This window comes from Triturus cristatus, chromosome 6 (assembly GCF_964204655.1).
Source record: "Triturus cristatus chromosome 6, aTriCri1.1, whole genome shotgun sequence".
In the NCBI taxonomy this organism is placed as follows: domain Eukaryota; kingdom Metazoa; phylum Chordata; class Amphibia; order Caudata; family Salamandridae; genus Triturus; species Triturus cristatus.
In genome coordinates this window covers 1,682,675,483-1,682,819,661 of record NC_140589.1, presented here as the reverse complement: position 1 = coordinate 1,682,819,661, position 144,179 = coordinate 1,682,675,483, and the positions used below count along the sequence as shown (strand labels likewise).

General features: G+C 46.4%; 1 protein-coding gene across 1 annotated transcript; it reads right to left on the bottom strand.

The window, feature by feature from the left end:
- Positions 1-84,053: 84,053 nt before the first annotated feature.
- Positions 84,054-142,010, bottom strand: NENF (neudesin neurotrophic factor). The gene is made up of 4 exons (XM_085612864.1): positions 141,448-142,010; positions 118,198-118,258; positions 89,596-89,699; positions 84,054-88,567 (listed from the first exon to the last, which is right to left on the bottom strand). Exons 1-4 carry the CDS (start codon positions 141,598-141,600, stop codon positions 88,391-88,393), a joined length of 495 nt encoding a protein of 164 aa, XP_085468990.1. The 5' UTR covers positions 141,601-142,010; the 3' UTR covers positions 84,054-88,390.
- Between the last annotated feature and the right edge of the window lie 2,169 nt (positions 142,011-144,179).

Genomic DNA, 144,179 nt, shown 5'->3' with positions numbered 1-144,179 from the left:
TATGACCTGGCAATAGGCTCCTTCTGTGTTGTCCCACACGCCTTACATCTTCGTTGCCCTGATGAAGGTGTAGTTCACACCGAAACGTGCGTTGGCCTCTGCTCCCTCGTGCTCTCTGAGAGAATTTATTTATCCCTACCAATTGGGAATGCACGAGCCTACCTGAATTGTTACCCTTTTTCTGTTGAAGTCCTATATCGCTGAGGCGATTTTTAAACTTTATTGGCAAATTTAAATGTATATTGTGTGTATTTGTATCATATTTGGTCTATATATGAACGTGTCGTCTGAATGAGTGTATGCTTGTTTGTCTTTACGTGTGGGACCTCTATGTATAGACAAAATATTTTGTATGCTATATGGCTTATCCTTTATACAAAAATTATCATTTGTGAATATTGTTATTGAAATAAAATATGTTCTTTTTTTTTTATCTCCTTTGGTTTTCCTATTATTCTGAGTCTATTTCTGCCCTTGGCTTTTTCTTATTAATGTGACCCAATCCTGGGCCTAATGATATTAGACGTAGTGTAGACAGTGGGTTCTGTTCTTTCTTTGAAGGCCTCCTGTTCCCTATTTCCCCTGTCTACCCATCCAAGCATTAGGGACCCCCCTTCGTTTGAACACTGAAGGAGTTAAGGCACTAATAAAGTAGTAGTAAAATCAAGAGATTAAAATGGCAAAGGAGTATTTAGAATGAAAATTAAGGTAACTTACAAGGTAAATTTAGTGACGTGGTATGGAGAAACGGGAAGGTGACCACAGGAAAGGGATACAATGGAACGCTAAGGAGATGAAAAATTATAGTAAACCAGAGAATGTAGACGATGCATTTGCAGTTAATTGCTCAAGACAGAAAAGCAGTTAGAAAATCATAGAGAAAATCATTGAGACAGAGTCAGAGGATAAGGAGCAAGCATTTTGAAACTCATTTGAATATCCAGAGGAGTTCTTAGTCGATGGGGAGAGCAGTGTTTGAATTCGGATCAGATAGTTGTGGTCCAATCCTCATGTCTGTTCAATCCTGTGTTGAGGCTATCTGTCTTCAGGATCCATTTTAACTCTTCTTTGTTCAGTATTTTCACGATATCACCACCCCTTAGTGGTAGCTTAACAGCAGAAAAAACAGTCCAACGTATTTCATCCTCAGAATGTTTCTTTTCCAGGAAGTGTTCAACCAATGGTGCTGTGAGGATTTTACATCTAATTCTACTCCGATGTTGAGAAATTCGTAGGCGGATCTTTTGTGTCGTCTGGCCAATGTAAATTTTATTGCACGGACAGAAGATCGCATACACGACATTGATAGAATTACAATTGGTGAACATTTTCAATTCATTTCTGATGTTGCCAAAGACAAAGACTTTACATTCAATGGTCATTGCACATACTACACAATTGCCAGATTTAGCATGGCCTTTTAATGGTGGAAGTGTCCAGATGTCAATTAAAGTATTGGTGGTTTTCTTACTGGTAGTGGTGGGTAAAGCTGCACGTACCAAGTGGTCCTTAATATTTTTATTTTTCTTGAATGCGAACAAGGGACGTTCTAGGCAGAGAATGCCAGCATTCAGAATTGGCCAATTATTAAGGATGCTTTTACGTATGGCATTACACACTGTGGAAAATGTAGTGACGCAAACCAATCGGTTGGAATCTGGCTTGGGTTCAAGAAGAGTTTCACGGGGACAGTACCATGCCCGTTTCATAGAGTTACGTACTAATCTTCTGGGGTAGCCCCTTTTGGATAGTTTTGTGCAAAGTATTTTAGCTTCATGAAAGTAGTCCTCCTTTAAAAAGCAGTTTCTGCGGATCCTCAGAAATTGCGAAAAAGGGAGGGAATCTCTCAAGGCACGAGGGTGACTACTGTTGTAACTCAACAAAGTGTTCCGTTCAGTAGGCTTACGAGAAAGGCTGGTGACAAGATACCCATCCATGTGCTTAATCGTAAGATCAAGGAAGGGAATAGAGTCTCTTTCATGAGTCAGGGTAAATTTAAGTCCCCCACAATTGTTATTGAGCCAATGGAGAAACCGGGCGAGTAGATTTTCATTGGCCTGCCATATCATAAATATATCATCAATGTATCTCTTCCACTTATAGATACATGATGAAAAAGGGTTATCAGTGGTGAGAATACAGTTCATTTCTAATGCATCCATGTATAGAATGGCCAAATTTGGGGCAAAAATTGCGCCCATGGATGTACCTTTGACTTGTTGGTAAAAAAGGTCTTCAAACATGAAAAAAATCCTGGTTAGGCATACTTCTAGTAGTTGCAATATGAAGTTGGTAGGGACTGTATGGGGCCGAGGTCTTTGATCAAGAATGGTTTCAATCACAAGCAGGGAATCCCTTTGTGGTATATTTGTATAAAGGGATTCTACATCCAAGGTACACAGAATGTTAAGTGTAGGGTCATAGGGGTGGTTCTCAATCAGGTTAATCATAGACATGCTATCACGGATATAGCAGTCAGTGAAAGGAACAAAGTCCTTGATGAAATGATTAACATAATGGCCTAGCGGCTCAAGAATAGAGCCACAACCAGAGACAATAGGGCGTCCAGGGGGTTTCTCAAGGTTTTTGTGAATCTTAGGGAGCGTGTAGATTACTGGCATCCTGGGGCTTTTGATATTGAGAAATTGATATTCAAGTTTACTCAAGAAACCATGTTAGGCCTTCATCAGAGATCTGTCTGATGAGGGTCTGAAGTTCCTTAGTGGGATTGGTACTCAGTTTACAGTAATGAGCGACTAATTGCTCAGAAGAATTAGAAAAGCAAAAAAAGAAATTCATCCGTTTGGAACTTATGATACGTATGCTAACCGAGTATCTCAAATCTAACACAATTCCACAAGGCCTAATAGTTAGAAACATTCCGGGCGTCTTCACAGACAACCCAAAATACATAAACAATTTCAGCTATATTGGTACCACATGTTCTAGACATTGGCTAGTACTTGGCATAGATATTGCCTCTAAGGAACTCCAGGAACTCACTAAGATTATCAACGATATAGAGAAAAATATCAAAGATAATAATACAGTCCCAGACGCAAAAAAATTGTTGGAAAAGGTCGATAAAACAGCCGAGGAGTTCCGTCGGATAGAACAAAATAAAAAATCCAACAAGGTCAAAAGGGATATCAAATCCTTTGCTCCAGAACGAGCGTACCCTTATCTGAATAAAGATTTCTATACAAATCGTGCCTATAACAATCCCCAAAATTCGAGACCTTGGGGTCGGTTTAATAGACGCCAGAATCTAGTAGGGTTCTCTGACACCTCCGCGGAGTCCTCAGATAGCTCAGACGCAGGAGAGGGTACAAGTAACCCACACAAACCCCTAATCCCCTTTTTTTAGGACAGGACCAACAAGATCCACCAAGGAGAGGAAGGGGCAGACAACGCCCTCGTTGGTACAACCCTCCTGGAGAGCGCCAAACACGCCAGAAATTCTACCGATGGTAGACTCTGAATGCACATCAACATGACTGACCAAAGTTTGACCATTTCTCTTTTTAATCTCTCTACACATGTACTCTCCAGTCATGAGATTTCATTACTAAGCAAAGGGCTTTCGTTTGTCCCGACGACATACCCGAATTTCCTTGATCTCCAGACGGAACTCTTAAGGTTTTTTCGTAAAATAAGGCTCCAAAGCTACTTTTTACAAAACCCAATGACACCCAAACTATCAAATGCTCCACTTAGACCACCATCTACGTTCTCACCACACCCCAATATGATCCCAAGTGAGATTATTACATTTGAGAAACTTGTTCTTAAAGAACTAACAAACATTTCTGCTGCACACCACTACATCCCTTATAACATTACCAGAGAAGAAAAAGCAGCTATATCTTCTCTTCGTGAAAATCCCAATCTAATAATCAAACCTGCTGACAAGGGTGGCGGGATTGTGTTACAAGAGATAAAGGATAGTAGAGATGAAGTTAATCGTCAATTGGTAAACACAGATCATTACTGTAAATTGAGTACCAATCCCACTAAGGAACTTCAGACCCTCATCAGACAGATCACTGATGAAGGCCTACAACATGGTTTCTTGAGTAAACTTGAATATCAATTTCTCAATATCAAAAGCCCCAGGATGCCAGTAATCTACACGCTCCCTAAGATTCACGAAAACCTTGAGAAACCCCCTGGACGCCCTATTGTCTCTGGTTGTGGCTCCATTCTTGAGCCCCTAGGCCATTATGTTAATCATTTCAACAAGGACTTTGTTCCTTTCACTGACTGCTATATCCGTGATAGCATGTCTATGATTAACCTGATTGAGAACCACCCCTATGACCCTACACTTAACATTCTGTGTACCTTGGATGTCGAATCCCTTTATACAAATATACCACAAAGGGATTCCCTGCTTGTGATTGAAACCATTCTTGATCAAAGACCTCAGCCCCATACAGTCCCTACCAACTTCATATTGCAACTACTAGAAGTATGCCTAACCAGGAATTTTTTCATGTTTGAAGACCTTTTTTACCAACAAGTCAAAGGTACATCCATGGGCGCAATTTTTGCCCCAAATTTGGCCATTCTATACATGGATGCATTAGAAATGAACTGTATTCTCACCACTGATAACCCTTTTTCATCATGTATCAATAAGTGGAAGAGATACATTGATGATATATTTATGATATGGCAGGCCAATGAAAATCTACTCGCCCCGTTCGTCCATTGGCTCAATATCAATTTTGGGGGACTTAAATTTACCCTGACTCATGAAAGAGACTCTATTCCCTTCCTTGATTTTACGATTAAGCACATAGATGGGTATCTTGTCACCAGCCTTTTTCGTAAGCCTACTGAACGGAACACTTTGTGGAGTTACAACAGTAGTCACCCTCGTGCCTTGAGAGATTCCCTCCCTTTTTCGCAATTTCTGAGGATCCGCAGAAACTGCTTTTTAAAGGAGGACTACTTTCATGAAGCTAAAATACTTTGCACAAAACTATCCAAAAGGGGCTACCCCAGAAGATTAGTACGTAACTCTATGAAACGGGCATGGTACTGTCCCCGTGAAACTCTTCTTGAACCCAAACCCAAGCCAGATTCCAACCGATTGGTTTGCGTCACTACATTTTCCACAGTGTCTAATGTCATACGTAAAAGCATCCTTAATAATTGGCCAATTCTGAATGCTGGCATTCTCTGCTTAGAACGTCCCTTGTTCGCATTCAATAAAAATAAAAATATTAAGGACCACTTGGTACGTGCAGCTTTACCCACCACTACCAGTAAGAAAACCACCAATACTTTAATTGACATCTGGACACTTCCACCATTAAAAGGCCATGCTAAATGTGGCAATTGTGTAGTATGTGCAATGACCATTGAATGTAAAGTCTTTGTCTTTGGCAACATCAGAAATGAATTGAAAATGTTCACTAATTGTAATTCTATCAATGTCGTGTATGCGATCTTCTGTCCGTGCAATAAAATTTACATTGGCCAGACGACACAAAAGATCCGCCTACGAATTTCTCAACATCGGAGTAGAATTAGATGTAAAATCCTCACAGCACCATCGGTTGAACACTTCCTGGAAAAGAAACATTCTGAGGATGAAATACGTTGGACTGTTATTTCTGCTGTTAAGCTACCACTAAGGGGTGGTGATATCGTGAAAATACTGAACAAAGAAGAGTTAAAATGGATCCTGAAGACAGATAGCCTCAACACAGGAATGAACAGGCATGAGGATTGGACCACAACTATCTGATCCTAATTCAAACACTGCTCTCCCCATCGACTAAGAACTCCTCTAGATATTCAAATGAGTTTCAAAATGCTTGCTCCTTATCCTCTGACTCTGTCTCAATGATTTTCTCTATGATTTTCTAACTGCTTTTCTGTCTTGAGCAATTAACTGCAAATGCATCGTCTACATTCTCTGGTTTACTATAATTTTTCATCTCCTTAGCGTTCCATTGTATCCCTTTCCTGTGGTCACCTTCCCGTTTCTCCATACCACGTCACTAAATTTACCTTGTAAGTTGCCTTAATTTTCATTCTAAATACTCCTTTGCCATTTTCATCTCTTGATTTTACTACTACTTTATTAGGGCCTTAACAACCCTATTCCTCTGTCTCAATAACTACTTTGCTTATTCCTCGATATTCTGACCTTTCCAAGATGGCAACCACTATTCAATGCTGTCCTTCCTCTCTTTTCACGTCCCCGCATGGGCCGATCAATCAGATTTCCCCTCTGTCCTTAACACACTCCTGGTTTCCTTACCCGGCAGCTGCCGTATTATCGGATGCTGCTCCCCGCATTGACGGACTCTCGCGATTACTCCTAAACATTGGTGAGTTTCCACCTTCTTCACTCTAATCCGTTGGTTTAACGCCTTGTCGCTGGTTCCTAATCACCGTATATCTTTCACAGCGTACCATCGCTTACTACTAATCAGCCCCCATGACGATCCTGTCACGCGATTGAAATTAGGCATTACCCGCCTTCCATATCCGTTACGGAATATCCTCCACTCCGTGTAACGGTGAGTCTCCCTCCACTCGTTTCCCCCTCTCTTCCCTATCCGCACTCCTTCAGATACACCTTAACTTCTCCTCTTTTACACACAGAGTACACCCCGGATCCACCGCCTTGCGGTAAGTTCTTCGCACCGGCCGCACTCGCTATCACTAGCTCGCCACTTTTTACCACTTGTTTCCATCCTCCGTGGACTACCACCCGTCCCAACACCTTCCCCACATCTTGGCTGTCACAAGCTTACTCCTGAGCTTATTGTCTGTTGCACCTTTTTCCTTGATTGTTAGGCATGTGCACTAACGGGAACTGCTCCCTGCCCTAGTTGCTATGTTTTGCAACAATACTGTCTTCCCAATGCCAGCCCTTGATGAATGCATGTGAACTTTTGTCACGACGAAATTTTATATCTATGATGTTACCGGACTCCTGCCATGGTTTTATGATGACATTCGTCATTAATTCGCCTTCCTAGCATCACACGTAATTCATGTAATTAGACTGTCAGGAGCGTATCCTCAGCTCCTTAATAATTGCACTTCTTATTGGCTGTCATGATCACTCCTAGATATTGATCCTTACCACAAACTACCACGTACTATACTCTGCAATACTATTGACAACCTGAAGACTGTCTGTTGCTTAAGAATTAATGCTTTCTCATGCTATTCCTTTCTTTCGTTGCTTTAGCATTCCTTCTTCCTTGTTATATGATGACGTACAGAAATGTTATTGATCAGACTTTTTAAATCTTGTCCTTTTTAATCATGTTTTTTTGATGGACTATTTTCTAATTGTTATCCTTTCTCTCCTTCCTCCCCTCCCCCTTCTTTTTTAAGGCTATTCAGGTTATATTGTACAGGCATAATTATTGTTGTCCTGATGATGATCCTAATATTCCTTTTATAGGATCGAAACGCCGTCGACACCTGTAAACACCCTATATGTTCTTAGTAATACTAAGTGTGATACATAAGGGTGCTCTGTGAATTGTTTGTTGGTCCATTTTCTATTCTTGTCATTTGCAACAAACAGCTTTCTTGCCTGAACCTTGTTTCTTTGTTCCATGTCTTGCTATATGTAAGGGACACAGGCTTGTGTCCCACTTTGTGAATTCCTTTGATATTTTTGCTCCATTATCATACCAGTAAAATCCATGACCACTGTCCGGCTGGACAAGTCTTTAAAAATAAGTACTGATTGGGTCCTTATTCATTGCTGTTTCCATTTAATCCTTCCTAGGGACTATTGTTGTTTATAAATACGTAATTCCCAGGGTCCCTGGCCGACTTTTTTTTGGGTGCTCTTGTTGTTATTTAAAATCAGTAAAAAGAGAAGACGTAGGTGAAACTGAATTATGATTAAGAGCAAGAAAACATTTTAAAGATTCCGTAAAGACAGAACAAAATTTTGGGTGGTGTGGTGATAAAATCACCAAAGAGGGGATTGCCGGAGCAGGTTATGCAAAATTTTGTATACCCACCCCATTTTTGCATGTCATTTTATTAATTAGATTAATTAATTAATTATAATCGTACTAATGGTTTGGAGTGATGTGAAAATAACTAACCAACCTTATTAATGACCAAAATACACGTGGGATTTGCATCTGCATGGCCTAATTAATGACGTGAACTAAATTTCGTACGCATACTAAGGATAGATAATTAGAATGTTGCATGATATATGTTGCTTTGGTGATGTAATTGTGATTCGTGCTTTATTTAGTAAGTATAAATCGCATTGAGTGTTGCTTTTGGCTAGATAAATACACATACATATGGGTATTAGCGAGGGAATAACATTTTATTAGTCATTTCTATGTATTAATTACCTTTTTGTGTTTCTTTGCTTGAGTTGACCATTTGGAGTGGCCACAAAATGGCTGACATCCCTATCTGACGAATTGACTCCATTACGAAAGGCTCTGGGTGAAGTGCGCATGCGTCGCCGCTAGCAACAGTGGCCTCTACGCGACCCTAACCCGACTGTGCCCCTCAAGGACGTTCTGGGCAGCAAGCCAGCTTCTCTGAAAGAAACAATAAAAAGATACTTTGGACCGAAAAAATTATGAACTACATCTAAAGAGACATTTACCGTGTAAGAACCCTGCTGAACAAATTTGACTGACCAATCAGAGACATTCTAAAATAATATTCGATACTTTTGGAATGTGATTTTACTATAAATTATGATAGAATAGAGAGGTGTTAAGCGCGCTTTCGATTTCCTGATGTTATGCTGACGGAGAGGACGGTGACACTGCAGGACAGCTGTTTCCCTGAATCTATGACAAACTGATCAGATGCCCATTTTCCTGAGGAACTGAATAATTGCTTTCCATGGGCATTGAGAGACAAAAGATCTAAATTTGACTTAGAGGACGACATTTAGCCAGAATAGGTCAATATGATGACCAACTGCTAAATTAATTAATGAAGTTGCTTGCACTATTTAGATAAATTCGATTTCTTAATTATAGAATTGTGTCGATTTGTTTATTTCAATAGAATGTATTGATGTAAAGTAATTATAGAATTAGAAAATACACAAACCTGCAACTAGCAGATCCATGGCCTATCCATGGAAGGGAAACTAAAGGTGATGTTCAGGTCTTAATGAGGGAGAGAAGGTTAGGTGGATCTATCGCTCATTGGAGACAAACAGGTATTTCCTTCCATTTACAGCGAATGGAATAATCACCTCCTTAGAAACACAGACCAATAGGGAATGAATGTTGGTGTTATGGGCCCCACCAGCGAAAGTAGTAAATGAGTGTGTCTATATGATTTGCGGTCTGTGATGGAGGGAGGCATTTTGCATTCCACGCTGCATCACACACACACACACACACACACACACACACACACACGTACACATACACAAACACAAACACACACAGACCCTCTCTCTCTCTCTCTCTCTCTCTCTCTCTCTCTCTCTCTCTCTCTCTCTCTCTCTCTCTCTCTCTCTCTCTCTCTCTCTCTTGTGTGTAAAGGGTGAGTGATAAATGACTGGGGCCTTTATCCTGCGGGCTTGTACGGGTGCTTTGGCAAGCATGAAAAAAACACACCATGACCTCCCCTGCCAATGGTGACTAGTAAAATACAGCCATAAATGACATGCTGTGCTTCCTCCCCACCTGTCAGAACATAGCTCCCGTTCCACTGAACCTTCAGCACCAATAACCTCCAAGTACGGTCTTTCGCACACTGCGCATGCGTGTGAACTTGTAGCTTAAAACCTTCTAAGGTGGTCGGTGGTAGGTGGGCACTTAGACCCCGAAGAGGATATTACCTACCCTCAAGGACAAAGTGGGGTTCCAGTTTAGACGTTTTATAAAGTAGTACAAGCGGGTGTTTAAAAGTGAACTCACCCTACAACACCTACTGTTCCTTTAAAAAAAACTTTGCCATGCACTAAAAAATGTGCAGCGTTCACTAATTGGCGATGGACTGAATGAATCCATCAGCCGTTGTCTCAAAAGTAGCTCACACAGCTTTGTTGTTCTGCTGCAGAAGTCACAGTTAAGAACACATCAAGAAAAGTCATATTCCCACCTTAAATTCAGCGATGAAATTCACTTTTTCGTGACAGTAACACTGTTAAAGCGCATTGTATACAGGAGTCCTGCTTGGGTGATTCCCTTATGTTGAAAAGGGCTAAAGGGCATACTGCGTGTGCCAGCCTTTAAGTAGCTCACGAAGTGTGGAGGAGGGAGATTACTTAATTACAGTGATAGGGCACACAGTAGGTCTCAGCTTTTAACTGGCACACTGTACATGAGTGACTGTCTTCTTGCACTGTTCACCAACGAGGAGGCCCTCTGGTGTTGGAGAACCATATTTAAGACATTAGCCACCTTGTCTTCTGCTTCGCTCTACATCACATTATGCCTGATAGACATGCTTGAACATTTCAGGAAATATATATTTTCTTTCCATTTTGTGTTTGGGGATGCCCTAAGTCTATAGTATTAAAATTAATATTTTCCAACTATCAATATAGTTCCATCTTTATATTTTGGTAGTTAAGCAGGGAGGACCTTTGGCACTATGCAGTTCTTGTGATAAGTATTGCTGGTGTCCTTGGAACAAAAACAAGCATTGGCATAGCCAATAGGTCTCACCTTTGGGACCTTATAAGTGTTTAGCCATGCAACACTTGATGTTGTTGCACCAAGGATATTGTGCTGGATAACTAAACACTTACAAGGTACCAAAGGCAAGACCTATTGGCTATGCCAATGCTTGTTTAAAATTAAAGTTCATAATCTATGCGTATCTGGACCATTGAGCAGAAATGCAAAACTGTAAGTCTTCTGATTGGCTGAGGGCAATGGTGTAGCTAGGCCTTATGAGCCCATGGAGGCCCCTGTGTTTGCCGCCCACGGCAGCCGAATGAAAGAGCGGGGGTGGTGGTGCTGGCGATTCCTGTGGCCGTCACCCCGCAACGGCCACAAATAAGAGAGCTGGGGGGGGTGAAACCGCCACCCCCAAAACTCATGCTGCCCGGAGCGGACCGGACCCCCCTCGGCCCCTTCCCCCTTGCTATACCACTGGCTGACTGGGCCTTTTTAGAACGAGCACTCTGATTGGCTTGTCATAACATTAATAGAAATGTTGTGGCACCCATTACCAGACTTGTGGGCTTGGTACCCTGTCCTGGAAATTTGGACCAGAAAGAATAGTAGGGGCAGGGACGGGATACCCTGCACCACTGGCATTTGTGAAAGGGACCACCGTAGGGGCTACAAGCAAATTTGAAAACGTTTTTTATCCGCTATACCGTCGAAGAACTGCGGAATTTTAATAACAAACAAAAAAAACCTGTGCCCAATCCAATGAAAGAAAATAAGCTCCAAGGTGGGGCAGGACATGGGGACCGGCACACAAATATTTTTGGGGAGGTGGGGGTGTGGGTTCCCCTCACTGATCTATAAAATGGCTCTGGGGACCCCATCACCTGGGACCGATTTACTCTTGGTGTCCTGGGTACCTCATTCCCCGATGATGCAGCCAGTGAGGGCATGATATTTATTTTTGTTTGGGGGGGTACGGGCCCCAGTGAGCCATAATCTGGCACAAGGCACCCAATGCCCTGGGGCCTCTTTATATTTGCCTTCCAGGGGACTCCATCCCTTGTGCCGATGGTGTCAGATCCAGCTGCTCATGTCTGGGGCAGGGTGGTGCGTCAGATGCACAGCTCCCTGCCAACCTCTGCACAGGCAGGGTGGGCAGGGAAGTGAACCACTGTATTACTCCTGCCTCTGAAAGCCCAGAGAAAAAGCATTGGCATAGCCAATAGGTCTCGCCTTTAGGACCTTATAAGTGTTTAGCCATGCAACACTTGATGTTGTTGCACCAAGGATATTGTGCTGGATAACTAAACACTTATAAGGTCCCAAATGCTTGTTTATATATACCATATGTAATGAAGCATATATGTGCATATGAAATGACCCAGCTGCATCATTGCTCCTTTTATTGCTTTCGTTGCCGATGTTGCATAGCATCAGCAAAAAGCAGCAGCAAATAAAATGTGTCAAAAAAGCGAGACTTTGCCAATGCTTGTTCACATAGGGTTGTCCTAATGTTTTTTTCTTAATCTGCTTTATCTTTAACTTTCTTTAAGAATCCGCGAGTGATTTTCTGTAAGACTACTGTAGTGCAAGAACCTGCAATTACTTGCTCGTGTTAGGTCTGCCTCTAGCCAAGAACTTTTGCTTTACATAAAAATATCTAAACTATACCTATTTGTTTACAGGGGATTTAAATCGGTCCTATTCACCCATTGGTCTGTTGCAGTGTCATTCACATTTGCCTTCCGCCCACCACAGTATACAGCATGGGGCACAGGGTCACCCAACTTCCGCTACTGGCACTGAGTGAGGACCTCTCATCTTGCACAATGTGCACGTCTGCACAATAAGTAGTTCCTTCAGTGAGAACATAGTTCACCTTTCTCAATGTGCATGTCCCCACAATAAGTAATAAGTCCGCCAGGGATTTCCAGCGCAATGTGTGGTTTCTCATATAAATATAAAGATGTTTGTTCTTGGGGAATGCCTGTTTTTTCGTACGATGGGTCTTCATGCAAAACCATTCACAAACATAATAAGCATTGGTAAAACCAAGAGGGTAGCAGTTAACGCCAGCCCTACTAGCTGTGCCAATGTTTGGTTTAAGTACATATGCTGCAAAAAAACAAGCTGGAACACTAATGTCTGTTCTTGATATTCGACAGTGCAGATGACATGTTTTGGCGACGTCATTCGAATGTTAAACGTCTAATTTGTCTGCAGTTATCTAGTTATTGTTCAGCAGAATCTGTTAGAAAAAAACACCATCTAAAAACGTGGGAACGGTAACCTCTCACTTTAGCTTTGTAGACATCTACGCAAGCTTTGTAAAAAAAAAAAAATACAAAACAGCGAGGGAAGACTGCCGCAGGCAAAACAAACCCTCTTTTCACATCTGCGGAGGGAGAAAATTACCAACTGAGGCTAAGAAAACTCATTATATATTCTGCAGAAATATATTAAATATTTACGCGGTCTCTACTTCGCTCGCTCGCTTGGTGTCTCGTTAAACAACGCAGTAAGGAAGGAGAAAAAAAAGTGGCGTAAGCTGTGATATCTTCCCATACGTGCACCGAGGCCGGGTCACGTAATTGGAATCATGTGCTCTTCCCACACGGTGACCTCTGTGCTGAAAGCAGAGATTGTGCTGAATTAAGCACAAGGATCGGCCCTCTGGAGATCTCTAGTAACGCGACCGGTGCCTGCTGCATGGAATCAACTAAGGCCTGGGCTTCGAGGGCAGGGAAAGCCCTGCTACAGAAGGTTGGGCCTTAATGGAAATAAGGGCCAGTTTTAAAACAAATTAGAGTCAAAATACTGCCGACGCGCACATAGACAGGCGTGGGAGGATGGTAGGGACAACAGCGTGTGCAGGGACACCGTGGCGTAGCAATATCAATACAAACATCCAAAGGTGAGTGACGCCGGAGTCCGCATAGGGCCTGCTCTTGCGCAGTGACATTTTTCAGAGAAGGGATGGGGTAGGGAGAGGGTGGGAGGGGGAAAAGGGAGGGGGTAGTGAGAGCAGAGAGCAAGGGGGTGGAGGAGCATTAAAATAAAAGTGATTCGCGCGCTGTAAGGCTTAATGAGCCATGACAAAAAGCCAGTTGGTGGCTGCACTCGTAACCGCAAGCATGAGGCCACCAAAAGCAAGTGGTAGGATTTTTAAAAGCCCACTTACTAAATGTCTCGGCAGCGCAGCGCATGCGCTGGCTCAGGTGAGATCTAAAAAGGTGCTCCTGCCAGGCGGGAGAAGAAACAGTATGCTGACTCTCACGTGGTCCGAGATTACAGGAGCTGTTGCAATGAGCCGATGGGGTAGCAGGGCCCACAGCAAATCCCCCTGTGGCCCACATCGGTAAAAAAAAAGCTGTGGAATGTGCAGGGTGGGATCGGGGCACCTCAAAAAACAAAGGCACGCTGAGGACATGAATACTAAATTAGTTGCCAGAGCGAGTCATTCAGTATTCACTGTTCCCAGTCAGGAACGCCCCATAATGCCCTTTGGTGGGCGAGGTAGTAATTTTCAGTGAAGCTCTGTGGTGTCCCAGTTGGGCAGGGGCACCACAAATATTGCAAGAGAGGGTTGTGGGGGGAGCTGTAATAGTGCAGCAGCTCCCCAGAAATAATCTTATACAACTATCTCTATTTTTCCTGGCGTTCATATAACAGGACACCAGGAGCTGGACCTTTTTGCTCTATGTCCCAGAAACGGAAAGACCTCTTGTGGTTGGTCTTTTGGCTGTATTTTGAGGTCCTAGTTCCCACATGTTTAAAGTTACTTGTAAACAAATGCTTTGTTAAATGTGTATTGATAAAAGATAAACATGGCAATGTTTGTGATTACTGATAAATGGTTTGAAATATGATGATGGAGACTATTGGATGACATTTTTTAAATCCTAACATGTCAATAACGTTTTATTTAAAAAGTAGTCCTTTTACGAAGCCAACAGGTTTGCCTTTCAGTTTAATGTGTGGACCCCTTGACAAAAACTATAGGTTTGCTTTCATATGTTGTTGTGGTGACCCCATTGACAAACAAAGCCGTTAGGCTGGTCTGGTATACTGATATAGTTACTCCTTGACAAAGCCAATAGGCATGACTTTTATACCTTGAAGGGCTAACCCCTTCACAAATTGGAGGGTTGGTTACTCACCGAGGTTGGGCACAGGGCCTGGCCTTAGGCCAACCCTGTGCCATGCATGGCAGAGGGTAAGATACCTGCGGGGTTTGGACGCAGGGCCTGGTTATAGGCCTGGCCCTATGGCAACCCCCACACTTTGCATGGCTAAAGGCCTTGCATGTTGGGGGTTTGGCTGCCCATAGGTTGTTGGACACAGTGCCACCGCTACATATAGGGGCATATTCACAAGAACGTGTGATAACTACCACAAGAGTAGTGTAACGCAACTTTCAATATCGCAGCCTATCGCGGGAAAATAACCCAGTGTCAACGTGGAATTCACAACAAGGCGGTAGCATGCGATAGTTACCAGATAACGCGCCAAATGTCCACGTGAAAATAAACGCTACGCCGCATAAATGCGATACGCGAACACAAAAAAAATGCGATGAGGCCAACCGCGGTACAAAAAGTAGCGAAAACCAGCCACAGGCCTGCAAATCCCACGCGTCTGGCGGAACAATGCACCATAAAAACCACAGAAAAATACACCAAAAACAATCCACTGTGCGTAGCAACATGGATGCACCCTGACACAGCACAGGGGTCAACTCAAATCTCACAACCCCCACAGACTACCAGCAAGGAACAACGGGGTCAGGGAAGGCCAAGGAGAAGAGGGAGAGGAAGAAGGGGTGCAGACCGCAGGAAAACAAGACCAGCGTCACGTAGGTGACAGAACACTACCAGCAACTGACCCACTAGCAGACCACCTGGATTGCAGTCGGAGTGCCGAGGAGGCCAATCCAGGAGGCCAATAGGCGCCGGCATGACGTGACTACCTAAACAGGAAGGCAGCAACGGCGACAGGAGGTGGCAGTCCAGCGCCACTGGAAGAGCTGAAGGAAACCCAGGCCACTGTCATCAATGTGGAGACGGTGCAAGGAGTGGGGCATACGGACACAGCTCGAGAGGACCTGACACAACATCAACAGGGAGTGCAACAAACAGGGACTGGGGGCACGGGGGGAGTAGGCAAAATGGCATACATGAACATCGAGGTGTAGCACATTGCACACCCACAATCACCCAGGTCCATGGCCCCGATCCCCTTGGCACACTGCTGCACACACACATAGGACAAACAGCACACCCACATTGACGACAACGAGGAACAACGCGCATAGCCAACACTGCAGAACAGAGGACACAACTGGCTCTGCACATGCACAGAAACATGCCTACTACATCTGACGGAGCCGGAAACTGTGAAATAGAAATGTACGTGTACGACCTCACGTCCGTCATGTAGACCAAATGTACACTGTCCCGCAGAAGAATCCAGCACCCCCCAAACAGTCACAATGTACATTGCCATACAGTCTGCATGCAAACCTGCACAATGCGCCAACATATATGTCAACACAAAGTCAATACGCACCTCCCCTTCACATCGCAGAGGGGTACACAACACCTTCAGCAGAGAACAGAATACAACACATCAGTGATCCCGGAGAGGACCACCACACCGTCGACACCGACGCCCTACAACAGTACATGGATATCCCACGCAACCCCCCACCAGGACCCGGACAGCCAAGCTACTCAGAGAAGAACACCGAGCCTGCAACAGACCACACAGCAGGAAGCACCCGCAAGCACAGCTGGCTCACGACACTTCACCCACCCACACATCGCACCCCAATGCCATGTTCCTGCACGCCAAAAGGAGGTGGCCCAACAGGTGTGGGTGGGGGCCGAACCCATGGAATGCGAACCAGGACACATATGTAGGTGTCTATCACCCTTCAGGGGCCATCAACACTCCACTAAGGAGACCCACACTGCCATAGAGACACATGCAGATGCACATTCACAGTACAGAACCACGGGCAGGGGCGCTCAAATAGCAGTCACACACCCATGTTGGCTCTGCGTACGACGGCCCTGGCCACTCCGCTTACGAGTTGAGTGGGTGACTATAAAGCTACATGTCCAAGCTCCAACCCGCCGCCTGCGGTGAGACGTCTGCATCCGATGTACACACCACAATGTAATGGCGTAGGGCCCAGGGCCCTGATGCATACAACATGACCACAGGGACATATGCAGATATTATGTTGAACTGGCTACGGGCACATGCGCCCGGCCCCTTTATTGGCAGGGCCACATGTACAGTGACGCCTGTGCTGGATGTGTGTGGGTTGACAGCAAGCATAACACTGTAGCACCTAGGTTATAAGTTTTTCATATTAATCAGTTTATTCTGAAGTTATGTGTGCGCTGCCCCACTTTTCCTTGGGTTGAGTGTAAGCCATTCCGCACGGAATGTCTGGTGCTGGCAACCACTTGAACATTAGACACCAGTGCAACGGAAACAGAAAACACATGCATAAAAGTGTCAACTGCTGACCAACATCGAGGAAGCCGGAAAAAGTCCAGAGGACAGCAAACATGCAAACAGAAGTGTCCATGAGTTGCAGTGCACTGGGGATATGTGGTACTTTAGAATTTGGGACCGCGTAGGAGGCAGGGCCCTACCCCTGTCTATCCCGGTATTAGCGAACAGCGAATGGTCAATGCGGTATGTACAAGTTATGTTATGTTATGTTATTCGGAATTTGTTAAGCGCACGGTCACCCAGGGGTTTCATGGCGCTAAGTGAGACAGATGGTAAACTGAAGAGATAGATGGTAACAATACTCTAACCGTGCGCTTGTTTGAATAACCAGGTCTTCAGAGCTCCCCTAAACTCTGCCAGCTTAGTACAATTCCGAGTAGACAGGGGGAAGGAATTTCAGGTTTTTGGGGCAAGGTAGGTGAAACGGGATCCACCAAGTCGTTTCTTTTTGAACGTAGGCAGCGTGAGGAAGGACAGGTGGGCAGAGCGAAGGTCACGGGTCGGTTCGTATTTATTTATGAGTTGATTGACGAACCTGGGACTTTTTCCGTGGAATGCTTTGAAGATTATGCAGCCTACCTTAAAGGTGATCCGTTGGGCTATAGGGAGCCAATGAAGGGAGGCTAACAGAGGTTTGGCCGACTTCCTGCGGTTGCTCTTAAATATTAATCTGGCCGCTTGATTTTGAACAATCTGCATGCGATTAGCAAGGGCGAGGGGTAGGCCCAAGTAGATGGAGTTGGAAAAGTCTAGTCGCGAAAGGACCAAGGCGAGTACCACCTGAATGAGAGCAGAGTGAGTCAGCAGATGGGCAATTTTCTTGATCTTTCTTAACTGAAAGAAACAGGAAGAGATCACTGTTCCGACCTGGGTTTTTAGTGAGAGGTCGGAGCAGAGAGTGACCCTGAGGCTCATCACTGACTGAGAGGGAGATGGAGGGGTGCCCATCGAGGCCGGCCAGAAGTGGGGGCCCCAGCTTAATGCGCTGTTACCGGGGAGTACAAGCTCAGTTTTTCCTGGATTGAGCTTGAGATGGTTCTGATCCATCCAGCTCTGGATGTGCAGCATGGTAGTTTGGAATTCCTCAGTGGAGTCCGTGGAGTTGAGGGGGAATACCATCCGCATAGTTGTAGATGGTGACTTTCCTGTTTTTCAGGGAGTGCAGTAGCGGTTTTAGATATAAGTTAAAAAGGAGGGGAGATAATGAGGAGCCCTGTGGGACACCGCAAGTGGTGGAGAGTTTGGGTGCCATAAAGTTCTCCAGCTTTACTGCCTGGGATCTGTCCGTCAGAAAGGACTTAATCCAGTCAAGAGCCGCGCCGCTAAGGCCGGCTTCTTCGACACGGTGTAATAAGATGGTGTGATCCACCGTGTCGAACACGGCCGACAAGTCGAGGAGTACGAGGGCTTGGTGGATTCCATTATCGGCGTTGGTCCTTAGGGTATTCTGGACAGCGAGGATCACCGCCTCGGTGGAGTGTGCCTGGCGGAACCCGGCTTGGTTAGACTCCAGGTAGTCGGATGTTTCTATGAAGTTGGATATGCAGCTGGTTACATGGGCTTCAAGCAGCTTGGCGCCGTAAGGGAGAAACACAAGTGCTTTGTGTAACGTTTTAGCTATGAATGCACTGTGTATACGTTATTATACATTGACTTTGTGGGTTCCATCTTAGAGCGGTGGCCATCTTATGGTTGCCCTCACATAGGCTACATATCATGAAGCAAATACGGGCCTTTTAGAGCACATGTGCCTTCCTTTGACTTCTCTGTGACCTGGGCAGCTTGGCTCTGCTGCCCCAGGTCAGTCCGGTCTCACGAGCTCCCCGTCCTGCGGCCACCTGTGATTAGCATCAGGGTTTGACACACCATAAAGTCTTTTCATCCCACACAAGCCTCCAGCTAATCTCTTTCACACCTGACTCTTCCTGCTTTATGGCTTGTTTTCCAAACAGGAGATGCTCGTGTTTATTGGGGCCTGTTGATATCTGATGTGGGATCTGAGCCTTGCTGGGTAAATAATTGTGGGCTGGCTTAACTGGAATGTGGGATGGTCATCATGACTCTGCCTTTTTCGTTTGTAATGTATACATTAATATGGCCATATCATAAAACAAAGAATGTATGCCTGAAGCAGGATATTTTGTATTTAAGGAGAAGCCCGTTTCTGTAACTTTTAGCAGTCTCCTGAGAACATACACGCTGTTGTACTTCTAGGATGCCTGTAATTGGTCTGCAGCCAATAAACTGATCTTTGACTTCACCCAGAAGACTCTGTGTTTCTGTAGGTCTGAAACAGGAAGAACCCGAAGTCATAGGGTGTGTTCCCCTGCACCGCTGGGCTTAAAATTCCCAGTACTTCAGTTGGCGCCCAACATGGAGCGATTTCAGCGGTACCGGTCCAAGCCAGAGGTTCGTGAGGAGCTTCGTGTAGAAATTCTGGAGGAAGGCCGCCACTTCATCGCCCCCTGCATGTCGACGTGGTCCGAAAGTCTTTTCTGCGAGGTTCTCAGCGTCCCGACGGCTACGAAGGACTGCTGCCCTGATTAATCGCCCTGTTTTGGACCCTTGACGATTTTGGTAGAGCGAAACAATCGAGAGAGTCTTCTGGTGACGCCATCGATCATCGATATTCAGTTAAATATAAGTGGAGCGTCTCCCAGTTTGTTTGGTATCCTTTGGGATTTTTGGTATCCTTCGGGATTATTTTGATTTGGAGTTTGCAAACGCCAAAGCCAGAGGACTCGTGTATTCACGAGACTATCGTAATCGATAATCCTTTGAAGTTTGGAACTAGACTAGTGAGCGAAGATGCCTGGTGCTAGTGTATTTGGAAGATTGTTTTGTTTGGGTTGTGGAAGGGATTTCCAGTTGGAGGATTCATGTCCGGTTCCTCCAATTGGAACTCCAACTTATGAGCTTTATGTAAAACATGGCGTGGGCCCCATTGCATATAATGAAGTATGGATCCGATACACCAGAAAGGACGGTGTTTTAAAATGGCCCCAAAATGGTAGTTTCGATACAGATATCTTAGATAATTTGGAAGTAAAATTGTTTAAAAAAAAAGCCCGGCCGGCGATGTTTGATTCTTTCCGCCTATGGCGAAAGGAAGCCAAACAGAAGGAAATTAAGCTAGCGAAAAGGAATAAGAGAGAAAGAGGTATGTCAATGATGCAAGCAGCTGTGCAATTTAAAGATAATGAGGAGGAACAAATGAATGAGCAATTGCACAGACAGCACAAACTAGGGATTGATAAATGTTACCCTGTTTTGTCACCCCTTGTGCAAGATGAGACAAAAGAGAAAGAGAAAGATTCCCTAATGTCCCATTTGCTAAGTTCGCCACCCCCGTATGCGCAGAATGCCACAGCGCCTCCACAGCTTGTAAATGTGCAGCCCCCAGTGAATATGCCGCAAGCCTTCCCACAGCCGCCAGCTCCCCCTCAGCTGGCTCCTGTCCCTGCAGTGCAGCCCTCTCAAGGGCCACCAGTTTTGTTACCTGTTACCCCCACGCTTCCTGCGACTTTGCCTGGCACATCAGCTGCCTCCCCTGGCGCTCCTTCTTACACTACCCAGGTACCTGTATCTGAATCCGTTTTTCTTCCCTCTGTCTATCCCCCCGTTTTCACCTCAACTTCTCCTTCAGCACGACAACGACTAGCTAATGTAGTTACTAGTTTAATGTCGCCTCACTTTGGATCATCTAGTGCGACTCCTGGTTTACAGCGTAAGCAATTGCGTAGTCAGCTGTCTGGTCCTGACGACAAAGAGGTGTTAGATCATCTGGCGCGTAGGTGGATTGGTTTCCCTTCACTGTATGATGTGGAATCAGTTGTTAACGTTTTTCACCAATGGGATGCCCCAACACAGAGGTATGTCTTTGACAAAATGTGTGAATTCCTCTGTGAGGAATTGGAGGATAATGGTGCAAACCCAAACCCACAGGAATTGTGTCGAGTGCGATATGATTTTGGAACAGGTACAATTGTGGGTCCCAATGTAGATAAAGCAGTTGCGACTTTACTGTCCTTCAGAAATGGCGATTGTCAGCAATCATTGTTCGAACAGGAACTCCCTGTAGGGAAGAAGGTAAAAGCGCGCCAATATCCAATGTGTGAGGTTCCTCCAGTGTGGAGACCTGCTGATCTAAATGCTAATCCAGCTGTCCCAGCACATTTTCAGCGTGTTTGGGTGCATGTCCCTTGGAAACGATCTGAAGTGTTAGCGCTTAAGCAGACATTGCCTGACCCCCGTAAAAACCCTACCGGATATTATAAGGAGTTATCACAAACTGCAGAATCATGTGTAATGAATCTGGCTGACATAGATATGCTGTTTGGGAATGTGGTTCCACAGCCTTTATGGGGATCCATTCGTAATGTAGATCACGCTGCAGAATTGGGTAACACATGGGCTAATATCATTGCTGCAGATGCTGGCCAAGTTGGTGGTGCGAAACCTGACCCTTTAGTAGCAGACCTCCCTGGTAGAATTATTACCTACATGAAAACCATAATGCCCGCGATGCGCGTAAATTGGGATAAACTATCCGCATGCAAGCAGAAGAAAGATGAGACAGTGTCCGATTTCTTTACAAGGTTTGAAGAAACGTTTATCGACCACAGTGGTCAAGACATGAGCACTGAAGGTGGCCAACGGTTATTTGTTGATAAATTTGTGCAGAATCTACTTCCCGAGTTGTGTAAGAAATTAAAAGGCTCAGAAAGTTCCTGGGCTGTTTCCTCTTCAGCGCAAATACTGGCTACTGCACAGTATTATGAAAATAGAGACAAAGATGAGAAGGATAGAACAGATAAGAAAATGAAAGAACTGAAAACAAAGGTCCTTTTACAGCAGGCTTATCCGCCACGTGGAGGACAGAATAATTATAGGCAAACCCAAGGTATCTATCAGCAACCCCAACAGTTTCAGAATAATCAGCAAATGAATGGGTATTATCAACCACGAATCCCTGTAGGTCCCAATCAATGTTCATATTGCAAAGAGGAAGGTCATTTTAAATATAGTTGCCCTAAATTAATGCAGCGTAACAGTAATGCGTATGGCGCAAGAGGTAGAGGTGGTCAGCAAGCTCCTAGAGGCAGAGGGCGTGGAAATGTTCCCCAGAACGCGCGTCCTCTTCCGCCTCAAAATACCATAAATAGCTTTGATCAGCAAGCCAATGCAACTGGTAATACAGCTCAGTACTATAATAATGATTATTATGCAGAAGACAACGTAGAAGATAACGATTACTAGGACCGCCGTAGACAGAGAGAGGGAGTTGTTTCAGTACCAGTGGATCAGAGCGGACCTTATGTTAAAGTAACTACAGCAAATGTAACGGAGCCCTTTCTGCTGGATACTGGTGCTGCAAAGAGTTCAATCATGCATTCAAAACTCCCTGGCGCGCCTTTGTCTGGCGAAATGAATGTTTCAGTAGGTTTTTCTGGCGCCCCAGTTAGGAACCCGATTTCTAGTCCTATGTCACTTTCTGTTGGACCTTGTGAGCTAAAAGCGCCCCTCATCCTAACGACAGGTTGTGGTGAAAATTTGCTAGGATTAAATTTGCTAAAAAGATTGTATGCAACGCTATATTGCTCTCCCTCAGGAGTACAACTTACATTAGGCAAGAAAGTGATTTCCCCGATGTATTTGTCTAAGAATGCAATGCCACCTGAATTGTCATCCCTTCCGGATGGCCTTTGGGCTACTGGTCCCAATGATGTTGGTCTTCTGGAAATACCGCCATACGTGGTCATTTTAAAAGCCAATGTCAGATTGCCACGCATTCCCCAGTACAAGATCTCCAATGAGGGTCAGAAAGCGTTGTTAGCAATTGTCAGTGATTTGATTAAAAAGGGTGTAATTGAAGAGACAAGTGGCAACGTTTGCAATAGTCCTGTTTTACCTGTCTTAAAACGAACGGACCCTTCACAGCCACCTGTTTACAGATTTGTGATTGATCTTAGAGAGGTTAATAAGATTGTTGTGCCACAGTTTCCAGTTGTCCCTGATATAACTGCCTTGTTAACTATGATTCCAGCCTCCGCTGCATGGTTCTCGGTGATTGATCTGAAGAATGCTTTCTTTAGCATCCCAATTGCAGAAGAGAGCAGAGACATTTTTGGCTTTAGTTTAGGAGGTCGCAGCTTCCGCTTTAAACGCGCTCCCCAGGGCTACTGTGAAAGTCCATCACTATACAGTCAGGCTTTAAAAGCGCAGCTTGATGCACTGGTTTTACCCAGTGGCGCTATCCTTATTCAGTATGTTGACGATTTACTAATCGCCGCGGATACTGAAAAGATTTGCAAAGAAGCTACATTGTCATTGTTGCGTCATTTGTCTGCCTTTCATCACAAAGTGTCTCTCTCAAAGCTGCAATATTGTCGACAAGAAGTGACCTACTTAGGTCATCTTTTATCGAAGAAGGGAAGGAAACTGACCCCAGAGAGAATTCAAGCCATTGCACAATTGAGTGTGCCTAGAACACAGAGAGAAGTACATGCTTTCTTGGGCATTACTTCATACTGTAGGCACTGGATACCAAATTTTTCCTTGCTGGCAAAACCTTTGTTAGCATTAACATGTAAAGACACACCGAATCCTATCCCATGGTCTGAAGAGTGTCAGAAAAGTTTTTGGGAATTGCGTAATGCATTGTGTTCAGCTCCTGTGTTGGGTACCCCTGACTACAGCAAGCCTTTTACATTGTATGTTCATGAAAAAGATGGTTGCGCATTATCAGTGTTAACACAGCCTTTTGGCGATAGACCGCGTCCATGCGCATATTTTTCGTCAACCTTGGACCTGGTAGCGAGGGCATTGCCAAGTTGTCTGAGAGCTACAGCCGCCGCAGCTATGTCTATTCGACAGTCTGCTGGCCTAGTAATGGATAATACATTGATTGTTATGGTTCCACATGCTGTGGACACATTGTTAAACAGGACCAAGACACAACACTTAACTAGTGCGCGATTATCCGGATATGAGCTGACACTGTTAGCAAATCATATACACATAAAGAGATGCAACACGTTGAATCCAGCTACACTATTACCAATTCCAGCAGACCTAGATGAGATTGAGCAACATGATTGTCTGTTCAGAACCGAAGAAGAGACGAAAGGGAGAGTAGATCTTAAAGATACTCCCCTGACTGAGTGTGATGGTACTTTATGGGTGGATGGTTCGTGTTTCAAGCTTCCAAATGGTGATACGACTGCTGCATATGCTATCACGACTTTGCACACGATTGTTGAAACTGCACGTGTGCCACAAAATTCGGCTCAAGCAGCAGAATTGATTGCCCTTACGAGAGCATGCGTGTTGTCTGAAGGAATGAAAGTGAACATATATACGGATAGCCAGTACGCCTTTGGCGTGGCGCACAGTTTTGGGCGATTGTGGAAAGAACGTGGGTTCCTGACTTCGCATGGAGCTAAGATTCAGAATGGCAAGTTGGTGAATGATCTCCTTGAGTCACTGACCCTACCGTTACAAGTTGCGATTATGAAATGCAGTGCGCACAAGAAAATCACTGATGATGTTGGTCGTGGTAATGCGTTTGCTGATGAAACCGCGAAAGAAACAGCAAAAGATGAGAAGACTCGAATGTATGTTGCAGGCCCTGCAAGATGGGTTGGTGATGTTGGAATGTGTGAAAACACAATAGAGAGTGTGAAGTCCCTTCAAGCTGAAGCCACAGAGAAAGAGTTGAGCAAGTGGAGAGAAAGTACGGGTAAGTTGGATGAGAATGGTTGTTGGATTGATTTGTCAGAACATAGGCGATGGTTGTTACCTGATGCGTATGTGCTTCCAGTGGTTACTATGGCACATGGAATGGCACATATCAGTATGAAAGGAATCTGTAAGTTGTTGGCTCCAGTATGGCAGAATGCTGGAATTCCCAAGTGTGCAGAGAATGTGGTCAAGAATTGTATGGTATGCTTGAAGTACAACCCTGGTAGGGGAACCCCAACTCCAGCTGGTCATTTTGCGCCTCCATCATATCCATTTGAAGTTTTGCAGCTAGATTTTATCCACATGGAAAGGTGCAACAACCTGAAATATGTACTGGTGGTTGTCTGCGCTTTTTCAAAATGGATAGAGGCATATCCCCTGAAAGACAACACTGCTTTATCCACAGCCAAAGCCCTTGTGAAGGAATTTTTTCCTAGGTTTGGAATGCCGAGAATGGTGTGGAGTGATAATGGGAGTGAGTTTGTGGGACAAGTGATGAAGAATGTGTTTGAGGGGTTAGGGATCAAGCAAAAGTTCCACGCTGCAAATCACCCCCAATCAGCTGGATTAGTAGAGCGCTACAATGGCGCTCTAAAACTCAAGCTGGCCAAAATCCAGGCGAGCTCCGGTCTTAAATGGCCTGACGCTCTGCCTCTAGCACTCCTGTCCACCAGAATGACCGTACACTCACGAGTGGGACTTAGTCCATACGAGGTTATTTTTGGCCGCCCGGCCAATGTATGGGGTGTGCCAAGACCGGCGAAATTCAGCGAAATCGAACATCCAGTACTGCTTGATTATTTGTACGAATTGACGGCTAAATTGCGTGTTTTACACCAACAGGTGCACGATACTCTTCCCCAGGCCTCTGAAGCTCCAGGACACCCTATCGACCCTGGCACATGGGTGCTCATCAAGAATTTCCAGCGCAAAAGCAACGATGAGCCTTGTTGGATTGGCCCTCATCTCGTACTTCTGTCTACAAGATCAGCTGTTCGAGTAAAGGGGAAAAAGAATTGGATCCACGGCACCCACATCAAAAGGATCCCTTTGCCACTGCCGTATGACCAGTGGGTCCAGGAGGGTATCGCTAACTCTGAAACAGACACTGTACCTCGTTTTGTGCCGTTCAGTGATGCACGCGTGAGAGGCACAACTTCAACACAAGAAAGTGACGATATTTTGCAAGAAGCTGTGCCACCGTCAATTCGATTGGACACCACAGAGCCTGAACTCTTGTTTCAAGATCAGACAGTACCTGGCCGTCTCCACTATAACTTAAGACCAAGGCCTATGGACAAATAAATATTCTTTTCCTTACCTTTTTGGTTTTTGATGCCATAGCTCTCCCATCTGAAGGACTTTCTTGATTTTTGTTTTTCGAACCACCATCCGGGTTCAGCCTCAGGGTCGCGGTGCCAAGACTTTGGGGTACAGGCCGAAGATGTTAGGTCAACGGTTCTGGTTGGTCTAGGGCATTCCCTGGACTGACAGGCGTACTCCTTAGCAGAAGATACTCACCCGCCGCGAGCGGCACGATTAGAGGATGGAGTTTTTCAAGATGGAGAGACTCGCTGAGGAAATGAACTTTAAAGCAAGAATGTGTAAAATAATGAAGAGCAAACGTTTTGTATTTTTATGTCTGTTTGTATTATAAGTATGGTAGTGTTTACTGTAGGATTTGTATTCTTCTCCTCTCAAGAGCCCATTGCAACCACTGAGCAGCCTATACCTCCTCCTACTGTCTCCTCACACTCTTTTCACCCTCTGCCTGAACATGAACAAGCTAGACGGTCTGAGTTTGTAAACAACTCGTTTATTCAGCTCCTGCACCAGCACCAACTAGTCATGAATACAACCAATTGCTGGGTGTGTGGTTTAATGCCACATACCATTAATAAGGGTATTCCTTATCTAGTGCTGCCGTTTAGTTACAATGGATCGTCATGGGCATTCCAGACCATGTTTCTCTTTGCACTAGATGCCTACTCCCCGCGACAACCGCGTTCCATCAGACCTAGCACAAATAATAAAGCTTTAATGAAAGGAGTTGCCGATATGAGCAGAGATATCAATGCATACTCATCTATTCCCAAAGATGAATTGAGAGCTTATGTAGGATGGAACGCGACGGGGTATAGTATTAGTCTGGGTGAAAGGCAGCGAAAAATCTCATCCCCAATTTGGGTCGTACCCCACATAGGTCGGTTCTGTTTACAAGGTAATGGTTAGAATCCAAGAGCTCAACTGGGGAGAAGTGACTGTACTGAAACGTACACTGTTCCATCGCAGTTTTCCCCTGCGTTTTTGGCTGCCAAGGGTACATATTTTGTCTGCAATGACCGAGCATATACATGGTTGCCCCCTGATTTCTCGGGCACATGTTATATTGCAAATCTGCTACCGCCAACATTCACTGCTGCCTCCGACTATCACAAGACCAGAGTTGTGAGAGGCGTGATTAGTAAGGAGGATACTGCCGGTCAGGAAGCGGCAGACTTCTTTTTGGGTTTCCTGCCGTTTTGGGGACCTATGGTCAATAGTAGGAACCTGAGACAACTGACTTGTGTGGTTGAATCCACTGTTAATGTTACGGCTGGTGCCCTTGGTAATTTGACAGCTGAGCTCCAAGCGGATCGCCTCATGACTTTGCAGAACCGCATGGTTCTAGATGTCATACTTGCGGTGGGGTATGTAAGGTCATCCAATCCAGTTGTTGCATTTTCATACCAGATAACGCTCCAACAGTTTATCAAGCCATCTCCAAACTGCATAAAATATCTGAATCCATACACGTGGATAAAGGAGATTGGTCACTGGTGGGGTGGTTCTGGGAACTGATATCTGCCTGGGGTTGGAAGATTCTGATGGTCATTGGAATGATCTTAGCCATCCTTTTCCTGTTCTGTCTGTGCATACAGTGTGCTCCTGCGATATGTGGCCTCTGTGCTACATTATGTGTAGGGAAACCTGTATCGAGGGACGAGCTAAGTAATAGGATGATGCTACAGCAACATCTCCATAACTTCGTAAATATTGACCTAGATTCGGATTAATGTGAGCATAGTTATTGCCTATGTAAGGGCAAAAGGAGGGTTTGTGGTACTTTAGAATTTGGGACCGCGTAGGAGGCAGGGCCCTACCCCTGTCTATCCCGGTATTAGCGAACAGCGAATGGTCAATGCGGTATGTACAAGTGCTTTGTGTAACGTTTTAGCTATGAATGCACTGTGTATACGTTATTATACATTGACTTCGTGGGTTCCATCTTAGAGCGGTGGCCATCTTATGGTTGCCCTCACATAGGCTACATATCATGAAGCAAATACGGGCCTTTTACAGCACATGTGCCTTCCTTTGACTTCTCTGTGACCTGGGCAGCTTGGCTCTGCTGCCCCAGGTCAGTCCGGTCTCACGAGCTCCCCGTCCTGCGGCCACTTGTGATTAGCATCAGGGTTTGACACACCATAAAGTCTTTTCATCCCACACAAGCCTCCAGCTAATCTCTTTCACACCTGACTCTTCCTGCTTTATGGCTTGTTTTCCAAACAGGAGGTGCTCGTGTTTATTGGGGCCTGTTGATATCTGATGTGGGATCTGAGCCTTGCTGGGTAAATAATTGTGGGCTGGCTTAACTGGAATGTGGGATGGTCATCATGACTCTGCCTTTTTCGTTTGTAATGTATACATTTATATGGCCACATCATAAAACAACGAATGTATGCCTGAAGCAGGATATTTTGTATTTAAGGAGAAGCCCGTTTCTGTAACTTTTAGCAGTCTCCTGAGAACATACACGCTGTTGTACTTCTAGGATGCCTGTAATTGGTCTGCAGCCAATAAACTGATCTTTGACTTCACCCAGAAGACTCTGTGTTTCTGTAGGTCTGAAACAGGAAGAACCCGAAGTCATAGGGTGTGTTCCCCTGCACCGCTGGGCTTAAAATTCCCAGTACTTCAGATAGGACACTAGAAATGAGCGGGCCCATGTGAAGAAAAAGTCTCGGCTTGTGTCCCTTCGATAGATACCTGATGACGATGCAGTGGGGTGTGTCATACCTGCATCATCTTCCCCATCAACGTCTCAGGGCCCACACACTGTTTGAGGTGGCACAGCTGCGCAACCTCTCCGCAGCTCAAAACTCAATCAGTAATGGACAATGGGTTGTGGTGCACTGAGTCACTGGCACCTGGAGTGCTGAGCAGGGTATCAGGCCGATGATGGCATCCACGACAGGTCTGAGCAACTCCGTAAGTCAGGACCACCGTGTCGACTGTGGCAGATGGCTGTTGGAGGTAGTCCTTGCGGTGGTGGTGTGTGCCTCCTACGAAGATGTCACGTCCAGGCCGGTCAGGACTCGATATGGTGTGTGAGCCATGGTGGGACGCTGTTGGGCCCGGAGACTGCATACAGCGCAGGGCCACAGAGAAATGGCGTTGATGACCCCAAGGCCAACGCTTCAGGGGCCATCCAATATCGCTGAAGAAGGGGTCCCGGGCCTGAAAAGTACAGAGTTAGTGGCCCCGGATGCGCAGCGGCCGGCACAGGCACCCAGCCACGGGACGGTGACTTGCGGTGCAGTCAGATGGGCCATGCAACCTGAGCGGGTCACCATCAATGTTCGAGGTGTATGTTGCGGAGGGTTTCAGGGGACAGTGGAAGGTGTCCTCCAGAGAATGACGCTGAAAGGTTTGATTTTATCCGGAAGCAGCAAATGGAGGAGTGGAATGTGACAGCCTCGTTGCCACCACCAATTCGGTATCAGCTACATGAGGATGAAAACTGCCCAGTAGTCCATAGACTCAGACGCCACCAAAGTTCGACCAGAGAGGGTCCATGATTGTCAGGGAACAGACTTAGTGGCATCGGGGCTGAGAGGGGATGCTGTCTGCGATTTTATTTATTTATTTTATTTAAAGAGTTTTATATAGCGCTGGCTATACCCGTAGGTATCACAGCGCTTTACATAAGGTCAGCAAAGTTACAACAATAATAACAATTAAACGTTACATCAAATATATGAGACACATTAACGGGAGATAAGGAGAGACCAGTAGAGGAAAGGGGGAGTGAGAAGGGAGAGGACGAGGGGGAAGAAGGAATAAGAGACAGAGGTAAAGTCAGCCCAAAGACCAAATGGGTAGGTGATGGCCAGGGAGGTAGTCCAAGGCCAGTCTCCCCCATTGCTCTCAAGGAAGCTCCAACGGGTATCAGTCAGACAGGTGGATAGAAAGGAGACAAGGAAAAAGCAGAACGGCAGAAATACGATGAGGGGGAGGGTGGACGAGACAAGGAGAAGGGGAGAAACTTTGCCCAAGGTCCGGCTGGTCAGGTGACGGTCAGGGGGTGAACCAAGTCCGATCTCCTCATTAGCTGAACAGAGCAGCTCCACCGGGCGTCGGACATAATGCTCGGACTCCGCTGTCAGGATAGAGGTCATGTGTACTCAGGGATTGTCACAGTAGTGCGGGGGAGCCATGGTCCGAAAGATGATGCCGGTACGCTGATATGAACTCAGCCATTGCAAAATGAAGAGTCTGTGACCTACTGGACCGCAGTGTAGGCCGGAGGCAGCGGTCAGCAGTGGCCCACAGCCACGTGTTGCAAGCCGGTGTTGAACAGGGTTAGTGGCGCCACGTGTTGCAAGTAGCCCATATGGAACTATGCCTCACTGATCGGGTGGGGCCTGTGCTGTTGCAGCTGGCCCAGATTTGGGGTCACTGCCATTCATGCCTGAGTACCCAGTTTCACATATGGGACCTACTGGTCCAAAGAGTAGGCCTGGGGCGGCAGTAGAGTACGTCAACGAAAAAGGAGTAAAAGCGGGCCTGTGTCGTGGAGGCCGTGATGGTCTGAGGAGGCTGCCAAGGTCGCGGGACTCGGGCCTGGAGCTTGCGCCGGCACGTGGTGGGCCCTCCTTGACACACACCGGTGTCGGCAGGTAATCAGTGAGGCCTGGCTGCGCAGGGGCCGGCCTGATGGGTTCGTGGTCCAGTGTGCCGGGGTCCGGCTGGCCCACAGCGTCGCAGGCAACTCCGCTCAAGAGGACGCCGTCGGCCTCATGGCAGGGTGAGAGGCGCCGCCCTGGCAGAGATGTTGAACTTTCCGGAAGAAGACCACACCCAGGGCTATGTGCTTTTTATTCACACCCCTACGCTGGCGTGACGTACGCCAGGCCATCCCACTCCAGTCACGCTTGCGGGGGGCATAACAGACAAGATTTCCGCGAGGTCCCCCACTGGCTGTGGTGACATGGTTGCGTCCACTGTCCACTGCACTGCATACACCAGAGGTGTATGTCGCCATGGATATGGGTGTGTTCTGCATACTGCGGTCTGTCCAGCACATCTCCGCCACTCTTGGCATTGTGTACTTTCCCAATCATGGTACTACTGCATCCTTCACACATGCCTGGTTGCCACCTCTCCCCACATTCGGCTGTTGTGTGGCTGAGGTGCCATGCCGTTGATGGCTCATGATTACGGCTTAGCCAGGTAACCATTGTGAGTTGTTCTGTCGTGTCTGGTGGGTGGGCATGTTGTTGTGCATGTTGGTTGTGATTTTGTGACGTGTGCATTGCCAAAGTTGTGATTTGCATGGTTGTGGAGTTGAGGTGAGTGGGGTGTTCATTTTGAACTTGCAAAGGGGCTGTGCTTTTCCCTTGTTGCCATCCTGGGGACGCAGGTTGATGATGGACGGTCGGAGGATGAAGGAATCATGCACACTGGCTGTGTGTTTGAAGGCGACATTGTTGGAGGTTCCACAGTGTTCTGTTGTTGCCTGCACATTGGGGAGGGGCGTGTGCTTTCTGTTGTGGTGATTGTGTGCTGTGTCACCAGGGAGCACAGGTAGGACAGGGGTGCTGTGGTTTGTCCCCAACACGTGCATGCATCCTGCTGGGGCGTATGGTCCTTGCTTGGTCTCCAGGGTACCAGGGTGATGGTGGGTGATGTCCATGACAGGTGTGGGGGACTTAGATGTGGCTGGCTGTGAGACTCCTCCGACTCTGGTGGGTGTTGGTTGGGGGGTGCCAGGGGCCAACAGGTGCAGCCAAGCCAGCAGCTTGGTGTGGGCTGGGATGTTGGTTGTCCGATGTGTTGGTGCCGTAGGCCTGTTAGGCGATGATGGTTCGGATGCGTAGGATGGTTGTCCCTTTCAGCCTGTGGTAGACGGTGACATTGTCAGATGTTGGGTCAGTGCGGCTGGTACGCTTTCCTGGGGGTCCGCTGACTTTGTCTGCGATGCGTCTGTGGTGGTCCGGGGGGGCTCCGGGTGTGGGTTGGGGTCCTGGGGTGGTGTCGGTGGGTGTTGTGGCCCTCTTAGGTGTTCAGGCCGCATGATGAGTGGCTCCATGGCATCTATTGCCTTTCCGATGTGGCCCTGGGCTGGTCTCCCTTTTGTGGTGCTGGCTGCCGTCCGACTTTACACCAGGTCAGAGCAGGTGTAGATTTCCTTGTGCTAATGCACCTTATCGCCTGTTTTGTGTTTTTATGGCCGATGTGGCTGGTCATTGAGAATGTTGTGGTGTGATGTTGTCGCTGCTTTTGGCATGGGAACGTCCACTCTGCATCTCATTAGCGATAGTTGCGCAGGTCCTCTGTGGCGATGATTTTTGCGGCTGTTATCGCTGGTTAACTGGTGCTGTGGGCTGTTTACACCAGCTTGTGAATGGGGAGATAAATTTATCACGACTTTGGCTGCGATAAAGTGCTGTTAATTAGGCGATAGCTCCTTGTGAATATGCCCCATAGTGTTGTCATCTATGATGTCATTTAAAAGCTGTCATCACTGATGTTATCAATGATGTCATACAACATGTCATGACTAATATAATATGTGATGTCATAAGCAGTGTATGGTGAGGGCGCAAGATATAGTTACTGCAGCGCATGAGTTATAGTTAACTATAAATGGTAACTTTCAATGTTTAGTTTAGTTTAAAATGTTACAACGCTTAAACTTTCATTTGCGTCATTTTAACCTTTTTTCCGGTGAATTGCTAGGATTTTTTACACCATAGTGATTAGCTCTTTGTTAAGAGATCTCCACATCAACATTCAAGGCAAGCCTATTGGCTTATTCAAGGGGTCAAGGGATCACTAATGATAGGATTCAATCTTCAAAGTCATTTATTTATACAAGTATTGTAATTGAATTTGTAAACCTTTAAGTAAAGCATTTTTATTAAAAGCATAAGTGTGCATGAGTTTTTCTTTTATATTCCTCAGGCCACTAATGCAGCCATAATACTAACCATAATGGGTTCTTGCAATCCTGAGCTGAAGAGCAAATGTGCTAGCTCTGGGATTATTTGTAAATTGTTTAAAAATGTGCTGGGGTCACCCTTTATAGACCCCTGGAAAAAAGTATGAGGGGCTGCTGCACTCTCTGCAGTCCCCCAGAACACTTATAAAATATCCTGGTGGTGCCCCTGCCCAGACTCGGGCATGACCAAACCAAAAAAGTAGGTAAATTATCACATGAAGGGCATTATGCTGTGCTCTTCGCAGGGGCAATGAATAATAAATGAGTGGTTCAAGCCGTTCATTTATTATTGCTTTTAGCAGCCCAAGGCCACATTTTTTAGTTAGTTTTTTGTTGGGGCTGCGTGGGGAGCCTCAAGGCCCCAGTGGCCCTGCCGGGTCCCCACATGCAGCCCCTGTCATCTGGGGCAGCATGGGATCCAGCAGACTGCTTCTGCTCCCTTTGGACGGGGGGAGCCTTTTTCTTTTTTTTTGCTGCCGGTGGAGAAAAACAATATTTTCCTGCTCGCCCTACCTGTGTTGCTGGTAGGCAGGGAGCTGTGCAGCTAGCATGACCCCCAGACATGCAGCGGGGAATGGGAATGCAACGTTCGCTTTGTGTCTGGGGGGTGGGTGCATGGTGTGGGATAGCTCCACTTTGGTATTTTAATAATTTCTCATTTACAATAAACTTTAAGAGCAGCAAACTTGTCAATAACTTTAATGTTAAAGTCCAGGATTTTTTGAACTAGCTTGCTCTCTACAGAGAGCATTGCCAAAGCATTGAGTCTTCCCTCAAGCATGGTGTTCCCCAGGAATGTCTTAATCCTCTTTAAGGCTGAAAAACATAGTTCAGACTCGGATGTTGTCCTAGAAGTGGTAAGGACAATTTTGAGTAAAGTCACTGTCTCTGTAAGTGACTTTTCCATATGAAGTTTATGTATTAAAGCCAGCAAAGTCAAGGCACTTGTGGCCTTCTGGTACACAGGCATTACGTACAGTACAGTCAACTCAGTTCTCAGCTGCTCTTTTTTGAGCATAGGATAAGCTTCCACAGCCTCATTCAGAGCACGCTCCGGGAAGGATTCATCATATTTTGCAAACTCTTCAGTTTACAATAATGTGGCACTCACCAAATGTTTAGTGAAAGAAAAATGTTCTTGTGCCTGCACAATTACAATGTCACATATCTCCTTTGCAATTCGGACTGGAGTGGTGATGTTTTTCCTGCGGTATGAAAAAGTAGAATGCTCTGGCAGTTTGCTGTCTAAATTGTCAACCCCATCTCTCACTTTGCTTATGCTTTGTACAAACATAGTGGTACATACTTGCACTTTGACAGTATCTATCTCTCGTGCTTGTAACTGATGGTATAACAGGTCAACAGCAACCATTATATCATGAAATAAAAACAGTAAGAACTGAAACTCTCTGTCTTGTAGTGTTCTAGCAAAGCCACGGGCTTTAGTCTGACTTTTGTAATCAAACTCATTATTGGCTTCTATGGCGGCAAAACATTTCTCAAGGTCCTCCCTATGTTCATAGATTAGGTTGACTATACGGATGTTAAAGTTCCAACGAGTTGAGGATCCCCTTGGAACGCTTTTGTCCACAATCTCATGAAGTGCTTCCGTTCTTTTGGGGGAACGTGAGAAGAATGCTGCCATGCCTCCTACATCCTGAAAGAAAATTCGTGTCTCTCTGATCTTTGATACTACCTGTTGCATAATAAGATTAAGTTGGTGGGCGTAACAGTGCACATAATAAGCATTAGGGTACACATCTCGAATTCTTTTATGTACTCCATTAACGCTTCCACTCATTACAGACGCACCATCATAGCTTTGTGCGATAGGTTTTTGTTTTTGAGGCAGCTCTGGAAAAATTAAGTTCAGTTGACACAGTATAGCCGCAGTAATGGTTTCTGCACTAGAGTCTCTTAAATGTGTGAAATCATAGAACCTCTCCACAACTTCTCTGTCATTGTCAAGGTACCGAAACACTAATACGGACTGTGTTTTAGTGGTGTCATCAGCCTGAATAGCCACAAAGTCCATGTTTTGCAACTCTTGCACACTATGGCTTCTCATAATTTCGAGCATACACTCAAGGAGTTCATTTTGTATCATTTTAAAGGTGCCCTTAGAGACTGTAGCACTTGGTAAATGTGTTATCATTTCCTTGTCTATGCTTGCTATTAAATCCACTAGGCCTCTGAAGATCCCAGGTTTTGAAGAACTTTCTGATTCATCATGGCCTCGCAATGCCAGTTCGAAAGCACCACAGAAACAAATGCAATCAATTATTTTGGATAGAATCTGTCTGTTCCTATCAACGGCTTCATTGTGTTTCTGTATTGTTTTGCGGTATGCATCATTTATCTGCTGCTCAATCGGTGCGTCTTCCCCCAACATTCCCAGTCTCATCAGGTTTTCCATATGCTTTCTTGTGTATGCATGCATCTTTATTTTTTCCGACAAATGCTTCAAGTCTGTTATTCCTTGATTTGTCCAAGAAAACTCACCACCAAACAGCAAGCAGGGGAAGCAGAACAGAGAATGTCTTAAAGTGCACCCTGTAAGCCAATCAGCTTTTGTGTACCAGGCGTTTGAGAATGTACGTTTGGACATATTTCCTCTGTCCTGGGAAGTTTTCTGTAGGTTTATGTCAGGCTGATGAGGTCCTAATTTGCTTTAAATGTAATTTCGCTTCAAGTGGCCGTGCCTGGAATGACCTTGTAATCAGCTCTTGTACTGTATTCATGATGCCGATGCTGGCCTTACCAATATATATTAAAGAAACCTGTCAATAATCAAAGTACAACGTATAAGGTGCAGTGAAATAATATAACATTTCAGTATAAATACATATATCTTGTGCAGTATCGCAATAAATCTTCAACAGCTCCCCTTTGCACAACATGACTGCTAAAAATACAGCCTTACTGCCTGCTGCCTCTCTGTGCCATAGAGGTTGCTGGAGGCACTGAAACAGACACTGCTTGAAAGTCTTGAGAGTGACCACATACATAGCCCTAACTCCCATGTAAAAAAATATAGCATCAGTTTCCTTACCTTTAACACTGGTGTTTGCTGGATCGTAGCCGGGGTGAAAGAGCAGCAAAGGAGGTTGGGGCCTCTTGTTCTTCGCCGAAAAATTGCCCCAAAATTTGGTAATGTTTCAGGTTGTAAGGTTTTACCAGGTGCTGAAAATAAAAAGATAACAATTTATTTTTGAAACACTAGGGTAATCAAACAAAGACTGGGGGAAAAAACATAATGCTTCAATTTTTTCCTTGCAGTTTGCATGCAGCTCTTAGATGACAGTTAATAGCTCACTGTTGTATGTTAGGATTTTAACTTACAAACTGCAGGTAACAAAAGGATCTCTCTGACGAAAGCAGTGACTCACTGACCTATTTACATCATGTGCATTTTGTGATCTGCATCAGGTACATATTCTTTGCAGCAGGCACATTAACCTTCTGCGCTACCTTTCCATGAGTCAAAACTTCCACTAGACAAAACTCTGATCTCTCTCTAGGAAGAACATAAAACATCAGCGTTATCATAACATTTTTATTGTCTCTCGTTAGGAGGCCACTGCTAATGTAATGCTGTTGCCTCAGACTGACATATCAGAGCACTGTGAGGCTAATTTGTCCATTTGGGGTGTTAGGCTTGCTTGTTGGGTGGTGTCAGCCAGGTGTGTCAAAATTATGTGTGAGGCAGTGTTAGGCTCGTCTGCATGAATTTGTGTGTTAGGCCAGTATACCTGAATTTGTGTGTTCTGCAGTGTTGCCGGGGATGTCGAGCAGTGTGAGAATGGTATGCTGGTCACTGTGAGTTGAAACTGAACTGTCAGGCAATTGTGCCGAGGTTTGTTGCAGCATGTCAGGTCAGAGTATCGGGCCTGGCTAAACGAATGTGCTAGACTGACGCATGAGAGCTACCTTATGCTCGCCTGTGTGATAGACAGTGTCAGATGTGCCGTGCGTGGCATCGAGTGTGGACATGGTGTATGACAGTTTCAGGATGGTACTTAAACCAGAATTAGTCTCATGTTGCAGTAAAATCAGCCACATGCCTGACTTCAGCAGCCCTTTCATTGGGCAGTATCATGCCAATGTGTGGTGTAATGTCAGTCTGACGTTATTAGTTGATGATTTTGGGCTGGTTAGTGAGGGTCGGGATGGTGTGGTGGGGCTCTGTCAGGCGGGTGTGGCATGCTGTAGTAGTGTGAGTCTGCTGTATCTAAGTTTCAAGCTGTAGTGCATGGTCGGTTTGCCTGCAGAATTGGGCTAGCATGGCAGGCAGTGTTATTCATATTTGCCAATCATGTTCTACTACTGGGCCAGTTACATGGCCACTGTTAGTATGGCATCTTGGGCAGTGTCAGGCTGGTATTCGTGACTCGTTAGGGGGCACAGGGGAGGTGGGGTGGACAGGCCAGGCTTTTGTGTCCAGAAAAGATATTGGGCTCTGCAGCCTCTGGACGATGTGGCATGGTCGGTCACTGTAACCAGCCCATCCTGCGTTCTCTTCTTCATGTACCCTGGCACTGTCGGTGTGTTCTCTCAATGCCACTCTTCTCCGGTCTCTTTCCCAGTATCCACCAATGTCTCTCGTTAGTTGAACCCTCGCTGCTTCCATCTATGGTGTCTCCCACTTTCCCAGTGTCACTTCTCATGTGTCATTGGGTGGAGGTTTTTTCACCCTCCCCCCCAATCCGGCTGTCTCTCCTGTTCTACTGGAATTCTCCCAACCCCTGCTATTGGCTGGATGTCACTGCCACCATCGTCTGCTGTCTCTCGACAATTAACCATCTGCTGTCTCACTGGCTTGGTGCTGCTCACACAGCCTCAACACGTCCCCCCTTACATGCTGGTCGCTCAGTCACCGCCCTCACTTATGCTGCCTGTGTCGTATTTCCAGTAACTTGCCCCCTACCTCTGTGAACTGTCACTTTTCTCTTTACCTAGCTCTCTCCCAGAATTCACCACCTTCACCTGTAAGTGGCTGCGATCTGCTCTATCAGCATCACTCTCTTCCAGTGACACTCTCACTTTCCCATCATCTAAGTATCCCTTCCTACCTTATCTCTTTCGCTATCTCAGCATCTCCCCTCCTCTGTCACCGGGTGCTGCTGACACTGCCCTGTCTCTTGCTGCCCCTTCCATTGTCTGGCTAACCCCCATGCTCTCCTCTCTCCCTATCTTGCTTCCTCTTTCTATCTTGCTATCTCTTCCTATCTTGTTGCTGTGACATCCTATCATGCTGTTTGTTCCTATCTTGCTATCCCTCCTCATCTCAGGATCCCTTCCTCCCTCGTCTCTTTCTCTGTCTCCGCACCTCCATTCCCCCGTCATAGCAAATGACAAGTAGTTACAACAGAGCACATCTCACACAAGAATCGAATTAACTATCTATCTATAGTGCCTAATATGTACCGGTGATTGCAGGTGGTGGGCGCTTAGCGCTGCCACTCTTTTAAGGTCCGGGCGTATTTCTCATCATCGGCCTTCACCCCCAGAGCAAGAGAGAAAAGTCAGTTAACCGGGGAATAGAAAGAGAAGGAAACAGTGACATAAGGGAACGAGGCTGCGGAAAGGAACGTGTGAGAGTAACGGGGAGCGGAGGGCGTAGATTGGAGTAAAACAAAGGGAGGCACACACAGGGAGATTTGTGCTCACCTAGCTGACCTAATGCCCATTGCTTATAACATTACAAAACGAAAGCAAAATGGTTTAAAAAGACCACGTTTGTGAATACAGAGCCGCAGTATGCATTTTGTTTTCCAATGCACCCAACAAGCAGGTATTTCAGTACCTCCAGGAATAGTGTGCTTTCCTACCCAGGGAAAACACTGTTGTTCAAAGAGCGAGGAGGCAACAAAAGTAGGGCTTCACTGGCAAACACTATAATGTGGCGCTAGTGGGGTGACGTGAGGGAGTCGGCCTGCTGCGCTGCGAGCCGGGACGTCGTCACCACGACAGCCAGCGGTAGCGTCCCGAATTGGCCAATCACTGCATGGCTTCACATGAAGTCACACAGTGATTGGCCATACATAAGTGCGGCTGCAGCAGTGCCACCACCCACGCACGACACCCAATAATGGATTGCCTGCCCTTCTGCGTGGTGGACCAGCCAATCTTGGTGCTGCATGCAGCATCAGGATTGGCTATGGGGGCACAATTACTCTTCGCCCATATCAGACCCGGGGGCTGCGGCCCTGGCTGCTGTATGCAGCACCCTTGGGTCCCTCCTCGTAAGGGGAAGGTAGTATGGCGCATGTTCGGGCTGGTCATAGCCCAAAAATGCACATGCGCACTACTGCTGCAGCTGAGTCTGGACTGTTTCTCAAGCAGCTGCAGCCCAGCCCCACCCCCTGGCTTCAGCGCACTCCGTATTCAGTCAGGCGTATCCCGGTACTACTAATATGAAGCTTCACAGTCAAGAATTTTTTCATCAATGAAAAGGTTATTGATTTCAGGGTTTCTTCATGGGCCAACACATGTTTCACAACAAAATGTCGCTTCATCTGGGCAAGGTACAGCATTTCAAGGAACAAATTGCATAGTAATATTAAACAAGCATTGGCATAGCCAATAGGTCTCGCCTTTGGGCCTTATAAGTGTTTAGGCAGATCTATTGGCTTTTCCAATGTTTTTAAGCTGTGTTGTAGAGAAGTTAAGCATTAAAATGGTTAATAAGTTGTCACTTAATTCCAAGGTTTCTTTGGGGACAGGAGAAATAACGTTACTGCATCGCAGGGATACATGACTGTAGAAACAACACAAATTAGGAAATGTATACATAATTGCCAGCAATAAACAGATTCTGCAGCATCCAAATTCCCGACCCTCTCCCCCACACACCCAGCTGCAGCAGAGTAAACTTTTTGACAGGCACAACATTGGCGGCGGCAGTACGAGTTTCCTCACACAAAACAGTGACAGCAAAAAAGCAGCAATGCAAGTAGAAAAGGCGGGGCCGGCATCGGACGCACCGATAATATGGCGGTCCTGCCGGCCCCTGATGACCCAACGGAGGCGGGCCTGTCGCGCACAGTAGTGACGCAACAGGCTCGCCACCTCCCCCATTGGCAGGCCACGTCGTGGCCCGGAAGTGAAAGAAATCACTTCCGGGTCATGCAAGTCACCCGCCCCCGCCCCCTGAGGGGAGAGTACTTGCCCCAAATAAAAGGCTGGGGAGCAGAGGAATCGACCACCCTAGGAGGACCGGTAAAAGAGTGTCCGAGTGGATATCCGATCGTGGTCGAGGATTGTTTCGGTGTCAGAGGCGAGGTTTACTGTCGCAGGTGGAGGAGGATCGCTGGGAACGGATCTGGTTTACCCCAGGATTGTCGACTGGCCCCAGGATCATGGTCGCAGAGTTCGGAGCGCGCCGTTGGTGTGAGTACGGCCGCGAGCTCAGGTAGTAGGAGGTAGTGACATCGGGTAAGTGCGGAGCCTTCGGTGTCTCCAGCCTGAGTCGAAAAGTGCCGCATTTGCATCCTTTAACCTCCGGTGTGTCCAGCGCTAGTGGGGGGTGCTGCGCGCGACTGCCGGGCAGCCGATATTTAAAGCCTAAATCATCGGTTTTAGTTTATGTTTTCCCGCGATCGGTTGCAGCGCAAGATAATTGCCGCTTTACAGGATTAAGCATTCTGTCTCTCCAGCGCTTGGGGGGTGTGTTGTGCGCGATTGGCGGGAAGCCGGTTAAAGCCTTGGGGCAGCTGATTGATTTATGTATGCCCGCGAACGAGATAACTACCGTATGGCATGATGTTGAAAGCTTTTTGCTTGCATCTCTAAAGGTCAGCGCTCTCACGTTTCAAGCATATGTCATTGTTTGCTCAGTCTAACGTGTAGGTTTTTCCTGCAATAAGGTTTAGAATGTGTAAAAAATACTGATTTAAAATATATGCTTGATTAGAGAAAACGGAGACTAATTGTTGCCAATTGCCAATTTTTTTCCTGTTTTTGGTGTGATATTTTCAACCCAACCTTTTGGAACAGGTTGGGATAAAGCCAGCATAAAGACCCGTAGTCTCTCACGTTTTAGGTGTAAATCGTGCATCCTTCATATGTCACTGTTTTCTCAGTCTAAAGAATAGGTTTTCCTTCAATAAGGTTTAGAAGGTGTTACAATATTGATTTAAATTAAAGGCTTGATGCTGCACATGTTTAGATAAAATTGAGACTAGTTCTGGCCAATTGTCAAGTTTTCCTCTGTGGTGTGATATTTTGAACCCAATCTTTTGAACAGGTTGGAAAAAAGCTAGCATTGTATACGCGGTGTTAGTTTAAGAGTCAGAAGCATTTGGCAGGAACGTTAGTGGCAATGGCAGAAAAAATGAAGCGGGGCGACAAGCGCTCTCGCATGGAGTATATGATGGAGACAATGATGCGAAAGATGGTTAGCATGGACAAGAAATGGAAGAAAGTAGATAGATTGGGGCAAAATCTAGCCCAGAGGAAAATAGGACCCACTTCTGAAGCGGGTTAGGCCAAAGAAGGGGGGGGGCTAAGTCTAAAGCGACGGCGCCGGTGTCCCAGCCTAAGGAGGGGGAGGTCCCGGGACCATCAGGAGTGGTCCCCCAGGGGGGAGTTCCTTTGAATGCCCCAGCCTCAACGTCAACGATGCCAGTAGGGGTGGTACCATTGCCTGACCAATTGCCGGTCGTCCCTGCAGGCGCAGTTCCGGTAGTCACCATGCCACAGGGCGCAGGGGTGCCAGATAGTGGGGTCCCTAAAGATAGTACAGTAGGCATAAATCCGGTTCCAGCAGATTTGGTGGCGCATTTAGCGGCGGCTCTGCCTTGGTTGGGGAAAGCAAGGATATTGTCACCAGCCGTAGGGGGGAAGGACATGCAGGGCAACCCTGAGGCAGAGGCAAGGAAGTTGATTGAACAGTTTGTGGGGCCAACAGGAACAGGACAATCACCTCTTTCTCTTCCTAGCCCCAATAATGGGGTTTCTCCAGGGGGCGTCAACAAAGAAGTACCAGTGGTGAGCCAGGTGAAAGAGAAGCTGACAGAGCCCCGGGCGTGCCCGCAGCAGGTAAGCAGGAAACACTGCCGATGCTGGGGGTGGGGGAATCTCGTACCGGGAGGGAGAATGTGGCTAGGCATGTGTCACGCGAATTGAAAGAACTCATTTGGTCAGGGGGCTATGTTAGCATGTTTTCACTGCTAGTGGATGAGAGGGAGAGAGAAGAAGCTAAGAAACAGAAAGACTGGATGCTCCCCAGAGAATGGGCAAGCGAGTTGTTACGATTCAGAGTGGAGGAGAACTTAACCAATTGGATCAGGGGTTCCTCAGTATTTATGTCAGTAATGGCAGAGCGTTTCCCAAATATTCAGGCAGAGATGGCGTGTTACCAGAACCGCATTACCATGGCTCATGATAAATACGGGGGATGGGGTTGGCAACAGTATGACATTAACTTCAGGAGGGCAAAGGCATCAGACCCTGCGCTATCTTGGAACATGGTGGACACGATCTCTTGGTTGGATCAGTTTGGCGCACCTCAGACCAATTTTCAGTTTAGCACAACGCAGGCGAACAGAGGACAAGCAAGTCAAGCATTTCAGCCTTATCAGTCTTATCAGCCCTTTCGGTCTGCGCAGAACACAGGCCCTGCACATAGCTCAGGTGGTGGAGGGGGGCGAAAGGGGACATGTTGGGATTTTTAACAGAAGAAAATGTACTAGGGCGCCAGGCACATGTAAGTTTAAACATGCCTGCTCTATCTGCGCAAACCCTTCCTACCCAGAATCAAAGTGTCTCAAACAATCAAGAGATAAAGGCAAGAGAAAGCAGGATTGAGGACCTAGGGTACCGAGTCACACATTCCCCCATTGACGTCATAGCCATGATCCCGTGGCTAAACAAATACCCCTGTCATGATACTGCTAGGACACTGCAAGAAGGTTTCACATATGGGTGTACGATTCCTGCCCCGGGTTATGTGGGGATGCCTGACTGCAAAAATCAGTTGTCAGTGAGGACTAACCCTGGAGTGGCAGCAAATAAAATTGCTAAAGAGCTGCGCCTTGGCAGAATAATGGGCCCATTTGATTGCATCCCGGTACATAATTTTGTTTGTTCACCACTTGGTGTTGTCCCCAAAAAAAGAGGAGGGTGAATTCCGGTTGATCCATAACCTATCCACACCTAGAGGCAACTCACTAAACGATGCCATCAGTGAGGAAAAATGTAGTGTGAAATACGCGTCTTTTGATCAGGCTATTGAAATGCTCAGGGAGCTGGGCCCTGGCGCCTTGATGGCAAAGTCTGACATTGAATCAGCATTCCGCCTTTTACCGGTTCGCCCGGAGGATTTTCACCTGCTAGGCTTCAAATTCCAAGACAAATTCTACATGGATATGTGTATGCCCATGGGTTGCTCGGTCTCCTGCGCCTATTTTGAAACGTTTTTGGAATGGGTTCTTAGACGTGTGACCGGGCACCAGTCTGTTATGCACTATCTAGATGACTTTCTTATCCTGGGTTTGGCGGGCTCCCAGAGGTGTGCGTGGGCACTGCAGGAATTCTGCACACTCATGCAGGCTTTTGGGGTTCCCCTGGCGCCGGGAAAGACAGTTGGACCAACGACAAAGATAGAATTCTTAGGTATTGAGCTAGATTCTGTTCAAGGGTGTTTCCGCTTGCCGGAAGATAAGATTAAGAAATTCAAGATAACCTTACAGCAATGCTTAGCTAAGGAGAAAGTGACCTTGCATCAGTTGCAGCAAACGGTAGGACAGTTGAACTTTGCCCTTAGAGTGATCCCAATGGCACGCCCATTATCTCGCTCTATCGCCCAAGCCATGACCGGACTTCAAGAAAAACATCATCATACCTGGCTGTCGGCTGAGGTCAAGCAGGACATGCGGATTTGGATGGCATTCCTGCAGGACTTCAACGGCAGGGTGGTCTGGCCCGGTCCACCCACTACCTCTGCAGAGTTAGGTTTATGGACTGACGCTGCGGGTAGTGTGGGATTTGGCGCCATACTTGGCAATAAGTGGGTGGCGCACAGGTGGCCAGACGCATGGGTGCAGAATGGTCTAACAGCTAACATTGGCTTCTTAGAATTGTTCCCTATCTGGGTCGCCTTAACGGTATGGCCGGACAGGCTGCGTAACCAATCGGTGGTATTTTGGTCTGACAACATGACTGTGGTGGAGTGCATCAATCAGCAGGCCGCGAGATATAAGATGATCCTCCGCCTGTTAAAAGAGATTGTCCTTTTGTGTATGAAGGAGAATATATTGTTTAAGGCTAAACATGTCCCAGGTGTTTTGAATAATGCGGCTGATGCACTCTCTCGCTTCAATATGCAGGTCTTCAGAACACACCTCCCTTCTGCAGAAGCAAACCCAACACCCTTCCCAGAAGTACTTTGGCTGATTGGTGCCCCCAACTACCGAACCTCGTGGCAGCTAGCCTAGCTCAGAGGACCAAGAAAGCCTATGAGGGGGCGTTTTGGGCATATTGCACTTTTTGGGGGAAGGATTGGGCGGAAGATTGGCACACCCCGAGGGCATTGCTAAGATACTTAGGCGTATTACATGATGAGTGACGCTCAGTGGCGGCTGCCAGGCGACACGTAGCAGCGAAATCTTTCTTTGCCCAAGCTAGGGACAAAGGGGATCCCACTGATAGCTTTATAGTCAGGAAGGATTTAAAAGGTTGGCAGCGCATTCAGGGGACTACACCCGATTCAAGGGGTCTGATAGGAATGGAACTACTAGCCGCCCTACTGGGAACATTGGATGCCGTCTGTAAGACAAAGGAGGAAGCTTTATTATTCAGGGCGGCCTTTTCACTAGCATTCTATGGCGCATTTCGCGTTGGGGAATTGGTCGCCCAGAGTAAGAGGGATGCACAGGGGGGTTTACAGTTGTACCATGTGAAAATTCAGGGCGATGCCCTATTAATATGCATTAAAAAGTCCAAAACTGACCAAGAGGCCCACGGTGAGGGGTTAGTTTTGCATAGAGCACATGGCAATCCATGCTGCCCGGTAGCACAATTGGAAGCATTTTTAAGTCAGAGGTCTCCAATAAAGTGTGGAACTCTATTAATCCATGCAGACGGTACACCTCTCACCCGGTTTCAGTTTAAGAGGGTCATGGACATGGCAATTCAGCGGATAGGTTTGGATCCTGCGCGCTTTGGAACTCATTCCTTTAGGATAGGGGCTGCGACCGAGGCAACAGCGAGGGGGTTACACAGCAGCAATGTCAAGAGAATTGGGAGGTGGTCCTCCAATTGTTATAAACGTTATGTACGGCTGCACATGTTGTAGGTGGGCCGTGTGCACTGTACTGATGCATGTCTTTCTGCTTAATCTCTACAGTTTCTTGAGCCTGTCACGCAGGGGGGAAACTAGCGTCGGAACATCCACGGACACAAGAAAGACGTGCACCTCTGCCAGCATCAGGAACACAGGTGGTTTGGATTATTGGCCATTCCTATGTGACACATTTGAAGGCATTTTTCTGTTCAGGGAACTACAGACACAGGGCGGAGCAGGCTGGTCTAGAAGTTGCATTCCATGGGGGGGGGGGGGGGGCTTTGTTTGAGTCAATGCAGGGGTTTTATAGGGGATTTGCTGAAGAAAGGGGTCACCGTCCGGATATCATTATCCTACACCTGGGAGGGAATGGTCTGGTGAATCTGGGTAGAAGGGGGCTAGTGGAATCCATAATCGCAGAAGTGGGTTGGTTAGCAAAAGCATGCCAAGGATGCACCATCGCATAAGTACAAACACACACACACACACACACACACACACACAGATGGTACCTAGATGTCAATGGAGGGGGGGGGGGTCTGTAAAGGCACTGAACCACTCAGTAAGACGTATCAACAACAAGATAGAGAGGTTGCAGACTATCGCCCACGGGTGTATCGGGGGGACCCGTGCTTCTTTAAAGACGGTGTCTATTTATCAACTGTGGGGAATGCAATCCTCTCGGAGAATCTGCTGGCGTGGTTGTTGGGCTTGAGGAGCAGGGCATGATTTCCTAGTTAGCCTAAGGTTAGGGGGGGGGCAGATAGTCGGGCAACTATGCTGGCCTGTGGCGGTAAGGTCATGATTGGTGAGCAGTAAATTTAAGGTCCTTAGGGGGCGGCGCCATTCTTGAATGGGGTCGCCCAAGGGTGAGGGACAAGTTGTCCCTCCTAGAACTCTCCAGGGGCAGTTACAGCCGTTGTGGCTGTAAGGGTGCGGGGGAGGGGGTGTTACGCTTTTCCTAGGCTGGTTGGCCACCCAGCACGTGCACAATGGCGCCAGTAAAGGCCGCAGAACTGCAAGGGCCCCCGATGGAGATAGTATACAGGGCGTACGGGGGTAACTGGGGGGGGCTACACTCACGGTGAATGGGCCCTTGCGCATGCGCACTCAGGCAGGAGGGCGGGGTTTAATTGATAAGGATCTGACACCAGTTATTGACCTTGCCGTAGGCTCAAACATGGATACGCAAAAAATGATTGCCATTATGATTGTGAATGATGTTATGCTTAGATTCGGATAGGAATAACTTGTATTAGAGTTATGTTAAGGATAGCCATCTGATATCTGTACATGTCAAATGTAATCAAATGTCAATTATATGATTATCTGCGTAATCTTTTGTAAAAATTTATATTCATTGTTTGATTAATTTTGTTAATAAATACGGCCGGGGGTTATCCACGACCCCCTTTTCCAACTAAACTCTTGTTCTTGATATTCTGTGGGTCTGAACAAGGGAGGAGGGGGTATAGGTAGTACCAGGCCATATAGGTCTCACTTACACGCCAAAATGCGTACCTGTAACCAGTCCACGCCCCTGGCTCACCACATTCCTTATATGATTGTTATTTATGCCAAACTGTAAGGCTGAGCACACAATTTCTCAAAATATTTGGTTCTCCATGACCCACCCAGGAAACTACCAGCCAAGAAAACCGACAATATCTTCCACCTTCAGAATCCGTAGCTCAGTCCACGTGGCGATATTTCACCGCGGTCACCATCAGACCATGACATAGATCACAATGCAAACTCAGACTGCCTCCTCTAGCCCCCCATTTGTCCACTCCAGTGTCTCCTCTGAGAATATGATGCACGTTCATTTGAGTAGGGGGCTCCGAAGACGGACAAGGTAATTATCTGTTCGAGTCTAAAGTCTCTGAAAGGCCGGTTAGCATGGGATACTAACCGCTGGCTTTGGCTTATTCCACATGGCATAACCCCTTCACTTGCGAGGAGGTCCGCCAGACACCCACCAGAAGCCACACCACGGTCGAGGAGCCCAGCACACAGAGGAAGCATACATGGATTTACCTAACAGATACAGGCAACAGTCTTAACCTTAAAAATCCTGAACATTGTAGCCCTCTGGCACACAAATAAAGCTCATCACTCAAACAATAGAAACAGGATGCCGCGTTCAGATACAAGTCTGCAGCAGCAGCAGCACTCCATTACAGGAGGGCAGGAAGTGGCGAGGAAAGAACAGGAGATGCCGTCTCTCACCTCGATGCCAGGGGACTACTGTTAACTGGCCGAAGCAGTACCATGCTCCCTCGTGGCACTAAACACGCAAAAGAAGAACAGAGGATCATTTGCAGTATATAGATCTACCAGTCCCAAAAATGTTTAAAAACAGGAACAAATCTTCTTACATTAACTAAGTGACATCACTCTTACAAACATGCCTCTTTTTCAGTCTAAATGCTTTTACAACATTGGAAGAAAAAAACTTTAAATCAGGGCCGGTATTGTGGTAAGCAGTAGGATGCTCCCCTCTACCAAATAAGGTTACATGCGCACAGGACTAAAATAAAGGTTATGCCAACATCTTCCTATCATCGATGGGAACTAAAGTCAGAACGGTCATCCATGATAGAAACCACAGAAAACCAGTGGACACCATGAAAAAACAAGCGCGGCTGCGAAAGTGAAAGCGACCGTTCTGTGTTAATTAGTAACATGATCCAGGAATGCAGCAGGCACCCCGCGCGCCACGGCTCGCTCCCGAGACCCAAACGCCATGGGAGTGAACGTTTAAAGAAAAGGCGGGACATGCACCCGTCTTTGGCCATTTGCGTGCTTTCATTATTGAAAGTCACACGCAAAGGCCAATGGAATGTGTGGGAGTTGCCCGACCCGCACGGAGAAGTCTCTGGGAAGTTTGGAGTGCTTACAAGAAGCCTTACAAGAAGCCTCCCCATAGAGCAGCGCATGCGCACTGAGCTAGTCTCGACCTAAAAACAATTGTTTATATCAAGCTTCCAGATCCATCCTGACGGTAGATGAGTTCCTAAAGAAGTGTCCCACTTGCCCGCTGCTAAGCCTCCCTGCATGGTAAGCATTTCTGGGGGTCCGGGCCTTGTAGTTCTCCGCCCCTTGCCACTCTTGTTGCTTTCCCCTCCCCCTCTCATAGCTTGTGGCAGTCAGCAATCAACATATATCATGGGCAGTGCCCAGTAAACCCTAAAGACATACAGCAATCCCTTGAGCAGACCAGGGTTCGGTGGAGTGAAAAAAGGGGCAGCATCTGGCTCCTCTGGTTCTTCCACTTTTTGTTCTCTCCCGGATTATCTTCGTTCTTTCAGCATTACCAAGCATTGAGAACAGATTAAGGAACTAGGGGCCGCTCCAGCGCCGTAGCGCCACAGCTGTATGCAACATTGTATGAGCAATTCTTTCTGTGACATCTCGTAAGCAAACAAATCTTTTTCATTCTTATGCCCGCTGTTAGCAGACAATGTCAGTAAAAGGGCATTTTGTTTACTAATTCTTCAAGCACAGCTTTTCTGTGGTTTGTTGAATTATTTCTAACAGCACCCATTTTTATTAGACCTGGGAAGAAGGGTGACTTTTACAAAAGAACACATTTTATGGGCAATAAGGGAGTAACATTAAACAGTTTAAGAAATACAAAAATACTTATTCCCATGAGGAATCAGTTAAAGAAATACTTTTTGTCTTGATGAAATAAAACTTTTAAAAATAGAAATGTTTGCATGTGTGACCTTTCTAGTACAATTATGTGTTCCTTGCTCACTGTCCCTAAAACATATCTTGAACAAGCATTTGCAATGCAATAGGTCTCGCATTTATGCGAGTTTAAGCTATTGGCATTGTAAATGACATTGCCTTTTATTTATGTTTTAATAACGAAAACAAAAATAAAAGGCATTTTTATTTGCAATGTCAATAGCTCAAACTCGCATAAATGCGAGAACTATTGCATTGCAAATGCTTGTTCCTCCAGGTATCTTTCCAAAATCTTCCATCTGCATGACTCAAACGTCATTGCATTTGTCTTCACTACTGTCTTTTCACTCTGTCCTTCTGCATGTACTTCCTTGTCACTTTCAACATGCCCCCTTTCCCTCTTCCCACACCTTCAAACATAGAATTCATTTTCTTTGGTGCCGTCACTTATTCAACAGCTGTCTTTATCCACTTCACAAACTTTAACATTAAATGGTAATTAAACCTGGCACACCCGTTACCTTAACTTTGTGTTCCATGCCATGGATCACCCCCACAACCTCAACTCACTCATCCGGAGGCGACTCAGTTCGCATGAGTCAATAGAAGCATGTTAAATATATTGCACTAAGAAACAGCTAGAAAAAAGTCAAATACTCCTAGGGAATGGAAGACGAAGTAAACCTGAAATGTAAAAAGGGACTACATCGCAGACATTGTGCTAGAGTTTGTTGAAGATTCGATCAGTGTGTTTTTGCCTGTAAAGTTAGGCAGGTGAATATCTGTCCAGGTAGTGAGCAGTTTCATAGTCAGTTTTATATTACAGACGCCTCTGAGACTTCGCGGGACTCGCCCGAATAAAGACCTGGTGTCGCACGATTTTTTTACATTCTCGACTGGTAGTCTATATCAGCACTCACAAGGGATGACTCTGCAGGATGGAAAGCTAAATCTAAATAATTTTTAACAGGGGCCCATTGCACCTGCGCGGTGAGTGCAGAAAACCCCTCCGACTGTCACCACTTCCCGCTCACCTGCCAGTGTACACCGAGCGCGCCAAGAGGCCACCGGTGGTCGGGAGAGCCTTGAGCACTGTAGTGCACCACAGCTAGAGAAGGTGATGCCAGCTTTGCCGCTTTCAGCTCGGCCCCCAGTTCACACCAAGCATGCCAAGAGGCACTCGGTGGGTCGGGAGAGACTCAAGCCCTGGAACAGGTGAAAGAGATACCGGCATCCGCCGCCCGACGGCCCGTTATCTCAAAAGTCAGGTAGGGGTCGTGAGCAAGGGGCAACAAGGCAACAAAGCTGGAAAGCGGCCAGTGCGGGTAGATAGGGCTAGGTTCCACCGTATCGGGTGAGCCCCGAGGCCTGCCTTGGTGGAGTGCATCCCGAATGTGCTCCCCCTGCTTTCCCAATCCTGCAGAGCCTCCGCTGATAGGAGAGAGGAGGACCAACCAGTGCCCTACAGCAACTGACCATGTGGAATTCAGTGTGCTTGTGCCCCTTCCTGGCTTGTTACCCGTCTAACATCGGTCAGCAAAGCCAGTTCGCTTGTACTCGGTCTGCCGGCCCTTCCCCGATCGCCGGCGAAAGAAATAAAATAAAGGCGCAGATCACCAAACTCTTTTTTTTTCAATATTTGATACTTTTAGTAAGCAGCGCAGCATGCCGTGCTGCTTATTAAAAGCATGAAATATTCAAAAATAAAGGTTGCCTAGCTGATCAAAAAGCAAAAGTGAAACCAATAAATATAACACTTAATTAACAAAACCCTGTCTTGTCGACTCTGCCGTAAGCTAAAGACACGCCGTGGGCGTGCACATCTTCTGTCCAAGCAGGCACGGCTGTACACGGCCCGGCATGTGCGCACAGAATCACTCACCTGCCGTCTCACCCAACTGCTTCAGCTGTATCTGGGCGAGCTTTTCCGCAAGCCGGTCACTGCCCAGATAAAAGCATTTAACTTGGAGTTATCACCGTGTGTACGGATAGACATTACGCTGAGAGACGTCCCATACATAACTTCTACAGAAAACTGCGCGGGCGCATTGAGAAATTGGAACTGCATGAGGCTTAAAAATGCAAAGCCGTGTGCCGACGGAAGAGGCACAGGAGATGTGCACGGGTAGGGAGGATAGGTGATGTGCAGGCGTATGGAGCACAGGAGATATGCGACCCGTACACGTGCAGATCTCTTGTCCTCCATAAGCGTGCACATCTTCTGCCCCCCTTCCAACCCAAGTCGACAACAATAGATCTCGCCGATAGCGAGCAACGCAATCGCTGCGTCGCTAGGCGAGACCTAAAAATATTGGACCATTGTGAAAAATCGAAAGATAATAGAAAATTGAAAAAAGACACAAATGGCAAAGTAATACAATAATTTGACACAAAATAAAAGAATAACACTACCAAGGCAAAGAAAGGCAATAGTTGTTGCACCAAGCTAAGTAAGCGACCCAAAATCTTAAGAATATAGAAACACTGGTGCAGGGGGAAAGAAAGACATCCTTATCAAAAAGTGTATAAAAGAGAATAATATCCGATGACGTTTCTTTTATAAAGTGGAGTGCCACATGCTTATCTCAATGTCCAACGTTTGTATGAAACCAGGTTCATAGATCAGACCAAAGGAGCCTAAGCGGAGTCGAAGAGGAACATTTTGATTTTCTTCCTGACAACTGCTTCGGATGTGCAGCTTTTTAGGGTCAAGGGTAGGGCATTCCAGAGTTTGGCAGTCAGATAGGCAAAGGAGCGGTCTCCTCTTCTGGATTTAGCAATTCAAGGGGATTGAAACAGTTTAAGATTGTTAGAGTGAAGGGTTTAGAGCTGGAGAGAGATTTCGAAATGGTGCCTAAGATACGTAGGACCTCTGGAATTAACATTTTTGAAAGCAAGGGTAAGGGCCTTGAACTTTATCCGTTTGACAATTGGGAGCCAGTGAAGCTGGCTCAGGTGGTCCGAAATAGGACACCAGGGAGGAAGTTTCAGGATCAGACGGGCCGTTCTGAATTATCTGTAGCCAGTGTAAAAGATAAGAAGGAAGGCCAAAATACAGGCTATTGGAATAGTCCAGTTTAGACGTGATCATGGCATGTACTACGGTCTTCTGTTGATCCGCGGGAATAAAATGCATCATTTGTCTTAAGGATCTGAGAGTCAGGAAACAGCTAGACAATGATTTTATTTGGTGTTCAGAGGTAAGTTCTGCATCAAATTTGACCCCCAGGTTTCTGGCCACCAGGGTAGGACAGGGCAGCATGCTCATCTCAGGTGACCACCAGAGGCTACAACCAGGTATATTCTTAGGGCCAAAGAAAAGGACTTCAGTATTGTCTGAGTTCATTTTCAGGAAGTTAGCATTCATCCACTGTAGCACAGAGTTGAGACATAATTTGGGAGAGGTTAATGTTGAAGAATCCATTTCTTGAAAGGGCAGAAACAGCTGTGTATCATCTGCATATGAGACAACCCTAATCCCAAAGGACGCCACAATATCAGCCAGGGGTGACATTTGTATATTAAAAAGGGTAGGGCTAAGTGCCGAGCCCCTAGGAACGCCACAGTTTAGCGGTTTAGCTGCAGAGGTAAAATGAGGGAGGAAGACCGATTGTGTGTGATTACAGATAAAGGACTTGAACCAAGATAAGGCATGCCCAATAATGCCAAAGCCCTCCAGTCTTTCCAACAGAACCTGCTGGGAGACCGTATCAAAAGCTGCTGATAGATCTAGCAGCACTAGCATAACTGGGGAATTTTGGTCCAAATTACATTTAATATTCTCAGATACCTTGAGAAGAATGGTCTCAGTACTGTAACCGCTTCAAAAGCCAGATTGCGATTCATGTAGTAGGAGGTTTTCCTCTAGGAAGGAAGTGAGCTGTCTGTTACCATTCTTTCACCAGCTTTGCCATGAAGGTAGCAATGAGATAGGCCGGAAATTGCTATGGATCTTAGGGTCCGCCGACGTTTTTAAAGTAAAGGAAGTAGCATGGCCTCCTCCAGCCAGAGGGGACCAGTGCCTGAGCTAGAAATTCATTGAGCAGGCAATTCACCCAGGGATTAATCATGGCTATAACCTACTTCAGAATGGACGGATGACATGGATCTAGAGGGGATCCAGATCTACATTTGGCAAGATCCATTGCTGATGATTCAAAGAAGATGGGAGAGAAACAGGACAGAAGTGGCGCTGGTGGGAGAGCAATAGGAACTGAGGTAGTTAAAGAGAGATGGGGGAAACCTTGTAGATACCTTGGATTTTACTATGGGAAAAATCAGAGAGTTCTGCACAAAGTTCCATTGATGGAGCCAGTGAGTTTCTTCCCACTGCCAGGGAAAGAAAGGGCATTAATCACTTTAAACAACTCTTTGGGGGAGTTGTCAGCTTCAGTAATTGATAGGGCAATAAACTTTTTCCGGGGCCTACAAATGGCTTCTGACTTCTGATAAGTAGCTTTGGTTTCAGCATTGCATTTAGTTCTCCACCTTATCTCCAGCCTCTTACAGCTGGATTTAAGAAGCTTTAGGGAGTCGGAAAACCATGGAGCTGATGGTTTAAGTCTTTTGATATAATGCATTTGTTTTGGAGCAATGATGTCTATAACCTTTTCTACCCAGGCATTAAAGCGCACCGCATCTTGCTCTGGTATACCGGTCTGTTCAGCCGAAACAGATTGTAGGGCATTAGTCAAAAGAAGATCATTGACTTTATGCCATGATCTAGCCATAATCTTGGAGATACAGATGAGGTGGCACTTATAATCTCGAAAGGAATGAGAATGTTATCTGACCAGGTGACGTTCACAACCAGAAGAACATTGATCAAAAGCAGATTAGCAAAAATAAGATCCAGGTATGTGAGTGGTTCCTTAACCAGTTGGACTAAATTAAAGCCTTCTAGAGTACCCACAAATTGTTTTGCTGATTTGTTGCTCATATCATCTACGTGAAGGTTAAAATCTCCAAGTACCAGAAAGTTGGAGTGTAGTGGATAGAGTTGGCCTAATGTTTCATAAAGAGATTGTGGGGACCTAGTTGTGCTAGCGGAAGGAAAATAAATTAGTACCCTAGATACCAAGAAGAAGCCTGACAGGGAGAGAGTTAACATACCCTCCAATGTATTAATAATGTTCAGTTTGGTGTTCGAACTCTGCAATGATGAACGATATACCATTTTTATTCTCACAATTGAGATGCTTAATTGCATAGTCTTGAGGGATGGCTAATGCTATATCTGGAGCAGAGCTGTCCTTTAGTCATGTTTCTGTGAAAAACAAAAATCCTTTTGGTTGTCAGACAGCAAAAAAAAATATCCAAGGCATGTCTTGGTAAGGAGTGACATTTCAGCATACCTGCATTAAACGTTACCCTTCCTGTTACTGCTGGGCCTACTACAAGCGTGTCAACAGAGTGTGTCCATCCCGTGTGCTGAGGACGGGCGGGCAGAGCTAGTCCCTGGTGTAGGCATTGTACAGGGCGTAAGGCCCAAAGCTCTCTGTTTGCATATTGAATGAGAAGAGGTGCAGCTTCGGTGGCGCTGCTCACGGGCAGCATGCCTGGCACTGGCCACAATCTGGGCTCGGGCGGGCGCAGACAGGGTTCCCTTAGATGCATCCAGTGCATCAAGCATTTAAAATACCCCCAGCGCCTATGAAAGACTAGAGCCTCCCCAAAAAGGCTGCTCTTCATGGAACAAAGTGGAAGTGAGGGTGATGAGTATCCCGCAGATATGCTAAGTCAAGATCCCGAACACCCGTAACACCTTCCCACAATTATAGAACAAAACTCCCCCACAGTTAGGACCCACGAGCGTTATTGAAAACAAACCCTCGGGACCAATTAGAATTATTAAAAAGAAAAGAGTGAGGTCTACCCCACCCGACCAGTATAAACGGATGTAGGTGATCAAGTGTAAGATATTTTCAAATTCGACCAGTGGTGGCACGAGTGACGGCATCCCCCCTCTTACATGCGGCCGTCACGGGGCGTCAAACGCAGGAATCGGCAGCACCATCTCCCCCCTGCTCTTACCTGCGGCCATCGTGGAGCAGCAAATCCGTGGAATCGAGAGCACCCGCTATTACCTGCAGCTGTCGCAGGGCGGCAAATGCAGGGACTGCAATGGGTGGCTAAAGATCTAGCTACGCCACTGAATTCAACATGGCAGATTCGTTGAACAAATAGTACATAAAACCAGGTGGTCAGCTCACACCCCTCAGAGATGAGGGTAAAGCATCAAGAACCACGAATCATTTTTTATTCAATCCAAGAAAGGATGAACCATACTGCAAAACTCTGATTATAACAGAGTTCAAGTGGTAATGCTTCCAAAATTGTGCAGCAAGAGTGATAGAAAACTTTAACAAGCATTGGCATAGATAATAGATCTCGCTTTTGGGACCTTGTAAGTGTTTAGCCATGCAACAGTTGCATAACTAAATACTTATAAGGTCCCAAAAGCGAGACCTATTGGCTATGCCAATGCTTGTTTCTGTTTATTACTGCTTTGTAGTAATGGCAGCGCACGGGTGCCACCATTACTACATAGAAGTAATAAACAGGAAAAAAAAACTGAAAGTGATTGCGATCAACATCAAAGCGGCCGTGCGGCCAAGAAAGTGAGGCTCCCGCACACATACACTGTAGCTCTAGGCTACAGTGGTAGCACTTTTTTGAGCCCTCACAAAAAGTCTCGCCAGACCAGCGCATGCACTGGGTCAGGCGAGACCTAAAAAGGGCTCAACATTTCTGCATACCAATATGAAAATCCTTTTTCTCAACCAGTTTTTTGCACAATGACGAACAAAGAGGAACTGAGTGTAGATCCTCCTGGGTCTATAAAAAAGGGGGCTAGCAACCTTTAAATACAATTTATGGTACACGTAATATGCATTGTACACAAGTGATGAAAAATATCAAATTTAATAAGGTAACTGCAAAGTTATCCTATAGGAGAGGTAGGCCTTGCAGTAGTGAAAAACTAATTTAAGAGTTTTTTACTACCAGCACATGTAAAGCTTAAAAGTACATGTCCTACTTTTTAAATGCACTGCACTCTGCCCTCTGGGCTGTCTGGGGCCTACCATAGAGGTGACATATGTATTAAAAAGAGAGGTTTTGGCTTGGCAAACGGTTTATTTTGACAGGTCGATATAGTAGATTTGCAGGCTGCAATGACAGTCCTGAGACATGTTTAAAGCGGTACTTAAGTGGGTGACACACTTAGTGCTGCAAGCCCACTAGTAGCATTTAATTTACAGGCTCTGGGCAATTGTAGTGCCACATTCCTAGGGACTTACAAGTAAATATAATATGCCAATTGGGTGTAAGCCAATTCTACCATGTTTTAAGAAGAAAGCACAAGCACTTTAACACTGGTAAGCAGTGGTAAAGTGTGCAGAGTCCTAAAAAGCCAACACAAATAGGTTCAGAAAACATGAGGATGAAGGCACAGAGTTTGGGGATGACTGCCGAAAGGGCCAAGTCCAACAGTATGTAACAGCAAAATGGACAATAGTGGGTGGTCAACAGTAACCCCAACAATTGGGCTTTACAACTCCAAACCATAAGTTAAGTGCAACTTATATTATGGGGAAGGGCAACTGTATGAATGGAAATGGCTGACTGTAATTAAATGCACCAGGCGTGTTGCTCCACTGCCATCTACGCATAGTCCCCAAAAGAAGACATAACATGTCTAAGGCCCTTGCAGGGGGACCCTATGCCCTATTATTGGGTGGATCCTGGAGATTATTCAATATGGTTGGCTTATATGGACAACTACAAAGCGTCCCTATCCTTTTGATCCAGGGGTTCTTACATAGACCCTTTGCATGATATTCTGTCTCCAGTGCAAACCATGAACTGCATGAAATCTTCTAGCACAACTGCCTGTATTCTTCCCATGTCTGCAGGTCAATTAAACTCTATCTACTGACCTTACGAATCACGCGATGTCACTGTGTGTCCCATGATATCAAATCACTTCATGTGATCTCCTAGTGAAGAGCTCATATCACACGGTGGAACAGAAGGTGAAAATGTGTACACAGAGTGAGTTTTCAGCTCATGTTGGACACTCTGCACAAACATTGTCCATTGCAGGTATTGAACCTCACCACCCCACTTCCAACTTCCCCTCACGTCCAGGACATCCCCTACAACTTCTGAAGCTTTTCTTTCTTGGTAGTAGTGGCTCTGGCTGTGCTTGGCACAAAGTCCCACCTCCTCCTCTCACAGAGTGAAAAGGTTTCGGCAGGTCTGTATCTAGTGCACACCATGGTCTCCCATTCATAAGTAAATCTGGAGAAAACGGTAGTCAGACATAGTCAGGCATAGATATAAGCAGGCACACTCAACAACACACTGCGTGTGCTCTATCTCTCACATCTTTTCCTATCATCACAAGCCTAGGCGCAGCAACCTAAGATAAGAGCACTCTTCTGGTCACTCATACATGACACTGATATATTTCCCACATAGTGTAAACTATAATTCCTACACTCTTACAATCAAGTACACCTCACAGTGTAGTATGCTACCATCCACTAATGCACTTTGATGCCTCATCTGTAGTACAAAGTGCTATACAAATGCAACACAATGTTCATATACAAACTAGGGAGAAAATTCACAAGCTATTCCTTAAAATGAGTGTTGAGTGTGCTAAAGCGAAACACACTAATATCACAATAACTATGGAAGAAACACATGCTGCCAAGAATTCAAAGGAAATCAATGTAAATAATTTCCTAAAAGATAAAGCAGCTTGGCCCCTAATGCCAGTGCATCAATTTACAAATATCAGAAAATAATCTTTTGATGAGTTAATATGTGGTAACAGCCAGTGCTTAATTTGTAAAAGAATGAGTGCCGGTGCCGAAAGCTCTGCTCACAAACCACTGCTGGTGCAATCAAATGTCGATGCGCCTAATACCAAGGTTGTGTAGTCCTAAATGCACCTCAGGCAGGGGCGGCTCCTCTGTTAAGGCAGAGAAGCGTTGCCACACTGGTGAAATGCTAGCCCACAAAAGAAAATGGAAATAAAACTATTTTATTGTCATTTTATTTTTCACTTCTAGTCTGCGACCGCAAGTCTGGGGCAGGGCGGGGACCTGTCTCCGCACCATCAGAGGGAAGCGGTAGTAGGCACTGAAACTGCGATGTAGGTTTGGCCAGTCGTCCACAGCCAGCCAAACCGACATGCGCACTTTGATATCTCCACTGTTCCTATGAGATATCCCAGTTCCCATGGAGCGTTAAACTGGCCCGCTTCACCCAATCCCATCGCTTCTCTCATGCTAGGAATAATTGCATGAGAGAAGCGCTGGGATTGCGTAGGGAGTCTGGGAGCCTGTGCCAGGAGCAGCGAGGCGCAGCACGGCGAGGGAGCAGAAGGGCAGTGCTGGCGAGAGAGCAAAAGAACGAGGGCCGGTAATGAAAGGTAAGTGTTTAAACGTTTCTTTTTCTTTTTTATTTCCCCGCACTGCCCCCGCTGTCCTCACCACCCCCAAGTTGGATTGGCAACAGCCACTGCTGATCTCAGGCCCCTTAAAATGTACTGCCAACTCCCTGCACATTTATCTCACTCTTGCAGGTTCCTGCTGTCTCCCTTTGTGCCAGGTTTTCTGTCTTTCTATTTCTCCCTCTTTACATTTTGTGTGATTTTTTTGTCTCTTGCTTTCGGGAAATGTCCAATTAGGAAAGTAAGTGCTTGTCCCCAAAATGTTGAGTGTCGGTGGCCCCCCACCTGCTCAAATTAAGCACTGGCAACAGCATATTATTCGAAATGGGCCTTCATAGGTATGCCTTTCAGGACAAGCAATGTGCAGAGACATACAGAAGCCACCATGAGGCACTCGTGCTCTGTGCACAACTCCTGAGTTTTACAGGAACAAACCTCTTGGTAATTCCATGTCCACACCACTATCGTCTGGGGAAAGTTTTTAAAATCCCTTGCTTGTGAATTGCACAATGCTCAGCCATCTAAAGGGAAAAAAATGCATTCATTCATATTACGACATGTGGTTATTCACAAACAACGAGGGTGTTCACAAACTATTGCAGTCTTCGTTCTATCCCGCCTAGCTACTTTAGCAAGCTTTCGGCACGTGCACTCGGCATTCCAACCTAACGGGACCTCACTACCCCTCTTGGCGTTTGCAGCATCATACGGCGCACGCGCTCGGGCCCCTTCTACGCCATACAATGCAGCCCAATTCAAGGTAAGCGACTCCGCCCCCACTACTTGCTTTACCAAGTATATTGAGGGCCTTGCTTGCGCCCCTTATCAGCGACCGCAATTGAACGCTTTTCATCTCCCTTGTCATCCTTCAGGCTTCGATTTCCTACAGCTTATTCCCCTGACCACTCTTGTTTGTCATCCTCCTTTCTCCCCATAAACCTCTTCCCTACCTTATCCAGGCAACTTCCCAGGCATTTTTTGATTGTTCAGTCCTCATGATGTTCCCATAACCGATAGTGGGGATCGATAGGCCGTTGACAACCACATCTTAAATTCTAACCTTCATTTGAGATTTATGCGGCTTATACGATGTTCTTGTTATTGTGACTGTTGTTATTTCTTATTCTCACTATAAAGTCACTTTTCAAGGTTTATGCCTGAGGTAAAGAAACCCCATCAGGTCTTGCTCATTTGGTAATGCAATGTTTATGCTTTCATTTTTGTAAATAAATCCTAAATATTATCCATTTGGACTCGAGTAGACCCAATCCTGATTGGAGTGTTGTGGTTATGTATATGTATTTTTCTTGCAAGGGACCGCTGTCTCTAATAACTTACTACTACCCTTGGCCCCTTCTGACTATAAAGATCCCCTTGTTCCTTGTTCACAAACCTCATATGGAGCATGTGCCCAGGCATGGTTTCATGATACTGGCAGCTGTAATTAGCCACCCGGACTCTAGAGAGGGGACCCACTGACCCGGATTTAGATGCATGACATCCTCTGGCCAGGCGCGGCCACAGGCTATAAATAAATGGGTTCTAGACAGCATGTGGTTTTTGCCCATGCTGTGTCACTGAGTGAGGGTCATTGTATCACAGTGTGAGAGCGCAGTGTGTATGTCCGAGGCAGGTGGTCAGGCCCCACCTGCACACTGGTGACGAAGATGTCACCTGCGCTGCAGAAGTACTACCCTGCGTCTTCCGCTGCTGCTGCTGTGCCCCAAGGAAACTTTTCAGCAGTGCAGCGCTTGCCCGCTTGGACCGTGACCACATCCGCTGCTGGGGAGCGCAGGCTGCATGAAGCGTAGGATCATGGTGAGGTGTCGGCCGCTGTCGATGCTGTGCTCACCTGGGAGTACTGCAAGAGCGCGTCTACTGGAGTGCTTCTGTCTTGGCCCAGTCGGGGCTATGACTATTCCTGGATGTTCAACACTCTGTCCATCATCCCCTTTGGTTTTGCTTTGTACGCCCTAAGTTGGCAGGGTATGCTCAGACATGGGTCCCTTGCTCACTTTGCCACTGGATTTAAGTTAGCCTGGCTGATGAGGGTTATGAACCCGAAACCGGTCCCAGGATGCTTGTTTCCGGTCCAGGGAAGACTTGGCAGTTCGGGCTGGACTGTTCCCATGAGGCACAGGGTCAGACTGATTTGCATATGGCCATGTCTGAACTGGGGTTGCGGAGTGAGCTAAAGAATGATGATGGATTAAACCCAGATCAGTTGACTGGGGGTGAGTGCTTGCAATGTTCAACACTCCGTCCATCATCCCCTTTGGTTTTGCTTTGTACGCCCTAAGTTGGCAGGGTATGCCCAGACGTGGGTCCCTTGCTCACTTTGCCAGTGGATTCAAGTTAGCATGGCTGATGAGTGTTATGAACCCGAAAGCCAGGGGCGGTGCGTCCATTAGGGCGCTTGGGCGTTGCCCCACTGAGCGTTGCCGTCACTCTGGCAGCAATCCCTGTATCCCAGGCGGCGGCCGCAAGAGCCGGGTTAGTCGGCTTAGAAGGGAGTGGGGCAGCACTACAGGAGAGGAGTTCAGTTCAGCTGCAAGATAGTGTCAATGATTGACATTCACCATAACCTATCATGCAGGGGGTCGTCGGCAGAGCGCACAGCAAGAGTGCGCATGTTCTGTTTAGGGCTTAAACATTTTGTGACCAGCCCTGAACATGCGCACACTAGGCTGCTCATTAGAAGAGCGAGGGTTGTTCCATGCCGCTCTTCTAATGAGCAGCCTAGTGCGCATGTTCGGGCTGGTCGCAAAAACATGTTAAGCCCTAAACAGAACATGCGCATTACTGCTCACGCGAATCCTGACGCTGCTGCTGGAGCAGCGTCTGGATTGGCTGAGAGCAGGCGGTACTTGCCAAGGCGCCAACTCGGAAGTCGGACCCCGGCACAGGACCAGGAGGACTCACAGAGGCGGTGCGGATCAGGTAAGTTTAGCTAGCTTAATAATAATAATGGTGCTTTATTTTAACCTCCCCCGCGCGACCCCGCCGTGAGTATTGGAGCACGAGCCTTACTGCACGAGCTCAAGACAGCGCTCGGGAGTGGGATCATGCTGATATTAAACTACTACTCGGATTTAAAGAGCAGGTTCCTTGCACAAGTCATGAAAACTGTGTTTTGCTCAAAGTGGTAACTTTAAGAATACTTCCTTCCCCTCATTATAATGACAGCTACAGTTACGTGCCATTTACCAAGTCTATACGTTTTCTTTAGAGAGCAGCATATATGCCCAGTTTGACAAACCCGGCCCGGGCACACATCTCGAGGAATGATGAAGGCACTGACAGGTTTTAAGTGAGCACCGCTAAAGTTCAGTAGTTAGTAGCCACTGACCCACGTCCCTCGCAAATTGCGTTAACCTATCACACCCCATCACCTACATCTAAGCCGCGTTTGTAATCAACGACTAGGAAGATACACAAGGGCCGTGTACTCTGATCAGAATACTTCATTCAACTGCTTTATTATTCACTCTAAAGGCTGTGGCAATGTTTGTGAAACCGCATCATATCTAATTATTTCAACGAACCATTTAAAAAATGCGCGCAATTTCCATTAAAGAGTGGAATTGAAAAGAAGGCAGTTTATAACTGAAACTTGGTACAGTAACGTTACGTATCCTTTGTTACATCAGAAACAACCACTTTGGCGCTATCAACAACTTTTCATTTTGGGGTGACATTAGGGTGAAATTCTCAAACATAAGTACGTTTTAACATCATTCTGAACAATAACAAAATTGAAAAGCTAAGGGCCAGTCATTGAAAAAATATAAAAACAAGGCAATAAAGATTGGCACACAGGGACTGTGCATCAATACTATATAGGTCCTGTGCACAATGCCATAAGATGGCCAGCTTCAATACTTGTACTTAAAGCACTGAATTAACCTAGATGCCAAATATCAGCGTAAGGAAGAACGTTATTTAAAAGAACACCATTATCAACTATCAAATATACAAGGGCCAAGAAAAGATGAAACGATTGTCCACAATTAAGTCAGAGACGTTGAACGCTGACTGTCTGGGGGAGATCCGGCTGGCTCAAGATGAATGGCGACAAAACAGGTGTCTGTTTGCTGCGCACCATCCGGCACCAGCAAGCCCTCCTGCACGCGCCCGTCAGGCATCATCATCCCCTTTCCGCCTCACTTCCCCTCCCCTCTTGCATAGGAGCCGCACATACATTAACCAGTGTCACGAGAGTGGGTTAAGGGGGGACGAGTGATGTATTAAAGGGAGAGAAGCTGAAAACATTTGTGCTTTAGAAACTTGCGTTATCCAAATCAGATATTTTTTCAGAATGGTCGTGCATGTGGAATACAGGTTTGCCAAGCCACGGAATACTAAACACAGATGTGCCCAACAGACTGTAAATAAGCAGACAGTGCACTGCGTCCGTTAAAGGAACTCATTTGAGGTGCACCTACATTTACAAACTTAGAAACAAATGACTTGGCAGGATGCAGCACGCAATGTGCGCACTTGAGGCTAACTGGCCGGTTTGGACAGTGTCTTGAGGGAGACTGCCTGTGAGGCAGTCTTCCAGTTTAAAGAGACGCGAGACCTGACTGGCAGGCTCTCACTAGCCTATCACTTATATGAAATACTGGCTCTGGCATTCAAGAACGTCTTACAGAATGCTGCGCATGATGAGGAGCACTGGTGATGGTGATGAGTGTTTCTGTACATTTATTGTTTTTTGCACAACTTAATCCGGAGGTATGCCACTTTCGAGCTGTCAGCGGTTTATGAAAGCGTTTGAAATGGCTGCTGTTTCTGGTCCCATAAGCCTTGAATCAGCTTCCCACGTGGTCATCTCTTTTGGTGTTCGGACCATGGCTATGCAAGTTTACAGAATTGGCTATTGGCAACAGGTGGGTGGTGGGAGTCAAGGGAAGATTCCACGTTCTATGAAGACTTTAAAGTGACGTTTGTGTATCTCTTAGAGGCATCGTATATCATTAATTTGCTTGATAGATTTATAATAACAAGTAGAGTGTTTCATGTTACTGTTTTGTTGCTCCTAAGCGCTGTAAAAAAGAGGTGTTAGTTTTACATAATTATTTTTACTAAACCGTATCGTCCTCCAAATGATAAAAGGCAAATTTAATTTTACTCCCATGTTGAAGGCAGCGCCTGTTCCAACTAGGTGGTAACTATATGTGAGAGTTGATTTGTGCACCTCTTTATTTTGTGTTACCACCCATTTGTCTAAATCTGTTGCAATGGGGAGTCGTCATATTTGGAGTTCTGGAACGGTAGCAAAGCCAGAAAATAGAAAAGACTGAGGCTGGTTTGTAGGGTTTAGGCTTGAGATTTGGTAGGGTTCCCGGAGTCTAGGGCTCAGGTCCCATTTAAGGTTGGTGCATATTGGAGTTGCTTGAAAATGCACCATTTGCCCACTCTTTTTTTCAAAATTTTCCCTGAACCCGCCCCCCGTAGGTGGTTCAGGCTCGCTCGCCACAGTGAAGGACGACAATTGATTTACGCCGCATCACTTTCAAATGTCACCAGCCGCCACTGCCGAAACCGGTCCCAGGATGCTTGTTTCCAGTCCAGGGAAGACATGGCTTGGCAGTTTGGGCTGGACTGATTCCATGAGGCACAGGGTCATACTGATTTGCATATGGCCATGTCTGAACTGGGGTGGCGGAGTGATCTAAAGAATGATGATGGATTAAACCCAGATCAGTTGACTGGGGGCGAGTGCTTGCAATGTTCAACACTCCGTCCATTATCCCCTTTGGTTTTGCTTTGTACGCCCTAAGTTGGCAGGGTATGCCCAGACGTGGTCCCCTTGCTCACTTTGCCACTGGAATCAAGTTAGCCTGGCTGATGAGGGTTATGAACCCGAAACTGGTCTCAGGATGCTTGTTTCCGGTCCAGGGAAGACTTGGCAGTTCGGGCTGGACTGTTCCCATGAGGCACAGGGTCAGACTGATTTGCATATGGCCATGTCTGAACTGGGGTGGCGGAGTGAGCAAAAGAATGATGATGGATTAAACCCAGATCAGTTGACTGGGGGTGAGTGCTTGCAATGTTCAACACTCCGTCCATCATCCCCTTTGGTTTTGCTTTGTACGCCCTAAGTTGGCAGGGTATGCCCAGACGTGGTTCCCTTGCTCACTTTGCCACTGGAATCAAGTTAGCCTGGCTGATGAGGGTTATGAACCCGAAACCGGTCTCAGGATGCTTGTTTCCGGTCCAGGGAAGACTTGGCAGTTCGGGCTGGACTGTTCCCATGAGGCACAGGGTCAGACTGATTTGCATATGGCCATGTCTGAACTGGGGTGGCGGAGTGAGCAAAAGAATGATGATGGATTAAACCCAGATCAGTTGACTGGGGGTGAGTGCTTGCAATGTTCAACACTCCGTCCATCATCCCCTTTGGTTTTGCTTTGTACGCCCTAAGTTGGCAGGGTATGCCCAGACGTGGTTCACTTGCTCACTTTGCCACTGGAATCAAGTTAGCCTGGCTGATGAGGGTTATGAACCCGAAACCGGTCTCAGGATGCTTGTTTCCGGTCCAGGGAAGACTTGGCAGTTCGGGCTGGACTGTTCCCATGAGGCACAGGGTCAGACTGATTTGCATATGGCCATGTCTGAACTGGGGTGGCGGAGTGAGCAAAAGAATTATGATGGATTAAACCCAGATCAGTTGACTGGGGGTGAGTGCTTGCAATGTTCAACACTCCGTCATTCCCTTTGGTTTTACTCCTGGATGGCAGCACATGGCACATCTAAGGAGTAGGGGGCAGTTACAATCCAAGGGTAAACCCCCTTCAGGGACCTTGGACCACTTGGATATGGTTGCCACTTGGAAGGTGAGTACACCACTGTGCCTCCTCAGGGCCCAGATCACCGGCAAGTCCAACAGCAGCACATTCTGGTAGGGGTGCATCAGCCATTTAGCGAACTGGTTGACCCAGCGACAGCTGCACCCAGGTGGAAGATGGGGGGGGGGGGGGGGGGAGACTGAACAATTATATCATCGCCCTGAGGGAAGGTGATGGTGCAGTCAAACTCTCCCCACTGCTCCACCATACGGGGAGGAGATTTACAAACTATTTAAATATCTCCCAAATAGCAGAGCAGCAGATGACTACAATGTGGCGGTGAGGGCCCTCAACTCGCATTTTGACCCTGTAAGAAAGTACGATCTGCTTTCATGGTTACCCCCACTTTTTGCTGGTGTCAGTATGTTTTTTGACTAGTCTGACTTGGATCCTGCTAATCAGGGCCCCAGTCATTGTGCTTCCTCCCTAAATTTGACATGGTAAGTACTTCTGTATCTCCACAATTGACTACTGATGTACCCCATAAGTCCCTAGTATATGGTACTGTTGTACCCAGGGCATAAGTACACCAGGGGTCTCACATGGGCTGCAGCATGTATTATGCCATCCATGTGAGACCCCTCAAACCGTCACCACAGGCCTGCCATTACAGCCTTTTGTAAGCCGGTGCTAGCAGCACTTACAACAGATATACGTTTTCTTATATCTGAGGTCATTTCACTTAAAACCTATTAGTCACCCCTAAGGCAGGCCTTTCAATCCTGAAGGCAAGATGCTGAGTTATGAGTGTGTGGGTGTCCCTGCATGAGCACGACTCCCCTACAAACCCCGGGGTCGATTCTCCAGGCTTTGTAAGTGAGGTCAGCCATTTTGATACATATAGTGGCCATCCAGCATTACACGATGGCTGTGCCGAACCTGGGCGTGTTTGGTATCAAACATGTTGAAATAACACCCCAACACGGTTGCCAGTGTTGGGAGGTATGATTCCATGCACTGGGGGGCTCCTCTGGGAAGCCCCCATTACTCCCGGTAACAACCTTCCAGGGTCTGTCATCAAAGCTAGTGCTACTGCCGACCCCATCTACAATTCTGCCCTCCTGCTGCTGAGCTGAGCTAGAGATGGGTATGGTAGAACTAAAGGTTTCCTGTCACCGGGAGGTGTGACCACCTCCCAGATACGATTTATTGTATTGTTCTGGGGTGGGGGCGTTTGCCAACACCACCAGACTGCTTTGAAGGGCACATTTGGTGCTCTCCTTGCATACTCCAGTTGAAACCAACTGGACTTCGCCTGGAAACGAGACTGCACAATGGAAGACTCCTGCTGCTCCTGGTCTCGCTGTTCTGCAAGTCTTCTTCGTCGTCTGTGCTTGTTCCAGGATCTTCAAAAGACCTGTGGGCATCAAGGACACACAAAGTAATCTCCCTTGGAGTGACGGAGTAATTCCCCTGCATCTGCAGGCACTGCAACAAAGCTGACCGGTCCAACGGACTTCGAAAATCTCAGTAACACAGGTGATGGTTTTGCAACTCCCTCAAGGCCTGACCTGTCCTCTCTGCAATTTTGAGGCCAGTATCCCTCGTCAGAAGCGCTGGGACCGAACCGTTCTTCATCACGTCAACTTGCCGTTGCCAAGGCTTGTTGGCTCTGCACTCCAGAGATCTTTGGGCTACAAGAAGCTCCAGACTCCAGCATCTCGTCCTGCCAAGATCAGCATTCTCGCCGCATACTCTGCACCATGGTTCTTCATCTTTGGTGAGCTGTTCGAGGTCTTCCTGTGACTTTGGCCTGCGAGTTCTCTCAAGGGTCTTCTCCTGCTTCAGTGGGCTCTTCTGCTTGCTTGGAGCCTGCTCTGACTCTCCTGAATGTGGTGATTCCCTTGGATCTTGCTGGTCCAACGTTGCTCCTTCTTTGCTTTTCCAGCTAGACATAGACCCCCTGGTTCTGGACGTCCAATGTGGGACAGATCGTGCACTGCTCCTGGTCACCGTCAACTCCTTTGAACGGTCCGCCATCGGTGGGCATTGCTCTTCCGTCCCTCCTGGTCACCTCAGGGTAGCATAGACTCTGTCCCCTCTACTTGCAGGTTCATCTCTTTAGGAATCCACTCTTAGATTCCACCGAACTCTTCACAGTATTCACCAGCGGCATCTTTACTGTAATCCTCCATTCTAGTCTATGGTGGTTTCCGACGTCACTTCGCACCCGGCTTCCCTCGTGTAGGTGTCCTGGTTGCTGGGGTATAGACAGGTGGGGTGACTCTCCAACCTTTTGACTTCCACAGGGTTTCCTCAGGGTCCACTGGGAAAGGTCATTCGTCCTCAAAACTGCAACCGCGACTTTCCCGTTGACTTCTATTGAGTAAGCAGCTGTGTTTCCACTCTGCAACCACAGCCTCTGAGGGGTTTCTGGGTACTTACCTTGGGAGTTTCTGTGTCCTCAGCTCTTCTGAGTCTCCTGGTTAAAGTCCCGACTTTGGTTGCAGTTCGCATTCCACTTTCTTAGTAAATGGTTTGGTCTCACCCTGGAGACTACTCTGTATTGTGCTTACTTACCTAATTGCAATTGAAGTATTGTGAGTAGTTGTGTTTATATCTCCAGGTAGGAGAAATACCAATGTGTTAGTGAGTGTTGCTCAATCAATAGACATATTCTTATAATTACACTGTGTGGTTCTTTTTCATATAACCTACACTACATGATTAGATCTGGTAAAACAAGCTGCTTAACACTCCTTCTGGACTAAGCCTAAAGACTGCTCTCCACAGCTACCAATTAGAGAGCTTTCTAAGGTTATCTAAGACCACTAAAACCACTATACAGGTTGTCTGGAATATTGCAGGGTGCTTCATTAAAATAAGTGTGTACCATATACTAAGCCATCCTTCTACAAACCTGCCGCTGAATCCGGATTTCGAAAGATTCAAGCTCCTCCAGGCCTGCCAGCATGAGGTTGAATATGTTGATGCATTCTATGCCTGCCTCCATGAATTGGCAAGCATATGCACGGCGGATAATCAACCCAAGGAGATCAGGGCGCAAATCATTCAAATGGGCTGGAACTAGTCCCTGCAAGGATTAATACTGCGACAATCGAACATCAGCCTAGATGAAATTCTCATCATGGCAAGATCCCAGGATCTGTCAACAGCGAGGTCCATGGAAATGGACATAGCGATAACACAAGTACCGATCAAATCACGTGGCAAAGGTGGAGCACACAGACACGGTGTCCACCACTGTGAGGACAACTCGACCAAAGGTATCCACACCCACACAGCCAGGAGCCCAGTGCAGTATCTGTGGCCGAAAGGAACACCTCCTGGAGAACTGCCTGGCTCAGGGGCACATGTACATGATCTGTGTGAAGCTCAATCACTCCACAAAGGTGTGCAGAGGTGGTCCGAGGAATAGAGGGGTCCATGGGAGGTGGACCCTGACGAAGGCCATTGGGCTGCTGTCACTGGATGAACCAGAGCTTCAGGGAGCAGCCAAACGCACCCCATTGTGTGGATAGTGACAAGATGAACTACTATTGGAAGAGGAAGAAGAGGTGTTCCTCATCTCATTTACAGGAGACCTAAAATGACACAGAAGGCCACAACCCACGTTTGGTGGAAGTAACCGGGGTGGATGTCAAGGCTCTGATTGACACCGGAGCATCAGTGAATGTAATGGGCATCCAGCAGTATTGCCGCTTCCATCGGAGGCCCGTTCTATCCGTGTCCCACACCAAAATGTACACTTGTGAGGGTCACGTCTCGCTGTCGCTCAAATGACTCATGACGGTGAGCTTGCTGTCCAATGGCCAGGAGATTATGGCATCATTCCATGTCACCAACAAAGAGGCAGACACTCTGCTCGGATGTCACACAGCAAAAGATGTCAGCATAGTGTTGTTCACCAGGAAGGTGCAAGCTTACCAGGTGGATGAATTACTCAACCAGTTCCTGGGGCTGTTTAAAGGTCTCGACTGTCTGATGGCCACACCTATCAGTTTACACATCGATACAGCAATCAAACCAGGGCTCTACGCCACAGTTGTGTGCCGTTCCACTTGCCCCCACCTGTGTAACAGGAACTAGACAAGCTGGGGAGCCTGGGGTTGATCGAGAAGGTATCTGACCCGATGCCCTGGGTATCCCCAATGGTGATTGCTGAGAAGCTCAAGCAGTCTGGCAAAGTATGACTGTGCATCGAAATATGCCTTACGAACAAGGCCATTAAAAGGGAGAGACACATCACTCCCACAATGGATGACATCATAGCCAATCTCAACTGAGCCAGATGGCTCTCAAAGTTGGACCCAAATGCTGAATACCATCAACTCCAGCTAGCGGAAGACAACCGCTATACAACAGCATTCTCCACACATTTAGGATTACGGAGATACAAGCGATTGAGCATCAGCATCTCATCCACAGCTGAAGTATACCAGAATGCCTTAGGGGAAGTACTGTCCGGTTTGCAGGGCGTCAAGAATGTCAGTGATTACATTTTAATACATTCGGCAATGAATAAGGAACATCACCAACGCCTGCGGGCAACCCTGAAGCGCCTGAGTGAACTAGGTTTTACTCTTCATAGGGAGAAGTGCTCTTTCTTCCAAACCACCATGAAATTCTTTGGATATGTATTCACCCAGGAAGGGGTGCAGGTTGTTCCCCGAAAATCACATGCCATCAATCAGGAACCGGCACTAAGCAATATCTTGGAGGTGAGCAGCTTCCTAGGAATTGCCACGTATTGCAAAAAATTAATTCCCAACCTAGGAATCCAACATTGTCGCATTACTCCAGAGTGGCCTCAAACGAATGGGGAGGTGGAAAGATTCATGAAGACTTCGAACATAATGATGAGAATTGCTACACATGAAGGTGTCAGTCTGGAAATCAGCCTTCATTGGTTCCGAAGGGAATACGAGGGCACACCACACTGTACCACGCAGTGCCCTCCATGGGCTCTGATGTTGTGAGGATACACGAGGGATACAATTCTTGTTCACTTGGGGTGGACTCAACTGGAGTATGACCCGGAAGGTGCTGAGAGTAGGCGGACACAGAACAACATGACGGCTAGCATCAGGAGGAGAGCGGTGCTGAGGTGGCTGGAACAGGGAGATCTGGTACTCCTAAAAGACCGATGGTCTGGGTGGAAGTTAAGAACACCATTCTAGTCAGGGGATTGGAAGTGGTGAAAGTGGAAAGCATCATATCATCTGTTCAAAAAGGGGGGGGAGACAGTCAGTCGAAATATATCATGGTTCAGGAAAGTTGACCGGTCTGGTCAGCAGAGACAGGAGTAAGATGAGGCCCACGAAGTAGGCACCACACAAGAGGTGGAGGGCTGCAGAGCCAGCAGCTGGGTGACGCGATGCCGCTAGAGCAGGCATTTGGAGGGTGTCCAGGGGAGGCACCAGGAGGAGGATCGAGTAAAGAAGCTGGAGCAGACCATTCCTGCCCCCAGCGGCATGATCTCCGGCCACACCCCAAGCTGAACCAGCGGTTCAAGGACTTTGTGAGTAACGTCGAGGGACAAGGTTCAGAGTCAAGGGGAAGGGATGTAGTGAACCACCCGGACTCTACAGAGGGAGCTCACTGACCCGGATGTGGATGCACAACATCCTCTGGCCGGGCGTGGACAGAGACTATAAATAACTGGGTCCTAGACAGTACATGGTCTTTGCCCGTACGGTGTCACTGAGTGAAGGTGGTTGTGTCACAGTGTGAGAGTATATGCCCGAAACAGTTGGTTAGACCCCACCTGCACAGCTGCATGCAAAGGAGCATTAGTGGGTCTGGAGGTGGCGTGGCTGTAGAGGGAGGAGGTGAGAATGTAAGTAACTGGAACAGACAATGTGGTTGAGGGGGGCTTATAGGATTAATGAATATCTGAGCCCCGCTTTAAAATGTTTACACTGTAGGCAAAATGCAGTCTGAGGGTTATTTCAATGTATATTTACTGCTACGACTGTGGTCCATGCAGAGTTTTTCCGCGTGCCTTTAATGGCTTGTTTCTAGTAGCAGCATTACTCAAGAACAATAATTCTCAAAGCCACGATTAGAACTGACCAATGAAAGAAACCGCTTTAAAACTCAAGAAACTGCTTCAATGCAACTTAGCTTGTAATGGAGGAGACACCGCAACTCAACACAGGGAGGCAACTTGCAACAGTCACCAAATCTATGTGACACTCTTGGGCTGAGGCTACTTAGTGAACACTCTTGATGCACTGCTGCCCTCCAGTGGACACTTTAGACATTTCTAATTTGGGATTGTTGCTATTGTGACATCTTGGTTTTCATTTTAATTCCCTCATGTTTTCCACCACAACTTTTGATCCTCTTAACAATATTTCCAGTCATATTACTTTTTCATCGTTTACTTAATTTTGTGAGCACCGCCAGCTATTTCGTTGTGGTTGTTTTGCTCGTTGTTAAAGCCCTTCAATCACTTCTCTGAAAACAACCCTGACGCTCAGTGCCAGTGATCTAAGGTAAGCCAAGGTCGCACTCACTGCAACGCGTTTGCTCCTGGAGATTGCCTCGGGTGGGCAGTGTGGTGGCACGGTCACAGCTCATAGCACCACTGAGGCAATGGACAGCGATTAAGGGTCTAATTTATACAGGGTGACCAACTGTCCGTAAATTTCACGGACAGTCCGTAATTTCGGCCGTCTGTCCGTTGTCCGTGAAGGATTCTTTAACGGACGCCATTTGTCTGTAATTTTAACCGGGCACCGATCACACCACCCTAAAAGCGGCACAGCTTCCACCCACCTCCCTTCTTTACTGTACCAAAGCTCAGATACTCAGCAGCATTTGAGAGGCACAGCGGGATGGCAACCCTCACACCTTAAGCCCTTGATGAGCTGTTAAGAGGTGTTTGAAGGTGACTGAGAGGGAGGGGCTGCAGCTTCAGGAGCAGGGGCATCTATTCAGATGCAAACAGCCCTGAATGCGTCATGTCTCTGCAATTTAGAGGGGCCTCACACATTCCCTTTCTGCCTAGGCCTTTAAACATCCTAGAACCGGCCCTGATTGCACCGAGGCAGTACGTGGTTCTCTTCACATAGCTTAATTACTGTCACTAAATTTTAAGCAAACCTCGGTTCTTCAAACATGCAGTCTATAAAGTAATAAAATAAAGAAATGGCACATCCGCAACCACACTGATTAACAAAGTATGGAGGACAATCGGTTAAATCAGTTCTCTTGGAGGATCACCTCTAAGTACTGTACATCAGAGGCGCAACTAGAGCCAAATTTCGGGGGGGGGGGGGGGGGGGGCTGAGCAAAAATTTCGGGGGGGGGCTGAACTTTAAGCAATAGGCAGAGTGGAGCTGCAGGGGCTCTTAGAAGGGATGAAACAAAAGCGAGGCCTCATTAACATGCAAATGGTCTTTTAAAGACATGTGAAGTGCTCGGGTGCGGCTGCTTTTTTGCCCAGGAAGGTGTCTCATCCCGGGCTGCCACACACGAGGGGGGGCGGGGGGGGGCTGAAGCCACCCCATATCAGTGTGGGGTGGCAAAACTAACATTTTAGAAAGAGAGCCTGTCTTCTCCTTGTCTTGTCCAGGAGGGAGCCCTACCCCCACCCTGGAAGGGCCAAGATGATACCTGAATACTGCATGCCCACCCCTGTGCCCACCCTGGTGGATCCTGTTACCCCTCTTGTGATGGCTCTTGCCCCCCCCAGTGATGGCTCCGGTCCCTCCTCCCTCATCCCCCCCCCCCCCTCCCGTCTGTGATCGCTCCTGTCCCCCCTGTTGTGGATCCGGTCTCCGCCCTGGGTGGCTTCTGCCCCAGTCCTGGAATGGCTCCTGCAGCGAGGGTGAAGTTCTTGATGGGCCTCTTCTCAAAAAGGGTCAGCTCAAAATTAATATGGAAAGGTGGGCGAGTGAGTAAGTGAAGGGATGGATGGATGGCTGGATGAATTAGTGAAAGGGTGAATGGGTGAATTAAAGATTGAATAGATGGAGAATGAGAGAGGATGGATGGATGGATTGATGAGTGAGTGGAAGGATGGATGAGAGAAAAGGTAAATAGCTGGATGTATGGGTGGAAGGGTAGCTGGATGGGTAAAAGGGTGGATGGATGAGTGAAAGGATGGGTGAGTGAAAAGGTGGATGATGAGTGAGTGGGTGGATGGATGAGTGAAAGGGTGGATGTAAAGATGGATGAGTGAGTGAAAGGGAGGGTAGATGGACAAAAGGATGAATAGATGAGTGAAGGAGTGAAAGGATAGATGGATGAGAGAAAGGATGGATGAGTGATAGGATCAATGGATGGATTCATGAGTGGATGAGTAGATGGATGGGTGGGTGGATGGATGGAAGGAAGGAAGAAAGGATGGCTAAGTGAAAGGGTCGATGGAGAGAAAAAAGGGAGGATGGATGGATGACTGAAAGGGTGGATGGGTGGGTGGAAGGATGAGTGACTGGGTGACTGGATGAGTAAGTGAAAGGATGGCTGGATGGGTAAATGGCTGGATGGATGAGTGAATGGATGGGTGGGTAGAAGAGTGGATGGATGAGTGAAAGGATGGATGAAGGGATGGATGAGTAAAATGATAGATGGAAGGATACATGATGGATAGGTTTGCAAATGGATGAATATGTGGGCTTACTTATATACGATTGCACGACCTCCTCTGATGTGTCTGTAAAACTTATCTATAGGGGTGGGCGGAATTTGCGAAATCCACTTTCGCAAATTATCGCAAAAATTTTAAAAATTATCGCAAACACGCGGAAATATCGCGACGATGCAGAAGTTTTTTTCCCACATGTTCGCGAGATTTTCTGCATGGTTGCGGCTCGCCAACTTACCCATGTGGTTGCTCGCGGGCGTGGCCATCTTGTTTTCAGTTGTCTCGCGGTGCATGATCGCGAGAAGAAAGACGTGATCGCGCAACGCATGACGTCACTGCGGGCGCGAACTGTCGCGAGACAGCGCAAATGGCTAAAAACAATACAACATCTCATGGAGAACGCGACTGGATCAAGAAAACTTGTCGGTGAACGCAGGGATTCAGGTAAGGCGATCGCGCGCGAATGTATTATTTTACAGCGCGAGCAAGAAACAAATTATCGGCAAGCTGCGGAATGCGGAAATTTTGACATTTTCGCGCTCTCCGCGGAACGTGAAAATGTCAAATTATCGCAATTTCCGCGAACGGAACGAAATTTTCGCCCAGGCCTACTTATCTACTGTCCTGAAGATTTGTCCTGAATTTTGACCTCCTGTCCTGAATTTGTGTCCTGAATTTTCACCCTTTGTCCTGAATTTTTACACTCACCATCCTGAATTTGCACCAATGCCAGTTGGTCACCCTAAATTTATATGTTAGCAGAGTCAAAACTCTGTGGCAACGGGCGTTCCTTCCCCACCAACATGGATTCCGCCCACCCGATTTAAATGCAGGGGATCATAGGTTTAATCCCGGTGGAGACTAACCCATTTGCGCAGTGATTTAACCACTCCAACGGCCCTGTGGAGGAAGGGCCATCGGAGGCAGACAGGTAATTCCACCCACCTGATTATAATTCCACCCACCTGATTACAATGGGTGGAATTAGAGGTCAGTTTTCACTGCCTGTCACTGCCAGGAAAACCATGGCAGCAAGAGGCAGTGAAAACTGCTAAATGCCCCCCTCCACTTGAGAGGACTTTTATGTGGGGCCCCACTCTATGGCAATGCTCGGGCATGCATGTGCTCCAATGCCTGGGAGGTAAACCAGGTTCTCACCCCCCTATACGAGAGATGACGCCTGAGGGGCTAAAATTCACCTGGGAGCTGAAACGCCAGGCCCAGTGTCAGCCCAGGAAAGAACTGATAACAGAAGGCCTAGTGAGCAAGGTTTATACTCAGGCGGACGCTGTGGTTCACCTGTTGGTACTTCTTTAACCCTTGGAGCTGGGGGCCTATCAAAGTGAAGCACAGAAAACAATCCTCGAGACATGCCATCGAAATTCGCTCCCCTTCCCTCAAAAGGAAACAATCATGTAAGGGGCTGGCAGAGGAAAGAAATATTGGTTAGGAAACCTTTGGTACTTAAACCAGTTGCCAGGTGGGAAAAGACCTTTGTAATTTCGAGACTCTGGATAGCTCGATAGGAGAGATTCGTCTGAGATCCCCTTATCCTTTGTTCTGAGGTCCCTGCTCTCTGTCTTCTCACACGTCTTCGGTACCTTCTTGGCCCTCCCCTACAATGGAAAAAGAGGTGTTGTAGAGCTGGTCCCCAGGGGAGATGGATCCAGAAAGCAGATATACACCTCAGTGGTGGACTGACTCACCTCAATCTTGCAGCCATAGCTGAAAGGAGTTCAGCCCAGCACCAGTCGCCCACGGTTCAGTCAGTGCCATCAGCATCCTACCCTCAGGCGTGACTTACCTTGAATGTGAAACTGTATGATTTTATTTGCAAAGAATGGGATGTCCATGGTATGTCTTCTATGTATTACTTAAAATGGGTCTGCATCAGTTTGCCCATGAAGACCATAAACTCAGCCATTACCTCTGATGTTGGCTAGTCCAGTATGATCCAACGGTGGTCAGGGAGCTGGTCTCCATCGATCACGTTGAAAGGAAGACCGAGGTCATGGTGAAGAGGTCTTACTGGTGCCATTATGAGCTGGGACTTCTGAGGTTTCTTCTTTGGATCCCTACTGAAAGATTTCCAGTTCTTCTTTACAGCGCTTCTTGCTCGTTGTGACTGCTCTGTTATTAGCATGGGGAGGCACAGGACACGTTTGGTGCGGATCTGGCCTGTGATGGTTTGAAGGCTTCTGCCCCGATTAGAGAAGCATTGCTGGCTCCACAAATATATTCACCTAATGCCGGAGACTGGACTGTCGACAGAAATCCAAACTCCTTTAGATCTATTGCATCAGTTGCTCATGTACCAAAAGCAACTTGGTCCTTCAAAGGTCATGCCAGGCTCCGAGACGAGATAAGCTGCTCCCGTCCAACGCAGCTTGCCTAGGTGATAAACCCTTCCTCACACAAATTAGTCATGTCTTGACTACAGCATTGAAAGGAATGGAGGAAAATAACCCACTAAGCAGGCAAAGAGACTGGAGCAACAGAGCTGACTCCAGTGTTGCTATAAGGTTATTTGCTCCAGGACTGGTACAAGTGTAGGGGCACAAAAACACATTCATCGCGTCTGTGAGGTCTCAGTCGGAGGCTAGTGGGTCTGGGAAATTTTTCAGGCAGTGGTACTCCATCAAGATCCCAGAGGTGCCAAACCACTCTGCCCTATCACCCATTAGCTGTAGATCCCAGCCAGGATGCTGGCACTGATGGAAGGCATACTAGGGCTGTTGCAGAAGGGTGCCAGGCTTCCAGTTACCCTTTAAGTCCAGGACTGGGGGAGCATATGTTGTGGTTTTCCTGGTTCTAAAAGCATCTAAGGATAGGTTACTAATCAATTTGAAGGGGGTCAACAGATGCTGGAGCATCATGTCCTTTGACATCAAGGTACTTCAGAAGACCCTTGTCAGGATCAGCTAAGGGGAATTTGTGACATCCTTCAATCTAAAGAATGCTCATGCACCTATGAAATCTAAATTTCAGAGGGAGAAGGGTCAATAAATGAATTCTTCCTGGTGATCTGAAATGATGCCCCTGTCCTCCAGCGTTCACCAAAGTATGGCACCACACAGAGGGATGTTGCATGACAAAGGAGTGGTGCTGCATCCATATTTAGCTGACAGACTCATCTATACTTCATTCAGTGTAAAGACAACCGGACATAGACCAGGTGTGCCAGCTTCTACCATCTCATGGCTTCTGCTGGTGAACCAAAATCCCATATTCTATCATTCCAACACCTGGAATTTACAGGTGCATAGTTTGGGCTGATGGTGGCAGGACCGTTCCTACTGTGGTCTAAACCTGCCAAGTTGTGGGGGCAACTTCCCATGATGCTACTGAAGGATTAGTCTTCAGCCAGGAAATGCCTTCAGTAGCAGAAGTGCAGGGCAAAGAATTTACTTAGGGATTTCTACTTATGCACAAAACGTGATTCAAGGAAAGCTTGAATTAGTCTCAGCAACTGGAAATTACTTCGGGTCACACTCTAGACCATGGGTCTTCAAACTGGGGAGCGAGCCCCCTAGAGCAGCGTTTCCCAAACTGTGGGCCGCGGACCCCCAGGGGTCCGTGACACATTCCCAGGGGGTCCGCGGGCTGGAGTGCCTTTGAGTCAACTATTTTTAAATATTAAGCATACACGCACTAAGAATGACAGCGCTGGGGCAGCGGGACCCAAAAAAATCGGGCAAATCACCATTTCAGCTTAGGCCGGGGAAGCTGAAGGGTGATTGGCTTATTATTTTATAGCCGCGCACGCTCACGCACGCTTGCACGGCAGTGCGTCTTCCCTCGCGTCTGCAGCCAGCACAGGAGCATTTTGCCGCCCAGTGCCCTGTCTCCGCTTTCGGCTCTCTAAATACCAGCATTCCGGCACCTCGGACCACTACTAGAGCACGTGAGTGTTTATTTCGTAATTTTTAAAAAAAATTTACATTTACAGCTGTTGGGCAAGGCCAGGGGAATTAGGACGCCGTGATTATTTAGGCCGGGTGTACCAGTCGCGCAACACCTATTGGAATCACGTTGTGGGTGTCGGCCCTCAGCCCGGGATGAGACTTCACCCGAGCACTTCACAGGTATTTAAAAGCCCATTTGCACGTTAATGAGGCCTTACTGTTGTTTCACCCCTTCTAAGAGCCCCGCAGCTCCAGGGCCGGCTTTAGGGCGGTGCGACCTGGGTCGTGTTTGAAAGTTTATTATGATTTTGAAGCACCTGCTGCAGCGTTTCTTTCCGCCGCAATTACCAGGCCTCACATAAATGTCAAGATAACTCCTGTGATTAATTATCTTCCTGGAGATTGATCAGCATTTTGTATAGTTGAGGTTTTGACTTCTGTGAAGTTAGTGCAGAGGGTTAATATGCCTGCTGCAAAGAACGTGTGCCAAGTAGATTACAGAGTGGGTATGATAAACAGATCAAATATTACTGATTTCAAAAGAGACATCCTTTTGTTACTTGCAATTTATAACTTAAATTCCTAATATAGAATAGTGAGCTATTAACTTTCATCCTGCACTGCATACACACTGCAAAGTATACAATATTAAAACATTGATTAATGTTGCAAAAAGGGTTAATTTGGCTAGAAATCGATTCTTATTATTAAAGAAAACTCCCAACTATGCTGTTTCTTTTTCGACTCTGAGTTTGTGCTTCTCCACACCAAGCACTCTTAAACTATACTGCCTACCAGTATGGATGACATGTGACTCCTACACTTTCAGTCCTTTGGCTTATGTAATATTTCCTATACACTGATTTACACACGTATGATTGATTGTCTCTGTGTAATTTGTGTGTGATGCAAAGTGCTCGGACACCCGGGCCTACACTGGTATTAATTCAATGCATCTGAGAGTGTGTGGTTATGGAGACTTGGTCACTGTTAAAGGGTGCTAGTGAGAGAATCCGTGGTGGAGGTGGTCATTGGGGTGGCGTCAACAAACATTGTCGCACAGGGCGCCACCAGCACTAAAGCCGGCCCTGTGCAGCTCCACTCTGCCGTTTGCTTAAACTAGATTCAGCCCCCCCTCCCCCCGAAATTTTTTCTTAGCCCCCTGCCCCCCACGAAATTTGGCTCTAGTTGCGCCTCCGGTACTTACTAAATACATTACAATTTGGTTGGAATTGTCCCACCTCTAGGTAAGCCCTGTTTGCGCAGTGATTGGGTGGTATTCACTGCGTATGTAATTACCAGGTATGTTAAATATTGCACCCTTCTTAAAATTTAGGACGATCAAACCTGCCGTAAACTTACAGGGGAAAAGTGTGCTATTTATAGTACCAAAGTACCACAGTCTGCATGTTAGTCTCCAAAAACTCAAAACAGATGCTATTTATCGTGCCCCATTTTTCTTGCTTGATTTAAATTTCGTCTCAGATTGAGGATAGTAACAAATAAGGTTTTATTCCGGACAGATTTGGAAAAAAGGCCTCTCAGACGTTCCTGCAGGTCAAGCTGCTGGCGGATTCTGCCCTCTCTCATTAGATCTGTTTGAGAGGGTTCTGTTTCTAGCTTCTGATCACTCAGTCTGGGCTTGGTGACCATTTCCGTATGCCTGGTAACTTGTACCTATTTGCGCTTTATGACTTGTCTGCTTGCTCCTCAGTCAGTATCTGTGCAATGTGTACAGACTGCTATTGTGCTGCTGCTCTCAAAGTCTGTTTACTTTAATGTTGGCATATTCATGCACTCCTTTTGTAGAATGTTAGAGTGATATTATCATGATCTGAATATTTGAAACACAGTAAATCTGCAGGCGCAGGGCAGCTCACTATTTTAGTGTTACAAGTGAAATGACTAACTGCTAGCACGAAAATGTAATATGCATTTGGTTAAAACGCTATTCTGGCTGGAAAAGTAAAACGCGACAGAAAAAACTTGGCAATTAATATGGTCTGATAAATGAATTGTTTCTTATGCTTTGAAGCAGTTAACTTAGCCTGTCTTGTTGCTCAAATTGGTGTATTTTCTGGTATTTATGCTTCCCTCATCTTCATTGCTTTATTTTGCTTGTGAGCAAGCGTCATTCATAGTCACTGAAATGTCACTCATAATTACACTGTATTTATGACAATATCTCACACCGCAATCTGAAACCTTGGCAGCTATGATTTAGCAGCAGCCTTTCTATAATTCTTCTCGTGTGTGACGAGTGATCAGCGTGTGTGCTAGTAGCAGTGACATTATGGTTTATTCCCGCCGTCAGGGTTGGTTTCATGAAAAGTGTGGCTTGTGAGCAAGTGTCACTCATAGTCACTGAAATGTCACTCATAATTACACTGTATTTATGACAATATCACACACCGCAATCTGAAACCTTGGCAGCTATGATTTAGCAGCAGCCTTTCTATAATTCGTCTCGTGTGTGACGAGTGATCAGCTTGTGTGATAGTAGCAGTGACATTATGGTTTATTCCCGCCGTCAGGGTTGGTTTCATGAAAAGTGTGGCTGCAAGTGTAGTCCACTCCAAATTATTGCATTGATTTTAAAATGGTTTATTTTAAAATGGTTTCTTCATGGCACATTATGCAATCAATGCGTGTAAATAACTTTTGCATATTTTCCAAGATAAAATAATAAAAGCTTTAGTAATGCAAGTATTTGTTTGGTGTGTACTTGTTTGTGTATTTTTTGCGAATTATTGTTTAAATTTTTTGAAATTTAAATTGTAAAAATTGCTTGGGGGTCCCCGGACTCCAGTAGTGATTCAGTGGGGGTCCTCAGGAGTCAAGAGTTTGGGAACCACTGCCCTAGAGGGTCTCAAGTGATCCAGGTCTGGTGGCTTCGTGGACTAATGCGTCCAATGTAGGGGCCAGTATTCGACCTCATGGTCACAGGTTTAAATCCCAGCGGGTCTGCTCAGCCTTTCATCCTTGTAAGGTCGATAAAATGGGTACCATTGAGTCGGGTAACAATAAACATCTGTTATTCAGCGCCAAGATATCCTGGACAAGGACCAATCAAATGCATGTAGGTCTTGGCTCCTTCGTAAAAGGGATGGCCCGGACCAGATCTCTGAATGGGAACACAAGCAACTACAGCCCAGCTGTGGCCTTCTTCGGCTTCATTAGTGAAGCAAAGCTTTACTCCTGTGCCACAGTGAATATAGGACCCATGTTTAGGCATACCACCTCCTACGCAGAGAAACTAACACAACACGTAATGTGACGTGTGCTGGGTTACAATTGTACATGTTCAGACGGGACAAGACCTGATGGTTGTGGGCGAGGGTTCCTATTGGAGCACAACCCGGGCTGATTCACATGTTGACCCCTGTCTCTAGTGATACAGTGAGGAAAATAAAACCTTGGACCCTAATTACTTGTGGCTAAGATTTAATCAAGCACTCCACCCATTAATTTTTTATTTATTTTGCTGAGTGAGAGGCCCTATTGTGATAGGTGTGCCCAAACGTAGGACCCTTGCTCGCTGTACCACAGAACTTAAACTCCACGTTAGTGATGAGGTCCAGTAAGGCTGAGGCAAAATTGTGTATCTTCTGTTCCTGTTCAGACAGGATGTGCCCTGGCGGCCCAGACTGGGCTGTTCCTATTGGAATAGGACATTGGTGAACCACTAGAGGCTTGGTTCGGGTCTATAGCTGCACAATGGGTGGAAAAAAACAGACTGAACTGCAACCTAGGGCAATTACCAGTGGCTGAGATTTATTTGAACATGCAGTCCATCATTTTTTCCCCTCTGTGCCTTTAAGTCAGGTTCATCAAAAAGATGTCTAGCACGGTTTTAGAATGTTGCTTGTATCCATTTATAACCTTTGCATGTCACTGTGGCACTTTGTGTATGATGTGTGCAAGCACTTCTGGAGGGCGGTATCCTAGGTTTACGAATGAGGGATCCTCACATCTGCAGAGGTGCGCCGTTTCATGCAGTACTAGGTGCCACTCACAAGTCCCGCCACCGACGTTCTATTTGTTCTTCTCTGCCCATGGGTATTACAACAGTACGACAGATTATTATTTCCACTGACAGAACAGGGGAGTATGGCTGGTCTCATCACAAAGCTTGTGTCCGGTCCTTGTTATCGGAGGAGCCACATGCAGGAGGTTGGGTTCTCCCAATCTCCAACTCTTTGCAGACTAAACCAATTTGTTGACCCTCCCCAGCTTCTCGTTTTGTTTCTTGGGTTACAATGGGCAGGGCTGAGGGAGTAGAAGTACTCCTGACCCTTCCCTTTGGTCATTGATGCTCCTGTATTCTTTCCCTTTGTCTTTAATTCACAGAAACCTGTCAAAGATTTGCAGGGAGAGCTGGACGTGCAGGTAACACTGGTCTCCATTTCTGGATGAAGATTACATGGTTTCTGCCTCGGACCATTAGCAATAGATCCAGGGTGGATATTGTCACTCACTCACTAACACTGAGGAGCTTCTTCTCTTGGCACTTTCCTGACTTCAGTTGAGACTGTTAACATGGCAACGGAGAGGCCAGGGCACCTGATGAACCATGTATAAACTGACTGTCCCAATGCATATCTCAAGCAGGGTATCCATGAGAAGATTATAAGAACACCACCAGTCCTTCTTCTAGTTCTGGTGTCAGGTTCAGGGGTAATGCTACGAAGAACGGTGCTTTTATATGGGTTTGAAGTCAGTCCCTGGCTATTAATGCCTTCATGGACGAGAGGGGGCAAGGATGTGGCTACCTAAATGGCACAGGCAGTTTCCTATTTGTAAACTAAACATATGCATGAGATCTCTTGCTGGTTTTGGCTTCCTTACAGGAATGTCCTTATAAAGTTTAGTGGATACTTTCCTCAAATTCTTCACTTTCAAAACTCTTATTGAAATTACATCAGCTCGCCATTGGATAGAGTTGGGGGGCTCTACTATGGAAAGCACCCTAAAGTGTTTCTGAACAGGCTACGGCTCCATCTAGACCCAAGCTTCCCTCCGAAGGTGAGCCATGCTTTGCACAGATAAAAGAGGACTGTGTCTTTTATCCAGGCTAAAGGCTAAATCACGCTTCTGCCTAGCCATTTACGTGGACCGTTCCATGTCCTACCACTACAGTGAGAATGGCTTACAATTGTGCCAGTCACTAGGAGAGAACAGGTGTATATTCAGTCAGAAAGAGAGTCGCCATGTTCTGCCTATTGCAATGGAGGTTAGAACCAGAAAGAAAATGTTAGCTAAAGCTGGTGGGGCTTCACTATCCAACATCTGCAGGGCAGCTGTTCAGACCACTCTTTTGATGCTTGCATTTTACTACCAGCTGGTTGAGGGCATGTATTAAACCATGTCCCCGGAAGCAGTTTAGTTCCTTGCTGCAGACTTGAATTGTTTACCTTGCTTTTCAGGGTCAAATACATGTCAATGTGTCTGTTCAGCTGGAGCTCTGACATGTCTTTGTTTTGAGGTCCAGGAGGGGTGGCAAAGACATGTCCCCAATTAACTTATCACTGGGGCCACCAACAGAATGAGCATGTGATGCTCAGATTACCCGCCAGAAAACGTGTGGATGCAATTATCCCTTTCTCATCACAGTACTTGCTACCATGCATTGATGGGGGTCGGATAACGTCCTTGAACTGACGCCAGCATACTGGTTGCCGTCTAATATACTCCAGTTTCTTCATGTTTGGACGCAGAGTTGCAGTTGCAACCAGATGCCACTACCTGGCAGTACCGAGAGCCACTGCTGGGGGGGCGCTTTCCAGACCAAACTAGAGTAATCTTCAGGAAGATGCATCCATCAGAACCTTAAATCTTAATAAATTCAGAAAAATCTTAAACTATGGCCTGCTTGTGTGGCCTCGACGTGCTCCGGTTTTGGTGTATTCACTGGTATTTGTACGTTGTTTACTAGCAATGCTTGGTGTGCAAGTCTTCAATCAATTTTCCATTTTAACCCCTTGCATGCCCGCCCCTTTCCCCGCCCAGTGCCGCGCCTTGCATTAGCGGGCGGAGTTCATGACGAGCTGGACTCGTCATGGGCACAGCGCCACCGCAGCCCATGACGAGTCCAGCTCGCCATGGGCACTGAAGGGGTTAAGGATCAAGAACTCCAGGATACTTTGTATCATAAATTCTATATTTATTAAGTAGATGCATTTGTTCTAATCACACATTATCTTTACTTTGCCTGCACTCCTGTAAAGGCAGTGCTCAAGGTCACTGTAGTGCAAGAACATTCCGTGCACGAGTACCATGTCTGGACACGTAAAACACCACCAATTCAACTGTATGAAATAAAAAATGCCGTTTTTACCCACATATGAACAATGTCACATATTTATCTTGCAGACTTAATAATGTCATGTTTCTTCTTGGAGTGAAGTGTTGATCTCATGAAAGGTACAGTACCGTAAAGACTTCAGGCTGGGAGACGATTCCCATGAGAAAGCTACAAAATTTAGAAAGCATCACCACAGAAAGAGTTGATCATTTGATATCCGATCAATAAAAAAAATGGAACCCTGTAGCATGCAGAATTCTTTTTTCAGTTCACCGCAGCAGCATATAGTTCACAAAGATAATTTTCAACATCAACAAATCAGTTTTCCCTCCTGTCACGTCCACAACCTGCCTTGTAACCATCCTCCATGAGTGGCCTGCAAGCTCCCTCAAGAAGTGCATTCATCCTCAAGGTGGATTTATGAGTTTGTTTTCCCACTTGTCTTAGATAGCGCTTACCTCAGTTCAGTGCTGGAGCTTGATGCACAACTGCTAGAACAAGACTTCTGCAGTCTCTGCTATCTGTTGCTTTCCCCCATGCTTTCCCCAATGGGGTAGTGAACCCTTTGCTATTGCGCTAGTCTCTTACAAGAACTTCTTCACGGGGGCCTAGTTCAGCTCCAACCATGTTATCTTACCCTAGTTCTAAGAGGCCCATCGTGCAGCTCAGAGGTATTCAGAGTGTTGAGGACTATAATGAAAAGAGAGAACAGACTACAGTCATATACTTTTTCCTTGAAAGCTAAATACCATTCTAAATGTTTAACACACAGTTGGAGGGCATCCAGATAGTAATTGTTGTTTCGATGTAACCTCAGCCTTTCACATCCTGATGTAATGATGTGAACTTGTTCAGATGACCTTAAGGCCCTACATGACATCTATAGGAAAGTGAGCCATAACCTCAGTACGGATTACAAAACTAGAACTCAAAATAATGTGAGCAGTTGTATAAATGCCAATTGTTATAGAAATAGAAGTCTGATTCCCATGCTCCAATACTATGGAGATATAAATTAAAATTAAAAATGAGGCCCACGATTTAAATTCAAATTGTTCATACTAATTATGGATAATAAAGAGCCCTAATTAAAGGAGTTGTTTACAGAATTTAACAAGACAACTAAATTTTCACACTCTTCAAATTAAACAGGTACTTGCAAAACTAACAGATCTGGCTTTGGCAAACCGTCAATGTTTAATTTATGTATCAAGTACGTTTGGCCTTTACATACAACAGGCATATAAAGTGCAAATAGAAAAATATACCAAAAACGTAAATGAAAGCAGCCATTGTATCACAAGCCCTGGCACTAAAGAAGAGAGGCATTTGCTGAAAAAGGCTGGCCTACTGCTCCAAGCAGTGGTGGCTGAGGCAAATAGTGAATACTTGAAAGAGTTGAATGGATGTAGAGGGCTGACCAAAACCTGCTGAAGCTAGAACAAGGAGGAAATCTAACTGGTAGTAATCAGGAGTGAAGGCAGGCTCAAATGGAGGACAAGTGCAAGAAGAGAGGGCTCCGGTTTGACTTCTGTTATGAGACCGGATGAGTTGATCTAGAGTTAGTGTTTGCAGATATGTTTGATAAATGATCCCGGTAAGAAAATGAAACCTGGCCTGAGAGACTACATTGGGACAATGTAAATGTGCACATATAAAGGGATGAGCTTTCGCTGTATTTCAGCTCGATAGTATTTTAGTGCCTCTGATGCCAAGTAGGGCTTGCTGGCCGCCATGAAAAAAGGGATATTACTTATAATGGGTTTCTCTCCACTATCCTTCAGACATTGGCTTAAGCCATTGTCAATCAGATTTTAGATCAGCCCACAGGAGTGGTAAATCGCACCTTGCTCCTATTGACTGTGTGTGTGTATCTTTTCACCACCATTCGGATGCATGAGTAACTATTTTACATCTGCAAATTACACTAGTTCATCACTCGTGTCACATTCAATTTCTTTTATCTTATACATGCATCACTCAGTAGATAACCAGGATACTGGTCATCTGCACCGTCTTAACTGATGCAAATTATAATACCTACCACACTTTGCACCAACCCTCGTATGACACCACGTGAGCAAAGAAAGTATGCCATACGACTCCTAGAATATTTTCCTCTCTTTCCTAGTTTCCAGTAGCTACCTATTCATCATTCTTTCTTTTCTCACCTTTTGTCTTTCTTATACATCTCTTGTCATCTGGCTCCTTTTGATGCTCTGTCCTTTCTTCGCAGCTTTCATCATTTATTTGTGTTCGTCACTAACCTTGATTTACTGTGAAGCCCCTGGCCTCCTCCACCCCTCAGACCTGCCCTTATATTCCCTGAAAGCATTGTATTAGCTTTTTTTGCCTACAGAAACAAGAGGCTAATATATACCCAACTAATGTTTTTAGTGGGACTCAGTTTATCAGGTCATCGGTTCCAGAGGCAACCACCACTTTAGAAGCTAAAGTGGGTGCTTCACGATGCCATGCATGTTAAAGGTGGGTTTTATGTAGCACTAGAATGCATTGGACTGTTTCACTCAAACACATCATTAAGAACATTCATAAAAGGCTGGTATAGTTAGTGGTGTTAAGCACTGGTTGCTGAGATCCATGCATCATCTGTAGGTCAAGAATGTATAACCCAGCCGAACAAACTCCGCGTCAAATTCTTCAAAAGAAGAGAACATAATTACTACAGAGATACCTGCCATCTGTAGTGCACTGTAAACGTGCATAACAAGTACATAGCAACTATGTTTCCAACTTGAGGCAACTAGGGTTTTCATCAACTGCTTTAATTTATTTTAGCAACATTCAGCGTTTGCAAAACAAGGAATTTTAGTAAGAACCTATTTGCACATGGCTCAATTTTTTATTGCTTTCATCCCAAAATGGTGAGCAAAATCAAACCCCGGGCGAAAAGTTTGGATGGATTTGCATTGCTTGTTTCGCTTCACTTATTGAGAGAACAGGCTGCTTTACGAGTGTCTAATGTTAATAGGTAGAGCAGAACTTGTACCTACGTGTTATTCACTTGAGGTCAATTCGGGAACCTTTGCATTCAATGGGTGACGTACAATGACATTCACAGCTATGGCTTTCCTAGAAGGAGGGTGGAGATGACGGGTTGGGTGCTCTGTCTTCAGACAAATCTGGGTGGCTGTGGGATATGGTTTATTGTAATGATAGGGTTGAAATGTACACATCTCTGGAAATTGCTCCTGCATACAAATAGTGAAACAGAGTCAACTTGAGAGCGATGTTCGATCTTGAGAATTGTATAGCGACACAGTATGTTATGACTGCGTCTACTGCAACTGAAATGCTGTGATATAGTTACTTGCATATTGGAGGTTGGAGTACATCTCTTTATTTTATGGCCATAGGCTATCTCCAATACCACCTACGCCGTGGCTGCTGGTCTGTTACGCTTTGCATATTTTGCTAATTTTCCTCTTGTACTTTTGAGTATCACAGTGAAAATGAGAAAGTTTGATGGACACAGTGAAGACACTGACCACTTAGACAAGGCTCGGCTATTGTCATAAGTCTTTGCCTCGATGAACTATAAAAAACACACAAAGTGAAAACATCAATTTTCAACATCACATCAATTAATTTATGTTATTTGATGTGCCACAGTTTCCCAAAATAATAAAGGCTTTCAAGGCATGTTACATTTCTGTGTCTTTGGTTTAACATTCTTTGCGAGCTATTTTTTGAAGAGTCCCTATAATTTATTTTTAATATTGATGTTCCTTTTAGTTTACAGTCAGACACGTCTCCATAACGCACCCTAAGCAAACAATGTCAAACGCAAAATATTAACGTTCACTGCTGATGGAAAATGCAGGCACCAAATGAGATTTGGAAAAAAAATCCACGACCGAGTTTTTGTATAAAAGAACCAAAGGAAAAGTGAGTAAGAATAGATTGTTGGTGTATCAGCTGCCTTATAAGTTATAACACGGACTCCTACAGTTAAACAAACATAAAATAAAAAAACACAAAAGTATACAGTGTAGAAACACAAAGTGTATGATATTACTTAGTGTGTCCTTAATGACCCAGGAACTAAATCCCAAACTCTTCCATATGAACACAGGCATCAGGTCATGCCTTGTCCAGGATGGTTATTGCTCTCTACCCAATGACCTAATCTTGTGCTCTCCTCCATAAGGGAATCAAAATTCATCCCTAATGTTGAAATGGGGCTGGTCCTCCGGCTTGAAGTCGCGGTTGGGGCTCCCATCCTTATTTAAAATCCGCTGCGATGTGTAACCAACAATAGGATATTTCTTCTTATAGACGTCATTAAATATATCATCCAAGGACTTCAACTGCTCTTCTGTGAGCCCAGCCTAGGAAAACAAGATAACAAGGAAGAAGCTCAAGTACGTGATTGTGCAACAATGAACCAGACTACATTGCATATCCGATAAAAATTAAATGAATTTGATATAGATTAACAGAAAAACAAGGATTTGTTACCAAAGTCACATTCTAAGTATGTCCGCCTAAAATCAACAGCCCACCAGATCATAACTTAAAATATACATTTAAATTGCTTCTGATTCGGGAAAAGAGCAGAGAACCTTTGGGAAGCATATCTTTAAAACTGGATGCCGGGGTACACTTAGCCCCGCTGCAGGCGCAGCTCATTAGCATCCATGTGTCGTATTAGCTTAACCTATATACACAGGAATCAAGGATAGTGAATGAATCGTGTCGAGGAAGGCGAACTAAGAAAGTCCCTACCGCGAGTAACTTGGATCCAAGAAAGTCATAAAATGTTATTGCCAGAATCTTACAAAAGGCTGGACAAGGCCCACATTTGGAATAGTGGAGAAAGCATGTCAAGTGTGACCTTTTGACATGCACATATCTGGTACCATGAGTAGTAAGATAATGGCTCAAATGGTTCTGGGTTTAGGGTGACCAGTTCAAGCGAAAAAAAACATACCCCAACGGACAAGAGAGAGAAGAGGTGGAAACTCGTGTTGCTCTCTAATTCAAGTATGAGAGATTTCTGTCCCACCTAGATATGGAAAGAATTTATTGTGACAACAGTTGAAAATCTCAATATGAAGCTGGCATCAACTTTAAAATGTAAATAACGCTGATAAAGTTCATATGATAAATAAGAATATTTGGATCAAGGATGGATCATTGTGAATGTGGAGGGAACAGGAAACACAAGCACCCCATTCCTATTACTGAGCAGTGCACTAAGATGTTTCTCCTTGAAGGGAATAGCACAGGTTTGTTTTAAACAGAAAAAGTTGCCATTATATTTGTTCCTTGATGGCGGTAAATCCTAAATTAAATGTACCTGCTCAGCAACAGAATAAAATAAAAATACTGTATGAAAATGACTGTGATGTCTTACTGTGTCGTGGGTGAGATCTGCAGGTTCAAGCGACATCTTGGCCACCGCTCTTGTTGAATCCTTCCCAGCGAGCACATTGTACGAGGCACCTTTGCCATAGAACTCTGCCCAAGCAAAACAGAAATAGGTTAAAGGAAGCCACATTTCGATCGTATGAAACACAACTGGAGCAACATTCGATTTATTTTTGAAAATGTTGATGCTAGAGAGCACTACATTCTACAACAATATGAAACAATGAGCAGATTAATAAAACAAGACTTTTGGAAAAAGGAAAAATAAATGTAGGAGGCATTAAAAAGAAATCCGGAGACAAAAAATATTAAAAGCATGGCTGCCTTTGACCATGTCTCGAACCAAAAGCAAAATAACCCATTATTCAAATTTGACTTTTCCTGGTTTTGAAATACCTTAAAATTAGAATCAGAGTGAGAAAACATGTATTGTGCTGCGCAGGAATTGCTTTACTGTCAGATAAAAGTGATGTGCTTAAAGGCCTTTATTTAATAAGAGACGTGATTTGCACTGGTAGCCAGGGTAGACTCTTTCCAAGCACTTGAATTGTTACTTGCTCGTCAGGTTCCCATTTAATTAAAGTACATCAGATCTTTCGAATGAAATAGAAACCTGCTCCGTTTTGGAAGGTTTTACCATCAGAAAGTGTTTCAAAATCCAGAACAACACACGAACAGCACTCTATAGCCGCCAAAGCGAGGAAGGTGGATAACTGCATAGGCAGTTGTGTGCTGCCAATCCACCCATGAAGTGACACTGCATACCTACCATACTGAGGAAGAGGGCAGAAAATCTGTTTCTAAATAAGCTGCTCCAAGAGAAACTAATTTCCAGAGAAAACGTTCACCAAGGTTGAAAAGAATGCTCAACACAAAACAGGTGTACTAAATAACATTACACAGCTCATTACATAAGAAAATCCGCAAGAAAGATTGGGCATCTGAGATTATAACTAGGCCTGGGCGGAATTTGGTTATGCTGGAGTAATTTGGGTAATTGCCCATTACTCTTTGTTGCGGAATTACCAATAATTAAGCAAGGACTCTTCCTCATGTAATGAAGAGTAATTTGGGGGGGGGGGGGAAATCCTACCGTGAGAACGCATGAGGGCCTGTTCCTGCTAGTTAAATCCTACCCCAAGGGCACCCTCAGGGAGCACAAGTGACGGCTCACATTGGCTATTTGTGTTCTGTTGCATTTAGCGCATTTTCCTAGCGCAAAATGCATAGTTGCATCCATTTTGGACACGAGGGGGCATTTGCCGCAAAGAAAATAGCACTAAATGCCAGGAGTAAGTTGTGGGAATATTCTACTCCAAGAGCACATTTCGTAAGCATGAGTGACTGCTCGTGCTCACTATTTGTGTTCTGTTGCACTTTGCGCTATTTCTTACCACAAACTGCATTTTTGCATAGCACTAAGCACAGAATTCTTGCAGAATTCCTGGATAATTCTGCATGATTACTCTACACAGAATTATGCACGTTACGCCCACCTCTAATTACAACCTAACATGAACGTAAACTTTACAATAATGCAGCTCTGTATGGAATTACTGTTGTTTCTATGTACCATGGATGATATTCGGAACACTCGGACTCAATCCGCTCTTGCCATTGTATGAGAGGACTTCAGCTTCAGTGGATGGTAGGTGGTGTTATTTGATTACTCCCAGCACGGACTGCATCCTTCGTGTTTCTGACTGACACTGCCCTGTGCACCCAAAGGGTACTTTGGTGCTCTTTTATGTGTGCCGGTCTTCTAGTAATGCAGGGGCTCTTGTCGTGTCCCCCCTCAGGTGTAGCCTGCTCACGCAGGGCCGGCTTTAGCGCTGTTGGCGCCCAGTGCGACAATGCTTGTTGGCGCCCCCCAACGACCACCTGCGCCACGGATTCCCTAACCACCACCCTTTAACAGTGCCCAAGTCTCCATAACCAATCCCTCTCAGATGCATTTATAGCGCCACTCATACCAGTGTTGGATGTCAGAGCCCTTTGCCTCACACACACACACTCAATCATACGTGTGTAACTCAGCATATATGAAATGTTACAAAAGCCACAGAACTACAAGGTGTAGGAGTCACATGTCATCCATACTGGTAGGCAGTGTAATTTAATAGTGCTTGGTCAAGAGAAGCACAAACTCAGTATTTAAAAAGGAACACCATAGTTGAGGGTTCCCTTTAATAATAAGAATAGATTTCTGCCCAAATTAATCCTTTTTGCAACATTAATCCTTGCTCAAATCTATACTTTGCAGCGTGCATGCAGTTCTTTGAAAAAAGTTAATAGTTCAGTACAGTAACAAAGTGCATAGAATCTAAATAGGTCAGTGCATTACTGCTTTTAAAAGAGACATCATTTTGTTGCTTGCAAATTATAAATTGAAATACTAGATTAGGATTTTAATTTATAAATTGCAAGTAACAAAGGGATCTCCCTTTTAAAAGCAGTAACCCACTGACCTTGACACATTCTATGCACTGTGTAATCTGCTCTGTATTAGTTTTGTGCAACAGGCACATTGACCCTCTGCGCTACTTTATAGTGAGTCAACCCCAACTAAACAAAACTCGGTCGCTCTTCAGAAAGAACATTAATCAAAGGATTTATCCGGACATTTTTTGTTGCCAGGAAATTGCTGGAGGAAACGAACGCGGCAGCAGATGCTTTAAAATAATAATATTCTTGCAAACAGGGTGCCCCTCCCACCCCCCCCGGAAGCAAGCACCCGGTGCGGTGGCACCGGTCGCACTGCCCTAGAGCCGGCCCTGTGCTCACGCCCTGTGGAATATGTGATGTGATCTGGCCCTAGTACTAGCCCAGGCCTTTAGAGGCCTTCTTAATCAACACAGACAGTTTCACACCACTGCAAACTAACACAAGCGACAAGCCACAAGTGGCTGACTGCAAGCATCTTCAAGCACTGGCATGCTTCCTGGGGTTTCTGCAAAGCTAATCTAGCTGCTCTATTCCTTTGCGGAGATTAAATGAGATGAGCTGGAGTTAGTCTGCGACGGCTTATTTTAGCCTGTTGTAGCACAGCATAGTGTGGTGTGGTGTGGTCCTGATGAAGCCTGATAAATAGCATGTTGTAGCTGGTGATGCTTGAACAAGCAAACACAAGGAGATGATGGAGGGAGCACTGACATTTTTCAGACAATGGCCCCCAGTCACAGATCTGGTCTGAATCCATCACCATTCTTTAGCTCACTTCACCACCTCAGTTCAGACACAGCTATATGCAAATCAGTCTTGACCCTGTGCCTCATGGGAACAGTCCAGCCCGAACTGCCAAGCCATGTCTTCCCTGGACCGGAATCAAGCATCCTGGGACCGGTTTCTGGGTAAAACCCTTCATCAGCCAGGATAGCTTGAATCCCGTGGCACGCATCTCAGGTTCAACAATTAATTGGTTATGTCTTCTGGGCAGAACAGACTTCACACGTCTGAATCAGCACCACTACATCCATCACCATCAGCACATCTGTCCTCCCGCAAAGGGTCTGGGCTATTGCGGTGACTTTTCAGCAGCTATTTGTGAGCTTTGGGGACTGAGAACACGAGTAACTAACTTCAATTCTAAGGTATGTAATGACACACAGAAACTTAACCAGATGGGGAAAAATCTGGAATTTCAGTCCAAAACTGTGCCATGCATGAGGCATATTCTCTAATAGATGAAGGGTACCCATCTGTTGTTTAAAATACCCACCTCTGCATCCAGGCCCTATTGCCTGGCCTTAAAAACTCACCTTGCCCTTCATGCTCCAAAAAAGGGAAAACGTTTGAGTCCGAGCACCCGATCCGAACCTCACAAAAACCCTAAGCTCTCAATGTAAGCACTGCAGCTTTGGCTATTCCAGCACATTAGAGAGTTACCCAGACTGCAATTTGTTAAGAGAGCCCTGAAGACCAGTCTCTTCATGGAGGCCCTTGATCCGCTCACACACTTGAAATAGCCTCACTGTGAGAAACAGGCTCAATTTTCTATAATCTGGCTCCACCCGAACGCCTAGAACAAATACCGAAGACAAGTAACTAGTAGTTTTGAGATTAACAAATCAGAGCTTCTTAGCCAGTCCCATCATTGCGGCAAACAGACCAGAAAATCTTTCTCGCGGTTTTTCTTTTGGAACCAGAATATTAGGCCACAGGGAGCACAGATACCACAGTCTTAATGTGAGCTGTGACGTGGCTCCCACAAGAACCACACAATCTGGCCCACAAAGGTAAATTGTGAGCAATCCTTGGTTCACCTTTGGGAGCTTGGCACGCGTTGCAAGGCCTTCCTCAGAAAAACAATGAATGTAATATATGTGCAAAATGTTGCCAGACATTCAAAACATAAAGAATTTAAAAGGAATCAAACATAATAAGGAAAAAAGTCATCCCCATAGGAAAGTGCTGGAAAAAGTAACTTTGGGTCATTGTATGGTAATGCAAAATAAATGAGAAGAAATCAAGTGTCCTTCATGCGGCTGAAAGGAAGTAAGCATTGTGGCTTGCTCGCAAGATATGGGGTTGGTACACATAGCAGTTTTTAACTTCGGACGTATAAACTTCTGGTGGTCAGGGAAAGTCCAGCCATGACTCTGTAAGGCCCGACACCGTGAGTAAATGGTCCAATTGTAGCCTTAAGCTCCAAATTGAAAGTCTCAAAGCAGGAAAAATTATGCAAAGTTAAAGCTGCGAAGTTTGTGTCTCTTTTGGGGAAACTTTGCAAGTTTTCCTTTCTATGCAGAAGAGAATTTTCTTGCTAGTCCAACATTTTCCCACGGGTTCCAGTACCACTCCTACCTTGAGGTACAGTCCTCAAGTCTTCAGGGTTGGCTCTTCAGACTCCAGTTCACTTTTCCTCGCCTCTTAGAAATATGCTCTCAAATCCACAAGACGCATCCTATTTGAATACTGACAGACAGGGAAACCATTTCCTCTGCCTCTGGACCTTCTGCATGCATCAGCTTCCGGAGACCACTCCAAAGACAAGTCATCATCATCATCATAGGCTTTATTTCGATATAAGAAATATCTTAAAAAGCAATACATTTAGCATGGAACAATAAAACAATAAAAAGAGCCAGTGCATAATCATACAATTCATGATGCAAATGGTCCCAATAAATTAAGTAAAATCATTTAAAAAAAAGATTAAACAAGGTACAAAAGCCTAGTTGATCTAATGCGCCAAGCCCAACCCAGAAACTTGGCTATACCACAAGCGAAGAGGGGCCGTGGGTCATTTTTTAATATACGTAATGCCTCCATAAAGTGCCTTGTTCCGAGAACTCTACAAAGTGGTTTTAACCATCTACTGCGGGGTAGTACATAGGCCGGGCATTCAAAAAACAGGTGCGGGATTGTCTCTATCCTGTTCTCACAAAATGGACACAAAGAGATTGTTTGGGCCGGGGCCTTCCACCTAGAGGTTAGTTCTCCGACGGGAAGTAGGCCTATCCTAAATTGAAAGTACAATGCCCTATCCCTGCGCTTTGTGACGGTATCAAAGTATGGTTCGCATAGGGGCATGTCTTTTACTAAAAGAAAGTCCAGGGTAGTCCTGCACAGATTGGAATTGCTAGATCTACCATCAGCTACCCAGTTCCAATATATTTTCTTTAACACAGACTTTGGGGGGGCTGATCTATTGGCCCAGGCATCGCCAAGGCCCATGTTGAAGAGAAGACGCTTGACTTCCCTCAGCCATTGAATCTTGGGCCATCCCGGTGATTCTAGCACATTGGTTAGGCCATCCGCAAAGCTAGACATTTCTGGGACTCTCCAGATTCTCGCCCATAAGAGAAGGGGGCGGAGCCTAGCCTGGTCACTAATTGATCTCGCACCCATATCTAATAACAATGGGAGCGTTGGGGTGCTATAGGGAAGCCCCATTAAATCTTTGAGGAACTTGCTTTCTGAGCGTGATAACTGATCCGCCTTACATACCCCCCAAAGTTCAGCCCCATATAGAGCTGCATTAACACCCCGTGCCCTATAAATATCAAGAATAGGTGCAATGGGTTTAAGGGATGAGGCACGTTGTTCCTTAAGAAGGGCACCCACTACCCTTTTGTGAGTCAACAACATATTTTGGAGGTGACATTTCCAACTCATCGAGTCACAAAGGCGAATACCAAGATAATCAAACTCAGTAACCCTTTCTAGGGAAACAGAATCAAATCACTGTCAGGAGATTTGATACCACCCGTCCTGAAATAAAATACTGGAGTACAGATGTTTGGCAGAAATCTGGAGAGATTTCTCTCAAATATCCCGGGAGAGTAGAATTCTTCAGTAAACACAATGACACCTTCTCTCCTCTTTAGATTCAAGAACATCCTTCCATTGAAGCGGCTCAAGCAGAATATTCTGACTATACTTCATATTTCAAAACTGCCAGGTAATTGAATTCAACTTCATCACTGGTTGTTACTGCCAGGTTACCTATATGCTCTGTTTTGATATGGATGGAACAGGTTTAAGATTGTTTTGCATTTTGTGTGGAAGGAAATAGGCCCTACAGCACAGACTGCTAGGAACGTGTGCAATCTAAAAAATGATGTTCTATTTTCGAAGTAGATGGGACAAATATATCCTTCATTCCTACTTCTCATCTATATGCACCTGTGCAGGCACCCTGAACAAAGTTGTTGTACCACAGTGACAACTACAGCACTCTAGGAATATAAATGCTCACGCTTTTTAACAAAGACCATAAGGCTGGACAACTGTAGTAGCTTCAGAGTACTCAAAACACTACATGTTTAGAGATGACTAAAATGATGGAGCAAAGAGAAAAGTGAGTAAGGCATGGTAAAAACATGTATTTCCTTACAATTGAATATAGTGGATTAATCACTTACAGCGTCTCCGGTAAAACAAAACAGACCAGCATTGGCATAGCCAAAAGGTCTCGCTTTTGGGACCTTATAAGTATTTAGTTATGCAGCACAATAACATCAACTGTTGCATGGCTAAACACTTATAAGGTCCCAAAGGCGAGTCCTATTGGCTATGCCAATGCTTTTATAATTTGCACCCTCGCTGGACTCCCATGAGACTCTCGCTGAACCAACCATCCAGATATACAATTATTTTTTAAACTTCAGTTCTCAAAAACTACTGAATGGATTTATACCTAGTTACAAAAAGGGTTCACAAAGGACTCCACATGATTTCACCATGGCTCCTTCACCATAGCACAGTTCTTCATGGTCTGTGCCATCAAAGACAAATAGTGCTAAGTACTACCAAGTCATCTCCTCCTATCGCCACTCCACCTCCAGACCATATCAAAGATATTTATGAATAGTGGGGTTAGAAAAAAATGCTGTCAGCTCAATTATTAATCTTTGTTTAAACGCAAACGCTTAACACACACACACACACAACATATTCTAAAAATACAGGCATCATTATAACCTACCGCCAGAATCGTAAATGGATAAAAATAGCACAGCCATCTTTAAAACAAGGATCTGGATATGATTAGATTAGAAACTATTGCCCAAGAAACCTACACTCACCCTGCTGATCCTAACAGCCTTTGACCTAGCCAGCTCCTCCCTTTTCTGGCTGAAGTGCTGGAGAAACTCTTGCCTAGCCAACTTCAGGAATATGCAGAGGAAAATAGTCTGGTACATCCCCTACAGGTGGCATTTCGAAGAATTTGTAGCATTGATAGGATTCTCTCTCTCTCTTAGACAATCTACGGAGTAAATATGACGAGGTTAAATCAGGGGTCTTAGGACATATTTGCAGCTTTTGACCCACTAACAATAATATACTTCTGAACCATCTTGAATCTATTGGCTGTGATGATCTGACATTCAGTGGTTCCTCTCTTTGCCAGTGAATTTTAACAGCATTCATCAATGAATATGAACAATTGTTTTTAAAACTCAATTCATCCAAAATGGAATTTATGATCATGAGAAATATCGATGCCAACACATTTCTCTTTGCCTGGCCTCCTATAACAAAAGTACACACTACAATACCCATAAACCCTAGTGGGTATCACATGACAACCATAGAGTAGACCCCTATATAAGGAGCATAAGAGAATACTACATCCTCTTTCTTTGCTGTTAAGTAAAGTGCATTACTTTCTTCATGTTGCTTTGACTTTCATTGCGCTTTGTTTACAGTTTGTACTGATGAGCTTTGCATTTACTTGCCTGTTTCTGGTCTGTTTGATGCTCCGTGCCGCGCTGCTGATTGCTCCTCCTGTGAGCCTCAGGCGCTGTTAGCGCATTTGCCTGCTTTTCCCCGTCGCGCTGCTGTCCCTCTGCTTGGCAGGGGGTGATTGATTATGCTTGCGGCTCTATTCCTGTTCTGCCACTTATTCCCTTTGTGCTCCTAGCGCTGTTTGTGCGCTCGACTGTGTGTTCTTTGTTCTGATGCCGCGTTTGTCAGCGTATATTTCTTTGTCCTATTCTTCTCGTGCTGTTCTTGCGCTTTGGTTGCTTTTCTGCCTGCTTTCCGATCTCGTTGGGAGTGCTCTTCACCTCCCTCACCGGGCGCTGAGTGCCTGTTTTTTTCTTGCAGTGGAGCGGGAGACGAGGGTGAGGACGCGCGTCGTTCCGACGCTTAGTCCTCTTTTTGGCATTACTACCTGGCCGTTCCGCGCATGCGCGGCGGCCATTTTGTTTTTTTACCGATCTCTTCCGTTTTTTCGGGATTAAATGAGCGCAGGGGCAGCGTAGACCATTGCTCTTTACCCACCAGTGTATGCGACGCTCAGGTTTACATTTTACGGACTTGGGCTGTATACTACTGCATAGGCTTTGCCTAGAGTGGTGTTATTAGGCAAGCCCTCCCTCCACATTCAAATATAACTGCACACAGTGGGTCTTGCGTCCTTGTATTGCTGTGGCTTACCTGGGGTTTCGCCACTCCCCCTTATTGTATCACTGTCAGTCCACACAGTTTACAGTGTCTTTTCTGCGCAGACAGTGCATATTTTGCTCCAAATTGTTTCCTCTGGTGGTTTTATCAGTCACTTATACGTGGCATTATGTCTGAATATTACTATGATGAGGAATACTTTGAGGAGGACCCCTCTGGGTCTTTGGAGCATGAGCTGGTTGAGGCTCTTGATGTGGGAGTCCAGCACTCCGTAAATAGGGCCATGGTCAGGGCTATTGAACCCTTAAAACGGCATTTGTGTAACTATGCCCTGCAACAGGGCTGGCTTCCCGGGCCTTCGTTCCGTTCTACATCTGACGGGAAAGGTTCCAAAAACCCACATTTTTCAGACTTTGCAAAATTAGCCAAGGTGTTTGCTGCGGACCATTCTTATAGCTCTTCCACCAGGGATACTTCTTCTAGCTCGCCTCACAGGGATGATGGCAATACCTCCTCTGATACGGCTTCTGAGCCGGAGACTTCCCCTCCCCCAGCTAAGAAGCAACGCAAGGAACGTTTTGTTGATGCTCCTTCCCATCCAAATTTGCTTCATTTTGATCCCACTGCCATTGTCCACCCTAACTCCTCCTCCTGGCTTCCCTCTACCGAGGTTGCAGAGTATGGCTGAAACCGATCTGTTCAAATCTGGGCTGCAGGTCAGCCAGGGTGGCCCTGCGCATCCTTACTTACGAGACAACAGTCCCTAGCGTTATCTGTGGGACTGCTAAGTTTTTGGGGGGGGGCATGGAGGATTAGACAGAGGCTACTTAAGAACTGTTAGCCTTTGTGCCAAGCTCAAATGATCCATGTCTGAGACTAGCCCTAGCACTATTTGAACGGGCCTGTTGCTGTACTTGTCCTTTTTCTACACTGTATTGATTGCTGATTACCTCTCCCCTTTGGGCCATGAATTATGCTGCTATAGATATTGTAACAACCTTCTCTTGCTTTTATCTATCTTAATCTCTGATTTTATATGTTTTATAATTTTATGATATTTTATATGTCGAATAAAGTTTTTGACTGACTGGCAATCGCATCTGCGTCAAGCCTTTGATAATGATGTCAGAGCGCGGTTGTGCTCGGAATGCCCAAGACCAGATTTGGCAGACAAAGTGGCAGACACCCCAGAGGTGGATCCATCCATGCTTACCTATTTAAAGGAATACATGAAGGATCCCAAAAAAGGAATTGATCGTGCAAGGAGGTCCTGTCAGGATAAGCTCCTTGATTTAACTGGCCCCCTTACAAAAATTTTGGACTTGGGTTTCAAATCTAAAACCTCTGGGCAAATCATTGATTTTGATGATCTGATCGGATGGGCGCAGCGTGCCATCTGTCAATTGGGCAATGCTAATTGTGCCATGTCCTGCGAGCGTCGCTGCTCTATTCTTTTGAAACTTGACCCTAAGTTGGCGGAGTTATCTACCTCGGAGTCAGGCCCCTTAGCACAGGGTCTTCTCTTCGGGCAGCCTTTTCTGAAGGAGCTGACTAAATTTGTCGCTACTTTCAGTGGCCTTGACAAGGCGCAAGGTTACCTAAAGCGGGCTTTCCGCCCGGACGACATCGGGGGCGGTCGTTCGGCCGCGGTTACCAGCAAGGCGCCCAGTGGGGTGAGAACTCCAATCATGGAAAGTATCAGGACTCCAACTCCTCCTCCTCCTTCTATCCAACCCGTGGATCCCGCAATAACAACAGGAAAGGACACTATGGAGGCAACCAGTGAGGTCAACGTGATGCCACACCTTCAGGTGAGCCCGATTCCCTTTTCAGAGGTTTAATTGGGGGGCCTCATCCAGTATTTTCTCAACAATTGGCAAAGGATCTCGCAGGATGCGTGGATCCTGGATTCAGTGCAGGGTTACAAAATAGAGTTTTTTCATTCCCCCTCTCAGACTCTCCCTCCTCGTCCAATGATTTTTTCCCTTCAAGATCAGCTGCTCATTTCCAGCAAGATCGAGTCTCTGCTTCAGAAAGGGGCCATAGTGCAGACGTCTAGTCACCCTCAGGGTTTTGTCAGCAACGTCTTCCTAGTTAAGAAGAAGGGGGGTGGATCCAGGCTTGTTTTAAATCTCAAGGAGTTCAATGGATGGGTTGTATATCGTCACTTCAAGATGGAGGGGATCCATCTGCTTCGCGATCTTCTTCAGGAAGGGGACTGAATGGTCCGCCTAGATCTGAAAGATGCCTATCTGTCGGTGCCCATTTACAGACCACATTGGCGTTTTCTGCAGTTCCAATGGCAGGGAATCTGGTACGAGTACAAAGTCCTTCCTTTCGGCCTCTCGTCAGCACCTTGGTGCTTCACAAAACTTCTGAGGCCTGTAGTCGAAGTTCTTCGAGCCCGGGGCGTTCGCCTCAATTTATCTGGACGACATCCTCATCATGGGCCAGTGTCCTCGCCTAGTGATGCAGCATCTTGCCTGGACCATAGATCTGTTGCAGAATCTGGGTTTCTTAGTCAACCCTCAGAAATCTGTGTTGATTCCGTCTCAGTCTATCGAGTTCCTGGGTTTTCTAGTCAGCTCCATCACTTGTCAACTCCTCTTGCCCCATCAGAAAATCAGATCGATCAAGAGAGAGTTGAGGTTGATTTTGAACAAGCAGACTGTGTCCTTGAGGTCTGTAGCCCGGGTCGTCTGGTTGTTAGCTTCTTCTATCTAAGCGATCTTCCTGGGTCCCCTTCATTACTGACCACTTCAACGGCTCAAGATACACAATCTCCAGAAAGGCCTCAAGTATTCCGATCAGATTCCTCTCTCAGAGGAGGCGAGGTGGGAGATGTTGTGGTGGCTAGAACATATGGAGTTGTGGAACGGTCGAGCCCTATTCGGCACCACCCCGGAGGTGGTGATCGAATCCGATGCCAGTCGATGGGGTTGGGGAGCCCAGTGCGGTCAAGTGTCCACTGGCGGCCGTTGGTCTCCGGAGGAATTGAATCTCCACATCAATTGCCTGGAGCTTCCGGCGTGTTCCTTTGCGATTCGTTGCCTCTCGCCCCGTCAGACAAATTGTTGCATCCTTCTCCGCATGGACAACGTGTCGGCGGTTAGTTATGTCAACAAGTTGGGCGGGACCCAGTCCCGACTTCTAGCGGAGATTGCCAAAGACTTTTAGCACTTTTGCCTTCAGAACAAACTGTTTGTAGTGGCGGAGTACCTCCCAGGGTGCAGCATCCAAGTTGCCGATTGGAATTCCCGACATCTCCGGGATTTCAGCGATTGGAGGCTTCACCCTCGAGTGGTCAGATTGTTGAGCAAGATGTGGGGCCCTTGTCAGATCGATCGGTTTGCCTCCAGACTCAACAAACAGATTCCAGTGTTCTTCAGCTGGCGTCCAGATCAGGAGGCTCTAGCCACGGATGCTTTTCTGCAAGTGTGGCCTCCAGCGCTTTGTTATGCGTTCCCTCCATTTGTAATGATTCCAAGGGTCCTGGCACGAACCAAATGTTATCACTCGGAATTGATTCTGATCACTCCTCTGTGGAGGTCTCAAGCGTGGTTCCCTGTACTTCTGGAAATGTTGTTATGTGCGGTTCCAGTCCTTCTTCCCTGGCGGTGGAATCTGTTAGACCCTCTCCAGTCTCCACATCCATTGATAACATCAGGTGAACTCATGCTGGTCGCTTGGCGAATTTCGGGGATCGCTGGAAAGTCCCAGGCCTTTTGAGGGACGCTACCAGATTTATCAGCGAGGCTTGGTCGCCCAACACACACAAGCGTTATGCTACAGCATGGAAATGATGGTGTGATTGGTGCGGGAGGTGGATCTCACTGCAGCACATGTCTCCTTGGTAGTGAATTTTCTTGCGTCCTTAGCCGCTTCAGGGCTCGTTTATCGCACTGTCAATCATTTCCGGTCAGCCATTTCGGCGGGTCATGTGGCCATTGAGGGCAAGCCACTTGGTGAACATCCATTAGTATGTAAATTACTCAGAGGTATCCGGTTGGTAAAACCACCATGTTCTAAATATTTGGAGCTTTGGGATGTCTCCATTGTCTTACGTTTCTTGGACTCCTGGCCTGTAAATCAGTGTTTGTCTCGTAAACAGCTTTCTGCCAAGCTCGCTATGCTACTTTTTCTAGTATCCTGTAAACGCGTTTCTGATGTTCGCGCTCTAGATCTAGCGGGTCACAGATTCTCGCCAGAGGGTGTTACTTTTTTGGTCACCAGACGCACTAAATGTAACACCACTTCTGTCACTTATCCTGCGTTTCCTGACAATCCAAAATTGTGTGTGGTACAATGTATCCGGGATTATGAGGTGAGTACTGCAGGTTTTCGTCAAGATATGGCGGGTCAATTGTTGATTGCTCTACAGAAACCTTTTCGCTCAGTGTTCCCAGCTACACTAGCAAGATGGGTCCACTGGCTCATGGGTGAAGCTGGTATTGATGTTTCCAGATTTGGTGCTTATTCTGCTCGTGGTGCTATGGCATCCAAGGTTTTTTCTGTGGGAGTCAGTTTATTGGACATTATGAATGCAGCCGATTGGTCCTCTGACTCTACATTTAAAACTTTTTATTATAAACCTATTGTGAACTGCAGAGACTGCAGAGACTCCGGTGCTTAAACCCGGCCAAACCGGACTTTGCCGGACCTGGGGAGCCTTTTCTGTGGGATTTACCTGGCGGTGGGACTGCGAGGACCAGCCTGCACAGCACCACCATCACCACTGCAGCTGGGGCCTCTTCCCGCCCACTCCTCCCACCAGCGCATTTAAAGACTCGCGGCCCCCGCTTCGCGGGAGCCGCTCGCTGCAACTTTGACCACGGTGACTGCAGAGACTCCGGTGCTTAAACCCGGCCAAACCGGACTTTGCCGGACCTGGGGAGCCTTTTCCGTGGGATTTACCTGGCGGTGGGACAGCGAGGACCAGCCTGCACAGCGCCACCATCACCGCTGCAGCTGGGGCCTCTTCCCACCCACTCCTCCTCCTGCTCTCTTCGCCATTTAAAAGGCGCCCGCGCATACGCGCTAGCGGAACGCGCGCGTGACATAGCTCGGGCGAAGACCGGGCAAAGAGCGGGCCGTTTGAGGCCGTTCAAGAACGGGAGAGATAGGGCCTGGGCCACCCCTCCTGGTCTAAAACTTCTCATCTAATCGTGGAGTTGAGCTTCGGATCATGACCACAAGAGAAACAAGGAGCAAAACCACGCTGGCCGCCGGGACGGCAAAAGGTGCTTTGGACATGTACTTCGCTAAGGCAGGGTCGCTGCTTATTGATGAAATAACCACCCTAGAAAGGCGCATTTCCCAAGAAATCGACTGGGTCAGGAGATCTTCCCTGGGACCCCTTGCACATGCCACCACCCCAGAACGAACGCCTGACTGCACACCAACAGATGCTGGGGGGATAATTGGCATGCCTGACCTACCTGATTTAAGTAGCTCGATTACATCCATTACTGATTGTGACATCTCTACCCCCGTAGAGATTAGCATATTACCTTTCCCACCACCCAGGCCCCCCCCCACCTTCAATTATTGCCAACGTGAGTATCCTTGTCAAGGACGCAACTACGGATAGGACTCACTTGATTGCGCAACCGACACAGGGGGAGAAGGAGGGAGCAATCCCGAAAAGAAAAAGAAGGGCGCAAACCACAGGGGGCCGAAAGCCCAAGATCCCAAACCACAATCCGATGCGGGAGGACAACCACCATGACACAGTCAGTAAGGGGTTAGATCCACCTCCAAAAAAAACAGCATTGCCCTCTCACACCCCGGCCCAGACATCTCCTAGCTTCAATGCCACATCGAGGCAGGAGATCTTCACTCTCTTGGATATTAGTTCTCTCCTGAGGAAAATGCTTAATCCCCTAGAAGACCGTCTTGCGAAGATGGAAACATGCTTACTGAACCTCCAAAAGGGAATTGCACTACTAGTAGAAGCCCCAAAAATAGCCAGCCAATGCACGAAGCCTACACTAGTACTTCCAGATAAGGAAGGGTGTCCTCCACCAATGCCTGCACAAACATACCATCCCACACTACCCACTCCAGAAACCTCAAATATGCAGGTTCCTTCCTGCACAGCAAACGCTAGTTCTCAAGAGATGTTAGCTGTGCCCGCAATAGGGGTACATGGTAATGGTACAAAATACAGGCCAGTTAATTTACCACCGGAGGCCACCCCGTACACAGTTATTTTAGCCGGTATTCCTGAATTAAAACTATCTACTAGAGAACCAATGGAGGCCCTAAAAAACAAGGTAATCCACTGGCTTTCCACTAACAGGCCCCTCCCAGAAGGTATTCATAGTGAGGTTCTCATGGTGAGGAGAGTCCCGTGGCTAGGTAACACTAGAAAAACTATTCATGGAGAGTGTGTCCGATTAATTTTAAGGACCCTCTCACTGTCTCACATATATGTAGTTGGCCTCACCACGCCCAGGGGACTTCTATCCAATCCCTTCCCCTTTCATTCTTCTATCCTTCCACTAGAAATGAGCAGGAAGAGGAAGGGTGGGAATCAGTATGTAAGAGAGGAGGCAGATGGGGCCCAAGGGAAAGAAGGGATCACCTTATTCCCAGATTTCCTCGCTATGACCATCTTTCCACCTACAACAGGTTTAGTAACCTAGATATGGTGGATTGACCGAGTATGACGGGGGGCGGAGAGGACCAGATTCAAAATAGGACCCTAATATCCAACATACGACTAACAACCCCCATGGAGAAGGATCACTCTGAGCTTAGCCGAATAAATGGAGAGGGACGTGCAGGGACCTCCAGTCCTCCACATAATATACCCGAGGTGATGGCTGCCCAAGCAGGTAGCTCTGACCCTAATCCACCACGGGGGATACACTCGGGTATGGTTGGCCCTCCCAATTCACAAACAGAGAGAACTAACTCCTCCTCGCTCAAGATTCTATCATGGAATGTGGCGGGCCTGGGCAATAAATTGAACAACCCGGCCTGGAGCTCCTTTATCGAGGATAAAGATATATGCCTGTTCCAAGAGACCTGGGCGAGGGAAGACGCCACCTGTATGGGCTTCGCTGTATTCTCCACACATGCAGTATGGGGGGGTAGAGGGCGCCCCTCTGGAGGCCTTGCAATCTGGGTGGCTAGTGACCTGGGATGTAGGGCTGCTGTCCTCCCATTGAACACGGAGGACATTTTAGTTGTATTGCTGGAATGGTCAAACTCACAAAGCCTCTTGCTGATAAATGTCTACTCCAGGCCAGTCAATATCACACAGGAGTCGCGTACCATCGAGGACCTTGCGCTCGCCCTCAATGAAATTCCGGAGGGTATCCCTTTTTTAATAGGCGGCGACCTGAATTGCCATTTCGAGCCCCTTTCAGGTACACTGGGTGGTCTGGCCCAGGAGGAGGACCTGATGTGGTCTATACCTCCTTCGCAGGCACCGGCTCCAAGAACATGGACCCCTCTGGCTTTACAAATTACATCCCTAACCTTGAAATATGGTCTCCGGGCTTGCAATGGAAGGCTAAATTCTGACATCCCTCCAAGATGCACCTTTAATAGAGCGGGCAGGGAGTCAAGACTCGATTATATCCTGGTTCCATTGGCCTCGTGGTCACTCATCAGAGACTTCCGGGTGACAGCTAGGGAAGATAGCGACCACAATGCTTTAGAACTGGAATATGATCACCCTGGTCTTGAGGTCAGGGGGAAACAGAGGGAGGCTTCTGAGGTGGGGCTTGTCCTTGAGAACAATAGACGCAGAGTGAAGTGGGAGAAAATAGCTTCCAATTCAGGGAAGATATCCAAGCTTTACGCTCGGGTAATTCCTACATTCGAAAAGGTCCAGGCACTAGAGGTGCAAGGCATCACCCAGGGTGTACACAAACAACTGCGGCAGCTACATGAAGACCTCACCAAATCGGTGTCTGAAATCCTTACCTTTCAAACCAAAAAGGGTAAATGGATGTGCTGCCGGCCCCCTCTGGTACAACAGTGCATGCCGCAAGGCAAAAACCGATCTCGTGACCTCGATTAAGGCGGGAAAGGGAAGCGTGGAAATTAGGGCCAGGAGAACGGCATATAAGACCCTGACTTCCAATGCTAAAAGCGAATGGGAGTACCAAAGATGGGAAAAACTTACTACCTCCCTGGCATGTGGGGATTCGCGCAAATTCTGGCGATGCGTGAACACAGGTTCTGATGAGTTGGCCCCTGCCATAGAGCCTAACATCGCAGCTAAGGCATGGCAAGATCATTTCCAGTCCCTTTATAAGTTACCTGAGGGGGGATAGGACAAACTCCACCCAGTTGGTTAGCATTACTTGGAAAGGGGTGCCGTTTACATTAAAGGAGGTCCGAGCGGCTATTGCCGGGCTGGCATCAGGAAAGGCACCAGGCTTGGATGGCTTGCCGGGTGACTTATTTAAACAAGAACCGGACGTCTGGGCACCTTATCTTATGATTTTATTCAATGCCATGTTGGGGGGCATGGAGATGCCTGATACTTGGCTGGGCGCAGAGATTGTCCCAATATTTAAAAAGGGCTCGCCTCTGCTCCCAGCCAACTATAGACCCATCAGTCTCATCGATGTGCCCCAAAAGATCTTTGGTAGACTCATGCTAAATCGACTCCAAGATTGGATTGAAGAACGCGAGATTATGAGCCCATATCAAGCAGGGTTCAGAAGAGGTATCTCCACTATTGACCACATTTTCCGTCTGAATCTTCTATATTGGAACACTGTCTTGATCGAGGGCGGCAGCCTATACACGGTGTTCGTGGACTTGCGAGCCGCCTTCGACTTAGTGCCCAGGGACAAATTATGGGCTGTCTTAGTGGACCTTGAGGTCCCCGCTGACATCCTACTAATTTTGAAAAGACTACACGAGGGAAATTTTGCCAGGGTGAGGTGTGGAAGAGGAGGCACTCTCTCGGATGCCTTCCCCGTTGACAGGGGGGTCAGGCAGGGTTGTGTGCTCGCACCGACCCTTTTCTGCCTCTTTGTCAACGGGGTCATTAACCATCTCAATGAGCTGAGCAGCATCGACGCCCCTAGGCTGGATGGCAGCAGGGTTCGAGCTATCATGTTTGCAGACGATACCCTGCTGCTTTCCAAATCCCCCATGGGCTTACAACGGGTGCTGGACGGATTTGCAAATTTTTGTGTGAGACGTGGATTGGAGATTAATGCTTCTAAAACTAAGTATATGATCTTCAACCCGCCCTCCTCAACACGCCCGAATCCCTCCATAGGGTCCTCCAGATTAGAGAGGGTTCACACGCTCGAATAGCTGGGAGTAACAATCAACCAGTCCATGACGTGGGATTCACACAGAACCAAGGCAAACCTGAAACTGACTCAGCTGACCGGTGGCATTGTTAGGATGACAAAAGGACTGACTTATAAGCCATTTGGCCCCCGCCTCCAAATTTACAAAATCCAGGCAAGAGGGGCAGTGACCTATGGAGGCGAAATTTGGGGGCATACTGCCGTCCAGAAGCTGCAGGTCACGGAAAACAATTTCTTAAGGCAATTGGCAGCTTTACCGATTAGTACCTCACTCCTCCCACTGAGACTAGACCTGGGCCTAAGACCCATTTCAGAGGAGTTGGGTCTTAAACCCATAACTTTTTGGTGCAAAATATGGAGCTCGCCGGAACTATCTAACTATAGAGCTGAGCTCCTGGAGATTTTGCGCCTTTCCAAAGCTGCACAAATCCCATGGCTAAGATATATCAAGCAAACATGCAAGTCACTAAGAAGACCGGATTTGTGGTCCGATCCAGGAAATGCATGCTGCAGGATCTCACGCAAATCCATCTCCAAGGCTTATTATGAGCAAAATTTAAGCGTTTCAATCAAGAGCGCACGGGAGGGGTCCCTAACCGAACACTTCCTGGGGTTTAAAGACTCATATCAACTAGAGCTCGCATTTGATGATATAGGCCCTTCGTTAACAAGGAAGCTATACATGCAATGGCGCTACAGTACTCTTCCCCTCAGGGCGCACACAGTCCACTGGACACATCCCCAGCCCACAGTGCAATGCCCAGCTTGTGCGCATCCGCGAGAGACTGATCTACATATTATTTTCTTTTGCCCAGCTTACCAAAGAACAAGGAATTATTGGCTTGTCCCACTCCTCAAAAATCTTGGTTTTAGGCAGCACTTGCCAGCATTTAGAATACTAAAAACAGATTTATCTGCCCCAATTGTGTTTGCTGTCGCAACATTTTTAACAACAATGTGGATCAGCCGTAACCGATGTATCAAGCTAACACAGTTGAATGAATATTCTTGATGATTCTAGCTCAATTGTTTTATGATTGATTTTAATTGAATTATGTCTGTTATTTTTACGGAGTCTAACTTTTAATTGTATACTTGTTGCATTCTTTTATGGTCCTAGTGACCGAAATAAAGAAATGAATGATGATGAATGTTGCATCTGTTGTGGTGGCGCAGCTTTGAACAAGCATAATTGGAGCCTTCGGTCCGGACATAGAATTCAAAATTTGCGAACATTCGTGACAAGAATTTTCAATTCTATTAAGGACACGGAGGCGAGGATTATCCCACCCATAATTCAGTACTGTGATGTCTGCTTTGAATTTTTTATATACTGCAATGTATATTTATGCTGTTTTTTACCCTTCCCTTATGATATGTCTCTTCCTAGGTGTGAGATATTACGGCTTTATCTTTCAATTTCAGGTTCTGATCTCAAGTAAAGCTTGCTGACTTTCACCTTTGAAGACTGTATTCGCCGTCTCCAAGAGGATGCTGTTTCGTTGAAGCTGACTTCAAGTTTATTGTTGCTGCCCGTTGGCCTGTGGATTTCCTTATGAAGCATGGATTCTTCTTCTTTCCAGTTGTTGCCAGATATCAGACTGTTTATTCTTGGACTTAACTGTTATTTCACACAAAGAAAGAGGATGTAGTATTCTCTTATGCTCCTTATATAGGGGTCTACTCTATGGTTGTCATGTGATACCCACTAGGGTTTATGGGTATTGTAGTGTGTACTTTTGTTTTTACTTTTCTGATTGGCTGCTGAGAATTTTCAGTATAGAGAATGAGAAGCATAATCCTCGCCTCCGTGTCCTTAATAGAATTGAAGATTCTTGTCACGAATGTTCGCAAATTTTGAATCATGCACCATTACCTTGATCGCTAGAGTGATATATACGAAGAAGCGATATTAGGTGCATTAAAACCACACTTAGATGGTGCACATAATGTTTAATGTGCTGTGCCCCAGTTTACCTAACAAGTGGATTGCAACACGGTAGACGACTGTTCAAAAGAAAATGGAACGTGAAGGTTTAGAGGGTACAACCTCTCAGTGTCTATTAATCTTGCACCATTTCCGCGATCGCTAGTGTATTGTATACGGCCAAGCGATATAAGGTGCATTAAACCATAATGAGATGGTGCACACAGTGTTTAAACCAAAAAATGTGTGGCAGTTGAAGGGGATTGTTACATTATAACCACAATAATGGTTCACATAATATTTTGACACACAGTGCGGCCAAAGGGGGGGAAGGGGTTGGTTGTTATCAGGACCATTGGCAGAACACTAAGAATAGTTAAACAGAGGTGCCACCCGAGGTTGCATTAGCGATGTGTTTTATACACGTGGGGGACCCCTGTCCTATTCCTGTATGTAATATGTGTAGGGTGACTTTATTAGTGTCAAAAAACAGAATAGCAGATGTGCATGGATGGTATTTCGAAAAATAGGTGTGACCCCAAGGTGACCTATTTAATAGGTTCCATGGGATATTATTGTTCAGTCCTTTATTATGTGTGTCTAGGCGGTACACCCAACGTTGTTCTTTCTCACAAAGGCGGTGTTGTAGGTTGGTGAGGTTTTTGTCAAGCTGTTCAATTACCACCCATCTCATATCATTTGTGGTGTGGCCTAGTTCAAGGAAATGGTTAGTCATTTTTGTCGTATTTCTATTGCAATGGATGTTGCTCCTGTATTCGCATATTCGTACCTTTATTTTGCGGTCGGTCATCCCCACATACTGAAGACCGCAGGGGCAGGTAATCAAGTAGATAACGTTACATGAGTTACAATTGGTATGCTTCCTATCTGCCATGTGTTTCCTGGTTCCAAGTGCAGGGCTTTAGTTGGTTTTGTGAGATGGCACACACAATTGCCAAAGGGGAAGTCTATCTAATAATACAAACATTTTACTTGACCCAATGTTCCTTCTCAAAGGGGAAGGATATAGTCAAGATAAATTCTCTCAGCTGCCTTTCTTCTCTCATCTCTGACTTCCAGAGGACCTCGCCTCATGGTAACCGTGCTTGTCCTCCCAGCTTGCTGGCAGCTTTCTAACATTTTCTTTGCTCTACATCTGCTCTTCGTTACTTAGGCGAGGTGCTTCCTTTGTTTCTGTTTAGCCGAAACTCCTCTTTGGTTCATCTTCAAGTATGGCTCCGGGGCATTATAGTCCACTCCACACAACGAACACTTCCAAAGAACTCAGAGTGCTGCCAAATAGCATTTGCATTCCCACATTGTGTCCAAATCTTGCAATATTTTCCAAGTACAACAGCAATGTTGCTTAATCCCACAGTTCTTACTAGGAGTAACATTTGAAGGTTGTGACATCTGCAGGGTCTGTACTGAAGATATCACTATGGGCCTGCTAGATGTGTCAATTTTTAAAAATAAAGTTTATGTTTCAGTTCACTTGCGTTTACGTGTAAGGAACAGGTATTATTAAACCCTAAAGAAATAAAATGTGAAGCAAAATCAGGCTGTGGCAGTGAATTCATTCCAATCAGCGAAAAAGAAAGTATAAAATCTTGTACTGAATAAAAAGGGCAGGCAACAGCGGAAAGTCATACCTCTTAAACCACCACCACTCAAACACATCTCCCCACCATCCTTGGGTAATGTTTAGAGTGGAGGGCTGAAGTGGTTAGTGTACTGTTGGTATTCTAGTGTTCATCGATATGCCAGATGGCGGGCACCCAGCCAGTCTCAGAAACATCAAAATCCCTGCATGTCTATACCTCGATGGTGCTCTCGCTGCCTACGGCACACCCTGAAAGGACTCTGAGCTTTTCATGACCCCCAAAAACAAGCCCAAGGATGCCCTCCTCAGAACTGTGCATCACTGATACTTTCTCATGGTTTCAAACAAGCACACGTAGCCTAACATCTGAAAGTCATGCTGGACCTCTGGTGAGAGTGCAACTGGGAAGCCTGAATGTTCTGACACTTCAGTAAGAGGCAACACACTCCACGCCACTGAGGCAAATCAACCAGAGTGCAAGGCAGCCACCTGTCAGAGGGCATACAGAAAACAACCATTCCTTTACTAGCTGCTGGCTTGACAGGAAAAGTCACACACTCCAAACAACCAAAGCTCCTCCATCAACATTTACTCAAGTAGGTTAGTGGTAATGTAGCAAAAGGTGAGAGAAATGACACCCTTATGTCGACCTGCAATTACAACTGGCATTAGTTGGAAAACGTCATCCAAAGATGGAGTAAATAGTATATAAAGGATGAGTTATTGAAGAACGATTATGTCTATGGACCACTGGTCTTGAGGCAAAGAAGAGAAGGCTTGGGGATGGAGGGGTACAGAACAGAAACGTTGTAATTAATTCCATAAGTCTTCAGGCGGAATGGAGTGCTCCAGTTACAGTTAACGCCGACTAGACATCTTTAGGGGGTGACGCAAGTGACTGAAGTGAATCAGTTACAAAACCTTCATTTGCTATAATTTATGCAAACTGTGAGACACGGATACTAGAGTCCTTTTCAAAATAACAGGGCTTGACAAGTCATCTAGGCAGATCTGTCCACTCAGTTTGGCTTCTGATGCAATACAACATATTGCTTTATAAGCTGCATGACCCCTAAATATACTTCTGGCCGCGAATGCATTCAAGAGTCAGTGCCCAATCTTGCATTTGATAGCTTGATGGTTTACAGCATGTCATTAATCTACAGGAGGTACGTGGATTTTTTTTCCAGATTATTTTTGTCTATATGACAATGCACACTGCTGCTCGCCAGCTGTTGTACATAAAATTGACTACTTATATATGCAAAATCAGAAAGTGATATGTAGCACATACTGTATTAGACCGTATCTCTAGGGAGCAGCAATACACTGCGTACTCAAATGGACAGACTTTGTTTAGCGCAGTGGGCACCTCTGTGTTCCTTCACTGCACGAAACTAGCTAGATATCATATGAAAGGTGTAGCAATGCCAGAACAGTAAGGAAAGAGGGAAATAACCTTTTGTAAAAGCCACAGCCAGACAGGTTAACATGCTACAAAACTGGTTTCTCAGGAAACAAACGTGTTCAATGCCTGAGGGCAGGATCCGTGATCATTTGCGTATGTACAATGCTTCCTCTTTGATTCACAACACTCCAGACCACAGCAAAAATGCACGAAATGTTAAATGTTACTAGCATTTGTATATCACTTACTACCATTATTATAGCATTACAGGTCATGTTTAAGCTGTGCGCTCTTTTGTGCGGGCCTCGGAGTACAATCATTTAACTCGGTCCATTTGCTGGTGTGGAGTCTGTAGAGAACTTGTACAATGTTTGGTTTTATAGTGTTGTGAGTACCTTGGTATGAAAGGAAAAGGAGTTCGACCTTGGAAGCCCTTTGTGGTGTCTTATGTGAACGAGTAGTTGTGACAAAGGACTAAGTGCAGTTGCAGCATTTAAACTCAGAGTAACTCCTCTGGTTAGACTTACAGCTCTGCATCATCAAGTGATAATCAAAGAGATCGGCATGGATTCTGTGAGAGATGAGGCAAGTGTTAATAGTGTTACTTTTGAAATGCGCTCCCCTGTGGTTTGGGATGACGTCTACTGAGCGCATCCACCGCCAGGCAAAAGTGAGGATGGTCCGTAAACTATGCAGCCGCGAATACCAAACCCACACACTCAATTTGTTACGAAAGATGATTGTCCACTCACTAAGCGATCATGGTGACCCTTTTCCTGCTCTATGCTTGGTCTTATTTCTGCCTCTGAGGACCCTCATAACGTATAATTGCTTATTATGCTCATCATTGCACAAGGCTTCTTATATAGTTTATAATGCTATTTCATTTACATGCATTTACAGTAGAACAATGGTTTATTATTCGTTGATGGTGTATTTCTAGATCATATATTAAATATTCATGAAATGTGGCATTTAAAGAAAGCACAGTGGCTTTGCAAAAATAAACAAGGGAATTCACATGCTTTCATTCTCACCTCACATCACAGGGTAAATTTATACCAAAATAAGGTTGAGAAATATTCTATAAAGCATGTTGACAAGCCTCTCAATAAGAGAGAAGCTTCAGACATTCCTGAGAGGGCATCTACGACATACAGTATGAGCCAAGGTCAAGTTTTCTAGTCACCTATCTTGTTCTTTTGTGAACAGTGACATTATAGACGAGAACCAGCCTTGTCCAGGGCAAGCAGCAGACAGGAACTATACAAGCAATGCACGGTGTGCGTGTGTGCCATCTGGAAAGCTCTTCTTTATAGCAAGATTTTGGTGCAAATGTAGGCGTTAGCTAAGATTAGAATAGAAAAGATGACATTAAAGATTGCTAAATTTTGTGGACGTGGCCTAGCAACATGGCCGACCCGCAACAAAATCTTTCATCATCCTAAATCCTGACCGCGCATTCCATATGAAAATACTTGTGGGTACCCTCCGCACGCCTGTTAAAGGGTAACCAGGGCTAGATTGTACCCCATTGCCGGCAAATACATATTGTCGCCAGAGGCCCAGGCAGGGCCTAGTTAGCAGCGGAACCCACGGCGCCATTTTACAGAGCAGCCGGATGAGCGGACACACGTCTCTAGCACCGTGAACGACCGGGAGCTGTTGGGGGCGAACTGCTGACTGGCCCTTCCTTCCTCCCTCTACCGACATCGTGGTGAGGCGGGCCCGAGCTCAGTGTGTTGCCCCTCCAAACTGAGCATCTGGGGAGTGGTGGCACCACGGAGAGCTGCCTTGACGGGACCCGGCAGCGACAGAGCGGGCCCCTGGAGGTCCCGCACCCGGCCTGGCAATACAGGACAGAAGGGACTGCCCCCAGCCGCAACTTGGGCTGGGCGCCAGCACCAGCGACATACGTCTGGAGGCTGTAGCGGGGCGCGGTCAGACCCAGCGGGGCAACTGGCCGTGCCTGGGTCCTGTGAGTGGAGGCCACGGACTTTCTGGCGGAGCCCCTGTGAGTGGAGGAAGGTGATGGGCTCCTCGGGGACCTCACGCTGACGGGTGGTCGGAGCGATTCCCCCCTTAGGACCCAGCAATATCCTCCCCTGGCTTTAACGACGAAACCCCACGACGGCCCCAGGCCCAAGGTACCTGCGTGCTTTGGGTCGTGAGCAACTTCAATGAGCCGCTGGCAGCGCTGCGGATGTGGCGGCCTCCAGAGGTATGTCTTAGCACAAATAGGAGTGCCAGCATGATCCCACGGGGCCCAGCACATTGAACAGGAGGCTAGGGATTCCAGCAGTAACACATGGCGCCCGCGTGCGGGGCTGGTGCCTCTGGACAGCACACATAGAGAGACCTCAACCTTGAGCAGCCTTGATAGAAGACGTTACAAAGGCCATTGGTCCACAAAACATTGCAGCTGACTGGAGCTCCTGACCCTGAAGCTATTCTCTTGCAACAAATTAACAGCCCCAGACCTCAGTAGTGACACGAGGGGCCCACCGCCTCGAGCATTGGACCTTGGCAGGACCCAGTGCCCTAACAGACACATCGAGACGTAGTGGCTGAGGGAAGCAGTGACTCAGCTACCCCTTCCCGGCTGGGCTCATTGGCGAAAAGACTTACCAGTGAGCGGACGGGACTCTGGATACCAATGCAAACACACAAAAGCAGTAAGTCCGCATTTGCATGTCATTGAGCTTGGCAAGAGAACCCCTACGGTAGCACCACTTTAAGCAAACGGCGACCTCCCATAAAGCATAGTGAGGCTATATTGAAGGCAGGAGTCCCCAAAATTGAAGTAATGTGTTGGCGGTCTCCCCTATATGGCACGCTATAGAAAATGCTTTGGCCGCCGTTGACTTACATAAAATCATGGGCAAAGACAAAGCTTGCACTCCACCACTCCACCAATACCATAATACAATGTACTACGGCACGCCTACAGCCACAGAGACTCACACGGTAGGGGGGAGGCTAGTGAGGAGAGTCAGCCGGATGGGATTCCAGAGCCAACACGAGCAGAACTTCTGGCAGCTATCCATGGTTCCCGCATGGCGTTACAAACTAAGATAGAGGGAGTATACATCGATGTATACCTCCGGCGGGTGGACCTGAGAAAGGTGGCGGATAAGGTAGAGACGTTTGAGAGTAATATTACAGGGCTCCAGAGAGAAGTCATGGTCCTGAAACAGCAAGTGGCCCAGATGACCACGGCACCAGCAGAATTGAAGCATCGGGTGGAGGACGCTGAGGGTCGTTCCCGTTGGAGTAACCTCTGCATGCTGGGATTTCCGGAGAAAGACCAGGGCATGGCACCGGAACAATTCCTGGAGAACTGGGTGCACACTGAACTGAAGCCACCAGGACTATCACAATTTTTGTTATGGAGAGAGCCCACAGAGGCCTGGTTCCTCCACCACCCTCAGGAACCAATCCCAGGGCCCTCATTGCCAACATTTTCAATTACACAAAGCAGAGCTTTGAACTCTTCTCAAAGTTTATGTTTAATCAGTTGATTGTTGAGGAGTTGCACATCCAAAAGTCGACCAAGATGAGACAGTTCTGGCTGCTGGACTGGTTCTTCTTGTATAGCATCCAACAGAACAATAAGTGTTGTCGGCATAGAAAGTAAGGATAGATCAAAGGGTCAGAGGAGTACACCTAGTGGAACACATAAATAATGAAAAAGATAAGGCTGAGCAAGGGACCATGAGGGACCCCTAGCAACATTTTTTGTGCAATTAGAGCGGAAACGGGGTGATGAATAGTCTAGTAACAGTAATGGAGATAGTCCGCAATCCAGGCAAGAGTACATACCGACAGCCAGCATGGTGGAAATGATTAAAGGCTGCATATAACAAGATCAAGGCAGTACTGCGCAGATCACCTAGCAATCTTCAATTGCCCACGATGGAGACCAACGCAGACTTGATGCTGGGGTTTACGCGGAACCCAGGTTATGAATGCGAGAAAGAAAGACAATTGAGAGCTTACTTATACTTCAAGAATTTTGATGGTAAGTGAGAGAAGAGAGAAGGAATGGACAGGACTAAGAATATTAGGATCAGTCACAGTATTCTTTAGCAAAAGAACAACTGGAGCCTGTTTGTATCCTAGTGGAAGTATTGTAGAGACGTGTGTAAACTTTATCTAGCAGAGAGGTAAGACTGTTCACATAGGCTGGACCTGGATCTAGAGAAGAGCCTGCTTTGATGTAAAGCAGATATTTAGTGTTCCCGAGAGTAATCCAGACCAATTGTTCCTGTTTAATCAGAGGTGTAATTGCCACTCCATCTGCACTCTTACATTTCAGCCCTCTAACATAACAACGTAAGGTACCTACATAAACCTAATGTGGGTGGTCTGCCAGGAAGGATTCCAATCAAGCCTTGACCAACCCGTTAATGCCTAATTATCTGGTTTATCTAGCAAAATTTGATGACCTTTGATGCTAAAAGCTGTCAAAAGGCCCAATAAAATAAGAACCACTGACTACCTTTGAATCTTGTCCCATAACCTTTCCTGATGTCCTCCCATGCTACTTCTGTGCTTGAGTAAGTCTAGAAACCTCAAACATTCATGGTGTGATGAATTTCATGCAATAATGTTACCAAAGCTTTTTTTGAACCGATCCAAGGCTTTGGCCCTACACCACTAAATTCGATATTGGCCTGAAGTCTGCAGGATCGGATGAGAATTGGTCCTTTTTCTTTCTTCAATAATGAGATTCTAATTCTTGTAGTAATGCGGGAGAAACTGCCAATCCCAAGGAGGTCTTATTGAGTAGTAATCCTCTCAGCCAAGGATAAAATTGGTGCAATCTCCTTCACAACTACCCCAGTTAAGGATCGTAGCAACTTCCACAGACATGGAGAGCTACATTGTTAGAACCCTTGTGGTGAACATGTTCAGAGACAGTACAAAAGCCAGAGGTTGAGGTCTGGTTGTCTTCTCCCCAACTTTACCAATCATCTCTGCATAGAACATCCCCAGATCCACCACTAAAGTGTGTGAAGGCAAAACCATTGTACTCAAGCAGGTTAGTTGGTGAAGCCTTCTAAAAACTTTAAACAAATTGCTTGTTTTACCTTATTGTCCCCTTCCACAAACGCATTTAGCTCCTGCAACACGCCTACTTGTCTGCTACGGTGGCAAATGTTCCCACTTTTCTCTTTAATTTCTTGCAAACCATCTTAGCTGATAAAACAACTTTTCTGTGTACTACACTGATTCCCCACTCTTACTTAGAGATCCCAACATCTTCAGTGAAGCATCTTCTTAAAAAGAACTCAGATGCAGGAGGTCCATATTTTGCTTTAAATCCACAGACTCAATATGTTTATCAGAGCTACTAAATTGCTAAATGGTCAGTTGAAAAAAAGTGTGCCATAAAAGAGGGGAGAATGGTAAGAGTGTGAATGATGAGGGCAAGAAGATAAGGAGTTTAAATAAAAAAGTAAGTGGAAGCAGAAAGGTAGAAAAAAGAGGTTACTGCAATATACCTTTTCCTGAAGTTACATCAAACACTGCACCCTTCACTGCCATGTAAATAGGCTGGTCATCCTGTGAATGGGAAAGAAAATGGATACGTTAAGGTTTACAATATACTTATTGGTAGGGTATTAGGGTGGCTGGTATTTTTTCTAATCGTCACCTCTCGGGCAACCATAGGAGAGTTGCACATGTTCTCATGTTTCATGTTGCTCAGAAAAAATACGATCACCAATGACTTAGATCAGAAGGCAATCTGCCCTGCACTAAAATAACATTAACAAGCACCGCCCCTCCAGACATCTCATATATTGAAACCCCATAAAAATAGGGAAACACATATCTCTGTATGCATTCTTTTTGTATAAATTGCCCTTTCAGACCACGAATTTAAATAGAGATTTTTGATTGCTGAAAATAGAGTTGCAGTTTTTCTTTTCTCTATACCTCTTTCTTGCTATCTACTGCCTGTGATTAGGTTAGAAATAAATGTTTATTACATCAGAGGGCAGAGGAGTTAATTGGATGTCTGAATTTGGAAACTTATACTCAACTAATCCAAGTATAGCTTAAACCCTTACTTATAGTTGGGCATTTGGTTGACAATTCCACAGAGAACCAGGGTCCAAGGTGGTTTCCTTTTTTTTTAAACGTGTGCTGCCATATTGCTTTGCATTTACTAACAGTAGGTGTGTACCCTCAAAAAAACAGGAAACTGGCCCTGCTTCTCATCTGCCAGGCTGAACTTCAAACTCAATTTCAGATACGAAATGACATGCTTTTATTCACTCAAAAATCTAATTCTGAAGAATCCTACTTGTGGTTTGATCATGAATAATGGCCCAACAACTTCACAAACACTGAGTGAGCAGGAGATGACAAAAGCATTATTCGCTCAAATTATTCCCCATTGCACCTGGCAAATGAATATTTTTTTTCTCAGTTGTTTGTAAATGTGTGTGATCTCAGGACATTCACCCAAGCCCTCGTCAGCAGCAGGCTGGACTATTGCAACGCCCTCTACGCAGGAACCACGGCCAAACTCCAGAAAAGACTCCAACGCATACAGAACGCCTCCGCTCGCCTCATCCTCGACATCCCCTGACACAGTCACATTACTACCCACCTGAGAGACCTGCACTGGCTCCCCGTCAACAAGAGGATCACCTTCAAGCTCCTCACCCACGCTCACAAAGCACTCCACAACACCGGACCATCATACCTCAACAAACGACTCACCTTCTACACCCCGAACCGCCAGCTGCTCTCCGCTGACCTCGCCCTCGTCACCATTCCACACATCCACCGAATAACCGTTGGCGGCAGATCATTCTCCCACATCGCCGCCAAGACATGGAACACCCTCCACATACTCCTGAGACAGACCCAGGACCTGCTGACCTTCAGGAGACTCAAGACCTGGCTGTTCAGCAGTAGCAGCACCCTCTCCCTCCCCCCCCCCCAGCGCCTTGAGACCCTCACGGGTGAGTAGTGCGCTCTACAAATGATTGATCTCACATTCACTACAAATGATTTTGAGGAATACCTGTGAAAACGTACTTCTTCAGTTAAGCGTCCTTTCTTGAACATTTTATTAGAATGACATCTTTCTCATATTTCATGACAGGGGAGTATAGACAGAAGGAAAGCATGCCGGGAGATACGTACCAACCTTAGTACCAAAGCTTCCCAATGAACTTACCTGGCAGGCTCATTTCAAATATGTGGTCTGTTTGAACAAGACTTTTTGGGTGAGATCCTGATGTGCCAGCGCCCCCCCTGCCCACTCCCCCGGCCCTCTTCTCAAAACAGAGGATTTCCTTCCAGTATGTCATCACTTCAATCTTATTTATGACATCATCCAATGCACGGCCCCAGCTAACTTCAGGTATTACCTTGTTTCATGACAGTTTGCACCTATAAGCCAGAATGTAACCCAGCCTCCCATAAACCTATTTACTGCCAACCTCAACGTTCTGAAGAGCAATCTCCAGTGCTCCCAATGTCCTGCGCCATAGTCAGGAGGTCATGTTTTCTTAATCCTTACTCCACTCACTTGAGTTGGCATTTAGCATCTTTCATTTTTCCAGCGAGTAATCCATAAGGGTCCTACCTACTACCTTCAACACTCCCAACAGGACTGCAATGAACTTGACCATCAATTTGAATAGGAACTCCACAATGGCATTTTGACCTGTGCCTCAGCACACGACCGATTGCACCACCTTTTGCAATTCCTCCAGGTTACGGAGCACCTCAACAATCTTGTTCTACAGGCACATTTGTTCACTTCAAGATGACCACCATAATAATGGTTAAAACAGAATTGACTGAGTAGCAATGGATTTCAGGTAATCCTCTTTACTAAACCTTTTTGCTACTGGACTCAACCCCTGGCCATCAGAGTCTGGGGCATTCAAGAGTCACTTTTGCTAAAGAAAGTCATATCTGTCAATCACCATCACAGTTGCCTTCACTCCTGCATGCCTTCCTACAACAGCTCTGTTGTGATGAAATACGCTAGTCAGCGATGAAGGAACAATTCACATTCTTTCACAATTAAAGTGTGATCCCACAGTGCCAGTCAGCTTGCCAAAACACAGCTGTAACTCTTACTGCTCAGAACATAACACAAACAGTAATACACCTCACACGCCCACCCCACCAATGTTCTAAGATGTCTTAGGGACATAGCAAGCTCCTTAGCACCACAGGTGCAAAGCCCATTAATCCTGGTTCAAGCCATGCACCCTCAGGATAATTTTCTATCTTCTCCCCATTCACTGTGGTTAGTTGTTGGTTATCACCGTTGGCCAACCATCTTACCATGGAAGAGTCAAGACCAGTACATGATGGCAACACAGGTTCTCATTTGGCGGACACCCAGGAGGTGTGAAGAAATACTGCGCACATCTGTCCAAAGCATGAAACAAAATGAAAAGAAGATTTTCTGGCCAACAATAACAGTCAATGTAGCCACTGCTTCCCTTGACAAACAGTAATCAAAGTCACTGGCTGCATCAATCAGAATTAGACCACAGGAGCAGTCAGGGGATAAGCCAAATCCATTTAGCCCACTGCAGCTATATGCCTTTGTGTATAGCCTAAGTTCAGGAAACGATGTACAAACAATACATTATATATATAAAAAGGGCATGTGGTATGGAGTTGGAAGGGGGATCAAAGTCTAAATAAGAGAGAAAGTGAGTACTTATGGGGAGCGGTTTATAGATGAATTGGGAGCTGGATACGATGGTGTGCAGTATGGGGTGGCTTCCTGTAGCCGGGCATTACATTGAATTCTTATTCCATTTGCTTATTCCTCCTGTAGTTCAATCCTGCAATAACATGTAATGGTCCACAGGCAGCGGTGAAAGCACTTCCTGCTCAGAACCGATCCCACACTTACTGGCATTTGCCATATGGGTGAAGTATTTGACTGAAGATTGTCAGATTTTAACGGTGGGGCAAAAAGGAGATTGGACCCATGCTTGCTCACCTATGGGGACTGCTAGATTTTTGAAGGGACTACTCTTTACATAACAAACAGTGAAGCATTTGTTGTCAAGCTCCTATTTACAGATGCAACATATACATAGGATTATAAGTCAGCGAGACCAGAATTTTACACTCTTAGGGCCATATGCATGAACACAATTTCCCATGGACACAGAAAGGGCAAAACCCTATGATGCATCTGGCCCTGAACCTTTCCCACTGTCATGCACGTATCCTATTCTACAGAGTCTCCAGAGTTTCAGTGGACATTTGGTAAAATAGAGTTTTACTTCCTACGGATAAAATCTTGACATTTGTCTTCATTTTCCAATGGCATCTACGTTTCCATTTTTACGACATTAATTGATCCAGCCTTAAGTAAGACTCTGACAAACAATGAGCCTTCAGACTTACACAGCCTTTTTGAAGGTTGCTCTTAGACCGATCAGAGTTCAGGTTTTAGTCAGTGGCCAACCCTAGCCAAACGGATGGTGTCTTTTTTTATAGAGGGCTTTTAGGCCAAGCTGGGAGCAGTTATTGTGGGTGATGCGGGACAGAAAGGAACTAGATCTGGTCATCTATGAAGGCAAAGACTGAGTAGTAAGCCTCATTGTGAATGTTGGATTTTCTTTAACTCATTTTTTGGCTAGCATGGGTTTTGTAGCTACCTCATCATGTGTGCTTTCATGTTTTTTCTTTGTGTATATAGAGGATACTACTCCCCAGCAAGCTATGGAGTCAAAGTAGATCTCAACAGCACTTCTGCATCTCCTATTTGGTCACCTCCTTCGTCAAGCTTCTGGCCCGATCTCTCACGGAAGCTGCATCGTTTGCTTCTGCAAGACAAGCAACTACTGCAGTCTGTCCTTCTATTGTTTGGGGACAGAAGAATCACGGACCTTCTCTCATGAGGCCCTTCCGTTTACCTCTCTATTCTATCAGTTAAATAGGTCTTTCATTTCAGTTATGAAGTTAGGGACCCCAGATCCCAGGTTTCATTTGACAGTGCTCTTCCAGGATAACCAGGACCTTGGATGTCTGGGTGTTTGTCTTTCATCTTAGTTCCCAACTTCTACCCCTCCATTTCAACCAATTTCATTGCTTCCTCATCCGGCATTGTCTTCAGCCTTCTTGTAGGTCTTCTCCTCCTCCAAGATGGCCTATTCAGTGTCAGAGATAGCAGGCCTTTACTTAGGGGGATAAACATCAGAGAAGATAATTGTGACTGTACTGGCTGTCCAATGCTATTTGCTATTGGAGACCAGTTGGGAAAATAGTTCTGACTGATATTAATGTCCTCCCATCTTGAGGGCAATGGAGGTAACAGGAATGATGGCGGTATTGAGAGTGTTTGGAGTAGTATGGTGGGTTCTTCTCCCCCTTAAGGGAAGCAACTCTATGGCAGAGATGGTTAACTTGGAGAAATGAGAATTTGGATGCCTAATGACCAATGGTCGTAATAGAAGTAGGAAGCCCAGCAATCAGTAATACCGTCTCTGCACTCTCCTCTTTTTATTCCTCTGCCATTTCTATATCCCAATACCCACCTCTCCCATGGTAGCTCTTCCTCCCCTCAGCAACGGCACCACCACCAAGCCACAGGGAGCTTCATGTCAGTCTGTGACGAGAGGTGCTGTAGATCTGTAGATGTGTTGTGACCTCCAAGCACAAACTTGACCATCCCCTTTCCTTACTTCAGAATCATTTCCCAGTAGGGTTTCTTAGCACCAGTATCCTCCTCCTTTTCACCAGACACTGATGTTGACATTTATCTGGAGTACTGGGCTGGGAGACAGCATGGCTGGCAAGGGGGATGCAATTACTACCTGTTGTAGATCCACCTCCACCACAAAGGAAAACACATACTGCTAGACTGCTTATTACTGCTTCATAGAAGGGACAGCCCTTGAGCCCTTGGAACCGGGGTAAATCAGTAATAAAGTAAGCGATGGTCTCCTCTGGGGAAGTATAACCCTCAACTTTCTTGGCAAATTTACAGGAACCATCACTAGATTGGCTTTATAGGAAGTAGAATCACATTTATTTGCTACAGAAACACATTAGGAATATATATGAAAGTAATTCTGGAAAAGCCCCTTTGAGGAACGTGATCATGAAGGCCCTTGGATCACTTCCTTCCGATCCCTCCGGGATCCCCAGAAAGCGGAGATTGTTTCGTCTGAGTCTATTTTCTTGCTCTTCGACCTTGTTCATCAGGTCCTTAACAATGCCTTTATGTTCGTCTCCCTGTGTCTTTAAGGTCGAAACATCTTTCTCAAGGTTTTCAGTGCGTATTTCAGTTGAAGTCCTTCTATCTACAATCTCAGCACAAGTTCTGCCTACTTTTCTTATTGTGCCTTGCAGTTTTTGCGTGGCAAGGCGCGATCGTCGATTGTCCTGTTTAACTTCTTCATGAAAATTCTTAATTGAATTGAGCACTTCAAAGAGAGTAGGCTCGTTCTTCTTGTCTGAGCTTCCAGGATGCTCATTGCTCGTGCTTGTGTCACCCGTTGCTCCCTTGTTGCAATCTTGATCCCTCCTTGTGTGTTTACTGGATTTTTTCCTCAGTTTTCTTTTTAGCCGTAGTTTTTGATCGAGTTCCTGAGTCCGAGTTGCTGCACAGGCTGCTATCCCCATCAAGTCTCAATTCTTTGCTGTATAGAAAGGTGCCAATATCAGAAATTTCTGAGTCCTCTGGTATGCCATGTGGGTCTACCATGTTATCCAGATTCTTTCATAAAGTATACCCAGGGACAGTTGAATTTTTTAGCTCATTCAACAAGCTTTCCGAATCTATTACTAATTCAGTTGTTGCTTCAGTTATTGCCTTGCTCATAGGTGGTCTATGATCACTCTCGCTCAAAGAAGGTACTGGTACTGACAATTCTATATCTTCATCTTCATTAGCAGTTTGATCAGTCAATATGAACTCAGTATCAGCCCCATGTAGCTGTGTTCCCCCTTCTCTTGCACTAAATATGTTAGAAATTAGTGGTTGTGTATTAAGAATTCTAGTGCTTTTAATTGAGTCTTTTTGCTCTGTTTGACCGTGTGATCGCCCCCCTCAGCCAGGCCAGCCAGGTTGAGACCTTCCACTTGTTGCTTAATTTTGACCCCTCGTGTCTCAGGTCTTTTCTCAATTATAGGATCAGGCATAGATTGAATATCTTGATTTGTAACAGAAGCCGTGATAAGTCAATGATAAAGGCTATAGGACTTATTGGCTCTTTTAGAAAAAAATGTCTGATGCCATACATATGATAGACAAAAACAGTAGGCATGACTTGTTTATTGTGCAAATTGTGGACTAAAGACAATAGGAATTTAATGTGAACCATTATTGCACTGTGTTAAACCAAGTAGACAGGTATTTCATTAATTTTATATTACTGTAATAGACAAGGGGTCTGGTGATGGGTTACCTCTATGATAAAACTTGGGGAGAGGGGTAGAAGATCTGTAAGGATCCCTGTTATGCCGTCTTAGGAGGGGTCACACTGTGTTCTGCCAAATATAAATATTTACTTAGTTCTAAAATTAGGACTATATACTTGATGGTCCCTTTTGAAGGAAAAGCTTATGCTCAATATAGTAGGATGAGTTGGTTATGATGAGACAGTTATAAAAGGTATTGGCCTTATTGGTTTACATGAAATCTTGATTATTGTAATAATCAAGGAATTTGGTGTTTTTTTTTTTTTTTGAAAATTCTTTTTATTGGCATTTTGAGGTTTAAACGTACATACAGCGTGTGTCGCAGAGAGCTGTGGTACATAGGTATTAGAGTAGACCTCCGTCAACATAAGGAGTACATCAATATCTTGTTCAGTGAGGATGTGGTCTGTGTTGTAGCAGAGCATTGCCATAGAGGGGAACTGGGGAAGAACTGAACTGGGGTATGCCATGGGGTGTGTAGTGTTAGAGTGGGCGTACGCGGCGGGTCCATTATTGCCTACTCGACAGTGCAGTTGCTGCTCGCTCAGGGGGAGGCGGGTGTGTAGAGTGATGTGGGGGGCCGTTGAGTGTGAGAGAGTGACGAAGACGGACCCGACTGGTCCGGTGATGGCACAGGGGGTAGTGGTGGAAGATCCACTGTCTCAGGGGCCTGTATAGCAGAAGGCTGTACCGTGTTGGGGGTCTGGATGGCAGTGGCTGTGGCTTCCGGGGTCTGGGATTGTCTGAATTGGTACAATAGGAGCGCCCATTCCAGGGAAATAGGGGTTTTGCGGATACCTTTGGCTTCTTCCGCACGGATTACCTCTTCCTCAGCAGCTGCCCATTTAAGAACCGCTCCTGCCCATGCCGCCAGCGGGGGGCCCGATGGATCACGCCAGTGCATGGCTATACAGCGCTTGGCCAGCAAGTGAGCTAGGGATACAAAGCGCATTGGTATTTTGTGTCGTTTCCTCCGTCCCAGTATGCCTAATGCACAGCCCTCCCAGGTGGTCAGGTGGGTCAACCCGGTAAGCTCCTTGAGTGTTGAGTGGATAGATGACCAATAGGTCTGAATGCCCGGACACGTCCAGAACATGTGATAAAAGTCAGCGTCTCCAGCTGGGCAACGAGGGCAGAGGAAGATCGTGTCGGGGTAAAAGCGTTGGAGGCGTGCTGGTGTTAGGTAGGCCCTGTGTAGGATATGGTACTGTATGTTCTTGAACCGGGCATTCCTGGAGACTTTTTTGGGGAATTCTATTGCTCTTTCCCATTCGCTATCGTGGAAAGGTCGACCAATTTCCTCCTCCCAGAGGGTCCGTAGGGGTCCTAGGAGCGGGGGTGTCAGTTCCCTGATCGACTTGTATAACCATGTAGTGTGGTGGCGCCCCGGCCCCATTCGGAGTATGGCGTGGAGAACCGGGTGTGTGGGGGGTTCACCCAGGGTGAGGTCGGCGTATGGCCGGTAGTGGCTGAGGAGTTGGCGATGACGCAAGAATTGGCCGGGGGGCAGGTCACACTCATCTATGAGTTGCCGGTATGACCGCAGCTGTCCGTCGTCGAACAGTACTTCCGCTTCGGTGATGTCCCTTGCCGTCCATTCCCGCAGCATGGCGGAAGTAAAGAACCCTCCCTGTTTGGGCCAGCCGACCAGCGGTAGCAATGGTGTGTACGGAGGGCAATCTGGCGCCATGCGGTGTATACGTTGTACGCACTTCCGGGCTATGTCTACTTGTAGGGGGTATGTCCGTGTGGGGCGAGACCCCGGTATAAGTAGGCGGCGTAACTCCGGTATGGGTATGTTACCTGCGGCAGTACATGTTTCGAGTGTGCATCTGTCCGCAGTCCAATAGGAGAGCCACTGGAGCTGTGATGCCAGGAAGTAGGCTTCGAATGATGGTGCGCCGAGCCCCCCTTGTGTCGTGGGTAATTGCAGTTTGGCTAGCGCGATTCTATGCCGTCCCTTGCCCCATATGAGAGATCTGAGGAGCGTGTCTAAGTCCTTGAAGAAGGAGTGGGGCGGGATTACTGGGAGGTTGGTGAAATGGTATAAGAGCCGCGGGACCAGGATCATCTTAGCCAAGGCGACCCGGCCTATCGGGGCCAATGGGAGGTTCCGCCAAAACCCGATGGAGGATCGTATCCCTGCGAGTACCCTGCGGTGGTTGCCCTCGTAGAGGTCGGCTGGGGAGTGGTATAACCTGATTCCGAGGTATCGGGGACCCTCTGCCGCCCAGTGTAGTTTCTGGCCACCGATCCGTACATCCTGGGGGAATACGTCTGGGTGGAGGGGGTACACCATCGATTTGTCCCAATTCACTTTCAGGCCCGAGGCCTCTGTGAATTCCGCCAGGGCGGTCTCTAATGTGGTGAGATCCGCTGTCACGTCACGTATGTATATGAGGAGGTCGTCGGCGTACATGGACACGCAGTGCGTTGCTTCCGCTAGTGGAATGCCCCAGTCTTGCCCGTCCCGACGAAGTCGGATAGCCAAGGGTTCCACCGCGAGCGCAAATAATAAAGGCGAGAGGGGGCATCCTTGGCGTGTGCCTCGATGTATTTTAAATTCCGGGGAGATGTAGCGACCAAGACGAACCCGAGACGTGAGGTTAGTATATAACAGGCGCGTGTAGGCGAGAAGCGTGGGACCCAGCCCTGTCCGTTCGAGAACGGCAAAAAGGAACTGCCATGTAAGAGTATCAAACGCCTTCTCGAGGTCCAAAATTAAACACGCCGCCCGAGGGAATCGACCGCCCAGCTGATCCTGGATGTGAAAGAGGCGCCGAATGTTGTGAGAAGTATTCCTCCCTGGGACAAAACCACATTGGTCCGGATGTACCAGCGAGCGGAGAATTTGTGAGTATCTATCCGCTAAGATTTTCCCCAGGATTTTACAGTCGGCCGCCAGTAGCGTGATGGGGCGATAAGAGGCCAGGAGTTGGGGGTCCCGGTCGGGTTTCGGGAACGTCACTATCACCGACGCTCTCATAGAGCCGGGTAGCTCACCGATCCTGAGTGCCGCGTCCAGTACCGCGAGGAAACGGGGAGTCAACAGAGAGGCGAAGGTGGAGTAGTATTCGAGCGGAAACCCATCCAGACCTGGGGCCTTGCCTCGGGCCAGGGCCCTTACCGCGCTGGTAATCTCCGTGGCTTTTATTTTAGCGTCCAGCCCCGTCTTGTCCTCAGTAGAGATCTGAGGGAGGGGCAGAGGGTCCAGGAAGTGGCCGACGGCCCCTGGGTCGAGAGATGAGGGGACCGTGTATACCGCTGAATAGTGTTGGTAAAATGCCTGAAGGATCTCGTCTTGGGATTGCACCAGGGATCCTTGGGGATTTATAATTGCAGTGATGGGCCGAACCTCCGTGTCTTGTTTAGCGAGCCATGCCAGGAGTGTGCCCGTTTTATCACGGTCCTTGTGCATGCGGGTAGCGTACGTCCGGAAGTTGTGACGTCGAAGATCTGTGCACGCCGTTTGATATGCCGATTTGGCTTGGGCGACTTGGATCGTTGTCGCTACCGATTGGTCTGCGGCTTTGGTAGCCGTGGCCAGTCGCTGTTCCGCCACTTTTAGGGCGTGTTCTAACATGTGTCGCATCCCGACCCGCTGTTTAATACAGTCCCCACGGGCCACCACCTTGAAGCCGTCCCACTCGACCAGGGTTGACGACGCAGTCCCCGCGTTATGAGTAAAATAGTCTGAGATGCTTTGTTGGTGGTCATGTGTGAAGACCTGGTCTGTGAGGCATTCCCGTGAGAGACGCCATGTGGGGACGGGGGGGTGTGGGGGTCTCCATTGGAGGCAAAGGAGATGTGCATCGTGATCGGATACAACTCTGCCTAGATAGTCCGAGTGGCATACTTGCGGGAGAAGTGTAGCGGAGCATAGGAAGCGGTCAAGCCGAACTCGTAAATTGTGTGGGATGGAGTGGAAAGAGTAGATGCGGGCCTGAGGGTGGTGTGATCTCCATGCGTCTGTGAGCGACCAGTGCGCCACCCATGTTTTAAAGCGTTCGATTTGTCTGAGGATGGGGGAGTGCGGGGGTGGGGGATGTGAGCGGTCCAGTCTCGGGTCCAGGATACAGTTAAAGTCCCCGCCTAAGATCCAGGGTACATGGGTGAATTGGGCCAGGGAGTGTGTAAGCCGGTCCCAGAATTTATCCTGGTCTACGTTCGGGGCATATATACTTCCCAAGAGGACAGCCCTGCCATCCAAAACCCCCTCCAGCAAGGCGAATCTACCTTCAGTGTCCACCACCCGTCTAAGTTCCCGGAATGGGGTCCCTGGGCGAATCCATATCAGTGCCCCCCGGGCGAATGAGGAGTAGGTCGTGGCGCAGATTAGGCCGCGCCATTTTGCTCGCAATTTGCCCACTTCAGTCGAGTTAAGATGGGTTTCCTGTAGATAGAGGATGGATGCCTTCTGTCGCTTCGCGTAGGCGTATATCGCGTAGCGCTTACGTGGGGTGTGTAGGCCGCGTGTGTTGAGCGTGAGTATGTTTATGTCTGCAGTGCTCGGCAGCTGTGCCATGGGTGTGTGCGTCTGTGTGCGGGTCGGCCTAGGCTCCCGACAGGTAGATTATGTCGTAGCCCTCTGAGAAAGCGCTGCGCCTGTGAAGAGTAGGTAGGTGGGAAGCCCGCCCAAGCGGAGAGTCTGTAACGTGAGGCCCCATGGCAGGGTGGGACAAATTTGAACTGGGGTGTTGATAACGTGTGGGGGTGCGGGAAACTGTCCCAATACCGAGGACTCATCGTTTAGGAAACGAAGCGTCCAAACTTCCTCCCGTAATACGAGGGGGGATAACTGCTCTATATGAGGGGGGTGACGGTATGCATATGCGAAGCTACCCGTTAAGTGGGCATGTAGAAGGAGCAATGCGCGTCGTGTGCAGGGTGTCAGCCTCTGGGTGTGAGTTCGTGTGCATCAGACAGACATATATGCAAGGATACAGTGCGGCAGTCCGTATGCCTGAGTTGCCTCAGGGCCCGGTAGGAGAGGTCAGTCCGTCCAGCATCCCATCCGCAGTTTGCGGGGTGGCGTGGGGGAGCACCGCCAGGTCCATCCCAGAGACGGTGCCGTCGCTGTCGTTTTCGCCTTCTGACGAGAACAGGTGTGGGGGTCGATCTATGAGTTCCGAGGGTGGTGTAGAGCGCAGATCAATTGCTGCTTGTAGAGCCCCGCGTCGTTCACGCATAATCTGCTCGAGGTCGGGTGAATCGTGGGAGCTGCTTGTGGGCCTGGATTCAATATGGTGAAGCTTCTTGGGGCGTTTCCGGGTGCGGAAGGTCTTGAGAGGCGAGCCCCTTTGGGGATGAGGAGTGGGCGCCCGTGAACAGTGCTGATCCGCCCAGTCCTGTGCAGCCTCCACGGATGTAAAAAAGAGAGAGGACCCGTTGTGGATGATCTTGAGACGGGCGGGGAACAGTAGGGCGTATTGAATCTTATTGTCTCGTAGTCTCCGCTTTACGTCCAGGAAGGAGGATCGCTGCTGTTGTACGGCACGAGCATAATCCGGAAAGATCATTATGTGGTGGTTTTCCACCCGTAGTGGCGCCGCCAATCTCGCCGCTCGGAGCACCGCATCCCGATCTCGAAAGTGGAGGAACTTCGCCAGGAGTGGCCGGGGCGCTGCGCCGGGCGGGGGCCTCTGGGCCGGAACCCGGTGTGCCCGCTCGATGGAGAAGAACGCTGTCCGGTCCGAGGGCATAGTAAAGGATTTCAGCCATGTGTCCATGTAGTCTATGGGATTTCCTGCCTCGATACCTTCCGGGAGCCCCAGCACCCTGATATTACAGCGTCTTGAGCGACCTTCCAAGTCGGTAGCGCGCTCCTCCACCGCGGTCAGACGGGTAAGGACCCCCTGGAGTGTCGTCTGATGTTCCTTCAGCTTTGGCTGTATTTCCGCCATCGTCCGTTCCTCCGTGTGTACCCGGTCGGCCAATTTCCGGTGGTCATCGCGGAGCAGGTTTACATCCGTCGCTAGGGTACCTAGCCTTTCCTCCATGGACAGACGGGATAGTTCAATGGCGGCCAGGACCTTGTCCAGCTTGTCCGAGATTGAGAGGTCCGTGGAGGACGCCGTGCTGGGAGACCAGGTCGAGGTCTTGGGCATGTTCTCTGGAGCCGTCTCCGGGACCGCCTGGTGCAGCGCGGGCTTTGATTTCCCCATCCTGTCTCCTCCTAGGGTGGACAAAGGGCCGGCGGCGCCGGCCAGGCCTCCAAAGCCTGCCGCGGCGCCTGGGGTCCGTGGGAGGAGGAAGGGTACGGTGATAAAGGACCACGAAGGCGCGGCTAATCGAGCCGGCGTCCCGGGGCTCTCTCCACTGGCAGGACGCCGGGGGCCCCCAGCGGCAGACCACAGCAACCCCCCGCGCGGCACCCCCAATTGCCTACCCTCTGTGCAGGTAGCTCGCTTGCGTCCGATGACGTGGGTGGGGGATCACGTTCGGCGTCTTCAGGGCTCGGCTGCACCCTCCGCCGGACCCCTGGGCGGTCCCTGCAGCCACCACTTCAACCAAGTCTCGTCCAGAGGCCCGCAGCAGAGGCGAAGACCCCGCAGCACTCCAGGAAGTAGTCCGTGAGGCCTGTGGCGTGGAGAGCTTGAAGGGCGCTCGGTGTCTTGGGCGCCGGGTGTTGGGCTGGTCACCGCCTTGTGCCGGTGCAGCTCGTCCCGTCGATCTCCTCCGATCTTCAAGGCCCCCGGGACCCCTGGGGGCCCTCAGGTGGTCCGCGCTGGAGAGATGGCGGAGAGGCCGGCCGGGCCGCCGTCGTGACAGTCGCTAAGGCGAGGGGCTCACCGGCGACGCAGGGGAGTCGCCAGTGTCCCCGCAGCGGCCATGTTGAAGTCAGGCAGGTAGCGTGCGTCAGGGAGTCCCCGGGTCGCGCTGCTCTCGCCGGATCCCAGCGCCACCTCCCCGCCTCTTCAATGATCAGGTATGGAGGGTACCTGGGGTCCCGGGTGGCGACGTCGATGTCCAATCCCGGTTCACTGCGGGCACCCGGGAGTCAAGACGGCAGGTCGGTATGTGGCCGCGACGAACATCTGCTCCAGAGCGCTCTGGTCCGCAATCCCCAGAGGTGCTGCTGGCTGCTCCCGTCCGAGCCGCTGCGCGAGGAGAGCGCACCGCGCCGCCGTCCTCAGCGCCCCGCTCCGTCCCCGTCTCCTTTAGGGAAGCCCCGGCGCCATCTTGAGTCGCGGGTTGCGGCACTGGCAGCTCCGTCCGGAGGAAGCCTCGACACTACCGCTCCTGACGTGTTCAGGCGCCCAGCGGGACTTCTCCGCCATGCAGGTGTCGTCCGGTGGTCTCTGGGCTGACGATCGCCCGTTTCAACGCTCCGAGACGCTATGAATTGGCGCCCTGGTCACGGAGCCTCAGCATTGCATTACCGCCATCGTGGCTGGCTTTGCCACGCCCCAATCAAGGAATTTGGTGTTATTATTAATTTTGACAAACCCTGTGGGTAGAAGATTTGTACAGTGATAATCCTTACTAGACCCTCCCAGGAGGGTCTGGCAGGTATAGTAGTCTACCAAAATCCTGTGATAAAAAGAATTTTAAACAAGCATTTGCAATGCAATAGGTCTCGCATTTATGCGAGTTTGAGCTATTGGCATTGCAACTGTCAATGCCTTTTTTTATGTTTTGGTTTTTAAAACATAAATAAAAGGCAGGGTCATTTACAATGCCAACAGCTTAAACTCTCACAAATGCGAGACCTACTGCAATGCAAATGCTTGTTTATCTGTTGAATCTGGTTGGGGAGGATGAAACAGGGACAGGTCGGGTAGTGGGGGGGGGGGATGATGAACCATGGGCAGGGAAATGGGGAAGGGGGTTGGGAGGGAAAAGAAGTAACATGGACAGCGATATGAGAGATGCCCTGAAAACACAAGCACTTATATGGAGTGCTTGAAAACAAAAAAAATTAACTCCAAAAACGGGAGCAGTGGAAGGACACAAGTCTTGGTCTATGCTCCAGGTAAGGGACAAACTCAAGAGACGATACGATGCATGCAAGTCCTGACAAATAAAAAAGAAGCAAATGAGAGCGACACTGAAGTGACTTAATGGTGAACAATGGCCGGCTGTATCCCACTGACTGTAAACAAAATGTCTCAAAGAAACAGAGCGTGCGCTTTCTATGCAAGACATAAAAAGCGCCATCACTTCTGCGGACATTTCTCAAGCTCCATTAATTAGTAAGCAACAGTTTTGATGAGTGGGTAAGAGGGTTCGTGTATGAGGAATTGTAGGTGCTTGGTAAAGTGGTTATGTGAGTGAATGGGTGAGTCAGTAGGTGAAAGAGTGGGTAGGTAGGAAAGAGTGCACATGTGATACAAACTTGAAATATCCTGCTGCTGATCAAAACCTTTGAGAGTTTTTTTCTAGTCTTGGCATCTCGTGCTATGGTGAAAAAGACTGTCATCAACCCATATTCGTTAGTAGCACCTACTGTCTAGGACATCGGTTCTCAACTTGTGGTCCGGGGACCCCTTCGGGGCCACGATGCCAACTCAGGGAGTTCATGACGGATTAGAAAATTAAATAATATTAACAGACTAATAAAGTGTATATAAATAAAGAAACAGAATGTAAAATTGAAATTTTTAAACATGAAGTAAATAAGAAGACATTTTAAACTGGAGGCTAAAAATTATGTTTGTATCCTCAGACTGATTCATGGGAGCAGGTGCATCAAACAGACGCTAATATGGACTATGGGTGGCCTCGGTTGACTTTAGAAAACTCTAACCATGCCATTACATTTTTGGTTTTAAATTTGTTTTTTAATAAAATAAATAATAAATAAATAAAATAATTAATAATGTATGTATTTGTCTGATGAATGCCTGTTTACTTTTTGGGAACTGTTTTGCAGTTCAAATCTTCTAAATTGCTTATGCTGAGGTCAACAGGTTCCAGTAATGACTCAGTGGGGGTCCCCAGGGTCAGCAATCATTAAATGGGGGCCCACATATTAAAAGGTTAAAATTACTGGTCTGGGTCAATTGTTCAAAAATCAATTGTTAAAAAGCCAGAGGTAAGTTAGGGGTCTTTACGTAATGATAATTATTACCTATGATTTTAGTGACACTGCGCATAGGACGAAACTGCCATGCAGTAAATTGTTTCTATAGCCTCCACCACGACGCTAGGATCCCTTGGTGCCTTAAGACTCGATAAAACCTTTCCATAGGTGAATCACAACCCCACTGTGCACCGTAGGTAAACAGAGTCTGAGGGAAGCTATGGGCGCAAGCAGAGGAACAGAGTACTGAAAAAAAACAGTCCCACCGGAACCTCTGGTTCAACTGGCCATCGCACTATTCAACCGGAGCACCAAGCCCACCTTTTTGGGTATGGTCGAACAAAGGTACTAGTCACTACACTACCCATATAGTAATATGTAGCAGTACTTCCAGCACCTTCTAATCTATGTCACCGCTCTCCGGCTCCATGACGTGCTCAAGGTTCACCTGTTGCCCACACTCCGGGCAGATCCAGGACTGGTCTGACCTGGAGAAAAGCGCTCGAGTCTTTCCGTGCTGCGGGCAGTGCCCGGCTTCGGCTTCTTGCTCTCGGACGGGGAGCCAGGTATCCCTCAGGGCCGAGGTGCCTGCACTAGGCCCGAGGTGCTGCCGGCAGTAAGACGCCGCGCAGACTGGGCAAGACTTTGGGGCCATGAGCTTACGACCGATGCAGAAGTCACATGGCGTGTCCTGCGGTCCGCCAGCACTCGTCTCTGAACAGGCAAAGTCCTTGGCCAGCTGGGCAAGGATGTTGATTTTGCAGAGGCAGGGGGCAGCTGGAAGGCTCTGAGACATTGTGGGCAGGCGGCCTGATACAAAACAGACAGAAGGTGTACACACAGAGGCCCTGAAGACATCCAGGCACACACGTGTTGATAGCAGCAGCTACTCCTGGCCACATATTGGGCGCCTCGAACTCAGCGCGGTGTCCGTGAAGCGGGCCCCACGCTTATTAAAGTTGGGGGTTTTTTTTAAGAAAGAGTGCGGTGGTCCTGAAGCGGGCGCCACGCTCAGTATTTACGTTTAAAAAAAAGCAGCTGCCTTAGTCCCCATCTGTGTCAAAAAACAAAATAGTGCTCACCCACTTATAATGCAGTCCGTGTAATGAGCCAAGTAAAAGGTCCAGTCCTTATGGACGGTAACAAACTGAGACAAGACAGTACCAAGTAGGGACTTAAAAGCCTGTGTACGAATCAGAAGCCAGCATTTAAGAAGTACAATGACACAAGCCCATGACAAATATGGGCAGAGAGTAGGCGGGGCTTCCATTCCATACTCTATTACAGCATGCCTCGCAGAGCGAGCATTGCTTGCACGCTGCCGCTAGGCTCGACCTAAAAACGATGTGCACATGTCGGGTCTTTTGGTCATCCCTCTGCAGTCTGTGCGAGTGTCATTCACATTCTGCTTCTCCCCATGATAGCATGGGGCAGAGGTTAGGCCAAATCTATCACATGCTCGATTGCCCTGTGTATCAACATTTTTCTTGGTCACATGCACATCCACCTGAAAATAAGCGTGATTCAGTACCTGTGCTGGTGATATCTTTGGGAAGTCAGTCACATTTCAAATTTTATTTGGGAGGAGCCAGCCCTGCTCCACTGCCATTTCCCCAACAGACTCCCTCCGTGCACTCATGAACTAAAATCCACAAACTCGTATCTCTGCAGAATACCACACCATTGACACAATTTAACAAAGCATTGAAACCGGAGTTTGATACATGGTAAGTCTCCACAGGATATGCTCCACTATTTAATGTTCTGTAACTACTATAAGGTACTGAGGAAGTCCTACAGTATCCCCGTTTTTTAAAAAGACTAATTTTATACAAGTGCGTCCTGCTTTTACTTTTGTATTAATGCTTTCAGGGACCACGGTATTGCATGTTCTTAGTTTTTTAAAGTCCGCAGTCAGGATTAGATCGGGCTGCAACTAATTACTGAGGGTGGATCAGGTATGGACACGAGGCTACTAAGGTATCACTTTGTATTTTTAATCATGTGTATTTTAATGAATAAGTGTAACCAATGAAAGATGAAACATAGGATTGGTGTATTTTGGATACCTGTATTCTTGACTTTTAGTTTTTTTTTTTACAAAAGCCAGTTAAAGTTTTGTTGTTGTTGATACATATTACCACTTGCACATGTTTTCCTCAGTTGCTGATGCTCACAACCTTCAATATTAGAGCAGCGTAATTTTGGCCCCATACTTACATGTCACAAATATGCAATATAAACGTGCACTTAGCACATGTACTATGTGTGTCCTAATGCTATTAATGTAAAGTGTTGCACTTGACATCCTGATTGAAGTGCATTCACTGTAGGATTACAGAATTTATATATACTGTGTGCTCTAACTTTATTAAAATGATATACTACCTAGAGACTTGTTAAAAACCATCCTTACACTATTAAAATGTATTTATTTTAGAGACAAAAAGGATGAATGTGATATGTGCACAAATTGTTCATATTTCCTTTTATAATGTAGTTCTTAGTCACTCTTACATACATATACCCAAGTATATGACATTTATTTGTGTTTGAATGTGCACATGTATATTAAATGTGCACCATCGATTTAATACGTTAACTTGCCCTAACTAGGTCTGCATTTCTTTCTACATAAAATACAGTTTTCCTATTTTCTGCTTGCATGTCTTTCCTTGCAGGTGCATCCACTTGGCCTGTTAATGTGAGATTAGATATAAAACTGCCTTAGTGTTGGAGAGAGGGCCTGAGAAAAGGACCTTGACAAGGAACATGGAGAACTAGAGCGTTAACTTAAAGTTTCCATTTATTAATGTTGCAAGGATCCACAGGTAATCAAGGACAATACCGTTCCCAGGTTTGGCCTGGTAGAAATCGTTAATCTTTTAGCTCACAGTGTGAGAATGGATAGGACACAATGCAGCCCCTGATGATGCAAACAGAGAGGAGTTACTTTTAAACTCTTGTGGTATTAACAGGTGTTCACACTGTCTGAGGTTACACCACTTTCCTGTGGACTTTGAGAGGTTCAGACCTCTATGCTTAATCCTTTTGGATTCTTTGCTGAGTGTGGCTTAGGCTAACACATATTTTCCCTGTGCCATGAAGACTCTTGACAGAGCTCCTAAAATGCGGACAGCTTCCTGCACTTTTCCTATTTTTCTGCATTTCCCTGATTTTTTAGATCCTTTTAGGTTACTAAACCACCCTCCTTAGTTTGGACTTTAATTTAGATGATTTTAGACTTCACTTGTGTATAGAAGATTGAATCAAAAACTCTTCTCTGAATATCAAATTCTTGACTATAGCCACTGATTCCTGGTTTTTTGTTACACTGTTAATTATATTGATTGATTTAATACTAACACCCTTTACCTCTCAGTCCACAAAAAAGGCCAATCAGATCACCAATGACTAATTGGCCCACAGCTGCCCCAACAACATCTAATATTGAATTTGACTACCGTGATGCAAGGGCTCCTTTGCAAACCAAGAATAAGACTACTAAAAATATCAATCAAGGCATAACATATTGACTTTCATCTCTTCAGCTAGAATTCTGGAAATCCTAATCCACTATTTGATGTGATTGAAATTCTAACTTTTCACTACTGTTGCAGCAGGACAGTCATTCGAACAAAGCAATTCATCCATTTTCACACAGTAAAAGCATCAATTTGCTAATACTTAGTAAAACTAACTAAGTTTGTGTCAGTATGCCCACTAAAATCCAGTCTGGAACTTAGGATCTGACATATGGCTCTTCTGGTCTCATCCAAACCATCATGTGATGTACACAGGTCCCAGGCGTTCCACCTTCTAGGATCCATGCACTGGGATTCAGTGTTCTATGATATTTGAGATTGCCACAAACTCAAATTTTAAAACAAAGTACCCACTGACTTAATATTGTACCATGAGTACATTTCCACTTGTGTTTCTCATTAGGTATAGCTATTCATTAAGATTATTGTTTGTTTTTGCTGGAACTCTATCACACAACAGCTCCGATGGCACGTACCTTGAAACTTTGCATATAAATATTAAAACACTGGTTAAAACCATGTCCATTCAGGAAAAAAAAGATATCTAGGTTAGAATAAACACAACTGTATAGTAGGGGAAAACAATGAATTAAAAAAAGGAATTTCTCTTACTACTTCAAAACACGACTTCCAGCTGAATGTCAGTAGGTTAAATACAATCTGAACTGCAGCCTCTGAGCCGCTAATTGTTGAATCAGCCGCATCTCTAGGAAACTCAACCAAGTAACCCATGTCATGAATCTGGCAAATGAGGTTTTTTTCCAACTAAAACATTCAACTTAAACTTCTCCACCAAATTACTAAGCAACTGTTGTTCAATCTTGCATACTTTCCTGCACTGGGTTTTGAAATTATCTACTTGATGGTCTTGCAAAGAAAGGTAGCCCTGTATACTTAAGCCAGGCATGTTTCAAATTCATATAAATACAATCATGTCTCAGATTTCATTTCCATCTTAAAATGGATACCTCTTGAAGCAAGATGTATTACTCCAAATACTCTCAAATATATTTCATAGAAACTCTCTCTGTGGGCTTTTGCATTGTTATAAGATAATTAATGCCTAAACAGCAAATGCTTTATGAAAAGTCCAAACACTGGCTTTTCCTACTCTGAGCATGCTTCTAAAATACGGAACTCCTTACCAGGATCAAATGCAACTTTGATTCTATCCTAGCCATTCTCTTTTAAATTGTTTAAGTCGTTGATGTAATGACACTGTAAAGTGACTCTGTATCGCACTTATTACTCCAATTTAACAACGTATTTTAAGGGTTCCTTAATATGCATCTCTTGTATGGGCTGTATTATAAATATATAAAATGTGCCGCCCAACATCTATCTACACAACAAGTGACATCACTGGTTCCCCACCTAAACCCAATGGTCATCCGTCAAAGCCCTATTCCTTGCACATCTCGCCGACATATTCAACTACCTCAAAGCCACTTATGAAGAGGATATCTTACCATTGCCTTCATAAAAGCTCTCTGGAGACACCCTCTAACCATGACTCACCATTGTCAACACACTTAAAACACCTTCCTAGAAACTCATGAGACAGGCCAAACGCTCCAACTCCTAAAGAACCTACACTAGACCCATATGGCCTTGCCAACTACTGGGACATCACTTGCCTACCATTCATTAGACAGATCATTGAAAAAGCTGTCTATGTTAAACCCCAAGACCACATTAATGCTAAACATCTTCTGTATGACTACCAGTCTAGTTTCAGATCACGCTGCAGCACAGGGACTGCTAACTTACACATCATATATGATGGTTCCTCATATTGCTGGACCTCTCAGCTGCTTTCGACAGAGCTGGCCATCCCACTCTCATGGTCACCCTGCAGTATCACCCGGGATTCACTGGCAATGTCCTTCACTGGTTCTCCCCCTCCCTTGCAATAGTCACCAGTTGGTTCACATGGACACCTTCAAGTACTAAAAGATCCCACTCACGTATAGACTCCTCCAGGGCTCCCATACTGCCCGCTGTCATCTTCAACCTCAATATGTATTTGAATGATGCGCTACTCAGAGACAACATGATCGAATTTCACCAATATATAAATGACAGGCAACTCTACTTCAAAATCTCCTTCTCTTTAGACAACCAACACCTCAAACACTGCTTGCACATCATCCAGACCTGGTTGTGCAGTGCCTATCTGAAGCTCAACCCAACCAAGACAGAATTCCAGTTATTTGGCAAAAATAACATGCAAACAACAGTACAACCCTATCTCAATGACTCAAATTATCTTCGAACTACAACTTTCACCAAATCACTTGAATTCACCCTAGACACCAATATCACCCTCAAGGAATGCAGTGCCAAAAACAAGACAGCCTGGTACCATTTCTTTTTTCCAAAGTGAAACTATTTCTTCCAGAAAGCGAATTCCGAACTGCCCTCATACTCTCACATCTGGGTGGTTGTAACACCCTGCTCCATGGACTCCCAGACCCCACACTGGCACCCCTCAAAGGCATCCTACATGCTGCAGTCTCTCTCATCCAGGGCATGAAAAAACATGATCCCTTCAACCCCCATCCTGATGGAACTCCATTGGCTTCTGTTTCTAGCCCACGCTCTCTTCTAAACCAGCTGCTTCGTTTGCAAAGCCATCATGATCTGCATCCCTGCTTATCCTGCGGACAAGCTCACCGTAGCTGGTGGTTCTATGCACCCCTGCAGTGAGGACACAATCAGATAGCAGACTAAAAGGTGAAAGGGGAGAGAATGTGCTGTTATGGCCATAGCTCCTGACTTTGGAACTGGGGAACCAGGTTCAAGTCTCGGCATTGGCTAGACATCCTGTGATTCTGGGCAAATCACTTAATCTCCCTGTGTCTTAAAAAAATATGAATGTGACCTTTCGTAATGTAACTTGTGCTCATGGAAAGCACTCCAATATCTTCAAGTCGAATTTGTGCTATACACAAAGTCCTTTTCAATCTATGCAGCAAGCAACTGGGACAACATCCCTGTATGTATTCATCAGGACTGCTCTAACCCAGCTCCAATTTAAAAGACACACCTCTTTAAAGAACACTACATCAGAATGCATTCACAGTCCAGAAACTAGCTGCTTCTCCAATCACTTGCTGACGTTATGCTTGTATTTGACCCTGTACAGTGCTCTGCTGTCTTTGTCTAGGTGTGCACTATAGAAATGCAACATACATATGTACTGATGTCTTCCATCTCGCGCTACCTGGCATCAAATGATACTCACTTAACCTGCCTAGCCCTGGGGTCAGTGATATGTGTCTTTTTTAAGGAGACTGAGTTTTCCACCATTTAGATTTGAGGGGACACTAAACGGTTTTGCAGGTCTCAAAAAGGGTAGTAACCTTTGAGCAGTTCAAGACAGATGCAAGGGCCCCTTTATGAAACGTATGCACACTCCACATTAAGAGAGAATAACCTAACATTGTGTGTATGAAAATAAACTCGATTGTTAGAAAGTTTTCCGTCAGCCAGCTTAATAACATACATTTTTGTTTACTTTTCAAACATTTGGAAAGAGGGAGATTTAGAAAAATCTGAGAGTAAATTAGTAAGAACGATGAAGGAAAGTCATTTTCGCTATGAAAATCGCTTGTCTCCTCTCTGCAGCAGGAGAATTGGCATCCAAGAAATACTTTCTTAAAAGCTGCATCTGGGGCTGCAGACACACACACTTCATTAGGACACAGAGAACTGCCCGGACACAGTTTGTCTGCAGGAACATGCGTCGTTCTCACCTCCTGCCCGTTGTACCTCGCCAGGTCCTCCTCCGTGAACAGCCTCACCGGTTTAGTGTCAGGCGGACTGTGCTTTAGAGTGATGTCTTCCCCGGAGACAGAGGCATATGCATTATAAAGCACCGCTCCCAGGATGAACAAGTAAAGAGACATGTTGGAGGCAGCGCAGCGGGGTCACTGAGCGGCGACACCCGCCAAGCATCAGATAAATCACAAGATCGGTTGTACAACAATATCTTCTTTCACTGCTACTTCTGTGCCAGTGCGGTCAAGTTATTTCCGGGTTTCAATTTACAAAACGACTCCCCGTGGGGAGTAGACATAGAAAAGGGACGACACGTTGAATTGTGTTTAGAACTTGCCTCCTCCATTCATTGATATAGTAAGGATGAAAGTAAACTCCGGGGGCTTTCACTGTTTAACAACACGCCTTTATGTCATCCTGATCCATGCAATAACAGTTAGCTTTTATCTTTCCGGAAAATGCACCGAAACCCTAGTACTCGGCAGCCTTAGTCGTTAATAGTTCACGAAGTTACAACTCCAGTGTACTACGCATGCGTATATCTTCTTGCACAGTGACCAATAACATCACCCTGACCAATGCATCTAACAACGTTGCTGGTTCCCAGTGCTCAACAAGCATTTGCAATGCAATAGGTCTCGCATTATAAAAGTTTGAGCTATTGGCATTGCTAATAATAATGCAACACCAGTAGCGCAAACATGCAGTAATGCGAGACCTATTGCATTGCAAAAGTTTTTTGTTTGTTGCTTTTTTATATAGCGCGACTTGACCCAAAGGCGTGCATTTATGTTGTATTGAGTTCAGGGCAATTATGTGGTATGTTATTATGTGGCACGGAGTGGTATTATGCGTAGTGTATTTATGTTGCATTAAGTAGAGAGTAATTATGTGACGTTGAATTATGTAGTACTGAGTGGTATGTGGAGTGCATGTATGTTGCATTGAATACAGTAATTATGTGACATGTAATTATGTGATACTGAGTGGTATTATGTTGAGTGCAGTTATGTTGCATTGAGAAGAGTGTAAATATGTGGTGTGTAATTCTGTGGTACTGAGTGGTATTTTGTGGAGTGTATTTATGTTGCATTGAGTAGAGTGTAATTATGTGGCTTGCAATTGTGTGGCACTGAGTGGTATCGGGGCGTATTTATGTTGCATTGAGTAGAGTGTAAATATGTGGTATGTAATTATGTGGCACTGAGTGGTGTTATGTGGAGTGTATGTTGCATTTAGTAGAGTGTAATTATGTGGCATGTTATTACGTGCCACAGAGTGGAGTGCGAGAGTGAGAGGGAAGAGGGATAAAGCGAGAGAGGGAGGGAGAGAAAGAGAGCTAGAGAGAGAAAGAGGGAGAGAGGGTTAGAAAGAGTGAAAGAGAGAGAAAGAGAGAGAGAGGGAGAGAGATAGAAACAGGGGGAGAGAGGGAGGTGAGATAAAGAGAGAGAGGGAGGGAATGAGAGAAAGAGGGGGGAGAGAGAGACAGAAAGAGAAATAGAGAGGAGAGAGTGAAAGAGTGAGAGAGAGAGAGCAAGAGAGGGTGGGAGATACTGAGAAAGAGAGAGAGAGAGAAAGAGGAGAGAGATAGAGAGGGGGAGGAGAGAAAGAGATAGAGGGAGAGAGAGAAAGAAAGAGGGAGAGCGAGAGAAAGAAAGAGAGAGGAGAGAGAAAGGGAAAGAGTGAGAAAGAGAGAGAGGGGGAGAGAGAGAGATGGAGAGAGCGGGAGGAATATCGGGGTCATTCCCACTTCCGAAATGAATAAAGTAAGGCCGTGAGAAATGTGGGGGAGAGGGGTCATTATGTCACAATCCTCACACTGTGTTTCAGGTCTCTTGTGCTGTGATATTTAGTCAGAGCTGCAGTCAAAAATGTTATGCTACAACTCCTGCTAGGTAAAATTAGGATAAGAGCAAACTTGGCACCTCGCTGCTGTCCGAAGTATCATCGTTTTGAGTTTAACAAGGGTCAGAAAGTACTTGAGACAAGAGAAGCTCTTTAAATGCAGACAAACATAGATGAGCCACTGCTCCTAACAGCCTTCCAGCAGCCTTTGAGTGCTATGCACCTGGGATCAGACTGGTCGCTCTCGTCTGGCCCAAAGTAACCGACTGCAAACTGAGTGAAATGTTGACATTAATATGGATACACTAACAGACATGTTCCAGTCAGGAAGGCTTTAGAGACGAGTACCTCATTTAAATAAACATGTTCAAATCGGCGAGATTTTAGAGAAGAGTGTGGTTCTTTGTAAATATTACTCGGAACAATTAAACTGCATTTCCTGGGATGTTAACGCTACCTTCAGCAAGGCAAAAAGAGCCTTTCAAACATGCAAGCATGAAAGGGAAGGATATGCAGCGTGCCGGGCAGTTTGTTACAGTAAGGGGTCACATTGGGGGAAAGACTGTAACTACTGTGATAATACCAAGCCAAGCCACCCATGACGCTGGGCCATGAAGAGCCGAAAAACCTCACCGCTTTATTACAAGCGTGCTGAGCTACAAACCCGAGTCATCTTTAGGTTGGCCAGGGGGCTTTATTTGCCCCCCTTCGTATATAATATTTAGTGCTGTACAACCTCTGTACTACTAGCTCAAGAAGTCTGTGGATAAACCTCCCCGTACACCTGTTGCATCCCAGACTCTCAGGGTTGATGCTGTGATTGTGGCGATATAAAAGGCATTGAATCAACAAATAAGAGGGA

Bases quoted from the DNA above. Each gene is read 5' to 3' on its own strand.
- NENF (XM_085612864.1), bottom strand. From the start codon at position 141,600: ATGTCTCTTTACTTGTTCATCCTGGGAGCGGTGCTTTATAATGCATAT. The intron at 118,259-141,447 runs GTGAGAACGACG...TCCCATTCACAG, and splicing joins CGAGGTACAACGGGCAGGAG to GATGACCAGCCTATTTACAT. The intron at 88,568-89,595 runs GTAAGACATCAC...TTGTTTTCCTAG, and splicing joins CAGATCTCACCCACGACACA to GCTGGGCTCACAGAAGAGCA.